General features: G+C 42.2%; 2 protein-coding genes and 1 long non-coding RNA gene across 4 annotated transcripts; all 3 read right to left on the reverse strand.

The window, feature by feature from the left end:
* Positions 1–1,178: 1,178 nt before the first annotated feature.
* On the reverse strand, positions 1,179–15,101 carry LOC121862748. Its single transcript, XR_006088278.1, has 3 exons — positions 14,481–15,101; positions 14,069–14,143; positions 1,179–1,357 (listed from the first exon to the last, which is right to left on the reverse strand). It is a non-coding gene; the product is annotated as an uncharacterized LOC121862748 (long non-coding RNA).
* Positions 15,102–16,626: 1,525 nt separating this feature from the next.
* On the reverse strand, positions 16,627–63,403 carry LOC121862753. Its single transcript, XM_042361076.1, is given in 15 exon segments — positions 16,627–23,337; positions 23,661–23,824; positions 25,616–25,771; positions 26,550–26,721; positions 27,021–27,163; positions 28,590–28,796; positions 29,593–29,805; positions 30,586–30,774; positions 31,060–31,177; positions 31,741–32,323; positions 45,333–45,382; positions 45,384–45,452; positions 45,642–45,837; positions 46,268–46,572; positions 63,221–63,403. Coding segments are annotated over 14 exon segments (3,462 nt in total). The 5' UTR covers positions 46,560–46,572; positions 63,221–63,403; the 3' UTR covers positions 16,627–22,427.
* Positions 63,404–78,573: 15,170 nt separating this feature from the next.
* LOC121862749 (proto-oncogene tyrosine-protein kinase receptor Ret-like) lies at positions 78,574–95,040 on the reverse strand. Of its 2 annotated transcripts, none has more exons than XM_042361070.1 (19): positions 94,914–95,040; positions 93,393–93,517; positions 92,643–92,774; positions 92,081–92,279; positions 91,048–91,160; positions 90,515–90,678; positions 89,720–89,990; positions 89,275–89,509; positions 88,862–89,035; positions 88,437–88,533; positions 88,152–88,335; positions 87,385–87,511; positions 86,046–86,235; positions 84,524–84,680; positions 83,926–84,055; positions 82,522–82,723; positions 81,846–82,171; positions 81,261–81,526; positions 78,574–80,616 (listed from the first exon to the last, which is right to left on the reverse strand). In XM_042361070.1, exons 1-19 carry the CDS (start codon positions 95,005–95,007, stop codon positions 80,239–80,241), a joined length of 3,564 nt encoding a protein of 1,187 aa, XP_042217004.1. In that variant the 5' UTR covers positions 95,008–95,040; the 3' UTR covers positions 78,574–80,238. The 2 variants fall into 2 exon arrangements, with proteins under 2 accessions (XP_042217004.1, XP_042217006.1); XM_042361072.1 differs by having other exon boundaries at positions 80,577–80,694.
* Between the last annotated feature and the right edge of the window lie 49,139 nt (positions 95,041–144,179).

Genomic DNA, 144,179 nt, shown 5'->3' on the forward strand with positions numbered 1-144,179 from the left:
ATAGATGACTCTCTTCATGGTTGGGTTCAGGCAAAGTAAAGCTTGACCCTAAGATGTGGAAGAAACAAAGGAAATAAATTCAGTACAGATTTAGTAGTGCAAATCCTTCCCTCACTCATATAAAACTTCAGTCTAACCTAAGGTCCTTCCTCACTCTTCTGCTTCAGTACAGTCAAGTTTCTCCCACTTATACATTACATAAGTAGTTTTAATTCCTATCACCAGTCTTCCCTCCTTCACTACAATACAGGGAGCCCCCAAGTTTGCAGTCCTCTTTTATTCCAGACGGCACCCTGGCTGTACCCAAGAATGTCTGTGGGTGGTTTTAAAGTTGCTGTCATTTTTGCAGCTGGGACAGGGAGCCATTTGATCTAGAGACAGTAATTTCCTTTACCTTTACTTGCATTGTAAATATGTGTAGACACACAACACACAAACAAATAAATAATAATTAGAAAATCATCTCACAAATATTAAGAAGCAAGTGTATTAAAAAAGTGACAGTCTACCCTCAAGTCAGGGCTCTAATACTTTATTCATAAAGCACAGACTTTAGGTTACTCACATTTGTAATCATTTTATTTTATTTTATTTTTTATTGTGAGAGTATTTTACCATTATTATTATTTATTTGTGTGTGTGTGTCTACATACACATACGAATATACAATACAGGTAAAAGAAATAATTGTCCTAAGGGCAAACACATCAAGGGAATACAGTATACATTTCTTTGTATGCAAGTAAATATGTATCCCCCCCCCTCCTCCCCCCTTATTTTGAGAACCAAACCCCAGTGAATTTAGGGGGCCCCTTGCACTCTTCAATCATATCTCCAACAGTCTTCCCTATCATTAACTTTATTAAACATAGCATAAACTGTACAACTAGCCTTCCCTCTCACTCAACTGACCATAACAGCATACAGCTCACAGGCAGGGAAAGTTGATAATCTTGACCTACCCCTGGCTCTCTTCCTTTCCACATTTAGACTTGTGCATCTCTTGACCTAACTGGTTTCCACCCTCCGCTCCATATACCTACACCATATCTACCCATCTCTATGCAAAACTTTGTCAATATCCATCCACCTTCTTAGCTCTGAACAGGGCCTACTGTACTGTCTTACACCCTGGTTATGGCCTTGAGTACAGATATGTTCAATTAAGAGTTTAGCTATTAGTCACAATGGACTTCCCATACAGCAGCAGGTGAAGTTTGTGTCCATCTCAGGTTAACTTCAGTTGGCTGGTTATGTTGATGATGCCACTTGGTGATGGTAGTAAAGTATTCTTCCCAGTGTCTACAGTGTCATACCTTCTGGTCCACTGCCTCAGGAAGATGGTACATCATGTCACCTACAAATGGGGATTCTTTCTTCAGTAATGTTAAGAAACAATGGTAAAATAACCTAGTCATAATTTTGTCTCTTCAAATGTTAATACTATACCATGAAAAATTAATTTATTTACCATATTACAGGGTGTCTACTGGCCAGACAAAACAAAATTCCTTGGATTTTCCAGGTGTAAATTTGAAAAATTCCAGGTACAATAATTCAGTATTTATTATGACAATAACAAAATTAAAGGTTTTCAATAATATGTATATACTGTTGGGAAATATTTAAAGAAAATATAAATTATATTAATCAAGAAATTGAAGATCCTTTCATGACCCATCCTAAGCCTAGTGATGAACATCGGCAAAGACCTTAACACACCCCCCCCCTCCATATTTTTCTCCTCGGATTTGTGAGATTCACGTGGGTCGAATTAGACATTCCAAAAAAGCTGGAAAACTGGCAAAAACCAAAAAATCACACTCCTGATCAACCTACAGGATGATTCATGATTAATATGTGGAATAATCCACTTAAATAAAGTCACTTAGTTATAAGAACAATTCAACCAACAATACTCATTACAGAATTATTATGAATAACCTGTAATATTTAGTTATTTGAAATATGATACTGTAGGTACACAAACAAGTCAGTTATTGGAGTGGTCTATTACTGAAATTTGTTCCCAAAAGTTTAATTATTTACCTATTATAAAGTACATCATTAATTTATGGTAAGATTGATGTCAAAATAACAATAATTTGAAGTTAACGGAATTCACATAAAATTCAAAGTTCATTTGTAAAATTCCCAGCCCTTTCCAGGTTTTCCAGACCCTGGGACAAACTTACCGGTACTAAAAACCTTAGACTGATAAAAATGAAGATACAGGTATTGTAAATTTTGAAGAAAATGTATATAAAGGTGATTTAAGAAGACTTTTAATAGTGTACCACATCATAGGTTATTATACAAATTAAACAAAATTAGAATTAACGATAATGCATTAAGACAGATCGAAGGATTCTTAACTGTTAGAATACAATGTGCAACAGTAAATAGAGCTAAATCTGTGGGTGAAAGTAACAAGTGGAGTTCCACAAGGATCAGTCCATGGAACAGTTTTACTTTTTATATTTGTCAATGATTTGCCAAATAACATCCAATCAGTTTGCAAAATGGTTCCGACGACACAAAAATCTACGATATGGCAGAGGAAGTGGCAACACATACTTTGGTTGGTTAAGTTAGGTACTACTCAGAAGAAAGAGAGACCCTCATTTTCGATTACTAAGTGTTATTTAAGCATTTCCGACTTACGACCTGGATGTCGGTCCCTAACCCCGTCGTAAGTCGGGGAGCAGCTGTATATTACAATGATATTCTATTAATACTGTGCTCGATATAATACATTCACGGAAATATAATATTTTTGCTGAAATGACGTACGTATTACAGTGGAAAGTGGGATAAAATCACGACGAAAACAATCGACTTCCGCTTTCTTTCGTTGTTCAGAAGAAGTTACCGTAATCGCTTTTCGAATGGTTTTCAGTTAAAAAAAACTGTTGTATTACAATAATATTCCCTCCTAATTGACTTGAATAAATACTTGAATGAAAATATACAATATTTTTGCTGAAACTACCCGTGTTTCAGTGTAAAGTGTCGTAATAATGGTAAACAATTTGCCTTCGGCGCTTGGTGTTTCCGGCACGGCGACCCTCAGTTTAAAGGACATTAGAGTGTTTTTAGTGAAGGTTTTGCTGTTCCATTACCCTCAAAAACTTGGGTCGACCTATAAATGAGGCATATCATAAATTAATGATTTCTTGGTCAAAAAATCAGGGTCGACCTATAAACGAGGTAGAATTATAGACGAGTATATACGGTATATACAATACAGGTAAAAGAAATAATTGTCCTAAGGGCAAACACATAAAGGGAATACAGTATACATTTCTTTGTACGCAAGTAAAAATATATCCCCCCCTCCACCCCCATTTTGAGAACCCGACCCCCGCGAATTTGGGGGGTCCCCCCTGTGCTCTTCAATCATATCTCCAGTAGTCTTCCCTATCATTAACTTTATTAGACATAGCATATACCGCTAAGTTAGGTACTACTAGGTTCTAATAAAAGCAAGATTGAGCCGATAAGTAATTTAGCCAATTACTGATTAATCGGTGGTCAATAATCGACCGATTATAAAGAATTTTAAATCGGATTTATCAATGAAATTATTGGTAACACAGAGTTAAAGACATCACCCTAATGTAATTTTTTACTAACTTTTGCTGCCCACCTGCCATCTCCTATATGGGGAGCAAATGGTTTTAGTTATTTTCCACCTTATAAAGTCTAGTTTGTGTCGTGACATCTTGTTATGTACATACTGGTTGTAATTTGTTGCAAATTCCCATTTCTCTTGTTCTTTGTGGTCAATGTAGATGCTAATATAAAAGGTAGAGTGAATATAATGTACCTAACATCTGAAGCACTATCTTTCCTTCTCAGTAACAGTCTGTTTGGGACCTCAGTGTTTAAATATAATTACAGTTTGTATTTACTTTAAATACCACTTTTTTTTTTAATTCTAATAAAAAATACGTAGGTGTTGGTTGTATTTGTTTGTTTTTAAAGTAGCACAAAAACATATCCCGAGCTTGCCTCAACATACACATGCAAGAAAACATGACACACCTACACCATAGGAGGCACTACGCATTAAAAGGGGTGAAGCGCCAAATTCAAAAACCTGAGAAAAATAAATTTAAAGTTTTTTGAAGTTCAAACAACCATAAAATTTGTGTTTTTTAAGCTTGAGGGTTAATTTTTTTATGGTGCAGCTCAATCCCTCTCCCAGCAAACTGTGAAAACTGGAAGTTAATACTGTACTGTGAATAGTTATTATTTTATCGCGAGTTGAATGAGAACAACTACCCGTGATGTACAGTTGTTTAATCTTCACACCCAGAATAATCGCATCTTTCTGCCAAATGTTCTTATTATTGTGGACTAATACTGTAAAACAAGTTAATGGTCACCAAAAACAGCACTTGTCTGACCCCCCCCCATAGACCCACCCCAAAAAATGAAATAATAATAATAAACTCATTTGTCTACAAGTATTTATCTTTCCGTCCCTATTATTAGTCAAAGATTAATAATATTGTTAAGTATAATAGTGAGTAATAATAAGAAACCACTACGCCCATCTCCCCCCCCCATGTAATTAACATATGAATATAAAGGCGGAGAAAGTTTGCATAATCTTTGGTAAAAACAATATTATGATAATAGTATTACAATCTTACTTTGTTTAGTTCCTTCGTTTTATTATCCATGAAGATCGTAGTAACTTGAAGTTACGTAAATCCTGAGGAGTGCGTATAGCTTCAATGGCCTCATCATAATCAATCGGGTACAGTTTCATTATAACACTGAGTTATGGGCTCACTTTCACTAGCATTCGTTGGGTCAGGCTCACTTTCATCACTATCAAGGTCTGTCTCATCACTGTCCACTTCTACCTCCTCACACACAGTCTGATGTTCTTGTTGTGATACATTAGTGTCACTGTTTATGTTATCATTAGTCTCACTGTCATCATTTTCATCTTCACTTTCATCGTCATTATTGCCGTCAGTGCATGTCACGTAACTGTACCGGAACAGTCTGCAATAAGGTCTTGTGATGCATAACAGTCACTTTTGTATTATGAGTACTATACCAAAATCACTATCACCAAGCATTCCTGGGGTGTCAACGTGAGCACTGTCGTCACTAAACACACGCTCAGGAACCCACAACAGAAGGCCGAAAAGTTATAAAAAATAGTAGTAGAAAGTAAACTGAACCTCCTTATGCTATACAATGCACCAAAACAAACAAGGAGGCAGCATCCGGGAGTGCAGATTGGCCGAGGAGTTGTGACGTAGAAAGGGGAAATTGTGATTGGCTGCCTCAGGGGGTATGGTCCAAGGGAGGCGCATTGTCATTGGCTCGCGCTATGAATGGGATGTTGCCACCTTCTTTGACTGAGCGCACAGCCAGATACGTAGCTCCAGGCCAAAACACACCTTATTTTTGAAGGACTTTCTACCATACTTATATTCCAGCTCGAGGGTTACATCCAACATGTAGAGGAAGGGTCAAAATAGCGATATCCACCAAAAAACGCATTTTGACCGGGGTGTTGCTTCACCCCCTTCTAATGCTGAGCGCCTCATATGATCATCAGCCATAGCCGAAAATCTTCAATTTCTTGGGCCTATGTAGACTTGTAGATTGGGTGTTGTTGTGCTGTATTATAAAAGTTGAAATATTTCACATTTCTTGGTTGCGATAAAAGGCAATTTTATGTTTCACTTAGAGCTGCAGCAATATTTATGTTAAACACTATAAATTAAATTTAAAGTTGAATTTTATGTTACTGTTGTTGAATAATCATGATTAATTCTTCGTTTGTTATTAATGGGGTAACAAAATATTTCTGGTCCAAGTCAGGTAGACCAGCCATACAATGTCAGCAAAGGGCTCAAAAGTAAGAGAGTTTTCTGTTCATGTCTTCTATGGCATTTCAGTCACAAATGAATAATAACCGAGAAATAAGGTAAGATAAACAGTAAAATTGCTGCATTTTAGGTATGAAAGAGGAGGGGGGGGTTCTGAATATATGGTTAATATATGTTAGGTCAATTGGGAATCCACCACATACAGCAGACTATGTGGCTAAACAGTTCAGCATCTATACAAACAATGCAAGTACTGTACAGTTCAGCCTGTACAAAGTGTTGAACACTTGGCAATATCTGGCATCTACTTGTGAGTTATACATATATGACTGGGATATACTAATAACACTACTTGTCATCACATATTAGGCCTGAACCACAAAATGGGATAAAACTCTCTTTAATATCTAAGATCTTCGGGCACTTACATGCCAAATACTGTCAAGTACGGTACCTGGATAGAGCTTTTTGTGGTGAAAATAAAAATAAGATGAGGGTTTGTTTGCCAGAGCTGGGGGATATATACTCGTCTATAAATCTACCTCGTTTATAGGTCGACCCTGATTTTTTGACCAAGAAATCATTAATTTACGATATGCCTCATTTATAGGTCGACCCAAGTTTTTGAGGGTAATGGAACAGCAAAACCTTCACTAAAAACTGAGGGTCGCCGTGCCTGAAACACCGAGCGCCGAAGGCAAATTGTTTACCATTATTACGACACTTTACACTGAAACACGGGTAGTTTCAGCAAAATATTGTACATTTCCATTCAAGTGTTTATTCAAGTCAATTAGGAGGGAATATTATTGTAATACAACATTTTTTTTAAACTGAAAACCATTCGAAAAGCGATTACGGTAACATCTTTTGAACGAAAGAAGGCGAAAGTCGATTTTTTTCATCATGATTTTATCCCACTTTCCACTGTAATACGTACGTCATTTCAGCAAAAATATTACATTTCCGTGAATGTATTATATCGAGCACAGTATGAATAGAATATCATTGTTATAAAACAGTATTTTAACTGAAAACTATTAAAATAACGAGTAAAATCTCTTGAACATCGGAAGGCTAGTTAAAGTCTTTTGTTTTCGTCATGTATTTTATCCTATTTTACATTGAAATACATCACGTTTCAGCAAAACTACTATTTATTTCCGAGAATATATTCATTCAGGCACAGTTAAGATAAAATATACATGTGATGTAACAGTTTTTTAACTGAAAATGATTCGAAAAACACGTGTAACGTCTAGCTGAAACTCGGCAGCTGGTGGTGCGTCTTGCATCGTTGTAAACAATACGAGGTTGAGGTGGATTACCGGGTATTATACTAAGTGTGAAATATAGAAAAGGTTTTTATTACCGGTATTTTTTGTAGATCAATGAGTACTGTACTGTGATACCGTATATGATATGATAAGTTAGCCTGTGCTAAGAACTTCAACATAGACTACTGAAAGCACGTTGTAAGGTAATTTAGCCTATTGTAAGTTGGTGAGCTTCATCTGCTGAAGGCACTGCACAATTTTTTATTACTAATTGGTACATATTTTACATTTCCATTGTTTACTGGCAGTAAATGGTAAATATTTTTCATGTCTGAAGCTAAAAGTTGCTCCTCGCCCATCCCATCATGCACGGATTCAACCTAACAAAACTATTACTCATGTAGAGGTCGACCCCCAATTTTTTGCTTAAAAATTTGGTCTTAAAAACTCGAACTACACAAGAGTATATACGGTAGTTGACAGGATGGACAATATCTTGTCTGGTAATGGGAACAAACCCATTATCTGCCTCAGTGCAGGAGGTAATGCTATTGGCCAGTGTAGGAGTGAGGAGCTCCTTGATAAGTTCAAGACAGCTATAGAACGTATTAGGTTGAAGGGAGGGATCCCTATCATATGTGGTGTCCTGCCTAGAAGGAGAGTTGACAATGAATGGTTGTCATGGGCAGTTGGTGTCAACGGCCGTATTGACAGATATTGCAAGTCAATATCAGTTCCATTCATTGACAACTTGGGACAACTTTTAAGGCAGAAGGGACCTTTATGCTAGGGTGGGGTGGCAACCCTGGCTGGCTCTCTCGAGAGAGCAGTTCAAAAGATGTCGAAATCTTTAAACTGCTAGGGGAACATATGGACACAGAGGTGGAGGAGACTGCAGTGGGAGAGGGTAAACAAAGTGAAAGGTTACAGGGAAATAGTGCTAGGAATGATGACATATAAGTTAGGCAGGGAGTTAAAACTTAAACGCGTCCAAGAGAGGACTCGGATCACGACTAAATTAAATATCTACTGAGCAAACAGTAGGAATATAGTAGGAATATGAGAAACAAAATGGATGAAATCAGGGAGTTGGTATGTACCGAAAAAATCAATATAACAACATTCACCGAAACATGGATAAACTTAGAATCACGTGTTACCTGTCGAATACCAAATTGCAGGTTACAAATTATTCCATGCCGATAGGTAGATTAGGAAAGGAGACAGAGTAGCAATCTATGTCAGGGATAATCTGAAGTGTGAAATAAATAAGGAAATAAAAACTGAACTGAATACAGAAACAATTTGGATAGAATTAGTCGATGGTCGGGAAAAATTAAAAGCCGGAGTAATATATAGACCTAATCTAGACAGAGTTAATGAGAGACTTATTTGGGATGAAATGCGCAGGGCATCCAGACATAGCAAAGTCTGTATAGTAGGCGACTTTAACCTTGGCCAAATAGATTGGACTGACCTTACAGGTAACTCAGAATCAGAGGATTTTCTCGAGACGATCCAGGACTGTTTTCTAAGTCAACATATATAGCCAAACCCACCCGGGGTAATAATATACTCGATTTAGTTCTATCTAACAGAGAAAATCTCATTAGTAATGTCAAGGTAGGGAATGAACTTGACAACAGCAATCACAAAGAAATACGATTTCATGGCAGTCGCAAGAAAAATTCCATTAAAGTCCCAGATTTCAGAAGGGCAAACTTTGATGGGTTGAAAAGACAGCTGAGAGAAGGTATCACGTTTGGGGATGGATTACATGGCCTCACACAATGTACCCACAGAGGGAGACCTCACTTTACCTGGAGACCTGACAATGATAACCTTCCAAAATATGACGGTTGAGGATGACCTGATCACCAGATCTGAGGTTGATGAGTTCCACAACAATTTAAATAATGAGTTATTTGATGCACAAAGGCAGAACATACCACGCAGAAAACTCATTTCAAACAACAATTACCCGAAATGGATAATTATTTAAAGAATATTATTGGACAAAGGAAGGCTATAGGTAGGAGAATTAATTGTGGTGAAGTTTACCTCCGAGATTATTATAAAGTATTGGTCAGTAGGGTTAAGATTGAGAAACAAAAAGCAAAGAGGAATAATAAACTGAAGATAGCAAGGGAGGCAAAATCAAACTCCAAGGGATTCTATCAAATGTATCAAACTAAAACACGAGAAAAGATTGGGCCAATACAGTCAGATACCGGCGAGCTAACTGATAATGACGGAGAAATGAGCAATAATTTGAATAAATATTTTTCAACAGTTTTCATCACGGAAAATTTAAACGTGATACCCGAGACACCGACTATACAGAGATAGTGAAGAAAATAGTGACTAGTAATGATGTTAGTAAGCAAATAGACAAACTAAAGCCTAATAAGTCACCAGGTTCCAATGAGATACAGTATTTGCCCGAGTATTAAAGGAATGTAAGGAAGAGCTTAGTATGCCCTTAGCAAAGTTGATTAACATGTCCTTAAAAATGGGTGTAGTACCAGAATCCTGGAGGATAGCAAATGTAATAACGATTTTCAAGAAGGGAGATAGATCACTATCCTCTAACTACCATCCAATCGGTCTAACATCAATTGTAGGCAAATTACTGGAAGCAATCATTTCAAACTATTCAAAATCACCTGGAGAAGCACAAGTTGATCAATGATTCCCAACATGGCTCGTATTAGTCTGTCAGTAATATTATATAAATATGAGCTAAGGACATACACTCATTATATACCTTTTATCACCCAGACTATACAGCTACATAAACATTTGTTCTGCCACACCTTCTCGGGTGTACAGCCCTCAACCCTCAGTGTGTGGGTAGACTGTTTAGTTAATGACTGCGTTGAAGTGTGGTTTATCTCTAGTCACCAGACTCAAGAGAGTACAGCCCAGTTCTCACCAGTTCACAGCCCGGCACGATGCCTTAAAGTCGTGTCGAGAAGACCAGCTCTCCGGGCTGTGCTTCTCTCTAAATATATCAGCTAATTACAAGCTAATAGCTAATGCTCATTAGTCTGTCAATACCAAATAATTGTACAGACATGACTTCCCAATATAACTAGAAAACACCACGTGTGTTTACATTAAACCAAGGAACAACGAGTGAAGATAACATTACCTGTGTGTCTTGTTGAACTTACAAGATAAGATAATTACAAGTACGTATAACCCAGGACAGCTGTGACGGTATCAACCAATCTACGATTGTATCAAAGGTAACATGTTGTGAGATTACCTGATATCTCACTCAGCTGCATCAAAGAAGATATTAAAAAATGGATTAGGGCATGGTTATAGGACAGGAAACAGCGAGTGAGCATTAACGGCACTAAATCCGATTGGAGCAACGTCACAAGTGGAGTACGGTACCCCAAGGCTCAGCACTTGGACCATTATTATTTATTATATATATATATATATATATATATATATATATATATATATATATATATATATATATATATATATATATATATATATATATATATATATATATATATATATATATATATATATATATATATATATATATATATATATATATATATATATATATATATATAAATGACATAGATATCGGCGTAGACAGCAACATAAGTAAATTTGCTGATGACACTAAAATAGGGTGTGTACTGTAATTAAATCTGACGAGGACTCCACAAAACTACAGGAAGATCTAAAAAAAAAATTTGAATGGTCTGAAAAATGGCAGATGAAATTAAATGTGGGCAAATGTAAAGTACTTAGTCTAGGAGATGTAAACAGGGAAGCCAGATACCAGATGAACAACGATGTTAATGAGAATTCCGACTGTGAGAATAAATTAGGAGTAATGATAAATAGGAATCTTGAGCCAAGTAAACAATGTGTATTTGCTCAAAACAAGGCTAATTAAGTACAGTACTTGGATTAATACAAAGGAGTGTTAGCTACAAGACTAGCGAGGTAATCCTAAAACTACATCTTGCGCTTGTGAGACCTCACTTGGATTACGGAGTTCAATTCTGGTAACCGTATTACAGAATGGATGTAGAAACCTTTTAAAGAATTTGGTATTTTTGCGTTTACACACCGCACATTCCTACCACTAATCTATTATCATATTCGAATAAGACGTCTAATTATTAGAAAATTTTCATCTATTACATTACCGGCGGAAATGTATAATAACAGAGAGAGCGTATCCAAAATTTTCTTTATTTTCATTCCTTAATCTTGTGCCATTATCACCTGCCTCACCTCCAACACTGTGTCTCCTGCCTTCTCCTTCATAAATCATCACGTGCATGCATGCGTTCCCATACACGTCACGCGACCAATCAAAAGCGTTTTTTTTGCAACCAATTAAAATGATTTGTGGTTTAATTCGAGGTATTTTTGGCCCAATCAAAATCGATTTTTATTTTGGGTCTCTCATATTTCCAAATTCAAGTTCAGTTCCGACCAAGGAAGTCCGTGATGGGTGTCACTTAAATTATATGGAGCCGATTGCGAGTTTTTGGAAAAAAAAACCGAAGAAACTGTAGCATTTTCTCGATCGCATGGTGTTCTTCCAACCTCAGTAAAGTGTACTAAGAGCAAGACTGAATGTAAATATCACAAAGACCAACATATGTGGCGTTGTGTAAAAATCTCAGAATCCAACGACGATTAAGAACCAGGCCATTAAGTTAAGAAATGGGTGATTCCATCATTTGGTGAGTCAGTTAAGTTAGGTTAGGTTTTTGTTTTTCTAGTGTTTCTTGGTGTATTTTTTTTCCACTTAGCCATTAATTTTTTTCGGAAAACGTCCAACGAAAAAAATCTATAAAAAAAAAAAAAACGGTAATTTCCGCCATAAATGAAGGTCATATTCGGTCTAAACACACACAAATACACTAGAAAAATAAAATTTTGACTTTCTAACAGTGCGGTGTGACAGTGCAAATTTACCAAGAATTCAGAGGAGAATAACAAGACTAATCCCGGGCATTAGGAACCTTGAGTATAGAGACAGGTTAAAGCATCTTAATTTGCACTCCCTCGAGAGACGTAGAGTGAGGGGTGATATGATCGAGGTGTATAAATGGAAGTCAGGGCTGAACAAAGATGATATAACAAAGGTACTCAAACTATCAACCAGGAACGAACTCATGACAATGGTTTTAAATTCGGGTAAATTTGCACTTCCACCTCACCATCTGTTAAAAAGTCAAAAATATATTTTTCTAGTGTACTTGAGTGTGTTTAGACCGAATATGACCTTAATTTCCGTCGGAAATTGACGGTTTCTTTATCAATTTTTTTTTCGTGGGACGTTTTTCGAATAAAAATAATGGATAAGCGAATAAAAAATACACCAAGAAACACTAGAAAAACAAAAACCAAACATAACCTAACTGACTCTCACCATATGATGGATTCACCTATTTCTTACCTTATTGGCCTGGTTCTTGTTCGTCTTGGATTCTGAGATTCTTACACAACGCCACATATGTTGGTCTTTGCAATATTTACATTGACTTGCTCTTAGTACACTTTATTGAGGTTGGAAGAACACCATGCGATCGAAAAAATGCTACAGTTTCTTCCTTTTTTTCCCAAAAACTTGCAATCAGCTCCATATAATAGAAGTGACACCCATCGCAGACTTCCATGGTCGGAACTGAACTTGAATTTCGAAATATGAGACCCAAAATAAAAATCGATTTTGATTGGGCCAAAAATACCGCAAATTAAACCCAAAATCATTTTAATTGGTTGCAAAAACGCTTTTGATTGGTCGCGTGAAGTGTATGGGAACGCATGCGCGTGATGATTTATGAAGGAGACAAGCAGTGTGAGAGGTGAGGTTGGCGATAAATGGCGGAGATTAATGGAAGAAAATCGAGAAAATTTTGGATTTGCTTTCTCCGTTATTACACATTTGAGACGGTTATGTAATAGATGAAAATGATCTTATAATTAAACGTCTTATTAAAATATGATCATAGATTAGTGGTAGGAACGTGGAATGTTTAAACGCAATAATACCTAAATTAGACAAATTTAAATTTAGGCACAAAATAGGTAAACATTGGTTTGGAAATAGAGTAGTGGACGAGTGGAACAAGTTACCAAACATCATCATTAACTAGAATACGCTGGATAGCTTCAAACATACAGTAGGTTGGATGGATATTATGAGCAATGGGGTTGGGTGTAAACGGGACTGCCAAGTATGGGCAGTAGGCAGCTACCAAACAGGGAGGTACTACTGCATGGGAAGCTTAATGGTAGACCCTGTTGTCATATGTGACCAAGTCCCAGGTTGCTTATCTGACTTTCTACCTCATTTACACACACAAATGCACAGGGTTTCAATTGTTTCTCTTACTTTGACAACACAACATACATATACAGTAATGTTTCTCACTATTGATTTTTCTTCTTTATGGTTCTTTAATATTATTATTATTATTATTATTATTATTATTAGTGTTATTACTATCATTATAATTTTATTATTTTATTTTGATTTTTTGTATTTATTATAAATTTTATTTACTATGAATTATTATTATTATTACATTTTCTCCCCCTATAGGGCCCTGCTGTGGGTCAGTGACCTGTGTGGGCTATTAATCCCCGTACAAAACAACAACAAAATGGACAAATAGGCTCTACTAGCCTATAAAAATAGCCACCATATCCTAACTACGTTAAAAATCAAACCAATTCTTTAAACCTCTGTGTATTTTGTGGGGTTATAAATATTGAGGTAATTAAATGGTTCGTAGCGAAGCATTTAAATCACCTCACCATAAACAATGTCGTGTTTACGATATATCAGCCCAAAATATTAGTTAAATAATAAGTAGGGTGAATCATTGTCAAATATATGGTGTAATATCATCTATAAAGTACAGTACATACCGACTTATTTCCCGTCCACACAAATGGCCGCGACTTCCTCATCCAGCGGCCGCCATCTTGGATGTGTTCGAGTTCCTGCGTCAAGTCACCAAACTTTTTATATTAATCTTAAATTATTTACGAATGATTTGTATTTTGTATTTTAAATATATGTGTAAATAATACCAATTGAAATATTAATCTATACCATAACGGTATATTACATTAATTATTAATACGCTCCTTTGAAGGAATGTCAACTGTTCGTACACCTCAAATCACTCACTTGTCATCCTCGTTTAAATGATTGATAATTGCATATTTATTGAGTAAAATCATCATATAACTTTACAGTTAATTTGACATGTATGCAGAAATTAAAGATATACAGTTCAGTATGCATATAGACAACGCAGGTACACAGTATACATACCTAGACTGGCTGGAGGTAACGAGCTGTTCACTGTTGCGCCTCACTCCTTGGCCCGGGTCAATGTGAGACCTTAAGGTTTTATCCAGAAATGGCATTGGATAATGAAGGACAAACTCAACAGGAACAAATGAGGATTAAAAATGAATGGGCAAAGATGAAATACACATATAGTAATGTAGCTTCATTTAAAAGATTCAATTGTCACAGTTTGTAAAATTGAAGGTCAGCCTTCACAACTCCTGAGCCATAGACGGCAGTTACCATCCCATCCCAGACCCCTTTAGAAAATGACGTCTTTTAGTCCCTAATATAGGCCACCCAACCAACAAGTTGAGTGTCCTGGGCCATGAAGTGGCCTTAGGTCACTTGAGTGGCCATGTGGAGTCTGGACCGACAAGAGCCATTATCCCACCTGCCACCTCTGGAGGAGTCAGGGATGCGGCCCTAGGTGATGACGACCATCAAATCCTATGTTATGTCATCACTGCAATCCCTTAAAGCTTGTTTGGGCAAGTAATGACATCCCCCAAAACAAAACTGTCAGTCAATTACAAACAGCCGTCCTAATTCTAGGACATACAATATACCCCATTAAAGGAGCTGAAACACGCTGAGTTTAATATCATGATATAAGTGTGTAGAAAAAATTCAACCAATTTGGACAATTCCTTCTGGTGGTCACCCTCTTCTACACCTTTAATATATATATATATATATATATATATATATATATATATATATATATATATATATATATATATATATATATATACACGAACTGTCTCGTAAATTGGGTACGAGTTGACATGTTCTGTTGGGTACGAGTTGCAGCACCCTTCCCACACTGCTTCCTTCCCTCCTACACATCCGTACTGGCTACTCCTTCCTCCCTCTCTTGCTTCTAACTTCCCTTCCTCTTCCTATCTCCCTCACTACCTCCTCCCAACATCTACTAACTCTTCACTTCTCACGGAACAAAATACGATAACAATACACAACTCACAAATATCATCAAATGTTGCAAAAGAAGGTGACAGCCGTTGCAAGGAGAGAATTTGAGGTTAAAATAGACAAACGCACTGCTTTAAATGGACAGACACAAGACACGAGTTGACTTTGGTTGAAAGTGTTTATGTTTATCAGTGACAACGAGCCTAAAGTATTTATCAAACCTAAACTGTATATTAATTATCTAAAGCAATTAAATGTGGTTATATTATAGTTTGGGTTAATTATTGTTATTTTTAATTAGTTTAGTTTTTTTAAGTTTAGTTGTGGAAGGCGGTTTAGTGTCGTTGTGTGGTGGGTCCATGAATGGCCTTTCCTCTATAGCTCTACTCTCATCCCTCCACCTATCACCCCTCCCTCTATAGCTCTACTCTCATCCCTCCACCTATCACCCCTCCCTCCCTCACCCTCCACCTATCACCCCTCCCTCCCTCACCCTCCACCTATCACCCCTCCCTCCCTCACCCTCCACCTATCACCCTCCCTCCCTCCACTCACCCTCCCTCCACCCTCCACCCATCACCTCCCTCCCTCACCTCCACCTCACCTCCCTCCTCACCCTCCCTCCCTCACCTCCACCTATCACCCCTCCTCCCTCACCCTCCACCCACCCTCTCCCTCCCTCACCCTCCACCTCATCCCTCTCACCTCCCTCACCCTCCACCTCCCCTCACCTCTCACCCCTCCCTCCCCCACCTCCACCTATCACCCTCCTCCCTCACCTCCACCCACCCTCCCTCCCTCACCCTCCACACCCACCTCACCTCCCTCACCTCCACCTATCACCCCTCCCTCACCCTCCACCTATCACCCCTCCCTCCCTCACCTCCTGTACACTAGACAATAATAGCTGATATAGCACTTTATTTTAAGCTTTTACACAGTTATCAGCTTAATAACTGTTTGAGTGGACAGTCATTTCTCTTAGCTTAATAACTGATTATGGAGTCATTCCTCTCAGCTTAATAACCAGTTGAGTGGTCAGTCATTCCTCTCAGCTTAACTGGTTAAGTGGACAGTCATTCCTCTGTTACACACTGTTGACAAGTACTGTACAGACTCTTGAATGTACTCAAATTTACCTGAACATGTGGTGAACAGTGTTGGTCAGGTGTGGTCTGTAAGGAGTGTTCATATATCAGTTTTGAAGAGTTTTATTACTTCATACAAGTACAATGATGCCATTATGTGGAGATGAAACAATTACACATAGACAATCTTCATAAAAAACAATGACAAATTATAACATGGGTAGTAAGGATTGTTACTTAAACCTGGTGTATGTAGGCACATGTACACAGGTTAAATAGACACACATACACAGTGTAAGTAGGCACACACACACACAGTGTAAGTAGGCACATGTACACAGTGTAACTAGGTACACATACACAGTGTAAGTAGACACACATAAACAGTGCCTTAATGTTTGTGTTTACAGTCCCTCAACAAACTAACACACACTAAACACAAAAATTCAATGCATCAGTTTTAATCAACTGTGGTGACCTGGGAGAGGAAAAAATTAAGGCTGGTTGTGGTCCATGCTTAACATTCCTCCTTCAAGTGTCAGGATAATGTCTCCGAGGACACTGTGAAGAATATGGTTATGTGTAGACAATATTGGTGTACCGAGTATATGCATGTTGTTGATGTACAGTATAACACAAACATCAAGGTATTTCTGTAAACACTGTCCATATTTTTAGTAATTTTAGCATAATTATAAAAATAATTCCTCCAATTATACATAGTAAGCTGATACAGTGCAGCACTGTTCTGTATCAGGCCGAGTCTTTTTCTGTCTTTGGGTTGTACGTACAGTAACGACCCCCATCAGGTCAAAATGCCATTTTATATCAAATAATAGACTAGATAAGCCGTCCAAGCAAATGAGAAACACATACACACACCTATAATTGGTCCTTAACGAGTCGTACGGTGAAAGAAACGTTTACTGACGCCACGTGGACAAACGACTGAAGCACAAACGACACCAGCAACTTCCATGACTGACATCCAACGTTACCTCGAGCACATAAGGTAACACCGGTTCATTAGTCACTGCGTTTTTACCGTGTATTTATTGTACTCGACACAGGAAATTGGAGGGCAGACCATACTTTGTACATGAGCGCTGAGTCGTCTCCATCAGAAAATTTCGGCTGTCTGGCCCCTGGGAACAGATGCCTCTATATTCCAAGTACTGTGGGAGTCGACACAAAGAACGACACGGGTAGGTGGACTGTTCCCTCTAAACAGAATCCCTACAACAAAAGCATCGAACGCCCCCGTGCAGCATTCAGAACATCCCTCAGCATTTAGCGGGAGATTACACTGAGGTACATTTAAGCTGATAGAAAACTATACACTAATTCTTGTTCTGACTAATCCTGACTTTCAACATTTATGTAAAGCTTTAAAAAGTGTTGAATAATGTTAAGGTCAGAGAATTCCTCTTCCTCCTCCTCCTTGCCTCCACAGCTGAGAGCAGACAAAGGGTCACGGGGTCACATAACTACAGTACCATGACCTGTAATCGAGTAAGCCACCATGTGTGATCATACAAGGTTGACGATGTGTCTCATTATTTGTGTTTGTTGACATAAATAATTGTAACAGGCCTGAGTATTTCATGGCTAATGTGGCTGCTACTGCTATCTGTCTGGCCATAGTGTTCCTCACAACACCTAACCCTACATTGATAGTTAAGGATTTCCTACTACACTACTCCTCCTGATGTGTGTAAAAATGGAACACACGGACCATATGTGCAAAAATGGAACACAGGGATCATGAAGCACTCACCGATGATGGCCGATGTCCCTACAGCTAACTTCCACTGATGACGGCTGCCATCTCTACAGCTAACTTCCACTGATGATAGCTGCCGTCCCTACAGCTAACTTTCACCGATGATGGCCGACGTCCCTACACTTAACTTCCACTGATGATGGCCGCCGTCTCTACAGCTACCTTCCACCGATGATGGCTGCCATCTCTACAGCTAACTTCCACTGATGATGGCCGCTATTTAAGGGTTAATCCACAACAAGCACCGCACCCAACAGCCTGACTCAGCTGACACTCGCTACACCTAGACCCAGAAGTATATATATATCTTACTGTACACAAATACACAAAGTCCTTAAACCTACACCATTACCACCGTACTTGTTCCTTTGGTTGACACGCGGCCCAAACAACACTGACGGTAAAATGTTTGGCACAGAAGATATAAATTGTAAATATGAGATCAATTTGTTACTGCAATAAGGAATACATTTGGTTATATTAGCTAGGATTAGTTAGGTGTGTCTGTGTGTGTCTGAGTGAGAGAAAGACCAGAGAGACTGAGAGAAATAGACAGGCAGACAGACATGCAGAGAGAAAGAGTGATAGACAGAGAGAGATAATAAGACAGATGGACAAAGACAGAAAAACAGACACACACACAAATTTAAACACATCACATACCTCTTATTCATCAACTTTAATAATTAGACTAAATATGACCAACTTTGACACCACCAAAACTGACAAGAAAATTTTGGCATCAAATTTTATTCTCGTTTTCATCTTTGGAATCATACTTTGAGAGCCCCCCCACCCTAATTTTCATTACTGCTAAAATATTAAATGGTTTACATATTATACACACTAACCTAACCTAACCCAACCTAACCTAACCTAACCCAACCTAATGGTAATCTAACTTAAGCTGTCCCAACCTAACTTAATGTAATGCAATAGAATACCCTAACAGTGACCCAATACTAACCTAACCTAACAACAGGGAAAAACCATCCCTATGGATTTAAAGATTGTGACATAATATTCCTCAACAGCCCATCAAATGTAAACTAATCATAATAGTATCAGTAATTCAATCAACAATACAGCACAGGTTTTCCTATTTACTTCTTCATAACTATCTAAGTCATTATACTGTAGATACAATGAATAATTTCCAAATGAATGGGAAAATTTATATAATACAATGATGAATGAATAGCACACATGAATAATACCGAGGGGGTTATATGTTACAGGTCTTTCAGATCAAACTCACTCAATTACGTATCCTTACAGAGGTGTACGTTAAGTTTCAATATGAACACTATGACCCCTGGTGTCTCTAGGGTCGCCAGAATCCTTCATACATTGTGTCGTATTGTCTCACTCAATCGTACGTATATTTTTTTTGAGCACGTGTACATCGATTAATGAGAAATTTACCTTGAGACTTTTTATAATCAAACCAAACGTGAACATTGATAAATAAAAAAACATTCTGACGATCATTTTTCTTTAGGGAACGTGAACTTTTTTAGCTGTTATGTGGTCAAGCTAGCTAACCAGTGGGTAGAGTAGGGGATAAAAAAGTTTACTCCATTGGTTAAACGAGTCACAGAGAGTCTTCGAACTTGCTTACCCAGACTGTGGGAGCTTTGTGTGTGTTATTTAATCTCACTTGTGGTCGACGTTGTTTCATTTTCCGAGGGAGCGAACTTTTGACCTCGACTCTACATAGACGCATTTCCCTCACTCACTGCATTAAAATTAACAAGTAAAAAATAATATTTGACACATTAAATTTATCCTCAATACAAATTCAATTATGTACACATTTCTATACACATTAATATATATAATAAACATTAATATAAATTTCCTCTCTTTGGTTAACTTAAAATTTATATGATAATTCAAAAGAACTTAATATCCAACATGTTAATTACTCATTGGCTAAAAGAACATAATACTGAATATATTATTAACTTAAAAAAATTAACAGAATGAGACACCCTGTACACATATGGGTGACTTATGAGACACCCTGTACACATATGGGTGACTTATGAGACACCCAGTACACATATGGGTGACCTATGAGACACTCTGTACACATATGGGTGACTTATGAGACACCCTGTACACATATGGGTGACCGATGAGACACCCAGTACACATATGGGTGACCTATGAGACACCCTGTACACATATGGGTGACCTATGAGACACCCAGTACACATATGGGTGACCAATGAGACACCCAGTACACATATGGGTGACCTATGAGACACCCTGTACACATATGGGTGACCTATGAGACACCCAGTACACATATGGGTGACCAATGAGACACCCTGTACACATATGGGTGACCTATGAGACACCCTGTACACATATGGGTGACCTATGAGACACCCTGTACACATATGGGTGACCTATGCGACACCCTGTACACAGACGGGTGACCTATGAGACACCCTGTACACATATGGGTGACCTATGAGACACCCTGTACAGTGTTAAGCCATATTCTTGACTTCCGTTCACCAGCAACAGAAACTCACAACAAAAACACCATTTTCCGTTCCTCGCAGTTCACTTTCCGCGTCGAGAGTGACCCGAGGACTGTTTTAGGAAAGGGGTCCAATATATTCACTTACATACTTAAAAGTGAATCATTATATTTACTTTATGACAGCTTAATAGATCAATTACTTAATAGTGATTGTAAGTAAATTATCTGAATAAACCATAAGTAATAGTGTACTTAAAAGGGAGTTATTGATTCCCCTGTAAGTACTAACTGATGTTATGTACTTAAATGTGATTCACTTATTTATTTTTCTAAGCATAGACTTGAATATATCACATACAGTACTTGAGAATGATATTGGACTTTGATTCACCTGATGATCAGTGACACCTTTATGCTACCTGGGTAGGGTCGGGTTGAGTTAGGTAGGGTAGGGTCGGATTGGGTTAGGTTGGGTAGGTTAAGTCAAGTTAGGTTAGCATTAGTGTTGTTAATCTTAAGGTGAAATAAATGGGGGAGGGAGATAATATTGAGGTGTTTTCATACTAATATTATCATCACCAGCTAGAGTTAATGCCTCTGTGAATACACCAAGTCATTCTGGCAGCCATTATAAATGAACTATAAATAAAAACATTCCCTCAATGGACATACATTGAACTGCAACCAAAAAACAGGAAGATAAGAAATAGAAAATGATGAATGGAATGAGGTGACTAAAGACGAAGATGACTGATGTTAAACTATTTACAAAGTAGCGCAACAATATATAATTATAATATTTTCTTAAGTAGGTTCAGTTTGTAGTAGTGAGGATATGATATTACCCTTATTTGAGGTTGAACTGATGAGGACTGTTGGGAGGTGTGTGGTGGTGGTGTTTGTGGCATACTGGAGGAGGAACTGACTGTGTTCAAGTGATAAGTAGTACCTCCAACACCTGCAGTGAACCTTGAAGACCTGCAGTGAGCCTTGAACACCTGCAGTGACCCTCCAACACCACAGGCCTTGTCATAACATCTTGGCCTGGGATTCACATCTACCAGTAACAGTCATGTTTTTAAACCCCAATAATAAGATGTTTGGGCTGTGTTGATGTACATGGACAAATACATCTTCCTTTAAATAATATTCTGTGACTCTCCTTTACTACTGCTTTAAGAAATGTTGTTCGTCCATCACACTTCTCTAATAAAGTAATTTACACTAACCCAAATTCTATTAGATAATAAAATATATGATAACTTTGGCCCTTAATAAAGTAGATGTGTAGCTACAAGTAATACTGTGAGCCATACTGTACTGATATGTTGACTTATGATATTGATTAATTTACTGTACTATCTTAAGAAGTACTGCACAAACATGTATGTAAGATTATTATTCCTTACAGGACACAAGACCAGGGACGCTCACACTGACCCTTGGCCAAACATTCACCAGGTGTGGACGGGACTAAAGTTTCTCTCCTGTTGAGCAGCGAGGGCGGGAGTGGCCGCTCCAACACACTCCCGGGTTACTGTGTGAGACAGTTTGTGTCGGTGTTGTACTAGAGGGAACACCGAGTCTGGCACGGCGACGACAACGCTCCGGGTCCACGCCGACCGTCCTCACACGTTTGTGTTGTATTTAGACTCGTGCGTCAGACGGGAAAAACTTCCGGTGTTATACTTGGGGACGGCACCGGATGCCGCTCTCAGGCTCACCGACCGACCCACGGGCTGTCTCGCGAGCCCCGTGCCGTACATGTTGCCGGAGTCTCCGAGGTGACCGTAAATCTTTTGACCGGTCGTCCGACCGTAAATGTCCTGAAGCGAACTCTGGTGAATGGCACTTGATGGCACGGCACCCTGGGGGATGGGGGGAAGAGGGATCTGGGGTGCCTGGGGCAGCTTGAGGGACCCGCTGGACCCCGACGTGGTGCGGCCGTACACGCTCTGTGGACCGTGAGAACTAAGTCTTGGACTGGAGCGACCCGTGTGGCCGTAGATACTCTGGATGCCGTTGTGAGTCTTCTGGCCGTATATCGGCTGTCCGGGGGCGAATGTGACTGCTGGATGCTGAGGAACGGGAGAATTACTGGAACTGTTGCTGCCGCTGCTGACGTTGGCACTGCCACTGTGATAACCGCTGGAGTTTGTCGACTGACTGCTGTTAAAATTGTTCTGTGCCACGGCCATCAAGTCCTCATTCACGATCTTCTTCTTGGCGTCCAGTTGCTGTTGGTCGGTGAAGGACGTCAGGGGCCTCGTGCCGTAGATCGGGTCCACGGGCGGCTTGATCTCCTGGGTCAGATTGCGTTGCCTCCGGATCACCACGGTCGACTCGGCTGCCGGGTACAGGACGGAGCCCGGCACTGGCGAGACCGTCCCGGCAACATTCCCCGCAACACAGGTGTATCCGTAGGGGCTGCCGGGAGAGGAGCTCATCGGTGGACGCTGCATTGACATGGCCTTTGGTGGGGCCATTACGTGGCTGGAGTCTGGAGGCAGTTGTGTGAGGTCATCCACGCTGTTGGACCTGTGAGAGAGAGAGAGATGACTTATTGGTAGAAGATAGGTAGATAGATAAATAAATATATTAACAGGTAGACAGATAGAATGAAAGACAGACTGGCACACAAACATTTAGACACAGATAGATAAAGACTCAAAGACAGGTAGATATAGATACACAGAGAAAAAACAGATGCTTATATAACAGACAGAGACAGACAGACAGATGCTATTACTGTACACACACACAGAGATAAAAAGACAGATACAGACAGAAAGAAGAAAACTGATAAACACAGATATTTATAGAGAGACAAAGACACAGACAGACAGCTCTAGTTATCTCACCTATTTCTCATAATGTCCGTGGCCCCAGAGTGGACCCCAGACTCCTCGGAATTCTCTGGAGGGGTGTTAGAGGAGGAGGTGGACACAGAGTCGCTGCGTTGAGAGCGATCTTCGTGTACCATCCCTGAGTCGTTGCTCCGTGTGCTGCGTGGAGTCATGGGGCCCTGTAGTGTGGAGATAAACACGTGAATTGGGAGTCACCATCAGTTGTATATTAGCCTAACTTAACCTTACCTAAAAATACCCTGAATCTAACCTAACCAAACACTATTGTCTATTCATAAAGGTCTGATGAGATATGTGGTGTAAAAATATACATTTGCTTGGTATTGTATAAATATTGTGGATATAAGAATTTATTGTACTATAATAAATATATTTTGTATAAGAATTATTGTTTTTCATGTAGGTAGGCAATTTCTCTTCAGACACAGGTGACGTTGTTGTTGTGGCGGTTGTGGTAAAGTACGTTCTGGACAAGAAAATTTAATATTCCGTACATGTAGTTAGTTTTGCTATTTGGTATATACCTGTATATTGATTAATGTTTGGATATTCTTTGTAAGCAAGAGTCTTCAGAAATAGATATCGTAATTGTATGAAGCAAATTTATAGGATTAAAGTATTGTTTTCAGTGTATGTGGGCCATTTGTCCCTTGTGGTCGCTGGCTGGATGGACTGGAGAACCTTGTATTGTGCTCGTGTTCATTTGGAGGGTTATGATGTGAGTTTGAGTTAACATTATTTTTGATTGGATCATTATTCATTAACAGTATAGATTACATTAAAAATTATAAGGTTCTTGTTAAATATTTCTAGAGCTAATGTATATTTTATATTTGTGTTTTTATGATTTGTTTTATTGCATGTTGCTTCACAGGCTGAAACTTACTTCAACTAAATTGGTGTTACTGCCCAACAACTGTCATAATGTAATCTAACCTAACACACCACTAATCCTAACTGATCACTACCTTAAGCTAACACACCCCTTATACTAACTGACCACTACCTTAACCTAACACACCACTAATCCTAACTGATCACTACCTTAAGCTAACACACCCCTTATACTAACTGACCACTACCTTAACCTAACACACCCCTTATACTAACTGACCACTACCTTAACCTAACACACCCCTTATACTAACTGACCACTACCTTAACCTAACACACCCCTTATACTAACTGACCACTACCTTAACCTAACACACCCCTTATACTAACTGACACTACCTTAAGATTATACTAACTGACCACTACCTTAACCTAACACACCCCTTATACTAACTGACCACTACCTTAACCTAACACACCCCTTATACTAACTGACCACTACCTTAACCTAACACACCCCTTATACCAACAGTACGGCCCGCGGGCCACATTTGGCCCGCCAAATTATTTCTGTGGCCCGCCACTGCATTTGGCAACCAGAAAAAAAATTCTTATTAATTACAGAAAGGGCAATTTTGGAAGTTGGGTGGACATACCAGCAATACTGGCTCGTCGCTATTAACCTGTGGCCCGCGAAGTGTGCCACCATTCATGAAGTGGCCCTCCATCAAAAATAATTGCCCACCCCTGCCTTATACTAATGCTAAACTAACCTTACCCTATCCTAACACTACCCTATCCACATTACCCTAACACATATCCTAACCTAACCTAATGTACCCTAACTTAACTTTACCCTAACAAGTTTACATTAACTAACAATGTTTACAGGCAACTCAGTATTACAGTGAAACCTCCCTATAATGGACTTCTCTCTCCAAATCATTCGTTAGATGGAGGTTTCACATCTAACGGACCCTCGATATAATGAACTTTCACCTCTATATAGTTCGTTAGATGGAGGCTTCACATCTAACGGACCCTCGATATAATGGATTTCCCTCTCCATTCAGTCCGTTAAATTGAGGTTTCGCTGTACATGAACACTGCCGTACCTGAGACTCGAGGTGATGGGAGGTGAGGGGGCTGCGCAGGTGGATGTGATCCGCGTCTTCGTAATCTGAGACGGTTGTGGCGTTGGTGGTGGTTGTTCTGGTGGTGATGGGAGTGGCAGACATCTTTGCCTCCATAACACGGCGGTAAGCAAGAATCTATAAGAATAAAAATAACGTTAAAGTAAAGTGTTGCGTTAGGTTAGGTTACGTTATGTTATGTTAGGTAAAAATTGGTTGGGTTATGGTTGAGTTGGGTTTTGCTTGGCTAAGATTGGGTTGGATTACACCGAGTTGGATTACATTTGGTTTGGTTATGGGCAAGTTGGGTTTCGTTTGGTTTAGGTTAGATTAGGTTCGATTACTTCGCGTTAGGATAGGCTGGGTTATGATGGGTTCGATTAGATGGGTCAGGTTTAGTTGGATTAGGTTAGTGCCCAGTTACATTAGGTTAGGTTAGGGTAGTTAATCATTAGGTTAGGTGAGGTTAGTTAATCATTAGGTTAGGTTAGGGTAGTTAATCATTAGGTTAGGTGAGGTTAGTTAATCATTAGGTTAGGTTAGGGTAGTTAATCATTAGGTTAGGTTAGGGTAGTTAATCATTAGGTTAGGTGAGGTTAGTTAATCATTAGGTTAGGTTAGGGTAGTTAATCATTAGGTTAGGTTAGGGTAGTTAATCATTAGGTTAGGTTAGGTTAGGTTAGTTAATCATTAGGTCAGGTTAGTTAATCATTAGGTTAGGTCAGGTTAGTTAATCATTAGGTTAAAATATTAGGTCAGGTTAGGTTAGGAAATCATTAGGTTAGGTCATTAGGTCAGGTTAGTTAATCATTAGGTGAAATCGTCTGGGGTGGAAATTCTTCAGGTGTTCCGAGAATCGTCAGCCGTCAATCAAGGTGTCTAAACCTACGAACGAAAACATAAACAAACAACCCACCTGTTGTCTGTCTACATATCTCGGGTCTCCGTTGTGTCGTGGCTCGTTAGTGGTCTCCGAGGTCTCTGTCAACAGGGCGTAGTCTCCGGCCTCGTCCTCCGAGTCTGATAGTGTTGTGACGCGGCGGTAAGTTGACTCTTCGACTTTGGGCTGTTTGGTTAGTCTGCCTTTCCTGTGAGGGTCATTGAGGGGTTAAGTTCTTGTTCCTGTTAATTATTACTGGGTCTATGTATGTATGTATGTATGCATGTATGTATGTATGTATGTATGTATGTACTGTATATATGTATGTATGTATGTATGTATGTATGTATGTACTGTATGTATGTACTGTATGTATGTCTACTCTATCAATCTATCTATCTAATCTATCAATCAATCTATCAATCCATCTATCTATCAACCTTTTTCAATCTATCAAACAAATAAATCATTAAGAAAACCTCCCCAGGTATGTAGTCGTTTACTCACCTGGGGGACGTAACGATGCCGCCCTCGTCAAAGGTGACCTTGGCCCGGGGTGACATGGGTTTGCCCTGGCCGTGTGTGGGCTGGCTCGGCCGTAGCCAATAGATTTCCTCTTCTTCTCCCCGTGCTCGCTTCTCCTGGTGTGTCTGTGGTGGTGGTATGGGGTTGAGTAATGGATAGATGAATAGATGGATAGGGAGGGATAGACGGATAGGTAGAGAGAGTTATCGGTAGATAAGTAGAGATAAATGGGTAAATAGGTAGATACATGGATAGGTAGAGAGATATATATGCAGAGATAGATGGATAAGTAGAAATAGATGGATAGATATGTAGGCTTAAGAATTTTTTTTTTACGGGAATTAGCCCACCCAGGCACAGGTCAAACGGCCCACAACGGGGCCTGGGGGGCGAAAAAAAAAAGAACAGAAATAAATTAAAAATAGAGAACAAAAAGGTTATATTGTGTTAATCTACACCACGAAGATGCCAGAAAACCAGCTTCTTTAAAGTGAGACAGATTGTATAAGTATGGAAACAGAAGAAGCACTCCACAGTTTGGCTGTGTGAGGAAAGAAGGAGGTACTATAATGGGTTATTCTCGTGTGACCGACATCCACAGAGAAAAGGTGGGCACCGCGGGCAAGACGTGTGTTACGAGCCCACGGCCTTGGCGGCGGTACACGGGATGCCAAATCCACCGAACATTGCCCGTTAAAGTACCTGTAAAAAAGAGTGAAGCAACATTGCAGCGAAGAGAAAGGGAAGAGAGATTGTCGACTAAAGGAGGAGAGTTAATAAGACGAAATGCCTTTGATTCCACCCTATCTAATAGTTGGACAGAAGAAGAGCCAACCCAGATATGAGAGCAGTACTCCAAGTTAGGACGAATGAATCCCTTATATACTTGGAGCAACTGCTTAGGAGTGAAGTAGCTATGGCACCTGTACAGCATTCCCAACTTTCAGGAGGAAGCTTTAGCTATACTAAGGATGTGTGATTTCCAGGACATATTAGAGGAAATGGTGAGGCCTAACATATTTATTTCAGAATTTGGCAGGATGTTAGCGTCCTGAAATGTAATTGGTGGGAGATCGTCTAATTTACAAAGCGTAATTGGTAAATATTGAGTTTTATTACTATTGAACTGAGAGATAAAAAGATTAAAAACAGATAGAAAACAGAAAAGGACAGAGAAATAGATAAATGGTTGTTAGATAAGTAGACAGATAGATAAACAGGTAGACAGAAGCATTAAAACAAGACACACTAACAATATTGACAAAAATGCTAGATATATAGATAACAGACAGAAAGACAAATAGATTGAGACAGAGATAGACAGACAGATAGATAGATAAACAACAGATGGATAGACATACAATAGACAGATACATAAATAACAGATGGATAGACAGATAGACAGACAGATGGATAGACAGACAATAGACAGACAGATATATAAATAACATATGGATAGACACAGATAGATAAATAATAGATGGATAGATAGACAATAGAAAAAGATAGTAAATAGACAGACAGAAGGACAGACATGTGCCAAGACCTCACCTTCTGCACTACGTTCATTATGGTGTTTTTGGGAGTGGAGTCATTAATGGCATAGGCTTTCCCCAACCCAACCACCAACAGCGGGGTCTGAGCCTGTCGTTGAGGGTCCGCCGAGGCCAGTTCCACGTCGTTCACCAGCTTGATGGAACGAGCGGACGATACACACGCTCGGGCTACAGTCACTCGGAGCTTGAACGTCCACGATGACTGTTGGTAGGGCAGTTAATTGCTTTATTCTGGATAAGGTAAATTTATTTATTTTTATTTTTACAGGGAATAGCACACCCAGGCACAGGACATCGAACCACAAAGGACACTCTGTATATTAAACTTTATGGGACACACTGTATATTAAACTTTATGGGACACACTGTATATTAAACTTTATGGGACACTCTGTATATTAAACTTTATGGGACATCCTGTATATTAAACTTTATGGGCCACTCTGTATATTAAACTTTATGGGACATCCTGTATAATAACCTTTTGGGACACTCTGTATATTAAACTTTATGAGACATCCTGTATATTAAACTTTATGGGACACTCTGTATATTAAACTTTATGGGACACTCTGTATATTAAACTTTATGGGACATCCTGTATAATAACCTTATGGGCCACTCTGTATATTAAACTTTATGAGACATCCTGTATATTAAACTTTATGGGACACTCTGTATATTAAACTTTATGGGACACTCTGTACAGTATAGTCACTTAACAATGTAAACTAACATTATAATGAGCATTTTTCCCATTTTTTATGTTTTTATTCTATTAATGAATCATGTCAAACTAAAACACAGTTATTATTAAGAAATATATAAAAACTTACAATCAAATAACAAATTGTCAATAAATATATCAGTTATGGCATTCTTGAACCATTAATCTCCCATTGACTTGAGTGTCATTATATTGTGATTTTTTCCATGATGTAACTACCTCGTTATAGAAGAAACGACTATAGTGTAATTAATCCAGGATATTTACATACCTTAACAGTCAACAACAGCCACAGAACAATCCACAGAAACAGGTGAACGATTGTACCGATGACAGCGGCCAGAACGACGGCATCTAACGACCCCCTGTACACCAGTGACAGATCCCAGAGCAGCGGCCCGTGGGAGACCCCCAGAGCCACCAGGACAACAAGGGCGGCGCAGTGTGGTGCGTACGGCCTGACAGATCCCGGCTCATTCTCGTACTGAAATTGTGACGCTGGATTAGTGATGTGGATTAGAAGGATTATGTGATGATTAACTACCCTGGGGATTAATGTTTTACCTGTTGATTAAATGTTCTAGGAATTAGATTGGGTTGGGTTAGGTTAGATATGGTTTGGTTAGATTAGGTTAGATATGGTTTGGTTAGATTAGGTTAGATAAGACTGGACTGGGTTAGGTTAGGTCAACATCAGGGCATTTATTTAATCATTGGGTGAAACAAGCCGGGGTGGCTAATCTTCAGGTGATCTCTTTATTTATTTTTTCGTGTTTTAAAATATTAACAACAAAATAAAACAACTATCAATTAAATTAACCCGTCAATACCAACAACAACAAGGTGCTCTACAAAATGGTAGTTAAAAATGATAACTAAATAGATAAGTAACTTAATTTTAACGTGTTAATTAGGATGTCTGAAAGCTATCAAGATTAACTAGGCTTTAACCCCTTGAAAGATGGATTAAAGTCATTATCTAGGTCATGTATATTGTGCACATATTTATACAGACACATACATACATACAGAAACTTCCTACATACAGATACATACATAATACATACATGCATAATACATTCATGCAGATACAGTACAATCATACAGACATAGATACATACATACATGCATAATACATACAGTATATACATACATACATACAAGACACACACACCATAATGTTATATATTTGGACAGTTAGTCTGTTAGTTATCTTAGTATTACACCCTTGTGCTGTATCCAGTACGCGTTCATTAAGACTCACTGTTATATGATATCGCTGTCGGCTCTTCACCACAAAGTCGGTAAACCTCTGATAGCCGTAGAAATATATAGCGGAGGACGACACGGTCACCACCATTACGGAGACCACTAGGAGACCGACCGTCGACGGTAAGTTGAGGAGGAAATTCTCGCTGCCATGGAGTTCTTTCGCACTGTTACACACGTGAAGCTGAAATGAAGGCGATGTTGGTTGGGTGTTTTGTACAGGTGTGGTAATTAGGACATTGCAAGTAACTTATACAGGTGTGGAAAATTACCATAGAATATTGTTGATGATGATGGATGATGATGATGGTGATAGTGTGGTGATAATGATGACAATAATAATAATGATGACCCAAAAAATCACGTAACCCATTGTAACAAAAAAAAAACACTACAGTACTTTAACACAACACAGTACAGTACTCAATATACCACCATATCACTCACAATAACTAGGTACTATACCAACCTTGTAGAGTATGGTGAAGGCAGTGATGGTGAGGATAGTGTGGATGCCATTCACTATCAACTGGAGGGAGAAGAGGAGACCAAATGCCTTGTTGGTATGCCAGAAGACTGATGGATACCTGGTGAGAAATAATGGATATAATGTTATTAATGTTATCCTACTTAGAGGGTTAGGATAGGATAGGTTAAGGTTAGGTTAGTGTTAGGATAGGTTTGGTTAAGGTTAGGATAGGTTTGGTTAAGGTTAGGTTAGAGTTAGGATAGGTTTGGTTAGGTTAGTGTTAGGATAGGTTTGGTTAGGTTAGTGTTAGGATAGGTTTGGTTAAGGTTAGGTTAGTGTTAGGATAGGTTTGGTTAAGGTTAGGTTAGTGTTAGGATAGGTTTGGTTAGGTTAGTGTTAGGATAGGTTTGGCTAGGTTAGTGTTAGGATAGGTTTGGTTAAGGTTATGTTAGTGTTAGGTTAAGTTAGATTAGCATTAGGGTAAATAACCTTTAGGTGAAATAAGCTGGGGGTGGAGATTCTTCAAGTGATCCAAATTAAACTGATGACAGAAGCACCTGTAGGCCTCAAAACACACCACCTGTGACTGCCTGAGGACTTATCATACACCTACAAGAACCTGTGGCTTTAAGACGAACCAATTCTGCCAAAAGTCGCGAAAAAAACCAAAGACAGACTCACCTGATAGCGAACACCAGGAGAGCAATGGTGTAATTGAGTAGTTCGGGTGACAGCGGACTCCACTTCCCGTCCTCCGGTAGCCTGGCATAGGAGATCTTCCCCCCATCCTTAACCACTGAGTCCGGAATGGGTGGACCTCTTCTCTCTAGGGCTTGTGGGTCGTAGGGGTTGTTCCCTATTTTAGTGAACCTTTCCTCCACTCTCACACCACTCGTTGGCTCTCCCACTCTCACACCACTCGTTGACTCTCCCACTCTCACACCACTCGTTGACTCTCCCACTCTCACACCACTCGTTGACTCTCCCACTCGAACACCAGCCGTTGACTCTCCCACTCGAACACCAGCCGTCAACTCTCCCACTCGAACACCACTCGTCGGAATCAACTTCGGATTGGGGCGTTTCTGGAAGCTGTTGACCTGTATGGGGTTCACTGTTGTGGTCTCTGAATTGATGGATGGAAGGAGTGTGGGGTCGCGGATGGACGATGGAAGCTCAGTTTTGATGGTGGCGTTGACGTGGAGTACCATAAGGCGGTCGTTGTGGGGTACGAGGAAGTCCAGATCTGTTCGCCATATCTCGTCTGCAAGAAATAAATAAATAAATAAATAAATGAAGAAAATTAAATATAAACAAACAAAAAAATAAAAATACCAAATAAAACAACAAAAAAATACAAAAATTAGGTCAGGTTAACGTTAGATTAGTGTTAGGTCAAGTTAGGTTAAGATTAGATTAGTGTTAGGTTAACGTTAGATTAGTGTTAGGTCAAGTTAGGTTAAGATTAGATTAGTGTTAGGTTAACGTTAGATTAGTGTTAGGTCAAGTTAGGTTAAGATTAGATTAGTGTTAGGTTAACGTTAGATTAGTGTTAGGTCAAGTTAGGTTAAGATTAGATTAGTGTTAGGTTAAGTTAGATTAGTGTGAGGTTAAGATTAGATTAGTGTTAGGTTAAGTTAGGTTAAGTTAGATTAGTGTTAGGTTAGGTTTGTGATAGATTAGGGTTAGATTAGCATTTGGTTAGGTTAAATTACCTATGGGTAGGTTAGATTAGCAATAGGGTGCTTAAACATCAGGAGAAATAAGCTGGGGGCTAATCTTCAGGTGATCCTTGAGTCAGATATGAGTAGGGTGTTATTCAGTGGACCCGACCAAACATGGCAGGTTGTCTCCAGGTTTAAGCAGAACAATACAAATATCTTTTAATTTTACTCCAGAAGCAGCCAGCAGGAACATTAATGGCACAAGAATTTAATTAAATGTTTCGTGGTTCGTTCCTGCATTCCTTACACACACACACACACACGACTTACTCACATATACTGTACATAATCCTTAAGAAAACACACTAATATTTTAACCTCTTTACATTAATACAGGATTTAAACTCAATACAGCGCACCAAAACAAACAGTAAATAATATAACAGCGTAAACAAAAACATTAGTTATACCAAGAATCATGACAAAAAAGTTAATATTGACGACTAATCCACCAATAACATATATCAATGCCTCAGTCATGTCAATGCATCTTAAATTTATTCTCTTTGCTATCCATCGGTCTACCACTTGGGCGGTCAATTATGGGCATATACCGGGTATATTGGACATGTACTGGGCATGTTGAGCAAGTACTGGGCGTGTACTAGGCATATTGGGCACGTGCTGGGCATATTGGGCAAGTACTGGCTCTACTGGGCATGTTGAGCAAGTACTGGGCGTGTACCCCCAGGCATATTGGGCACGTGCTGGGCATGGGCAAGTACTGGCTCTACTGGGCATGTTGAGCAAGTACTGGGCGTGTACTAGGCATATTGGGCACGTGCTGGGCATATTGGGCAAGTACTGGCTCTACTGGGCATGTTGAGCAAGTACTGGGCGTGTACTAGGCATATTGGGCACGTGCTGGGCATATTGGGCAAGTACTGGCTCTACTGGGCATGTCGAGCAAGTACTGGGCATTGTAGTGACTCCTAAACCAGTGTTAGTCTGATAATTTTAAACGAACTTAAACTCTGTAACGCCACATGATGCTCTATGTATACTGTATACTTACCCTGACTATATACATGCTGAAGTAATGCAAATTTGTTGTTAATTTATCCATCTAACTACTTCAGTACACAATCTGCATGACGTCACACATAAACACAAGTTCGTCAGGTATAACGAACCTATTAATATTATTATAACAGTCACACTAATAATAATAATAATAATAATAATAATAATAATATTTCAAGGGCTTCCATAATATAAATGACACACACACACACACTATCACCCCTTAATCATAGAGGTTTCAAGAGATTCACGGTTCACCCTCCATCACCCTCAATGTTATCTCTAAGAGGGAAGTTTGTTGTTTAATTGTGTAGTTATTATTGTTATTATTATTATTGTTATTGTTATTATTATTATTATTATTATTATTGTTGTGGTGGTGGTGGTTCTTCATCATCTTATTATTAGTAGTGGTATTATTATTATCCTTTGCTTTTGCTGTTGTTGTTATTATTTATGTTATTCTCCCTCTCTCCCTATCTATCAATCTATCCATCTATCTATCTACCTCTCCATCCATCTATCTATCTATTCATCTATCTATCTACACCCTGCCCACACCACTTAATACCGCCTTAACCAATTCCCGACTGACCAATCACATTAGAGGTCAAACTACCGCATTAATTAAGACCTACAGACTCAACTAATCACCCATTAGTATCAATTAGTGCCTATTACACCCACCACCACCACCTAGTCCCAATTAATGTATCTCTGGTCCAATTACACCGATGTATGCTTTAACGAGGACGTGTTGTAGTTAGGGCTCTCTCTCTCTCTCATTCTTTCTCTCTATTTATTTCTCTAACTTTCTTTTTCTGGCTCCTTCTTTTCCTTCCTGTCTTCCTGTCTGTCTGTCTGTCTTTCTGTATCACAGGGGCAGATCCAGGAATATCAAAAGGGGGGTCTAAGAAGTTGTAGGTGGGGGAACATGGCGAACACAGCGAGTCCACCCAGCTAGGGGTTTAGGGGGCGCTGCAATCCCCTAGAAAATATTTTGAAAGTTGAACAATATCAGGGACATTTTGAAGCCATTTGAAGCCATCCACACTTGATATTAGGAAACATTCTGAGGTCAATAGTAATTAATTTTTACTATACAATAATGCCTGAGTACAATACTGCATTTAAGAAAAAGTATTGGAACTTCCTGGTAAAAAAGTGAGTCCGGACCCCCATGACCCCCCCCTGGATCCGCCCCTGTATCTTTATCTATACGTTAAGGTAGAAAATTGAACTTAAGAACCTTTGAGACTCCCGGCCCGCGTGTTGGTAGTCCGTAGCTTAAACAAGAGTAGCAGAGCGGCTGGCCATTGATCCATGCCCCTCCCAATGCGGTACTCTCTCTCTTTCTCTCTCTCTCTGTCTGTCTGTCTGTCTCTCTGTCTGTCCCTGTCTGTCTCTCTCTCTTTCTCTTTCTGTCTGCCTCTATTTCTAAGACGTTCTTCTATATTTTAATTTATTTAATATTCACTATCTCTATAACGTAAGACTACTCTGTGTGTGTGTGTGTGTGCGCGCGCGCGAGAGAGAAACTGTCTAAACGACCGTAAGTCCAAACACGTGTTACCCACAATGCTCTTCCCTTTTCTCCCACGCTCCACTACAAAGGGAACCACAATATTTCCACTATACTGAATATTTTCCCTTCAAAAGTCCCGAAAATATTCATCGACCCCCCAAAAGCGACAAAATCCCATACTAAAAGAGAATGGTAAAGTTACCCCTTAATTTTTAGGTCTAAGTTAACGTTTTCTGTTACGTCTGGCGGCTTTGTTTACTCGGCAACACGAGCCTAAAAGTTATTATCAGTTGACTATCTCATACAATGGCGACAGTAAAGGGAGTACGGACCTAAGGCAAGGCGAGAGGGAGAGAGTGGGGGGGTGGGTGGGGGGGGGGGGGGGGGGGGGGAGGGAGAGAGGGAGGGAGAGAGGGAGACGGGGATTTGATACATAAATCACCCGTTGCCGTTTCGTTTTCTCTCAAAAATTTTCGTCTTAGTGTCACCATTTTCCGTCTACTTAAACTCAGCATTATAGGGGAAACGAACGCTATAAAATCCCCTTTATCCAATAACCTGTCAATGAATTTAAATTACGATTACAATAACATAATCTAATAATCTTTAATACGGAACCAACGATAAAAAAAAGGTCCCCCATCTCAAATTCCATAACTATTTTTTTTTAACTTTTTAAGCTTTTCATGGAGGTTGTAACGACAGCTGTCTCAAGCTAAGTACAAGACATCACAAGCTAAAGTATAAATGTCTTTGCTGGAATGGATGTGAGAGGAGAGTGTCTTTGCTGGAATGGGTGTGAGAGGAGAGTGTCTTTGCTGGAATGGGTGTGAGAGGAGAGTGTCTTTGCTGGAATGGGTGTGAGATGAGTGTCTTTGCTGGAATGGGTGTGAGAGGAGAGTGTTGTGAGAGTGTCTTTGCTGGAATGGGTGTGAGAAGAGTGTCTTTGCTGGAATGGGTGTGAGAGGAGAGTGTCTTTGCTGGAATGGGTGTGAGAGGAGAGTGTCTTTGCTGGAATGAGTGTGAGAGGGGAGATGAGTGTCTTTGCTGGAGATGGGTGTGAGAGGAGTGTCTTTGCTGGAATGAGTGTGAGATGGGAATGGGTGTGAGGAGAGTGTCTTTGCTGGAATGAGTGTGAGGAGAGTGTCTTTGCTGGAATGAGTGTGAGATGAGTGTCTTGCTGGAATGGAAGAGATGAGAGTGTCTTTGCTGGAATGGGTGTGAGATGGAAGGTGTCTTTGCTGGAATGGGTGTGAGATGAGAGTGTCTTTGCTGGAATGGGTGTGAGAAGAGTGTCTTTGCTGGAATGGATGTGAGAGGAGAGTGTCTTTGCTGGAATGGGTGTGAGATGAGAGTGTCTTTGTTGGAATGGGTGTGAGATGAGTGTCTTTGCTGGAATGGGTGTGAGAGGAGGAGGAGAGGGTTGGATAAAGGGACATTTGACTTAATTTACCCTTCCGCCACGGCCAGAATCTCCAGGGAGGGGTTGTGTACTGGGGGTGTAACCGATCCAAACAATGACATGCTTACAGGAGGAGTGGGCAGGGGAAGGAGGGAGGGGGGTGGAAGGGGTGGGGAGGGAGGGAGGGAGGGAAAGTGGTGGGAAAGGAGGGGAATGGAAGAGGGAAGGGAAGGGAGGGAGGAGGGAGGGGAAGGAAGGGAGAAAGGGAAGGGAGAAAGGGAGGAAGTAGGGGAGGGGGTACTTTGTATCACAGTATCTTGACTTAAAATACAAACCTAATCTTATTTAGTATAACCTAACCTAATCTAACCTTGAATACGACCTAACTTTAACCTAACCTAAATCAACGTCACTTAACCTAACCCTATCATACACACACACACACCATAATGCCCTCAGCTAACTCAGCTAACAAGATAACTTCCTCAGCTATCATTTAAGTACTAAAGTTTAACCTTAAGTAAAACAATAAAGTAAAAGTTAACAAAAAGTATAAAGGAAATAAAGATGTTTTGGGGGGCGACACTTTCTCCCAGATGGCGTTGGTGTCGCCCCTCTAACCACCCCGACCTTACCCTTACGCTCCCCTCTGTCTCCCCTCCCCACACCCTATAACCTCCCTCCCTCCCCATAGTCCTCCCCTATAACCTCCCTCTCTCCCCTCTCCCTCCCCATTGGCCAGTGAGCGAGACAGCGTGGTGCCAGTCCCCCCAACACACCTCTCTCTCTCTCTCTCTCTCTCTCTCTCTCTTCATCAACAAAACCTTTCCTAACCTTCCTTCTTGTCGATTCGTTCCAGCTTCCCTTCCTTCCTCTCCTTTTCTCCTTCTCTATTCCTTAACCCCTCCTTTTCCTCCTCCTCCCTTTCCTCTTCTCTTCTCCTTTCCTCCTCCTCTCCCTTCCTCCTCGCCTCCCTTCCCTCTTACCCTCCCTTCCCTATCTATCTGGCCATCACGTTCCTCTACCCCCCCTGGTCACTAAGAAACAGCACGGTGCCAGAACTTCCAGACAGTCCGGCTCTCGATATATTACCAGTAAAGCCAGATATAATAGCCAGAGCATGATATATCCGGCCTACACACGCATCAGGCTGAGTTAGCAACAGTACACTATAAAAACACCCAGACAATCCGGCTCTCGATGTATTACCAACAGAGAACCGGATATAACTGACAGAATTACTCCAATTAAAGGCGTAAAAAAAAAAAAACCACATCTCAGCTTAACCAGAACACAACCTCCCCCTTTGACACCTCAGATGACACTAAATTAATCCCCTCATCACCTACAGTTATATACCCAGACACGAAAGGTTGCCAACTACTATTAAATGATATAATTTCCTTTGTTTACATCTGGTGTGCCTTATTGTTTCGTTCATTTACGGAAAAGTATCGTACGAAGAATTATGAAACCTTTAGGGAATATTTTCATTAGATTGAACTTATAGGAGAATAAATTGTGTTGATGTAAGTAGAATATTTTGAAAGTTATTACGTTATAAATCTTGGTATTTTTGTGTGTGGGGTGGTGGGGGTGGTGTGGTGGGTGGTGTGGTGTGGGTGTGTGGAGGTGGGGGTGGTGTGGGGTGGGGGTGGCATCTGATATGTGTAATGTATAGAGATAGATAGACTGTACACACACACACACACACACACACAGAAAGCTACATGAATGAATCGATACACACACACACACACACACACACACACAAAACTCATTTAAAACACCATGACTCATCGCCCAGCAAAATATTTCGGAAAAATTTCCCCAAAAGGATACAATGAACTTAACCCACAAACAAACACAGCAAAACAACCTCTATATACCCCAGCCTGATGGTCGAGGAAGGGTGAGACTAACCCAGTAAGATGAGGGAGGGAATGGAAGAGATGGGAAGGGATGGTGGTAGATGGAAGAGAGGAATAAGGGAGATGAAGATGATAAAGACGGGGGGAAGGGAGAGAATGAGGATAAAGAAGGAGGGGAGAGAATGATGCGAGAGATGAAGGAGTGAATGGAAGAGAGGAATCATCTCTCTCTCTCTCTCTCTCAGTGTGGTTGGTCACTTGGCCACCAGCCAGTGTGGTGGTGAGGCTTTGTGGCCACACTGAATGTTCCTCACCTTGTGGCCGTCTCTTGTTACATACATACTGTACATACATTCATACATACATACATACAATCATACATACATACATACATAGTGTACATATATAACACATACACGCAGAACACACACACACACAAATAAACAGAGAGAGAGAGAGAGAGAGAGAGAGAGAGAGAGAGAGAGACCATTAATGTGTGTACACAGACCGCGTGTGTATTGAAACCACATGTGTATTTGTGTATGACGTGTGTGTGCATGTAAGGTGTGTGTATGCATGCCGTATAGAGGCGTGTGTATGCATGTATGACTTGTATATAAAGGCGTGTAAATATATAAAAGCGTATGTTTGCGTGTAGAGGCGTGTGTTTGCGTGTAGAAGCGTGTGTTTGCGTGTAAAGCGTGTGTTTGCGTGGCAAAGGCGTGTGTTTGCGTGTAGAGGCGTGTGTTTGCGTGTAGAGGCGTGTGTTTGCGTGTGTTTGCGTGTAGAGGCGTGTGTTTGCGTGCGTGTTTGCGTGTGGGGCGTGTGTATGCGTGTAAAGGCGTGTGCATGCGTGTAGAGGCGTGTGTTTGCTGATGTGGGGCCGTGTGTGTGCGTGTGTTTGTGTGTGGGGGCGTGTGTTTGTGTGTAGAGGCGTGTGTTTATTGTGTGGGGCGTGTGGGGGCGTGTAAGGCGTGTGGCGCGACGGTGACCCAGTAATCAATAACAGTATTGAACTTAGCTACATTCCATAGCACCTGCTACTGTATGAGGAAGGGGGTGAGGGAGGGTGAGGGAGGGTGAGGGGGGAGATAGGTGGGGGATGTAGTAGTGAGGGTTGAAGGGGAGGGAGGAGGGAGTGAGGGTGAGTAGGTGAGAGGGAGAGGAGGGAGGTAATGAGGGAGGTAGAGAGAGGGGGAGTGAGGTGGGAGGTGAGGAGGGAAGGGAAGGAGGTGAGGATTGTGAGGGGGAGGGTAGGGGAGGTAGGGGAGGGTAGGAAATAATTAATCACAATAAATAACTTGAGGGAAACAATTTAAGATCTAGTGACGTCACAAAAGGGAGAGGGTTGTCACATCTCACATCTGAGGGAAAACCAGTGTCTTAATGGATTGAGAGAGAAGAGAAGAAGAGGGAGAGAAGGAGGAGAAAGAGGAGGAGAGGGAATACCAATTTTCTTCAAGGGGAAACACGTTGTTTCATCTCTAGCGAGGAAAGGGGTAGGGGTGATTAGCAACATGGGGGACCTATTTGTTTGCCGGAGTTGGTTGTGAGAAGGCGTTAAGCGGCACTGTTTTGATTGATAGATAGATAGATAGATAGATAGATAGATATATGGACAAAAATAAAATAAATTCACAGGAGTCACACTGAAAAAAAGAGAGAGAGAGAGAGAGAGAGAGAGAGAGAGAGAGAGTCACTATTTTCCATGAGTACTCCCGAGGTGATGGATGTCATATAGAACAATATATTTTGATGCTCTCTCTCTCTCTCTCTCTCTCAACAGGGCGCCAATACCCCCCTCACTACGCCAAAACTCCTCCATTCATCGCCAAAATATCTCCGCCAACTGTTGCTATATTATTCATCCGAGTTACAATGTCGGTGTGGTGAAGGGTCTCTCTCTCTCTCTCTCTCTCTCTCTCTGTGTCTGTCTAATGGAATTTACAGATAGATAGATAGATTGATAGATAATAGATATATAGATATAGATAAAACACACACACACAGACACTCACACACACACACACACACCCACAGTATCATTGACTTTCTTAAACTAATTAAATAAGAAATGAAATATAAGCCGATAGTTGTTGTTGTTGTTAATGGTGGTAGAGGTGGTAGTGGTGGTGGTAGAGGTGGTAGTGGTGGTGGTAGAGGTGGCGGTGGTGGTGGTAGAGGTGGTAGTGGTGGTGGTGTGTAATGGTGATAGTGGTGGTAATGGTTGTGTTATTGTTGTTGTGGTAATTACATAAGAAGTGGAAAGAAGGAAGGAGAGAGAGAGAGAGAGAGAGAGAGAGAGAGAGAGAGAGAGAGAGAGAGAGAGAGAGAGAGAGAGAGAGAGAGAGAGGGGGATGGAAGAGACAGATATAGAAATTACCCACAGGCATTTCAGAACACTCACACACACACACACACACACACACACACTCACACACACGTGGCGGAGTATAAACAGAAGCAAACATTCAGCAGCTGTTTCCTGTCAAAGCTAAAAGTTTAGAGAGGCAATCCAAGTTATCTAGCTGGGAAGAAGGCCAGGCATGTGTGTGTGTGTGTGTGTGTGTGTGTGTTTGTGTGTGTGTGTGTGTGTGTGTGTAATCTCACCTAACCTACTCTAACCTAACATAACCAAATCTAACCAAATCTAACGAAAACTAACCTAACGCAATCTACCCCTCCACCCCTACCATCCACCACCACCAGACACTACACCATCACCACCACTACCACCACCTCCCCCTACCTCCCCCACACCCCTACCACAACCATCACCACCACCCCACCACCCCCACCCTACCACCACTACCACACCACACCACCACACCACACTTCCACACCAAACCACACTACACCATCACCACCACACTACTACCACCACCACCACACACTACCACCATCACCACCACACTACCACCACCTCCCCCTACCTCCCCACACCCTACCACAACCATCACCACCACACCACACTACCATACCACACTTCCACACCAAACCACACCACACCACACTACTACCACCACCACACCACACTACCCCATCGGAAATCCTGCGACCCATTCCCTACGTGTTCACCACAACGCCAGACACGTCAGCTATTTCCTCAATGTGCCTCGTTAAGTGTTTGTTTATATATATGTAAGGTCTCTCACTATCTCTATTACAACCCCTTAATACAACGCCTTATTATAACCAGTAACACAACCCTTATTACAACCCCTTAATACAACCAGAACACAACCCCTAATACAATTAATACAATATCTTTAATACAACCCCTTAATACAACCAGTAACACAACCCTCTAATACAATTAATACAATATCTTTAATACAACCAGTAACACAACCCTCTAATACAATTAATACAATATCTTTAATACAACCCTTAATACAACCCGTAACACAACCCTCTAATACAATTAATACAATATCTTTAATACAACCCCTTAATACAACCAGTAACACAACCCTCTAATACAATTAATACAATAATCTTTAATACAACCCTTAATACAACCCGTAACACAACCCTCTAATACAATTAATACAATATCTTTAATACAACCCTTATACAACCAGTAACACAACCTCTAATACAATTAATACAATATCTTTAATACAACCCTTTACAACCAGTAACACAACCCTCTAATACAATTAATACAATATCTTTAATACAACCCCTTAATACAACCAGTAACACAACCCTCTAATACAATTATACAATATCTTTAATACAACCCTTAATACAACCAGTAACACAACCCTCTATACAATTAATACAATATCTTTAATACAACCCCTTAATACAACCAGTAACACAACAATATACATCTTTAATACAACCCCTTAATACAACCAGTAACACAACCCTCTACAATTAATACAATATCTTTAATACAACCCTTAATACAACCAGTAACAACCTCTAATACAATTAATACAATATCTTTAATACAACCCCTTAATACAACCAGTAACACAACCCTCTAATACAATTAATACAATATCTTTAATACAACCCCTTAATACAACCAGTACTAACCCTCTAATACAATTAATACAATATCTTTAATACAACCCCTTAATACAACCCGTAACACAACCCTTTAATACAACCCGTAAGACAACCCCTTAATACAACCCCTCAACAACCCCTTGAAACCATCACTAAAGACTGACCATTAGCACAGACCACTATGTCCCATTATAAAATGTAAACAAAATTATCTCCATTTTCCCGCATCTGTTTGTAACTTTTGTCTGACAGCGTAGAAAGGGTCGACCCCGTCTTGTTGTGCTCCAGGTTAGGTTAGGTTTTGGTTTGGTTAGGTTAGGTTTGGTTAGGTTTGGTTTGGTTTGGTAAGGTTTGGTTTGGTTTGGTTGGGAGTTAGGTTTGGTTTGGTTTGGTTTGGTTTGGTTTGGTAAGGTTGGTTTGGTTAGGTTTGGTAAGGTTAGGTTGGGTTAGGTTTGGTTTGGTTAGGTTTGGTTAGGTTTGGTTTGGTTAGGTTTTGTTTTAGTTAGGGGTTGGGTTAGGTTTGGTTGGTTAGGTTGGGTTTGGTTAGGTTTGGTTAGGTTTGGTTTGGTTTGGTTTGGTTTGGTTTGGTTAGGTTTGGTTAGATTTGGTTGATTACGTTAGGTTAGGTTGTGTTTCTACGTATAGGGAAAAAACTAAACCTCCTAAATTCAAAATGGCGTCAGACTATCACAGAGACTTTATGCTACACAAGAAGGTAAAATTCCCAACCATTATGGCGTCAGATAAGAGCTGAGACTCGACCTTAACTAAAGCTCCTGTTAAAGTTAGAGATAACGGGAGGTAGAAGTCTGAATGTTGTTTTTTCTGTTGTATACTGTTGTCAAGTGAGAGATGAGGGGTGAGAGGTGACGGGGTGTGGGGGTGAGGTGAGTGAGGGTGAGGGAGGTGGAGAGGGAGAGAAGGTGAGTGAAAGGAGAGGGAGGAGTGGGGGGAGGGAGGAGTGAGGAGGGTGGGAAGGGGGGAGGGTGAGGTGGTGGGTGAGGAGAGAAGTGGGTGAAGGGGGGTCAGTGGGAGGGGGGGGCGGCAGAGGTAACAGAGTTGTAATTTAAATCTTTTGAATTTGTTGACTGTGATGTGTGTGTGGTAAAAGGAGAGAGAGAGAGAGAGAGAGAGAGAGAGAGAGAGAGAGAGAGAGAGCACGTGCGCCAGAGGAGTGTTAAGATAATTGACTAACAAATAGATGAATTTAGAAGCCGTCGTCACAGGGGCGCGTCTGCCTCAAGCTACCATGTATACTTTAATACATACACGATATACAAACATTGATACAGGATATACACATACATTCAGGATATACCTACACGATATACATACATACAGGATACACACACATGCACTCAGAATACACAGTTACATACAGGATATACATATACACAAACACGATATACATACAGGATATACATACTTCATACAATACCTATACATACATATATAAATCAAAATCTACATATAAATAGTCATAATAATACATAGAAATATACACATAGAAATATACATATACTTACCGATATACATATATAAAAAAGACAAAAATATACACGTTTTTGTTATTTCTTGAGTACAAAAGAAATCTGAGGCTAAATCTAATCTGAAATCTAGCGTTCTGATGTGGTGGGGTGGGTGGGTGGGTGGGTGGGATGGGTAGGAGTGAGGAGGGGTAAGGGTAGAGGGTAGAGGGGAGGGTAGAGGGAGGTAGAGGAGGAAGTTCAACATCCGGTAGGACAGTGAACATCTCATCTTAGTGTCAGAGATCTTAGGTCAAGGACAGTGAGTGCCAACTTCTCTCACTGTAGGTCTGGGGTCCTTTGGGTCTGGGGTCTGTGGGTCTGGGGTCTGTGGGTCTGGGGTCTCTTAGGTCTGGGGTCTGTGGGTCTGGGGTCTATTAGGTCTGGGGTCTGTTAGGTCTGGGGTCTATTGGGTCTGGGGTCTATTGGGTCTGGGGTCTATTGGGTCTGGGGTCTGTGGGTCTGGGGTATTGGGTCTGGGGTCTATTAGGTCTGGGGGTCTATTAGGTCTGGGGTCTATTGGGTCTGGGGTCTATGGGTCTGGGGTCTATGGATCCGGGGTCTATGGGTCTAGGGTCTGTGGGTCAGGGTCTTAGGTCTGGGGTCTATGGGTCTGGGGTCTATTAGGTCTGGGTCTATTGGGTCTGGGGTCTGTTAGGTCTGGAGTCTACTGGGACTGGAGTCTACTGGGACTGGGGTCTATTAGGTCTGGGGTCCATTGGGTCTGGGGTCTATTGGGTCTGGGGTCTATTGGGTCTGGGGTCTGTAGGTCTGGGGTCTGTGGGTCTGGGGTCTATTGGGTCTGGGGTCTATTGGGTCTGGTCTGTTAGGTCTGGAGTCTACTGGGACTGGGGTCTTGGGACTGGTGGGGTCTGGGGTCTACTGGGTCTGGGGTCTTGGGTCTGGGGTCTATTGGGTCTGGGGTCTATTGGGTCCAGGGGTCTGTTAGGTTGGGGTCTACTGGGGTCTATTGGGACTGAGGCCTATTTGGTCTGGGGTCTATGAGTAGTAATGATTCGTATAAATAAAATCCATTTTCACACACACACACACACAGTACACACACACACACACACACAGTCACACACACACACACACACAGTCACACACACACACACAATACATACACACACACAAACACACACACACTCTCTCACACCTCCACTCTCTCTCTCTCACCTCTAGGTAGGAACCCAGCAGAGATGAGCGTGGCGTCCATGATGGTCCCGCAGCAGTAAGCAGAAGGCGGCCACCAGGTGTAGGAACGGCGCTGTAGGAACCCCGTGTAGCCACAAATTCCTGTAGGAGGGACAGACGAAGGACTCTGTCAGCTCAGGGAGGAGGAACTTAATATATCAACTTAGTGAGTTATTTATGGCAATTAAGAGAGAGAGAGAGAGAGAGAGAGAGAGAGAGAGAGAGAGAGAGAGAGAGAGAGAGAGAGAGAGAGAGAGAGAGAGAGAGAGAGACAGACAGACAGACACTCACCTCACTATACCCGGCGCCACAGACAAGACAGGAGGTGGGTCTCGTGTACAGGTAGACAGACTTGCCCCTAACTTGAAGCCATCATTGCCCAAATTGCCCACTTTGACCGCTGACGTCACCAGGAAAAAGGGCAAGACGACCACGGACGCTCCTACTAAGCCCACGTACGCGTTCAGTTCGACGTACGGCTGTTCATCTGTACGTGGTAAAGGTGTACATGGGATAGAGTATGTACGTGTGTTGTGTGTATGGAGTATCTATCTATCTATTTATGCATCTGTCTATCTATCTATCTATCTCTTTCTCGCTGTCTCATTCTATCTCTACCTCTCTTACTACCTGTATGTCTATCTCATTATCTTCATCTCTCATTACCTCACTATCTTTCCTATCTCTCTCATTACCTCACTATCCTCCCTCTCTCTCTCTCTCATTACCTCACTATCTTTCTCTCTCTCTCTCTCTAATACCTCCACTATCCTCCCTCTCTCTCTCTCTCTCTCTCTCATTGCCTCACTATCTTTCCTATCTCTCTCATTACCTCACTATCCTTCCTCCCTCTCTCTCTCTCTCTCTCTCTCTCATTACCTCACTATCTTTCCTCTCTCTCTCTCACTATCTCTCACCTTGGGGCCAGGGAAGCGAAGCATACATGAGGAATCTCTTTATCCCAGCGAACACCAAATACCCAGTGAATCCAAGTGTGACCAGGCAATACCATATCGACCACACGCTGTTTAAATGGTGAGAACAGCATTGCCTCTTGTGCTGTTTTTGTTGTTGCTGTTTATTCCCCGTTGTGCTGTTACTGTTGCCGTTACCGTTGCTGTGGGTGGATGGTAGGCGTTTAATTCTAGCCGAAGTCGATGTCACGTTGGAGTGTTCGGACGACGCGGCGGCCATGTTTGCTCGTGACATTCTTGTTTAGGTTCTAAATAAATAAATAATATCGATTAATTTCCCACAAATAATAAAATCAATCATAAAATCAATAATAAATAAAAATAAACACAAAATTTAGTTTATTAAAAGTTATAAATGGATATATTAAAAGAAAATAATAAATAATTCCTTTCCCACAAACAGACACTTCCGCCCACACACAAAAATTAAAATAAAATAAAGATATTAATAAAATCGTATTGAGGTCTTCCACTCTCTCTCTCTCTCTCCTCCATCGTTAAATTTATGTAAACACAATTCCCATCCGCCAAAGTTTTAACAAGATTGATAAAATTGTATCCATGAATAACAACAGAAAAATGCTAACTTAACGCACAAAATTATTGATATATTTATGACGTTACTGTAATATTGTTGTATTATTTATAAATTTTATGTATTAACGTTATTTACTTTATATGTGACATCTCTTATAGAAAACGGATTGTCTCATAGAAAACGGGGTGCGGGCCACAAAAACATCATATGGCCAAGTGATTCAATTCCCTTCAGAGGACGGAAAAATTTATATGAATATTCAAGAATGATGGCAACACCCCCCCCCTCTCTCTCACCCCTTCTCTCTCTCTCTTCTCTGTCCTGTCTATCTCTCTCTCTCTCTGTTCTTGCATCTCTCACTCTCTGCCTCTATCTCTCTCTCTCTCTCTCTCTCACGTCACAACACTGATGGTTTTCGATTCCTTTCAGAAAATTGAGACTTTCGATAGCAGGGGGAGGGGTAGGGAGGGAGGAGGGAGGGGGTAGGGAGGGAGGAGGTAACGAAGGAGAGGGAAGGAAAAGGACAAGATTGAGGGGAGAGGAGGAGGAAGAATAGAAGAAAGTAACAGAAGAGGAAGAAGACAAGGAGGAGGAGGGAAGGAAGGGAGGAGGAAGAGAAGGGGAAGAGAGGAAGAGAAGGAGATGGAGACGAAAAGAGAGAAGGAGGAGGTAGAGGACCGGGGGGAGAGGGAAAGGCAACACGTCCATTGTTATAACTGTCCTTCCATTTTCCTTCCCACCTCCCTTCCCTCTCCCCTACACCTCCTCTCTCCCCATACTCTACTCCTTCTTCCTCCCCTCTCCTTTCTCTCCCCCCCTCCTACAAATCACCCTCATTCATTCCCTCTCTATACCCCACTCCCTCCCTCTCTCTCCCCAACACCCCCCCTCCCTCCCTCTCTCCCAAACACCCTTCCCCTCCCTCCCTCTCTCTCCCCAACACCCTCCCCACTCCCTCCCTCTCTCTCCCCAACACCCCTCGCCCCTCCCTCCTTTTCATTCAGACGTAAATAAAATTCAAAGAAAATATTTGCTATAGATAGACAGATAGATAGAGACAGACAGACAGATAGACAGATAGACAGAAAGGGAGGGAGAGAGAGAGAGAGAGAGAGAGAGAGAGAGAGAGAGAGAGATAGGGAGAGAAACAAGACCAGGTAGACCACAATAAAGCCAAGCCACATCCGGCTGAGGTGTCCTGGGGGGGAGGAGGATAATTTGGGCAGGATATAGTGAAGGTTGTCAGCCCAGCGAGAGATCCTTAAGTGTCTTTCAGGATCTCTCTCTCTCTCTCTCTCTCTCTCTGTCTGTATCTATCTGTTTGTTTGTCTGTCAATCTATCTGTCTGTCTGTCTCTACATATCGTCTGTCTCTACATATCGTCTGTCTCTCTCTCTCTATATCCAATTGGTTAGAGAGAGAGAGAGAGAGAGAGAGAGAGAGAGAGAGAGAGAGAGGTGACCTTACCACATCCGTTTTCCCACAAGTAGCAACAGGAGGATCTTCTCTGTCTGTCTGTCTGTCTGTTTTTGCTTCTGTATGTCAGTCTGTATGGCTTTCTGTCTGTTTATCTGTCACTCTCTCTCTCTCTCTCTCACTGTCTCTATTTCTGTCTCTCTCTCTAGACTTGATCAAGACAATCACAGCTCCCTCCCATCATCCAATCTACCACCACTACCACCATCCACCAACACGGGCACACCCACCAACCAACCCACACACATGCTACCACCATTACATCCTTCTACCACCACTACTACCACCACTACCACTACTACTACAACTACTACCACCACCACTACTACTACCACCACTACCAAACACATCTATCACTACCACTATCACCACCACAACTACTAACACCATTACATCCTTCTACCACCACCAACACCACTACTAACATTACCACCACCACCACCACTAGCACTACCAACACCATCTACCACCACTACCACCATCCCAGTAGCCAATCAACCTGTGTACGTGTTTTCCGCTCATCATTATTTCTACCTGTCCTCCTCCTCCCCCCCCTCCCTCCCTCTCCCACGCCTCACCTCTCCTTCCCCTCTCCCACGCTCCCTCACCCTGGTTCTCCCACCCTCTCTTCCTCCCTCATTCTCCCTTTCACACACACACTCTCTCTCTCTCTCTCAATTATCCACCCATCAACTCACCCACCACCACCACCACTACCCACCCACCACACCACCACCTACCACTACCCACCCACCCCACCCACCACCCCACCACTACCCCACCATCAACCAACCCACCCACCCACCCACCCACCCACCCACAGCCTAGGACAGCGGAAGTCACAAAGACGAAAGAGTTCATCACAAGGTTAAGGCCAGACGTGTGTGTGTGTGTGTGTGTGTGTGTGTGTGTGTGTGTGTGTGTGTGTGTGTGTGTGTGTGTGTGTGTTCTGCGTGTATAGTAATAATAATAATAAATATAGTAAAACCTTTATTTAACGAAGTATATAGAGATGAAAGTCCGTTATATCGAGGTGTCCGTTATATATGAAACCCCCATGTAACGGGTTATATGGAGAGAGAAGTCCATTATATAGAGGTTTCATTCTCGTAACAAAAACAAAAATAACAACAACAACAACAACAATACTCACAATACCAACAACAACAGCAATAATAATAATAGTAATAATAATAATAATAATAATAATAATAATAATAATAATAACAACAACAACAAAAACAACAACAATACTAAGAACAATAACAACAACATCTACAAACAAACACAGAGCTACATACACAAATAAACAAACAAATCAATAACAAAAGTCAGATTCCCACTAATAAAAGCGTCCCGTAATATTAACAAACAATGAATATTTTATCTCGCTAATTAACTCTGTAAATTAACTTCCCCCAAATTGTTACATTTCTCTCCAGTGTTAAAACCTAATCCATTGGTGTAGAGGATTAGTGGGAATAATGGTTTACTGGTACCTTGGGGAGAGCTTTTTGCCGCCATAACAAGCCAGGTGGATATGGGTGGGGAGAGGTGGGGAGGGGGAAGGGATGGTAGGTAGGTAGGGAGGGAGGGGAGGAAGGGATGGAGGGAGGTAGGAGTAGGGAGGAGGGGCAAGTAGGTGGGAGGAAGGTAGGTGGTAGGAAGGTAGAGGGAGGTGGTAGGTACAAGGTAGGTAGGTAGGTAGGTAGGTACTAGGTAGGTAGGTAGGGAGGTACTAGGTACTAGGTAGGGGTAGGTAGGTAGGTAGGTACTAGGTAGTAGGTGGTAGGTAGGTAGGTACTAGGTAGGGAGGTAGGTAGGTAAGTAGGTACTAGGTAGGTAGGTAGGGAGGGAGTAGGCAGGTAGGTAAGTGGGTCATAGGTAAGGTGGGTAGGGGGTAGGCAGGTAGGTACTAGGTAGGTAGGTGGGGTGAGGCAGGTAGGTAGGTAGGTAGGTAGGTAGGTAGTGGTACTAGGTAGGTAGGTGGGGTAGGCAGGTAGGTAGGTGGGTACTAGGTAGGTAGGTGGGGGTAGGCAGGTAGGTAGGTAGGTAGGTGGGTGCCTAGGTAGGTAGGTAGGTAGGTAGGTACTAGGTGGGTGGGTAGGGGTAGGCAGGTAGGTAGGTACCAGGTGGGTAGGTAGGTGGGGAGGTAGGCGGGTAGGTGGGTAGGTACTAGGTAGGTAGGTAGGGTAGGCAGGTAGGTAGGTAGGTAGGTAGGTACTAGGTAGGTGGGTAGGGGTAGGCAGGTAGGTAGGTAGGTACTAGGAGGTAGGTAGGGAGGTAGGCAGGTAGGTGGGTAGGTACTAGGTAGGTGGGTAGGGTAGGCAGGTAGGTAGGTAGGTACTAGGTGGTAGGTAGGGGTAGGGAGGTAGGCAGGTAGGTAGGTAGGGCACTAGGTAGGTAGGTGGGAGGTACTAGGTAGGGGTAGGTAGGTAAGGAGGGGTAGGTAGATACATGATAAACAGAAAAATGGTAAAAACTAATTTGACTAAAAAACAAACAAAATTGGCGGGAAACCTAAAAATTGGGTCCAAACTTTACGTTGTATATTGTCTGGAAACACACATGCCGGGAGCATTGACTTAATTGTGTGTGTGTGTGTGTGGAAGAGGGAGAGGGACACAGAAAGAGGGAGAAGAACGATAGAAGAAAGAGAGAGAGGGGGAGAGAAAAAGATTTATAGATAAAGACGGAGACAAAGAAAGGAACAGAGAAAAAAAAAGAGAGAGAGAGAGAGAGAGAGAGCGTTACAAAGGTCGTATAATTAAAGATATGTGGAAAAAATTGAGAAGGGGGTTACCACGTAGCCTGAGGGAGAGCAATGGTGGAGAGAGTGTGGGAGAGAGGGAGGCGGGGTGGGAGGGAGGGAGGAGAGTGTGGGGAAAAGTGAGAGAGGGATGGAGGAGAGGGGGAGAATGTGGGAGGAGGGGAGGGAGAGAATGTGGGAGGAGGGAGGAGAATGTGGGAAGGAGGTAGAGAGTGGGAAAGAGGGGAGGAGGAGGGAAGGCAAGAGTAAAAGGAGAAAGGATGAAAGGAAGGAGAGAGAGAGAGAGAGAGAAAATGCCACCTGTAGTGATAAAGTTACACCCCATTTTCTATCAAATTTCACTCCTCATATTACTAGCATTACACACCACTTTTACCACAGTTACCCCATCATGGTCGGTAAAGAAAACGGATACTGGGTATTACAACTAAACTTAGTGTTGTTGTTGTGTCTGTTGCTGTTGTCATTGTTGTTGTTATTGTTTGTGTTATTATTGTTGTTGTTATTATTGTTGTTGTTATTATTGTTGTTGTTATTATTGTTGTTGTTGTTGTTATTGGTGTTGTTGTTATTAGTGTTGTTGTTGTTGTTGTTATTATTGTTGTTATTATTGTTGTTGTTATTTTATTGTTATTATTATTATTTATTATTGTTTATTGTTGTTGTTGTTATTATTGTTGTTGTTATTATTTTTGTTGTTATTATTGTTGTTATTATTATTTGTTGTTATTATGTTATTTGTTATTATTATTTGTTGTTATTATTGTTGTTGTTATTATTGTTGTTGTTATTATTGTTGTTGTTATTATTGTTGTTGTTATTATTGTTGTTGTTATTATTATTGTTGTTGTTATTATTGTTGTTGTTATTATTGTTGTTGTTATTATTGTTGTTGTTATTATTGTTGTTGTTATTATTGTTGTTGTTATTATTGTTGTTGTTATTATGTTGTTTTATTATTGTTGTTTATGTTTATTTGTTATTATTGTTATTTGTTATTATTGTTGTTGTTATTATTGTTGTTGTTATTATTGTTGTTTATTTATTATTGTTGTTGTTATTATTGTTGTTGTTATTATTATTTTTTATTAGTGTTGTTTGTTATTATTGTTGTTGTTATTATTGTTGTTGTTATTATTGTTGTTGTTATTGTTGTTGTTATTATTGTTGTTGTTATTATTGTTGTTTATTATTGTTGTTGTTATTATTGTTGTTGTTATTATTGTTGTTGTTATTATTTTGTTGTTATAGTGTTTGTTGTTATAGTGTTGTTGTTATTATTGTTGTTGTTATTATTGTTGTTGTTATTATTGTTGTTATTAGTGTTGTTGTTATTATAATTGTTGTTGTTATTGTGTAAATTTAATGAAAATCCATCCCATCTTCCCCAAGTCACCATTTTCTTCCAGTGAACTTTAACCCTCATGTTTGACCTTGACCTTTGACATATGACCTTCAAATTTGTATGAGGTCAAGGTATATGTATAATGTATCTATTGTGTAAGTTTGGTTAAGATTCATTCATTTATTCTTGAGATTTAGTGAAGTGAAGAATGTGTTGTATGGGCAGGAGGAATGGTCAGATTTAGTGGGTGTGTGTGGGGGTATATGAGTGTGTGGGGGTATGTGTGGGGGTATAGTGTGTGTGTGGGGGGTATGTGTGTGGGGGTATGTGTGTGTGTGTGGGGGTATATGTGTGTGTGGGGGGGTGTGTGTGTGGGGGTATGTGTGTGTGGGGGTATGTGTGTGGGGGAGGGATGTTACATATGGGTTTTACCTGAACCGTATATAGATAAATTAATTAATTCATTAATATTTTACGTTTAATTAAGCAAGGTATAGTAGTATTAATTAGAGAGAGAGAGAGAGAGAGAGAGAGAGAGAGTGAGAGAATAACGGCATAATAATCTCCTTTGTGTGTGTGTGTGTGTGTGTGTGTGTGTGTGTGTGTGTGTGTGTGTGTGTGTGTGTGTGTGTGTGTGTGTGTGTGTGTAGTGGCGTAACAAGAGCCTGTAAGGTAACACGGGAGTCAGCTGGTATATGGTCAATCTCCCAGCGCCACTATAAGGTGATGTGACAGTGGTGTGACGCCTTAACGGGCTGTGGCAGGTGAGATTAGGACACCATTATCAGGGTATAGTGAATTTAATGGTGTCTGTGTGAGGTGTTGAGACGTCATTAGAAGGTAAGTACAGGTAAGCCACAAGGACCTTAATTAATGGTCATTATACGCCACTATTCATCATTATACACCACTAACCATCCAGGTGTAAGGTTTGGGTCACCTGAGCTGCAGGCCATTAAATAATTAACCTGTGCCATTATATCTTGTCCAGCCCCCATCACCTGAGCTGACACAAAGATGGATTCTTAACAGGTGGCTGAGAGAGAGAGAGAGAGAGAGAGAAACACATTTATAACTCTCTCCCTCCTTCTCTACCCATCCCTTCCATCCCCTCCTTCTCTTCCTCTCATCTCCCCTTCCCTCCTTTCCATCCCCTCCTCCTCTCTCTTTCCTTCTCCCTCTCCTCCTCACACACCCCCCTTCCTCCCTCCTTCCTCCCTTCCCCTCCTTCAACCTCTCCTCCTCCTCCCACTTCCTCCTCCTCCTTCAACCTTACCCTCACCTCCTCCACTCCTTCCCTCCTCCCCCATCCCGTCTCCTCACCTAACAAGCTCTGACCTTTCCCTCACTTCAGTAGTCCTTCAAAAGACCCGACCAATAAAATATAAACAACAGGAAGTAAACATATATGACCTGGTGTGACCCCGTAATGACCTGGTGACCTGTAATGACCTAGAGACCTGTAATGACCTTGTGACCTGTAATGACCTAGTGACCTGTAATGAAACGACCTGTAATGAACCAGTGACCTCTAATGGCAATGTGACCTGTAATACTGGAGAGTGACCTGGTGATCTGTATACTGGTGAGTATTTTGAACCATTTTAGACAAATTTTCGACGTTTTAGACAAATTCAGACATTGTTTGAAAGTTTAGACCAGATTTGAGAATTTTGAATTATTTTTGACAAGATTTCAACGATTTAGACGAATTTTACAGAGAAGTTTAGACCAGGTTTAATTATTTTAGACAAAGTTCCGACGATTTAGGTAAATTTAGAAAGGTTCTACGCAACTTTAGACAATTTTAGACCAAGTTTGATAATTTTACATCATTTTAGACAAAGTTTCGAAGGTTTAGACAACTCTAAATATACCTTAAATATCTCGACTTGTCTAAACCAATTTAGACAAAGTTTTCGTCACTTTAGACCAACTCATACAAAGTTTAGACAGAGTTTATGTCAGTGTGTGTAGAGAGAGAGAGCAACTATACACCAAGTCATTCCGTCCTGAACGCATATTACTCTCACAGGTCAGAGGATTAAGGAGGAGGATGCAGGGGAAGGTGAGGATGGAGGTGGAGAAGAAGGTGGAAGGAAGGAGGAGGAGGAGGAGATTCATAGAGAGTAAATATTTCCCTTTCTGTCTGTCTATATTCCCTCCTTCTTCCTCCTCCTCCTCTCCCTCCATCTTCCTTCTCCCTCCCTCCTTCTCTCCCTCCTCCCTCCTCCTTCCTCCCTCCATCCTTCCTTCCTTCCCTCCCTCCCTCCTCCTTCTCTCCCTCCCTCCTTCCTTCACTCCTTCATCAACCCAAGGAAGAGATTCGACCCACGCTTAGGATCGCTCTCCTTCCCTCCCTACCAGAGGACGCGGAGATGTAACCATGGCAACCTAGGGAGGGAGGGAGGGAGGGAGGGAGTTTGTGATCTGTTGGAGGTGTTGGCTGGCTCTCTCTCTCTCACCCTCCCTCTCCAACACACCTCTCCCCTCTCCCCTCCCTCTCCCTCACCTCCCCAGGTCATGGTGAGACTAACAGCCCTCAGACACACACCAGCTGGGCACTAATTAGCTTTATCTATTCTACCCCAACTTTCTTCCCCGCAGCTTATTTATTCCCTAAACAGCTAATTTTTCCCAAGTTTATTTCTTCCCCTAACAAAATATTTTTTCCCTAAACAGTTAATCTTCCCCAATATTTCTCTCTCTCTCTCTCTCTCTCTCTCTTTCCTTCGCCCTCTCTCCGTCTCTCTCTCCTTTAGGTCTAATTTTCGCATCTTAAGTCCGAATATTGCAGGATTATGAGCCTAAAAAGATGCTCTTTTCCTATTGGTGGATCCTGAGGTGTATCTCGCTTCCTATTGGTCGATCCCACATGGTACTGTTTATCTATTGGTGGATCTCACGTATATGTCATGGTGATGTAACTTTAATCTATCTTTATCTCTCTCTCTCTCTCATACGATAATCTCCTCCCCGTGTGTACGATATTGTTTTGTTTACACTTTTACGGTACGATAACTTTTCCCGATTGTACGACAGTCGGGTGACACGATACCTGTAGTGTACACGATAATTACTGGTTCCTGGCGTGACTGTCTGTTTCTCTGTCTGTGTCTGTCTGTTTTTCTATGTCTAATTTGTCTGTGTCTCTCCCACCCTCTCTCAGCCTAACCTACTCCACCTCCTCCTCTTTCCTCCTCCTTCCCTACTCCCTCCTCCTCTTTCCTCCTCCTTCCTACTCCACCTCCTCCTCTTTTTCCTCCTCCTTCCCTCTCCCTCCTCCCTTCCTCCTCTTCCCTACTCCCTCCTCTCTTTCCTCCTCCTTCCTCTCCCTCCCTCCTCTTTCCTCACTCCTTCCCTACTCCACCTCCTCCTCTTTCTCCTCCTTCCCTACTCCTCTCCTCCCTCTCCCCCTCCCTTCCCTACTCCTCTCTCCTCTTTCCTCACTCCTTCCCCTCCATCTCCTCTCTTTCCTCCTCCTTCTCCATCTCCCCCTCTTCCTCACTCCTTCCCTACTCCACCTCCTCCTCTTTCCTCCTCCCTCTCCATCTCCTCCCCTCTTTCCTCCTCCTTCCCCTCCCCTCCTCCCTCTTTCCCTCCTCCTTCCCTACTCCCTCCTCCTCTTTCCTCCTCCTTCCCTACTCCCTCCTCCTCTTTCCTCCTCCTTCCCTCTCCACCTCCTCTTTCCTCCTCCTTCCCTCCCCCTCCTCCTCTGTCCTCCTCCTTCCCCTCCACCTCCTCCTCTTTCCCTCCTCCTTCCCTACTCCACCTCCTCCTCTGTCCTCCCACTCTCTCCCACCTCCTCCTCTTTCCTCACCCTTCCCTCTCCCACCTCCTCCTCTGTCCTCACTCCTTCCCCCTCCCCTCCTCTTCCTACTCCTTCCCTACTCCCCTCCTCCTCTTTCCTCCTCCTTCCCTCCCTCCTCCTCCTCTCCTCCCCTACTCCCACCCTCCCTCCTCTGTCCTCCCTCTTCCCCTCTCCCACCTCCTCCTCTTTCCTCCTCCTTCCTCCCCTCCTCCTCTGTCTCCTCCTTCCCCCTCCCACCTCCTCTCCTCCCACTCCTTCCCTACTCCCTCCTCTCTGTCCTCACTCCTTCCCTCTCCCTCCTCCTCTTTCCTCCCTCCTTCCCTACTCCCACCTCCTCCTCTGTCCCTCTCCCCCTCTTCCTCCCTCCTCCTCTGTCCTCCTCCTTCCCTACTCCACCTCCTCCTCTTTCCTCCTCCTTCCCTACTCCACCTCTCTGTCCCCTCCTTCCTCTCCCCTCCTCTTCCCTCCTCCTTCCCTACTCCACCTCCTCCTCTTTCCTCCTCCTTCCTACTCCCACCTCCTCCTCTGTCCTCCTCCTTCCCCTCCACCTCCTCTTTCCTCCTCCTTCCCTACTCCACCTCCTCCTCTTTCCTCCTCCTTCCCCACTCCCCTCCTCCTCTGTCCTCCTCCTTCCCTACTCCACCTCCTCTTTCTTCACTCCTTCCCTCTGCCTCCCTCCCTCTTTCCTCCTCCTTCCCTACTCCACCTCCTCCTCTTTCCTCCTCCTTCCCTCCCACCTCCTCCTCTTTCACCTCCTTCCCTCCCTTCCTCTTTCCTCCTCCTTCTCCACCTCCTCCTCTTTTCCTCCTCCTTTCTCCACCTCCTCTCTTTCCTCACCTCCTTCCCCTACTCCCACCTCCTCCTCCTCCCTTCCCTACTCCACCTCCTCCTCTTTCCTCCCCTCCTTCCCCTCCCACCTCCTCCCTCTTTCCTCCTCCTTCCCTACCCTCCTCCTCTTTCCTCACTCCTTCCCTACTCCACCTCCTCCTCTTTCCTCACTCCTTCCCTACTCCACCTCCTCCTCTTTCCTCACTCCTTCCCTACTCCACCTCCTCACTCCTTCCCTACTCCACCTCCCCTCCCTCTTGCTCCCACACACGTCAGCATTAATTTAGACTCCGTCATCCAATCATCTCTCTCCTCCTGCTTGTACTACTGTCACTGTCTCTCTCTCTCTCTTTCTTTCTGTCTCTCTTTATAGAGAGAGAGAGAGAGAGAGAGAGAGAGAGAGAGAGAGAGAGAGAGAGAGAGAGAGAATAAGGAGATTCTTCAACAACATTTTTAATAGGAATATTCTATTAACTACAAGAGTCAACATACTGTGGATGTTGTCGCCCCTAACCGACCCTGCTGACGTCATGGCTGGCTAGACCAATAGTGGCTCTTATGTATTAGTTTGGACCAATAGTATAATATGCCGAGGTTATGCTAATGTGACGTAATGGCTGACTCGACCAATAGTGGCTCTTCTGTGAATCTGTGTTAGTCTGGACCAATAGTATGGCGTGTTTAGGTTATGCTAACATGACGTAATGGATGGCTCGACCAATTGTGGCTCTTCTGTGTTAGCCTAGACTAGACCAATAGGATCACGTGTTTAGCTTAAATGACAACGTGACGTAATGGCTGGCTCGACCAATAGTGGGTGGCTTTTGTGTTTTGCCGTACCAATAGTATAACTTGATTAGCTTATGACAACGTGACGTTATAATAGGAATGGTCCAATAGTTTAGCGTCTTGGACTGTGTTAGCATGACGTCATGAATAAAAGAACCAATCATTAACAAGTTTGAACCTGTGTACTGAAGGCAGGAGTCTGTCTGCCTGTCTCTCCCTCTCCCCCCTCCTCCCTCTCCTTCTCCCCCCTCCCTGTTCCTTCTTTCCACCTCCCTTCTCCCTCCGTCCCTCTCTCCCCTCCCCCTCTCCCCCCTTCCAAGGTAATTTATATTCCAGTCTGGTGTTGGCGGCCGTCTGGGGAGCCAACTCTCCCCTCTCTCTCTCCCTCTCTGTCTTGCACACTTTCCCTCTCTCTTTTCTCTCTCCCACACACTCACCCCAGACCTCCACACTCTGTCTTTGAAGAGAGAGAATTAATTGGAGATAATTAGAGTTAATGAACAAGCTTTACAAATGGTACTAAAGGGGTTTTCCTGACCCCCCTCTTGTCACCCCCTACCTACCATCCCCCCTTAATCATTACCACTCATCTCTCTCCCCCTCCATCACCACTAATTCCCCCTTTTCCCCTCACCCCCTCTTCTCTAACCTCCCCTCTCCCATATCTCCCCCCACAACCCCCTTACCTCACCCCTTCACACCACTAATTTCTCACCTCTCTACCTCACCTCTCCACCCACCCCCTCCCACCTCTCCCACCCATCCCTCTGCCTCTCACCCACCCCCTCACCTCCTCACCCACCCCTCACCTCTCACCCCACCCCCTCACCCCACATCCCCTCACCTCTCCCCTCAGATCACAACATTCGTCCGCTATTGATTTCCGTAGACCTAACTTACCTAGGTCTAAGACGGCCCCCCACCTGTACCTGTGTGTGTACCTGTATGCGTACCTGTGTCTGTATGTGTACCTGTGTGTCTGTATGTGTACCTGTACCTGCGTGTCTGTATGTGTACCTGTATCTGTACGTGTACCTGTGTCTGTATGTGTACCTGTGTCTGTATGTGTACCTGTATTTGTGTGTGTACCTGTGTCTGTATGTGTACCTGTATCTGTGTGTGTGCCTGTATCTGTGTGTGTATATGTACAGTATGTGTGCATGTATGTGTGCATATATGTGTATGTATATATGTGTGTACGTGTATATTTGTGTGTAAATATATATGTACGTATGTATATGTGTTTGTGTGCATGAGGAGCTTCTGTATACATGTGTAGGCACAGTAAATCATTTACAGGGGGCAGTAATTTACAGGAGTACAGTGCAAATTATACGTAAATACAGCAATTTACAGCTATATGAAACAGCATACTGTACTGTCTATCTCACTACATACATACATACATATATGTACGTATGTATGTATGTGTGTATGTATGTACGTATGTATGTATGTATGTATGTATGTATCCATCCACCACACTTCACATGTCCCTGGACCATAAGCAAACAGCGTGGGGGAGGGAGGGGGGAGAGGGGAGGGGAGGGGGAGAGAGGAGTGGAAGGATCTTGGTGAGGTGTGAAATTATCTTCGTTTTAACATCAATATATTCATCTCTGCAGTGCCTAACCTAGCCAACCCTAGCAACCTAACCAGCCTAACCCTTAGCCCCTGATGGTGGTGAGGTGGTGGAATAATTTAATTGGGGAGGGCAGTTTGGGGAGGTGGAAGGGGTGTGGAGTGCAGAAGGGAGGGAGGAGGGAGGAGAGAAGAGAGAGAGAGAGGGAGGGAGGAGGGGAGAGAGAGAGAGAGAACATGACCATCAGCTGTCAGGGCGTCAAGAGTCAGGTTAAGCAAGGTCAAATAGTGGCGTCAACACACACACGCCAGTGAGTGTGTGTTGTGGTGCTTTCTAAGACATAATGAACTGATCACAGAGAGAACAAGATCCAGAAGAGAGAGAGAGAGAGAGAGAGAGAGAGAGAGAGAGAAGGGTGTATTCTGATGCCCCTGAATAAAATGACCTTGAGAGAGAAAACCATCGTTATATCTAGCTACAAATACACCCTCACTACACCCAACCCCTTGTGCTTGATACTACACACAACACCCACTCAGTGTATTGAGAACATTAGTCACGTCTGCACTCTCTACACCCAACCAGAATACACTCATTATCATTCCTTATATAATTTACATACACACTACACCTTAGTTTTACACCATATTATAACTTACACCCACAGTACACCCAATACACACAGTGCACTTACAGCCACACCAATACACGCACAATACACTCAGTACACAGCTTCACAACACACACACACACAAACACACACACACACAGTCTTCAACCACACAATCTACATGTTTATTTATTCTTGCTGGAGGGAGGGGGTGAGAGGAGGGGGGTGAGAGGAGGCGGGGTGAGAGGAGAAAGACTAAGGAACAAGGCTGAAGGCAGGGGGGTGAAGGAGGGAGGTGAAGGAAGGGAGATGGAGAGGGTGAAGGGAAGGGTGGGGGGAAGGATGAGAGGGGGAAGGAAGAAAGCGGAAGAAGTTTGGGGAGAGGAGGAAGTGAGGGAACATAGGCAGGGGAGGGGTTGGGGAGGTTCTTGTCACCCCTCTCTCTCCCTCTCTCTCTTATCTCTCCCCCCAACCCCCCTTCTTACAGTAGTTCGTTTTACTGTTCTCACTTACCATCCTCTCTCTTTCTCTCTCTTTTACTCACCATGATCTCTCTCTCTCTCTCTCTCTCTCTACCATCTCTGTTCGTCTCTCTCTCTCTCTCATCGCTTCAGCTTTCACTAGTCAGCTCCTAAAATGAACTCATTCAAGTACATGTCATCCGAGGTCAAAGGTCAATGTGTGTGTGTGTGTGTGTGTGTGTGTGTGTGTGTGTGAGAGAGAGAGAGAGACACTAACGATATATATTATTCAAGTGTCGGACAAAACCTGAGAATCGAGGATGTGTGTGTGTCTGTGTGTGTAGATGCTTACGTTTATGGGCATGTGTGTGAGCTAGGTTAATGTGTACATGCGTGTGTGTGTGTGTTAGGTCAGTGTGCACATGTATGTGAGTATGTGTACGTGTGTGTGTTTATGAAGATCATTAAGAAGTGACCTCCCACTGAGATAAGGGGGGAGGGAGGAGGCACGAGGTCAAGGAAGAGGTCGGGTCAGGTCACAGGGTCAACACCTGCCTGATAATCCTCTAACACTATATTTACTGGTGATAGTGGTAATTGTGGTAGTAATTGGTGTAGGAGTGTTAGTAGTGGTGGTAGTGGAAGGGGGTGGTGGTGGTAGTAGTAGTAGTGGTGGTGGTTGTAGTAGTTGTTGTAGTAATAATAGTGGTAGTGGTGGTAGTAAAAGTAGTTGTAGTGGAGTAACATTATAGTTTTTAGTCAATTGCATACAGCACAGACACACACACACGACACTCCTCCCACACGACACCTCCCCCCCACACACACGAGAAGATATACACAGCATTACCCATAAAAACCACCAACAATCACCACAATAATAACTACAATAACGTAAATTACACACAGGAAGAAAATCTCTCTTCCTCCTCAGCAAAAAAATCCCAATTATGGTAACGAATCGCAGTTATTTATGAAAGAAAAAAAAGCGCGCGCATTTTCTCCCACCAAACAGATGAGGCTCCGCTATTGGTCACCATCTGTCGTATTTGACCAATAGAAAAAAGAGTAGCTAAAGCGCGGGTAATTTTTTCTTCTTGGGCCCTTCTGAATAAATGAGACTCGGCTATTGGTTGCCATCAGATGTGGTTTGACCAATAGGAATCGAGGGAAAAAATATCACCCGAAGGCTTCCACACCTCTGATCTATGTGGTCTAAGTAGCGTTATATTATCCTGGGGAAAAAAACGAGGGAATAACACGACATCTGGAGAAAAAAATAACACGAGATGGTAATACTAGGAAAAAAATAATACTGTATCGGGTGAAGAGTTGCCGTATACCACCAGATAATAACACTGACAATAATAATGGTAATAATAATAATGAAAGGTTATTATCACCTCTTCTTCTTCCATCTTCTCTCCTTCCTCCCTCTTGTCTTATTCCTCTCCTTCCATCTTTCTCTCCCTTTTTCCCGTCTCTACTTCCCTCCTTCATTCTCTTCTACTTCCCTCCTTCATTCGCCTCTACTTCCCTACTTCATTCTCCTCTACTTCCCTCCTTCATTCTCCTCTACTTCCCTCCTTCATTCGCCTCTACTTCCCTCCCTCCTTCTCCTCTACTTCCCTCCTTCATTCTCCTCTCCTTCACTCTTCTGTACTTCCCTCCCTCCTTCTCCTCTACTTCCCTCCTTCATTCTCCTCTCCTTCACTCTTCTGTACTTCCCTCCCTCCTTCTCCTCTACTTCCCTCCTTCATTCTCCTCTCCTTCCCTCCTTCCTCCTTCTCTGTGTCCTAAGGAAGTGTTGTTTATTTGTTTACCTCTCCCTCAGTGCTGCCACCTGGCGGGAGGAACCGATGATAAACACGAAACAAGGGAAAGGAGGGGGTGGGGGGGGGTGTAAATGCCCCCTTCCCTTTCTTTACTCCCTTAAACCACCCCTCCCTTTCTCCATGTTCCCCCCCTTACTAACATGAAACGAGAGAGAGAGAGAGAGAGAGAGAGAGACTTAATTTCAACAAAACAGAGATGACGGATGATAGATAGTGTGTGTGTGTGTGAGAGAGAGTGTGTGTGTGTGTGTGTGTGTGAGGGAGTGTGTGTGTGTGTGTAAGAAAGAAAGAGACCATCCATCAGAGCCTCTCTCCTAGACGCCCCTCTTAAGTGAAATCTGATATTCCTTTATAAACACACACACACACACAGCAACAAACATACATGATCTCAAGCAAGACAAACGCACACAAACACACACGTTCTCAAACACCAAAACACACACACACGATCCAAACAAAAACCAATAAAAAACAACACGATCTCAAACACACAACAAACACAATAATACAAAGACAAACAAACACTCAAACACACAACAAACACATCATAATTGTCATGGAATTAATATTATTGTTATTTTTGTTGTTCTTATTACTACTCTGAAGGGAAGACAATTGAGACAGACAGATACTCACTATTCCAAACAAATTATTTTAAACCAATCCTCTTCTATATTAACTACTAACAACAGTACCATTACATTACGGTTGTTAGATATAGATAATAACATAGGTCTCGTTCGTGGTAGTAGGCTGTAACATTAGCCATCTTGTTTGTTTACATGCAGACAGACACGCCCAGAAAATATATATTATTTTTTTTTTTTTAACACTGAAAAATATCTTACCTTAATGCGTAAGACTAGATAAATCCTATAAAATTATCGACTCAGCTTCCACCAGAGAGGCAATCACCACATGACGCCTTAGTTCGTTTCGTAGTCGAGAATAGGGAGAAATTAGTAACAAATTCACTGTTGCCAGGTTGGGAGCGCGAGCGTCAACCTCCTCCCTCTCTGGCTGACAACTTACTACTGAGGTCCATGCGCGCGCTGCCGGGGTTTTCTTACACGAGGGAACAGATCTTACCCCCACAACACAACGCCGTGCCAGACGTATGACCCAACACGCAATTTTCATTTCTGATGTGGATAGATAGAAGGATAGATAGATAGATAGAAGGATAGATAGATAGATAGAAGGATAGATAGATAGATAGATAGAAGGATAGATAGATAGATAGGTGGATAGATAGATAGATAGAAGGATAGATAGATAGATAGGTGGATAGATAGATGGATAGGTGGATAGATAGATAGATAGATGCTTTGTATTATTCTCCTTAGTTCAGCATCCATATTGAGAGTGTAGATGGATGGATGGATGGATGGATGGATGACACCCTCCTTCACTCCACCTCTCCCCTTATCCTTGCAATTTCCACCTACTCCACCAAGACTGACCACGCCCTCTCACCTTCCACACACACACACTCCTCAACACACACACATACACACACACACACACACACACCTCTACACATTTACACACACTCAACACACACACACACACACACATACACACACACACACACACACACACTCCTCAACACACACACACACATACACACACACACATACATACACACACACACACACCCTCAACAACACACATAAGCACTCCGCAACACACACATACACACACACACACACACACACTCCGCAACACACACACACACACCTCAACACACACACACACACACACACACTCCGCAACACACACACACACACACACTCAACATGACACGTGTGGCCTAGGAACCAATCAGCCTCCATTGTGCAGCTGTTCTGGCTTGCAGCATCTACCTCAGTACCTTACCTACCTCAGTACCTCACCTACCTCAGTGCCTCACCTACCTCAGTACCTCACCTACCTCAGTACCTCACCTCACCTCAGCACCACCCACCTCACCTCAACACCCACCTCAGCACCTCAATCTCACCTCTACTCCCCAGCACCACCCCACCCCACCCCACACCCTCACCCCACTCTACTCCTCAGCACCCCCACCCACCCTCAGCACCCCACCCCACCCACCTCAGCACCCCACCCACCCAGCACCTCACCCCACTTTGACCCCAGCACCTCACCCCCACCCACCCCAGTACCTCACCCCACCCACCCCAGCACCCCCACCCACCCCAGCACCTCACCCCACCCACCAGCACCCCACCCACCCCCAGCACCCTCACCCACCTCAGCACCTCACCCACCTCAGCACCACCTCACCCACTCCAGTACCTCACCCCACCCACCCCCAGCACACCTCACCCACCTCAGCACCTCACACCACCCACTCCTCAGCACTCCTCACCCATCTACCCCAGCACCTCCTTTACCTCATAATTCTTCCCACCTCACCTGGCCCCTCAGTACCTCCACCTCAGTACCTCACCTCACCTACCTCAGTACCTCACCTCACCTACCTCAGTACCTCACCTTACCTACCTCAGTACCTCACCTTACCTACCTCAGTACCTCACCTCACCTACCTCAGTACCTCACCTACCTCAGTACCTTACCTAATCCCTTCTACCTAATCATCTTCCTATTCCTCTCCTCCTAATCACCTCTCCCTAATCACCTGGTCCAATCACCTGGTCCAATCAGCCAATACCGCTGAGAAAGTGAAGCTGTGGATTAAGAATTTGCTGACGACATACTGACAGACGCAGCTGTTTGATAAGGTGGTTTACGGTCTGTTTGTTGGTTTATCTGTCTGTTTGCCTGTCTATCTGTTTAACTGTCTATTTAAATATTTGTGTGGCCGTCTGTCTATCTATCCACACACACCAGGAAGCACCCAATAACACTTAAAATTTTGATTAAAGTAAAAAAAAAATATCCACTAACTTGATTGTAAATATGCAAATGAAGTCCTGTACGATAATTTGGGAAAGAGTAACGACAGTTTATGAGATGAAATAAACAATATGGCGTCTACAACAACTGATTGGACCATATGTCGTGAATTACCTTGAGTTGAGAGGTGGTTTTGCTGGTTCATTTGTCTGTCAGTGTATAAAAAGTTGCCTGGCAGGAGCGTGTTATCAGCTACCCGCATGTCTTGCTAGCCATCTGCCTCTTAGACGTCATCATTATCCCTCTTGGTGATTGGTTGCTGCACGCCGGCTGCTCTGTGACGTCATTGTTATTCTCTATAGTGATTGGTTAAACCCGCACGACAACACCATGTGCACGCTGCCGCTGGGACCTTCAAATTGCCAACCTGGAGAGTAATTTATTTATTTTCTATAATTTTTTTTTAATATTTTTTTAATATTTTTTTTTTACAAGAGTTACAGTTCATAGTAGTGATGATAAACAACTGTAATTATTGTACGTCTCTGTATCGTTATATTACTGATTGATGTAAAATGGTTAATATATTTACAGTAGAATAAATATGAAACAATTGGAAACTTGAGATATAAACATACACACGTGAGTCTCTGTTCTGGAGATGACAACAACAATAACAATAATACCAATAAAAATAATAAAAATGATAATAATAAAAATGATAATAATAATAATAATAACAATAATACCAATTACAATAATAATAATAAAAATAATAATAATAATGATAATAATAAAAATGATAATAATAATAATGTCATAGAGGTTTACAATAAGATAGACAGATATGATAACTATGTATACAGTGTGAGTATACGGTATACATAGGCCATGGGAGTATACAGTTTACGTTGAACCGAGACTAAACTAAATCTACTGACAGTAAACTTCACTTAATTGAACTTAACCTAACCTAATTTAACCTAACCTAACCTGGCCTGAGTAAGATTTCTACCAATCTTCCTCTCCTTCCCTCTCATCTCCCACTCACTTCCCCCTCCTCCCCCTCCCCCTCCCCCCCTCTCAGTAACAAGCTTCCTGTCCCTAAAGAAGAACTAAGCCGATTATCTGTAAACCTCCAATCTGGCGCAGAATGATAACACGTGTACTGTACTGACCCTATGGGGGGTGACGGGGAGGAAGAGGAGAGAGGGAGGGAAGGAGGGGGGAGAGAGGGAGGGAGAAGGAGAGAGGGAGGGAAGGAGGGAGGTAGGGAGGGTAGTACAACCTTCAGACACAAAGGAGTAACAGTCTATTCTGTGTTGACATTTTTTCCTTCTTTCCACGTCAGTGTATGTATGTATGTATGTGTGTGTGTATGTATGTATGTATGTATGTATGTATGTATGTATGTATGTGTGTGTATGTATGTATGTGTGTATGTATGTATGTATGTATGTGTGTATGTATGTATGTATGTATGTATGTATGTGTATGTATGTGTATGTATGTATGTATGTATGTATGTGTGTGTGTATGTATGTATGTATGTATGTATGTATGTATGTATGTATGTTTGTATGTATGCAGGTATGTATGTATGTATGTATGTATGTGTGTATGTATGTATGTATGTATGTATGTATGTATGTGTGTATGTTTGTATGTGTGTATGTATGTATGTAAGTATGTATGTAGGTAAGGTAGCAGTGGTCTGTCGTCTGGTCACTGGTTCGAACAGGACTCCTAACCTAACCTAACCCAAACTAACCTAACCATCCTGCCTCTAGTTACCGTAAGTCATTATGGTAATTGGACCATTAGAGAAATGACCGTAATTAACATACTCCTGTAATGACCCTGTGTGAACTGTGACCCTTGAGTAATGATAGTACTGATAGTTAGGGCTTGTGTGTATGATTGTTTAACAGCTGTCTGTCTGTCTGTCTGTCTCTCTGTCTTTACCACCACAATTCACCAACTCTCTCTCTCTCTCTCTCTCTGTCTCTCTCTCTCTCTGTCTCTCTCTCTCTCTCTGTCTCTCTCTCTCTCTCTCTCTCTTTATCTCTCTCCTTAACACCACAATTCTCTTTCTCTCTCTCCGTGACCTCCTTGACCTGAGCTCACCTGGCAGGAGGGACAGGTCAGCACAGGTCATCCCAGGAACAATAGTGACTTCTTATCACCTGACCTGACCACCTGCCTGTTTTTGACCCAGGTAAAGGGTTGGAAACATGTGTACACGGATTTACACACACACACACACACCTCCTCTCACCCTCCTCCCTCCCCTTCCCTCCTCTCACCCTCCCTCCCCTTCCCTCCAACACCCTCCAGCAATACACGTGGTAAGCAAGACCCAGACAGCGGAAGCTCTGACAGAAGATGGAGACCAGGTTGAGGGAGGACTGAAGTATAACGGAATGTGTGTATACGAGAGAGAGAGAGAGAGAGAGAGAGAGAGAGAGAGAGAGAGAGAGATGTGGATAGATATATAGATAGAGAGAGAGAGAGACTCCATCGACCAGTCTATCCCTCACACACACACACACACACACATACAACCCTTATTCACACAAAAACATGAGAGTTAAGGGCAGACAAAAACCAAGTCAACAAAGCCCTTAGGAATATGCAACAGTTAAGGGCTGAGGGCAGGTAACAATAGCCCTTAATTACAGGTAGATTAAAGAAGGTATTGGCGTGAAGTGGTTATTGATAATGGATAAGGGCGATTAGGTCTTCGGTAGCGGGCGTGTAAGGGTCATTTTACAGTGGGTGGAAGCCGTGTGTTAAGGCTGTGTTAAGTGAGGGGGAATAAGCCTTAGGTCGGGGCGTAGAAGGGTCATTTTACCGTGGCTGAAGGGCTGTGGGATGCTGCATTAAGTTAAGTGAAAATAAGCTTTAGATGAGGACGTGGAAGGGTCATTTTACTGTAGTTAGAAGCCGTTGGTTAGGTCAGTTAGGTTATGTAGACAGAAGGCAGGTGGTGGGCGCGGGTCTGGGCGGTCATTTGATCTCTGACAAGCTCACCCGCGCCCACAAGATGCTGTTTCTCTACTGCTGTGACACCTGCCGCCCCCCGCCACACCTCCCTCCCTCCCTCCCTCCCTCCACACCTGCCGCCTTTCACACCTGATTTGAAAGCTTTGGAGACCGCGTGGAGATCTATCCTTGGTATTGGAGAAGAGAACCAACCCAGGAGATGTTTGTGTGGAGATGATTCGTATATGTGTTGGTGTTAGGTTAGGTTAGGTTAGGTCAGGTCAGGTTAGGTCAGGTCTAACCTAACCTGACCTGACCTGACCTAACACCAACACATATGGTTAGAATATGTTTAAATTAAGATGAGGTTATTTTATGTTAAGCTTTAATTAAGGTTAAGTTAAGGTTAGATTAAGTTAAGGTTAGATTAAGTTAAGGTTAGATTAAGTTAAGGTAAGGTTAGGTTAGTTAGGATGAAGTATGACATTTTAAAGTAGATTATATCTCAGTCAGGGAGGAGATTATCTCGTATTGGGGTGAGGGAGGGGACGGGTGAGGGAGGGGATGGGTGAGGGGGGTGAGGGATAAGGGAGAGACGCACGTGTTGTTGGAGGAGAGGGAGAGGATGGGAGGTAGATGTGAGGGAGGGGAGAGGGGAAGGAGGGTGGTGAGAGGGGAGGGGTGAAGAGCAGCACGTGTTGATGATAATGGTGATGTCGGGAGGTGAGAGGAGAGGTAGAGGGGAGGGGTGGGAGAGGGGAATGAGGGAGAGAGGGAGGGGTTAGAGACAGGGTGCAGAATTATGTACAGTGAGGGAGGAGGAGGGAAGGAGGAAGAAGAAGAAGAAGAAGAAGAAGAAGAAGAAGAAGAAGAAGAAGAAGAAGAAGAAGAAGAAGAAGAAGAAGAAGAAGAAGAAGAAGAAGAAGAAGGAAAATAGACAGGTGAGAGGAAAGAGTTAACACTGACAGGTGTGTGAGGTAAGGAGAGAAGGAAGGAGGTGAGATGAGGGAGGAAGGGGGGGGGGTGACAGGTGGTGAGGGCTCTATCTGATGCCCTTTTGTGCCCAGATGACCACTGGCTGGGCACACCTGGGCACGAAAGGCCATTGATAATTTGACAGTACTATTCAACTCAGGTATTTCCTTTGCCATTTCACAGGTAAATTAACCTAACCTAACCAAACACTAGCCTAACCTAACCAAACACTAACATGACCTAGCCTAACCTAACCAAACACTAACATGACCTAGCCTAACCTAACCAAACACTAACATGACCTAGCCTAACCTAACCAAACACTAACATGACCTAGCCTAACCTAACCAAACACTAACATGACCTAGCCTAACCTAACCAAACACTAACATGACCTAGCCTAACCTAACCAAACCTAACCTACAGAAACCTAAGCTAACCAAACCAAACCTAACCCTCGATATAACGGACTTTCATCTCTATGTAATCCGTTAGATGGAGGTTTCACATCTAACGGAACCTCGATATAACGCACTTCTCTCTCCATATAGTTCTTTAAATAGAGGTAGAGTTAGAGGTAGAGGTAGAGGTAGAGTTAGAGGTAGAGGTAGAGTTAGAGGTAGAGTTAGAGTTAGAGTTAGAGGTAGAGTTAGAGTTAGAGGTAGAGTTAGAGGTAGAGGTAGAGTTAGAGTTAGAGGTAGAGTTAGAGGTAGAGTTAGAGGTAGAGTTAGAGGTAGAGTTAGAGTTAGAGGTAGAGGTAGAGGTAGAGTTAGAGTTAGAGGTAGAGGTAGAGTTAGAGGTAGAGTTAGAGGTAGAGGTAGAGGTAGAGTTAGAGGTAGAGGTAGAGTTAGAGTTAGAGGTAGAGGTAGAGGTAGAGTTAGAGTTAGAGGTAGAGTTAGAGGTAGAGGTAGAGTTAGAGTTAGAGGTAGAGTTAGAGGTAGAGTTAGAGGTAGAGTAGAGGTAGAGTTAGAGTTAGAGGTAGAGGTAGAGGTAGAGTTAGAGTTAGAGGTAGAGGTAGAGTTAGAGGTAGAGTTAGAGGTAGAGGTAGAGGTAGAGTTAGAGGTAGAGGTAGAGTTAGAGTTAGAGGTAGAGGTAGAAAAGACAATAATTACCTCAATTATCCCTTAAACCTGAAAATAATTATGATAATTGGATAAAAATGATAAACCATAACTAAATTAATTATCATAAAAACACCTGTAAACAAAATAAAGTAAACATGATAATTATATGTAAACAAAGATAATGATTACATAAACAAACACAATATGTAAACACCCCATAACAGCAAACAAAAGACAATAATTTACATGATAATTGTATGTAAACAAGAGAATAATAGATAAACAAACAGCAAACAAGAAATAAATCCCCAGGTATTATTTTACATCAGGAGACAAATAAACATTTTTTTTTTCATTCTTTTACATTTTAATTGTACGTATATTTTTACATTTTCTTTTTTTTCATTTACATTTACAGGAGATATAGTTTGTGCTCGGCGAGTTTACATTGTTTGGTGATTTACAGTAAATTCAGTAGAAAGGTTTTGTTTACAACTCTTACCTCTTGTTTATTTTGTTTTGGTTTTATCCTTTATTTTACAAGATGGAAAACGTAACAAAAGAGTATGGGTTATGACGTCATAGAGAGAGAGAGAGAGAGAGAGAGAGAGAGAGAGAGAGAGAGAGAGAGAGAAAAAAAGACGAAAGAGACAAGATAGAGAGAAACAGACGATATACAGAAAGAGAGAGAGAGAGAAACAGACCATAACATCATTAAAACACACACGTCATCTCATACCGGTCTATCACAACACCGGAGTCAGGGGACCTCTAACAACTAGACACATCTGTACAGTATTAAGAATAGAGGGAATAATAATAATAATAATGGTAAAATAATGATAATAATAATGATCATAATAATAATAATAATAATAATAATGATAATAATAATGGTAAAAATAATGATAATAATAATGGTAAAAATAATGATAATAATAATAATAATAATAATGATAATAATAATAATAATAATAATAATAACAATAATAATAATAATAATAAACGTAATAATAATAAACATAGTAAAATAATAATAATAATGATAATAAACATAATAATAATAATAATAATGATAATAAACATAATAATAATAATAATAATGATAATAAACATAATAATAATAATAATGTAAGACTAAAAATAATATTGGAACAAGATGGCGTCGTGGGGGTCCTCAAAAGGTAAACAAACGATACATTGATAATTACGGTTCGTGATATTGATAAAATTGAACTATATTGCTGGGAATAAATTGAACAAATTACTAAATAAATTAATAAATTAGAGAGAGTTATAGAGAGGCTTTTGTTATTATTTAACTGTAAAATATTATCAGAGTAAAATGAGTGAGAGAATTTCTATGTAACCTGGAGATAAAATGCAAAACAAGGTTGGATGACAGAGAGAGAGAGAGAGAGAGAGAAGAAAAAGAAGAGAGAGAGAAAGAAAAAGAAGAGAAGGAAAGAGAGAGAGAGAGAGAGAGAGAGAGGAGAAGGAAAGAAAGAAAGAAAGAAAGAAAGAAAGAGAGAGAGAGAGAGAGAGAGAGAGAGAGACAAAATATATAAACAAGGTACACCAGCAACATCTTACCAAGTATAACTATATTGGTATACCACAAATTATACACCTTGTATAGTCAACTTAACATACACACAGGTACAGAACACCTGTGATTGACACCTGTACTCGTTAACATCTGTATTATTTAACACCTGCATTACGTTAACACCTGTACTCGTTAACACCTGTACTAGTGAACACTTGTACTAGTTAACACCTGTACTAGTTAACACCTGTACTAGTGAACACTTGTACTAGTTAACACCTGTACTAGTTAACACCTGTACTCGTTAACACATGTACTCGTTAACACTTGTACTCGTTAACACTTGTACTCGTTAACACCTGTACTAGTGAACACCTGTACTAGTTAACACCTGTACTAGTTAACACCTGTACTTGTTAACACATGTACTCGTTAACACTTGTACTCGTTAACACTTGTACTCGTTAACACCTGTACTCGTTAACACCTGTACTAGTGAACACCTGTACTAGTTAACACCTGTACTAGTTAACACCTGTACTTGTTAACACATGTACTCGTTAACACTTGTACTCGTTAAGACCTGTACTCGTTAACACCTGTACTAGTGAACACCTGTACTGGTTAACACCTGTACTAGTTAACACCTGTACTTGTTAACACATGTACTCGTTAACACTTGTACTCGTTAACACCTGTACTCGTTAACACCTGTACTAGTGAACACCTGTACTGGTTAACACCTGTACTAGTTAACACCTGTACTTGTTAACACTTGTACTCGTTAACACTTGTACTCGTTAACACCTGTACTCGTTAACACCTGTACTAGTTAACACCTGTACTCGTTAACACCTGTACTAGTTAACACCTGTACTAGTTAACACCTGTACTCGTTAACACTTGTATTAGTTAACACCTGTAATAGTTAACAGCTGTATTAATTAACACCTAATTAACCTGCGTAATTGTTCAATGGTATATGATGTTAACAATGACAGGTGTTAGGTTAGCAGGTGTTTTATATACAAATTAACACAAGGAACAATAATATATTAAGTTACCTGTACAAGGAACAATAACATATTAAGTTACCTGTAAAAGGAACAATAATATAATATGTTACCTGTACAAGGAACAATAACATATTAAGTTACCTGTAAAAGGAACAATAATATAATATGTTACCTGTACAAGGAACAATAACATATTAAGTTACCTGTAAAAGGAACAATAATATATTAAGTTACCTGTACAAGGAACAATAATATAATATGTTACCTGTACAAGGAACATTAACATATTAAGTTACCTGTACAAGGAACAATAATATAATATGTTACCTGTACAAGGAACATTAACATATTAAGTTACCTGTACAAGGAACATTAACATATTAAGTTACCTGTACAAGGAACAATAATATGTTAAGTTACCTGTACAAGGAACAATAACATATTAAGTTACCTGTACAAGGAACATTAACATATTAAGTTACCTGTACAAGGAACAATAATATGTTAAGTTACCTGTACAAGGAACATTAACATATTAAGTTACCTGTACAAGGAACAATAATATATTAAGTTACCTGTACAAGGAACAATAATATATTAAGTTACCTGTACAAGGAACAATAACATATTAAGTTACCTGTACAAGGAACATTAACATATTAAGTAATGTTACCTGTACAAGGAACAATAACATATTAAGTTACCTGTACAAGGAACAATAATATATTAAGTTACCTGTACAAGGAACATTAGTTACCTGTACAAGGACATTAACATATTAAGTTACCTGTACAAGGAACAATAATATGTTAAGTTACCTGTACAAGGAACAATAACATATTAAGTTACCTGTACAAGGAACATTAACATATTAAGTTACCTGTACAAGGAACAATAATATGTTAAGTTACCTGTACAAGGAACATTAACATATTAAGTTACCTGTACAAGGAACAATAATATATTAAGTTACCTGTACAAGGAACATTAACATATTAAGTTACCTGTACAAGGAACATTAACATATTAAGTTACCTGTACAAGGAACATTAACATATTAAGTTACCTGTACAAGGAACAATAATATGTTAAGTTACCTGTACAAGGAACAATAATATGTTAAGTTACCTGTACAAGGAACAATAATATGTTAAGTTACCTGTACAAGGAACATTAACATATTAAGTTACCTGTACAAGGAACAATAATATGTTAAGTTACCTGTACAAGGAACATTAACATATTAAGTTACCTGTACAAGGAATATTAACATATTAAGTTACCTGTACAAGGAACATTCACATATTAAGTTACCTGTACAAGGAACATTAACATATTAAGTTACCTGTACAAGGAACAATAATATGTTAAGTTACCTGTACAAGGAACATTAACATATTAAGTTACCTGTACAAGGAACAATAATATATTAAGTTACCTGTACAAGGAACAATAATATGTTAAGTTACCTGTACAAGGAACATTAACATATTAAGTTACCTGTACAAGGAACAATAATATATTAAGTTACCTGTACAAGGAACAATAATATGTTAAGTTACCTGTACAAGGAACAATAATATGTTAAGTTACCTGTACAAGGAACAATAATATATTAAGTTAATTATCTGAGCAAAAAATTTTAAGTACCCAGAGGAGTTTTTAACAGTTAACATACATCTTAATCCTTGAGGTTAACTTTAGCTGTTAATTAAGACTCCTTTATTAACTCTTGACTAATGAATTAATGTTAAAATTTATGGATCACCTGAAGATTAACCCCCCTAGTTTATTTCACCTGATGATTTAACTCCCTAATACTACCTGGGTGATTAGGTTAAGTTAGGTGGATTTAGGTTAGGATAAATTAGTTTAGGTAAGGTTAGGTAAGGTTAGGTTAGGCCAGATAAGGTACGGTTAGGTTAACACCAGGATAATCAATCACCAGGTGAAATTAACCTCGGGGTGTTTAATCCTCAGGTGAGTCAAAGTAACACTAATCAAAGGTGAAACTAACATGGCGGAGAGAAAGTCGACAATATGTAGCACAGACTATAACAGTGTGAGCCGTTTGACTGAACCAGCAGCTTAGTGGAGACTGGCTGTACAGGACACATCGACTAGTTAAGGTAAATACACACTAATTGGCTGTCTGTACTAATGACCATAGACTAATTAGCTTGGGAGTACAGACAATGGAGACTAATTAGTTGTCTGTACTAATGACCACAGACTAATTAGCTTGGGAGTACAGACAATGGAGACTAACTAGTTGTCTGTACTAATGACCAAAGACTAATTAGCTGTCTGTACTGATGACCACAGACTAATTAGCTCGGCAGTACAGGCAATGGAGACTAATTAGCTGTCTGTACTGATGACCACAGACTAATTAGCTCGGCAGTACAGACAATGGAGACTAATTAGCTGTCTGTACTAATGACCACAGACTAATTAGCTCGGCAGTACAGACAATGGAGACTAATTAGCTGTCTGTACTGATGACCACAGACTAATTAGCTCGGCAGTACAGACAATGGAGACTAATTAGCTGTCTGTACTGACGACCACAGACTAATTAGCTCGGCAGTACAGACAATGGAGACTAATTAGCTGTCTGTACTGATGACCACAGACTAATTAGCTCGGGAGTACAGACGCGATAGACCTAATTATGTGTCTGTACCAGCAACACAGACTAATTTAATGTTACTTCTGTACTTTGAGAACACAGACTAAGGGCGTCGCCATCACTGACAAGCTTCTATTAGCCGTGTCTGTGAAGGTACTTGAAACACAGACTAATTGCTTGTCTGTACTAACACACACACACACACACACACACACACACACACACACATACACACGCTACTAACAGCACAGACTTAATCGCTTGTCTGTACCAGCAATATAAACACTAATGACTCAGAGATGACAGTACCAACAACAGATTAATTAATATTTTTGTCTGTCCGAGTCACACAGACTGACGTACAGACGCAGCTGGCCACTCACGCGTCTGTGAAACTGATGATACCCAGAATAAAAACATTAACTGGTAACTCCCCACGAGAAAGTTGCCATCTTAAAAAAACAATAACTGGCAACTCCCCACGAGAAAAAGTTGCCATCTTAAAAAATAAAAACAATAACTGGCAACTCCCCACGAGAGAAAGTTGCCATCTTAAATAAAAACAATAACTGGCAACTCCCCACGAGAGAAAGTTGCCATCTTAAATAAAAACAATAACTGGCAACTCCCCACGAGAGAAAGTTGCCATCTTAAAAAAAACTGGCAACTCCCATATCTTAAATAAATGATAACTGGCAACTCCCCACGAGAGAAAGCAATCCTGGCCTCATTTAAATAAAAATGAGAGAGACCATCTTAAATAAAACATTAACTGGCAACTCCCCACGAGAGAAAGTTGCCATCTTAAATAAAAAACATTAACTGGTAACTCCCCACGAGAGAAAGTTGCCATCTTAAATAAAAACATTAACTGGCAACTCCCCACGAGAAAAAGTTGCCATCTTAAAAAAACAATAACTGGCAACTCCCCACGAGAAAAAGTTGCCATCTTAAAAAATAAAAACAATAACTGGCAACTTCCCACGAGAAAAAGTTGCCATCTTAAAAAATAAAAACAATAACTGGCAACTCCCCACGAGAAAAAGTTGCCATCTTAAAAAATAAAAACAATAACTGGCAACTCCCCACGAGAAAAAGTTGCCATCTTAAATAAAAAACATTAACTGGTAACTCCCCACGAGAGAAAGTTGCCATCTTAAAATAAAAACATTAACTGGCAACTCCCCACATAAGATTGTTGCCAGCTACCTCAGTAATTGCTGGTACTGACAGAATCCGGCATATTAAACAATATAAAACACATATATATATAACTATCATTTTACACAAGCGGATTTATTTTATACACGTATTTTACTTATAAATAGAGATTAATATAACGCAGAGAAGTATATCTATATATATTTTTTTCCAATATATTATTTCCTATAGTAAAAAAATAAATATATTTCGCTAATGTGATCTATTTAGACAATGTTTTTATTATGTTCTTAAATTCAGAAAAAATGTGTATGTGTGTACCTCGTGTATAGTGATGTATGTATGTATGTCTGTAAGTTTGATCATGTATGTATGAATGAGCCTATGTATGTATATATGACTGTATGTTACTCTTACAACAAGAGCTTCCCATCAAGTTGCTCTATAAAGTAGTTAACACAATCTAACATTAACACTCGGTATAAGTAACTAACTTAAGTAACTTATTTAAGTAACCATTTAACGTTACTAAGAGAATAATTGAGCAAAAAATTATTAAATTATTTATGACGAGAATAATTATGTAACGTGTGTATGGCAACACTTTGGTTTATAGCTGAGTGTTAGCTGGTTTTTGAGTGTTAGCTGACACTTGGGTATCAACGAACACCCAAGTATTAGGTAATACATGAATCATCTAAAACTCGAGTGACAGCTAAGACTCGAGTAACAGCTAAAACTCGAGTAACAGCTAAGACTCGAGCAACAGCTAAGACTCGAGCAACAGTTAAGACTCGAGCAACAGCTAAGACTCGAGTAACAGCTAAGACTCGAGTAACAGCTAAGACTCGAGTAACAGCTAAGACTCAAGTAACAGCTAAGACTCACGTAACAGCTAAGACTCGAGCAACAGCTAAGACTCGAGTAACAGCTAAGACTCGAGCAACAGCTAAGACTCGAGCAACAGCTAAGACTCGACTATAAGCTAAAAGGCCACACACTATTAAGCTCCTTCAGCTATACCAAAAATAACCTTAGCCTCATTAACCTGACTACAAGATGGCGTCCTCAACAACTACTGTACACTGATTGGTTACTCACTTATGACGTCACACCTGGTAACTCACTCATGACGTCACAACCGCACCCCCATTTTTTCTTCTCAATTTTAAATATTATAAAAATTCATATTAACAGAAATCAAATGAAATTAACATTAGTTTTTGTTATATTAAAGAAATTTAATTTAACATGGGTCAAAAAGTACCCAAGGTTAAAATTATATTCACATTTATATTAAGGGGAAATAATGGAAGGATTTTTTCAAGTTTATTTCCAACAATACAATTTTTCCCCCAAAATTTACATTCACATTAAAGTTCATTAATTTTTGAGTAAATTTTATTATTGTTGAAGAAAAAAAAACTTGAAATTGTCCTTCATTCATAGTTTTTGCTTTATATTTACATTCGAGTTTGATTAATTTTTTTAGATATTTCGATAAAGACTAAAAAAAAAAAATGGTTGTGATTGTGGTGGTATAACCCATTTAACAACTAACAACCAATTACAACTATAACTGCAGGTTGTTAGGCTGTTGAGGACACAGTCTGGCTAGTTAATGATCATTTGTTTGTTTGTTTACCAGTAAGTGTTGGTTTGATCAGTTGCTTTGACTGTTAACAGGTACTGAGTGGTGTAGGGGGGTGTAGGGGGGGTGGTAGTGGTTGGTGTTGTAGGGGTGGTGGTGGTGGTGGAGATGGGGGAATGGGGTTAGGGAGGGAGGGTTGGAGGTTGGGGGGTGGTAGTGAGGGTAGGAGAGGGAGGAGAGGGTTGGTTGGAGAGGGAGGAGGGGGGTTGGTTGGAGAGGAGGAGGGAGGAGAGGGATTGGTTGGAGAGGAGAGAGGAGGGGGGTTGGTTGGAGAGGGAGGAGAGGGGAAAGAGATTGGTTGGAGACAAACACAGTAGCATTTAGCGTGAGAGAAAACATTAAGAGAAAAACAAAAACAAAAATAACAATTACACTCAAGTCTCTATGTGAATCTGCCGCCATCTTGAATCCCATAAACACACAAAAAATCACCCATAAGTCGGCACTGAATTCCGACTTAAGAGAAATTACCACAAGAATCTAAGTAACTGATTCTGAAAAAAAAAAAAAAAATCTCCCAACTCGTAACTTCCAACATGGCGTCAAAAATACCCAGAGACTTGAGAATAAAATATAATCTTTCTCCTTAGCATTAATTAGTGAGGAGAATTTTTGACTATATTTTAAGAATGAGTTTGGGAAGCATGAAACGGTTTTAATATTAGTTTTGTAAGGTTCATTTGTGTTGTGAACCATACAATATCTGGTTCACTTATAAGATGAACCATACAATATCTGGTTCACTTATAAGATGAACCATACAATATCTGGTTCACTTATAAGATGAACCATACAATATCTGGTTCACTTATAAGATGAACCATACAATATCTGGTTCACTTATAAGATGAACCATACAATATCTGGTTCACTTATAAGATGAACCATACAATATCTGGTTCACTTATAAGATGAACCATACAATATCTGGTTCACTTATAATACGAACCATACAATATCTGGTTCGCTTATAATGCGAACCATACAATATCTGGTTCGCTTATAATACGAACCATACGAGCCACATATGAACCTATTATTTCATCCCAAGATAAAGATTTTTTTTCCGAGAATTAAAATCAAGGAGAATAAAATGAAGGAACATTCACTAAATATCAGTTATATAAAAGGTTGTAGCTATTTATATTAAGATCACTACCCTCTTTCTGGACATACTGAGGGCAAACTTGATTTTCTGTTTCGTTCACATTTTTGACGATAAAAGCACATGATTTTTAGATATTTTTTTGAGGATTCGTAAGGATTTTTATTTCTTCTCCATATGTGAGTTCCTTACATATAAAGCATTTAGATTAGAGTGTTTGTTTTGGGGTTTGTTAAAGAGTATGACTTCACCTTTGAAAAAATAAGGGAAGTGGGTTTGGTTGGTATTTTGTGTGGTTTTATATAATATATTGAGGTTGACCTTCACAGAGTCACACTCGAAGGTATTGACATACAAGGAACACTGTTAGTTCTCACACTCGCTCTACAAGTCACAGGGGAAAAACCTAGAAAATAGAGAGGGACTTATTTAGCCCCCTTGAGGGTCTATGAGCGTCTCTGTTAAGCCCCTTGAGGAACTCAAGAGGGACTTTGTTAAGTCCTTGAGAGACTATGAGGGACAGTTAGCCCCTTGAAGGAATATGCGTGTCTCTGTTAAGCCCTCGAGGGACCATGGAGGACTCTGTTAGCCCCTTGAGGGACTTGACGGACTCAATCAGCCCCCTGAGGACTTAGTCAGCCCATTGAGGGACCTGAGAGACTCCGTCAGCCTCAGAGGGCCTCCGCCAGGCCTCAGAGGGCCTCCGTCAGCCTCAGAGGGCCTCCGTCAGCCTCAGAGGGCCTTCCGTCAGCCTCTCTCCTCTACAACGCAGCAGACGGCGGGAAGAGCTATACAAGGGGGGTGATGAGTCATAGACGCGACGCGTGATGAGATTGATTAGATAACGTGCAAATCTTTTGAGACCCTCACACAATCACGGGCGTGGTGTGGGTGGTGGCATGGGCGGCATTGTGCGTGTGGGCGGTGGTATGGGCGGTTTGCGCTGGCTCCGGGCTGGGGGTGAGGTGACCTAGCAAGTCTTCAGTCAGGAGTTCCTGCCTCTCCTCCAGGTCCTCCGAGGTGTCTTGGTCATCGTCGTGGTCTCCTTCAGGGTCCTGGTCATCGTCGTCATCCTGGTCGTGGTGAGGGACGGGGGAGTACGACGACCCCCTGGGGGAGGCCTGGGGGGGTCTGCTTCCCCCCTTGTGCTCAGCCCTCCATCGACCACGACCCTCCTCTGTGGCGTATCCAGAATCCCCCGTAGCTCGCCCACTGTCAGAGTCCTCCTCGCTACGGCAACACTCCTGACATACGTGAGAGTTGCCATAAACAACCTACCATAAGTTGCCATAAACAACCTATCATAAGTTGCCATACACTCTCTGTCAGTAGTTTTCATAAGGGTTAGTATTACATTAATATTAGTTTAATTCTACTAAGTTGTCATAAAAATCTATCACAAGTTGCCATAAGGGTTACTCTGTACTGTACTCTATTATTACATTATTATCAGTCTAATTTTACTTAATTGCCATAAAACCATCTACCAAAAGTTGCCATAAAGCCACTTACCAAAAGTTACCATACTGTACACTATTATTAGTTGCCATATGGATTAGTGCGAACTACCTAATATTACAATAACATTACTTGACTTCTACTGAAAAGTTGCCATAATCAACTATCAACTGTTGCCATACATTATTTACTATTAGTTGTCATAAGGAATAACATTAATAATTTTAAGTTTAATTTATACTAAGTCAAATTCTACTGCCATACCTACAGAGATTTTACTTCAATTCCCCTACAAATTGCCATAACCTCAAGAAATTTACGTAACTAAATATTACCCTAAATTCTATACTAATTACTACAAATATACAAATTGCCATATATCTCAAAGTTGCCATACTGTCCTCCAAACACAAAGTTGCCATACACCTACCAAATTGTGGGCGTCTTCTTCATCAGGTCGACTGGCCAGGGTGGAATAATGAAGAGGAGTTGGATGAGGTATTTCACTGGTAGGAGAATAGGCGGGATTGTGGGCGTGGGAGGTGGTGATGGTGGGCGTATGGGCGGCTGTGACAGGCGGGGAGGTGGGCGCCAGGAGAGGTTCGGTGGACTCCGCTCGACGCGGTGCTCCGAGATCCGTTCTGGCCACAAGGTAGGAATCGGAGTCGAGTTGTTCCGAACCCGGCGGTGACCAGTCTAGTGAGAGAGAGAGAGAGAGAGAAGGTGAGAGAGAGGGAGGGTGAGTGAGAGAGAGTGAGGGAGGGAGAGCGTGTATGTGAGAGAGAGAGAGAGTGTGTGTGTATGTGAGAGAGAGAGAGAGAGCGACTGTTTTGAGGTAAGGCGGAAATAGAGGAAATTCACATGGATCCAATTCAATATAATTCCCTCAACAAACGCTTTATTTAAACATAACACACACACACACACACACACACACATACACACACACACACACACACACACACACACACACACACACACACACACACACACACACACACACACACACACACACCTTGTTGTATAGGCAGCTGCGTCTCATCTATATTCAACTGTGGCGGCGCCCCTTGGTGAGTACTGCCCTGAGTTGATGCTTCCCGTTCCTCATTTATTGGTCCTACAGGAGGTTGGGGGGAGTCCTGAAACTGCGGCGGCGCCTCCAGGAACTGCTGTGAGGGTTCTGGCACGCCGTCGAAGTACCCGCGGTTAGTGACGATGAGTGACCGTAACTCCAGGTACTCCACGTCAGCTTGGATCATGGCATCGAAGATATCTGTGAGTTCCTGGAAGCACGGGCGTCTTGCGGGGTCCTCAGCCCAGCACTGTAGCATTACATCATATCTGTGGTGGTGAGAGGGTGTGTTAGTTGGGGTGTGTTAGTTGGGGTGTGTTAGTTAGGTGTTAGTTGGGGTGTGTTAGTTGGGGTGTGTTAGTTGGGGTGTGTAGGGGTGTAGGGGAGAGGGTAGGGGTGTATGGAGGGGTGTAGGGGAGAGGGTGTCAGTAGGGGTGTATGGAGGGGTGTAGGGGAGAGGGTGTCAGTAGGGGTGTATGGAGGGGTGTAGGGGAGAGGGTGTTAGTTGGGGTGTATGGAGGGGTGTAGGGGAGAGTATTTTAACTACGAATATAAAACTTAAACAAAACATGTACACAAATTACACCGTAAACAGAATCAGAGACGAATAAACACTCACAATTCCTGGGAGCAGTTGTCGGGTTTCTCCATGCGGTAACCAGCCTTCAGGAGGGAAAAGAGCCTCTCTGGGGTGACTCCTGGGTAGGGTGGGGTGCCTAAGGTGACCAGTTCCCAGAGTAACACCCCAAAGCCCCAAACATCGCTCTTGCTGGTGTAAACATGATCCACCAAGCTTTCTAGCGCCATCCACTTGACCGGTACTGTGGATAGGAGAGGTGGATTAGGTGGATTAGGTGGATTAGGTGGATTAAGGTAAGGGTATGGTTTTGTGTTTTATTTTTCTCTGTTTATCTTTCTGTCTTTTTGTCGCACACACACACACACACACACACACACACACACACACACACACACACACACTCACACACACACACACACACACACACACACACACACACACACACACACACCACCGAAGGGTCAAGACGTACCTGGCGCTCCTCTCGGAGCAGCCAGGTCAACTGTTATGTTGGCCCATACCAACTCCCTCCCCTGAACCCTCCTCCCCACCGCAATATCAACAAGTTCACGCCAGAAGTTACTATTTCATTTAGGAAAGGAATGGAACCAGTGTTAAACAGAGGTGAACAGTGGTGAACAGTGCTTAAGTCAGTGAGAACAACTCAACAGTAACAGTGGTACCCAAGTTGACCTTCACACAGTGAGGTCCCAGGTACCCAGTGATAACGGCCCCGACCCAACAACCAGCGATGTGTTAATCCGTCTACGATAGGAAGGCCTGGGACCACACCTCACTCATAGAACACCGTCTGTGAGGGAACTACTACACCACGTGAGGCCCCTCATAACACCATCTGTGAGGGAATTACTACACCACGTGAGGCCCCTCATAACACCATCTGTGAGGGAATTACTACACCACGTGAGGCCCCTCATAACACCATCTGTGAGGGAATTACTACACCACGTGAGGTCCCCTCATAACACCATCTGTGAGGGAATTACTACACCACGTCAGGCCCTCATAACACCATCTGTGAGGGAATTACTACACCACGTGAGGCCCTCATAACACCATCTGTGAGGAATTACTACACCACGTAGGTCATAACACCATCTGTGAGGGAATTACTACACCACGTGGTCCCTCATAACACCATCTGCGGGGAACTACTACACCACGTCAGGTCCTCTAACACCATCTGGGAGGGAGTTACTACACTACGTGTTTGCTGTTCAACACCTTACATTAATCTGTATGTTCACTGTCTCTAATAAGGCTTTTTAAACCACCAATGTATGTAATAAGTCATTTATATCAGTATATTTTCAGCCTTCGGGCTGCAGAACTTTCAATAAACCGTTAATTATTACATTATTATTACACACACACACACACACACACACACACACACACACACACACACACACACACACTCACCTCTTCCCTTGCTCCTCTTGAAGTACAGATCACCTTCATACACATCCCTCGTCAACCCGAAGTCAGATATTTTGCACACCTTCCCGGCCGCTAGCAACACATTCCTCGCTGCCAGATCCCGGTGTACCAGCTGTGGACAGATGGGTGTATATGAACCAGCTGTTTAGAGAGGATATAAGGCTTTATACACCAGCTGTAGAGGTAGGAAAGAAGTGTGTAAATCAGCTGTTTCTTTCGGTCTTTCCAGCTTTCTCTCTCCTTCTCTCTCTCACACTGTCACTCTCCTCTTCTTCCTCACTCTACCTCCCTCATTCTCACACTTCCTTCCATGCTCCCCTCCCCACCCCCCCCACACTCCCTCCTGCCCTCTCCCTCCATATCCCATTTCTCTAGCACTCCTTCCTCCCTCTCCCTCACCTCTACCCTCCCTCATTCACACTTCCTTCCATGCCCCTCCCACCCCCCACACTCCCTCCTGCCCTCTCCCTCCATCCCACATTCTAGCGTTAATCTTTCCTCCCTCTCACTCTAATACGTCCCTCATTCTCACACCCCTTCCCTCCCTTACTCTACCCTTCTCCCCCCTTCACATTCTTACCTTCATATCAGTAAGGTAGGCCATTCCCTTACAGATCTGCCAGGCGAAGGACAGGAGATCCTTGGGGGTTATAGCGTAGTCTCCTGCAGCGATTTCCGTAGGTCCTGAGCCAACACGATTCTCAAACTCTGCATGACGAGACCGCTTGAGGTAGTTCCTGAAGGGGGAGGAGGTGTGTTAGTGGTTGTAGGGGGTGTGGGGGAGGGGTGGTTGTATAATGTTTGACACTTTCCTGCAATGCTTCACTCACCCTTGACACTTCCCTACAATACTTAACACTTCCCTACAACGCTTGACACTTCCCTACAATACTTAACACTTCCCTACAATACTTAACACTTCCCTACAACGCTTGACACTTCCCTACAATACTTAACACTTCCCTACAATGCTTGACAACACTTTCCTACAATGCTTGACACTTCCCCACAATACTTAACACTTCCTCACAATACTTAACACTTTTCCCACAATGCTTGACACTTCCCTTGCCAATACTTAACACTTCCCTACAATACTTAACATTCCCTACAATACTTTAACACTTTCCTACAATGCTTGACACTTCCTACAATACTTGTATCAATTTCCCTACAATACTTAACACTTTCTTGCCAATGCTTGACACCTCCCTCAAGTACAATACTTAACACTCCTCTCCTTGCCAATGTTTGACACTTCCCTACAATACTTAAATACTTCTCACAATATTTACCACTTTTCCTACAATGCTTGACACTCTTACAATACTTAACACTTCCCTACAATACTTAACAACACTTCTTCCTACAATGCTTGACACTTCCCTCAATACTTAACAATTTCCTTACAATACTTAACACTTTCCTACAATGCTTGACACCTCCCTGCTAATACTTCTTAACACTTCCCTCACAATATTATTTCCTTAACACTTCCTACAATATTTAACACTTTCCTACAATACTTAACACTTCCTGCCAATACTTAACACTTTCCTACAATGCTTGACACTTCCTACAATACTTAATAACACTTCCTACAATACTTAATGACTCCTCTCTTGCCAATGCTTGACACTTCACAATACTTAACACTTCCTCAATAACACTTAACACTTTCCTACAATGTTTGGACACCTTTACACATTTTCTAATGACTTCCCTTTACAATGCTTAACAACACTTCCTTACAATGCTTGACACTTCCCTTGCCAATACTTAACACTTCCTACAATGCTTGATACTTCCTACAATGCTTGACACTCTCAATAATATTTAACAACACTTCCCACAATGCTTAACACTTCCGCATAATGCTTGACACTCTCACAATGCTTAACACTTCCCTACAATGCTTGGATACTTCCCTACAATATTTCTTGACACTTCCCTACAATACTTAACACTTCCCTACAACGCTTGACACTTCCCTACAATACTTAACACTTCCCTACAATACTTAACACTTCCCTACAACGCTTGACACTTCCCTACAATACTTAACACTTCCCTACAATGCTTGACACTTCCCTGGCACTTACCTGAGAGACCCATACTGGCAGTACTCAATGATGATATAAACTGGACCCCCTTTACCGGTACAGGCGCCCAGAAGTCTGACTACGTTAGGATGTGACACTTCCTTCAACAGGGTGTATTCTGACAGTAGGTCTGACAGTTCTACTTGTGTACTGTTGGATTTAAGCATCTTTACTGCCACTGTTGTATAACCTGCGGATGAAGAGAGGGTGTTACTTTCTGGGTGTAGGAGGGTGTAAGTGGGATGTAGGAGGGGTGTAGGAAGGTGTAAGATGAGTGTAGATGGTGAAGAATGGGTGTTGATGGGTGTAAAAAGATGTAGGAGGGTGTAGTAGGGCTGTAGAAGGGTATATTGGGGTGTAGAAGGTAATATTGGGGTGTATAATGTTATATTGGGGTGTAGAATAGGTGTAGTTTGGGTGTGAAAGTGATCCAATTAACATAAACGCGTAAACAAACCACTTTTCTTTAGTCACCCATTAAAATAACATCAAAGAAAACCATACCATATACATTATTGATTCTCGGGATAACTCAAATATTACTCACAAGATTACATTACTGAGACACATACTGACGACACATATTCTTAAAGATACGTAACACATTCTTGGAGATACGTAATGCATTCTTGGAGATACGTAACATATTCTTGGAGACACAAGTTCATAACACATACTCAGAAACACATAACACATACTCAGAAACACATAACACATACTCAGACACACATAACACATACTCAGACACACATAACACATACTCAGACACATAACACATACTCAGACACACATAACACATACTCAGACACACATAACACATACTCAGAAACACATAACACATACTCAGAAACACATAACACATACTCAGACACACATAACACATACTCAGACACACATAACACATACTCAGACACACATAACACATACTCAGACACATAACACATACTCAGAAACACATAACACATACTCAGACATACATAACACATACTCAGACACACATAACACATACTCAGACACACATAACACATACTCAGACACACATAACACATACTCAGACACACATAGCACATACTCAGACACACATAACACATACTCAGACACACATAACACATACTCAGAAACACATAACACATACTCAGACACACATAACACATACTCAGACACACATAACACATACTCAGACACATAACACATACTCAGACACACATAACACATACTCAGACACACATAACACATACTCAGACACACATAACACATACTCAGACACATAACACATACTCAGAAACACATAACACATACTCAGACACACATAACACATACTCAGAAACACATAACTCACCTAAATTACCACCTATTCCCTGTGCTCTTGCTTTCATCACCTTGCCAAACTCTCCCTCACCCAGGGTCTGTTCTATCACTAGGCGACTTCGGGGGAACTCCCATTTACGATCGATCTGTGAACATAACTGTGAATGGTTTGTTTTAATAGGGCAATTTAATTTACCATCGGTCTGTCTGTCTGTCTATTTATCTGTCTAGTTGTCTGTCTGTCTGTCTATTTATCTGTCTAGTTGTCTGTCTGTCTGTCTGGGAGTAACTATTAATGGGTTGTTATAATGTGGCAATTTGAACTGTGTGTCTGTCTGTCAGTTTTTCTGTCTCCTGTTGTCTGTCTGTTTGTCTAGTTATCTGTCTTGGGCTTAACTATTAATGGTTTGTCTGTCTGTCTGTCTGTCTTTCTGTCTAGTTGTCTATTTTTCTATCCATAATTTGATCTAGAAACCTTAATAATTATACTATTATTGAACTAGAAACCACATTACTTAGAGAACTTATAAATACCAATACTCACAAACACATTACTTATGGACTTTTAGAGAGCATTACTTAGAAAACCACTTAGAAACCCCTTTAGAGACCTTAAAAAACCACTTAGAAACCCCTTTAGAGACCATTAAAAACCACTTAGAAACCCCTTTAGAGACCATTAAAAACCACTTAGAAACCCCTTTAGAGACCATTAAAAACTACTTAGAAACCCCTTTAGAGACCATTAAAAACCACTTAAAAACCCCTTTAGAGACCATTAAAAACCACAATACTCACTGTTAGATTAAGGGCAGGTACCAGGTTGTGATCAGGGCGAGGTGAGGCCCTTATACCGTGGATAAGGGAATCATGGGTCTCGTCCCTAGTATTATAAGGGACAGAGGAGGATCTCTCTTCATTAGCCAGTGTCCCTAGGGAGATAACACCACCTTTCTGCTTTCCGTTACCGCTGGCATGTCTTCTGTGGGTGTAAGAGGGTGTTGGGTGGGTGTAAGAGGGTGTTGATTGGGTGTACTAATCACTGTACCAATCACCAAATCATTGCACCAATCACTTACGTACCTGCAGAAGACAACACTAAGTAAGGTAAATCCCAGGAAGACCACAGCAGCCACACTGATGCCCACCTTACACCCACGACCACACGCCAACGACGATGCTGTGGGGGGAGATAAGGGTTAGTGGGTGATTATACACGCCCATACCCACGCCTATACCCACAACCACACGCCCACGATGATGTTATGGGGGAGATGAGGGTTAGTGGGTGATTATATACGCCCATATCCACGCCTATACCCACAACCACACGCCCACGATGATGCTATGGGGGAGATAATGGTTAGTGGGTCATTATACACGCCCACTTTACTATCACAATTTCACTACAACACAAGTTAAATACAGATGAACAAAAGTGAACACAAGTGAAAATAAGTGAACACAGATGAAAATAAATGAACAGAGGTGAACACATTTGAACATACCAGGTGCAGGTTCCTTGAGGGGCGGCTCTACACCAGGTGAGGGCGAGGGACGTGTCTGGTAGTCTGGGAAACACTGACAAGCGTAGTCATCACAGGTACAGACTCCCAACCCCGCCTGTATACCCCGGCCGCGTGGTCCAATGGTCATGTGGTTATTTGTTTTCTTCTTACCGTCTGAGGGCAGGAGAGAGAGAGGGTTAGTGAGAGAGAGAGAGAGAGAGACCTATGAGACACCCTGTACATATATGCAGGTGTGTGTGTGTGTGTGTGTGTGTGTGTGTGAGAGAGACAGAGAGCCCCGCAGGACCCCACCCCTGTACATATATGCAGGTGTGTGTGTGTGTGTGTGTGTGTGTGTGTGTGTGTGTGTATGTATGTATGTATGTATATATGTATGTATCCCCAACACTTACACATACAATCCTGGGGACAGATGCCAGTAAATGTATACTCTAATTCGTCACAGATGTTATTAGGACAGGTGTCGAGGGCAGGTGAGCAGGTGGCGTATTTGGTGTACTGTGTCTTGCCCTTTTCAGTCTCCAGAGGGCGCCAGGAACAGGTGCCAGCCGCCCCTAAGCCACAGGTTTCTTGGCACTCTGAACTATACCGGATCGAGGCACACCAAGGCGTTACTTCTTCAGGGTTCTGTTGGAAGGAGAGGGGGTTAGTAGGGGTGGTGGTGAGAGGGGGTGGTGGTGAGAGGGGGTGGTGGTGAGAGGGGGTGGTAAGGGGTTAGTTGTGGTATTTGCAATATATTACAAACAACAAATCAATCACACAGGAACTTACACACATACACACACCTAAACACTCAAACAAACACACACAAACACTCCAAAACAAACACAAACTCACCTGAGACGAACAGGGAAAATTCACTTGTTCCACCACTGTCAGAGTAACAAGGGTCACCGAATCACCCCTAACAATCGTGAACTCTCCTGACCTCAAACCGTCGGGGTCACTCACGTACAATATCCCCGTGATGGGCGTGACCTTTATGCTCACGTTAACGCTATCAGAGGTCAAGATGAAGGCGGCGTTGGCAGGTAGGTAGGAATTAAAGTGAAGTTGGGTCACGTTAGGGTAGATGAGTTGACCCAAACGGTAGTACTGGTTAACTGGCCTGTGGGGTGATTAGGTGTGGTGAGAGAGGTAACAACATTAAAAATATGGACAGGTAAATTAATGAATTAATAAACCGATATAGACAGATAAATAACTAGATAGATAGATGGAAAGATAACTAGATAGATAGATGGAAAGATAACTAGATAGATAGATGGAAAGTTAACTAGATAGATAGATGGAAAGATAACTAGATAGATAGATATTCGTATAAATACAAAATTATCCATAAATTAAATATTAGGTCATTTACATTTACCATTAAAAAGAAAATGGATAAATTAAAGAAAATTAAAAATAAATAAAAAGAAAACATAGAAAACAAACATAAAACATAAATATCTAACAAAAAAAACGGAGAAAATAACCATAAAAATACAAAAAATTAAGAAAACGGAACAAATAAAACGCAAAAATTAAAGAAAACGGAAAAACAAAAATAAAACAAAAATTACAGAAAACGGAAAAAACGCCAAATCGGAGAAACCACAGAAAACGGATGCATAATAGGGGTAGACTTACGGAATAATGGTAATATTGAGTTCGGAGGGCGGTAACTCCTTCAGAAGAGCTATCGTTTCAGGTGACAGTACCCCATTGTCTGTGTTGTGTGTAAGGGCGTGTAAGGGAGTCGGTTTGACCTCTTCTTCATAGTTAGGTAAGGTCAAGGTCACGCTGTACTTCACCTGGGTAGAGAACATGAGAAGTGGAGCATTAGTTAGGTATGGAGGGAACTGGAGCATTGATTAGGGTATAGAGGGAACTGGAGCATTGATTTGGTATAGAGGGAACTGAAGCATTAGTTTGGTGTAGAGGGAACTGGAGCATTAGTTCGGTAAAGAGGTAAATGGAGCATTAGTTTGGTATAGAGGGAACTGGAGCATTAGTTTGGTGTAGAGGGAACTGGAGCATTAATTTGGTATAGAGGGAACTGGAGCATTAGTTTGGTATAGAGGGAACTGAAGCATTAGTTTGGTGTAGAGGGAACTGGAGCATTAGAATGTTATAGAAAATGAGCGTTAACTTATGAGTTCCGTGGAGAGAGAGAGACCCACCTGTTTCTTCTCCTGGGCGATAGAGGGCAGCAGGTTCCTGTCAATGAACACAACAGAGAAGTGGATCTTGGGCGGAAGTTTGGCGTGTAATCCCGTCTCTTTAAACTTGACCACTGCGGGAGATAAACGTCATTATTTCTATCTCTATCTCTCTCTATCTATGTCTCTATCTCTCTCTCTCTATCTTTCTCTATCTCTCTCTCTCTATCTATGTCTCTATCTCTCTCTATATCTCTCTCTATATCTCTCTGTCTATCTCTCTCTCTCTGTCTCTATCTCTCTCTCTCTATCTAGCTCTCTATCTGTCTCTATCTCTCTCTCTCTATCTATGTCTCTATCTCTCTCTCTCTATCTGTCTCTATCTCTAATTTCTCTATCTTTGTATATATTTATCTCTCTGTATCTAGCTCTCTATCTCTTTATCTATCCATCTATCTCTTTATCTATCTATCCATCATCTCTTTGTCTATCTATCTATCTATCTATCTATCTATCTATCTATCCATCTATGTCTTTATCTATCTACCCATCTATCTCTTTATCTATCTATCTCTTTATCTATCTATCTATCTATCTATCTATCTATCTCTTTATCTATCTATCTGTTCGTCTCCTTCCTCAACTAAAGTTCGGTGTTAATTACTGTATGAAATTATGTTAACAAGACAACATGCAATTATGACGTCACCATTAATATTCTTCTTAAGGGTCATTAAACTATAATTACTTGGCAGGTGTTATTGGTTTGTCTAGGTAATGTTATTGTTGTTATTATTATTGTTATTATTGTTATTGTTATTATTATTATTGTTATTGTTATTATTATTATTGTTATTGTTATTGTTATTATTATTATTGTTATTGTTATTATTATTATTGTTATTGTTATTATTGTTATTGTTATTATTGTTATTGTTATTATTATTATTGTTATTATTATCATTGTTATTATTATTACTATTATCATTGTTATTATTATTGCTATTGTTGCTATTAATATTACATTATCACCTTGACCATTACCGCCACGTACCTGGTGCAATCAGTGTACAGAAAGCATTAAAGTTGTAAGCGGTCACATTCTCGGCTTCTTTCATACATAACTCGCTTCTGATGCCAAATTCGGTCACACTCTCAATGGTTACGAGGTTGTATATGTTGCCAATTAGCTCCACCATGTAGTTATTGGTGTCTGTTAGGTCAGGATCTAGTACCAACAATTGGTCATCCAGCTGTAAGGGTCGTTAGGGGTTAGTGATTAAGTGGTGGTACAGTTAATGCAGGAAATGGTAAAGATTCTCCCTCCTACCCTCACCTCTCCCTCCTACCCTCACCTCTCCCTCCTACCCTCACCTCTCCCTCCTACCCTCACCTCGCCCTCCTACCCTCACCTCTCCCTCCTACCCTCACCTCTCCCCCTACCCTCACCTCCCTCCCTACCCTCACCTCCTCCCTACCCTCCACCTCTCCCTCCTACCTTCACCTCTTCCTCCTACCCTCACCTCTCCCTCCTACCCTCACCTCTCCCTCCTACCCTCACCTCTCCCCCCTACCCTCACCTCTCCCTCCTACCCTCACCTCGCCCTCCTACTCACATCATCGGACTTGTTATTGTAGTGCCAGTCGACGATGGGGTTCCTACTCCTGATGGGGGCTGAGTCATCTTCGTCTATAACAGTCAGCATAGCTTCCTTTATCTGTGGTGCTAACAGTCGTCGCTTCCCTGCCTGTGGGTTGGTGAGTGGTGGTGAGTTATAGTGATGATGGTGGTGAGTCATAGTGATGCTAGTGATGATGATAGTGAATAGTGATGATGGTAGTGGTGACAGGACTATGAAACCCGTATCATTACCATTAACCAATTTGATCCAATATTTCTCAGAATAAACCCAATCCTCTGGTCTCTATCTCTTAGTCTCTCACTGAGAAACATCGTCAGGCCACTAAATAAACGTCAGATGTGTTTCACCAATCAATGCTCTCCAACTTGCTGATGGCTACTACATCAACACCCTTTGTTTAGACTTCTTCCCAGGTGTATTTCCCGCCCAAACTGTCACCTGAATGAGTTGTTTTGGTTATTTCCCGCCAAAAATGTCAACAAAAGATTGTTTGATGGTGAAGATGACGCTTGTATGGTGATAGTGACTGAGTTCAATGTGGCTCATCTTCTATAATGATAGTGAATCATCTTAATTAGTGATAGTGACCCAGTACAATGATAGTGAGTAATATTAATTAGTGATAGTGACCCCTAGAATAGTGATAATGACTCAGTACAATGATAGTGAGTAATATTAATTAGTGATAGTGACCCCTAGAATAGTGATAGTGAGTAATCTTACCCGTAAAGTACATTTGATAGTGAAGGGTAGCGAGTCCCCTCTCAGCTCACGGTCTAAGGGGGCAGTTGGCCTCACTATCAGTCTGTCACTATCAGTCTGTAACTCCTGCCTCCCGTTTTCTACACCTGAAAGATTAAGTAAGTGTTAGATAAAATGTTAGTCATAATTAATTGCTAGTCATACAACAGGTGAGTCATACAACAGGTGAGTCATACAACAGGTGAGTCGCACAACAGGTGAGTCATACAACAGGTGAGTCATACAACAGGTGAGTCATACAACAGGTGAGTCATACAACAGGTGAGTCATACAACAGGTGCGTCATACAACAGGTGAGTCATACAACAGGTGAGTCATACAACAGGTGAGTCGCACAACAGAGTGGAGTCCTTTATGAGTGGGAATCATACAGCAGGTGAGTCTGTCCTGTAGGTGAGTCACATACAACCAGGTGGGGTGCCTACAACATAGGTGAGACATACAACAGGTGAGTCATACAGCAAATTGAGTCATACACAACAGGTGGGTCGTACCCAACAGGTGAGTCGTACAGCATGAGTGGAGTCATACAACAGGTGAGTCGTACCAACATGAGTGAAGGTCTTGCAACAGGTGGGTCATACAGCAGGTGAGTCATACAACAGGTTAGTCATACAACAGGTGAGGTCGTACAACAGTGAGTCATACAACGGAGTGAGTCATACAACCAGGTGAGACATGCAACAGTGGTCATGCAACAGGTGAGTCATACAACAAGGTTGGTCATACAACAGTGGGTCATACAACGGTGGAGTCCATACAACAGGTGAGTCATACAACAGGTTAGTCACATACAACCAGGTGAGGTCATACAACAAGTGAGTCTTACAACCAGGTGGAGTCGCCTAACAGGTTGAATCCTTACAACAGGTGAGGTCATTACAACAGGTGGAGTCATACAACAGGTGGAGTCATACAACAAATTGGAGTCATACAACAGGTGGAGTCATACAACAGGTAGAGGTCATACAACAGGTGAGTCATACAACAGGTGAGTCATACCTTAAGGTGCGTCATACAACAAGGTGAGGTCTTACAACAGGTAGGTCATACAACAGGTGAGTCATACAACAGGTTAGTCATACAACAGGTAGGTCATGCAACAGGTGGAGTCATACAACAGGTGAGTCATACAACAGGTAAGTCATACAACAGGTGAGTCGTACAACAGGTGAGTCATACAACAGGTGAGTCATACAACAGGTGAGTCGTACAACGGGTGAGTCGTACAACAGGTGAGTCATACAACAGGTGAGTCGTACAACAGGTGAGTCGTACAACGGGTGAGTCGTACAACAGGTGAGTCATACAACAGGTGAGTCATACAACAGGTGAGTCGTACAACGGGTGAGTCGTACAACAGGTGAGTCATACAACAGGTGACTGTGGTAATAAGACTCACCTGGCATCAATAAGACACTCACCTGGCATCTATGACTCACCTGGCATCAATAAGACACTCACCTGGCATCAATGACTCACCTGGCATAGTTATAGAGTAGAATGCCACCATGCCCGGACAGAAATCAATAAATGAAGGCATTTCTAGTAGCGGGGTCACATCTCTGTTTCCCATTGGCGGAGCTGTATCTTCGTCAGGTAGGAAACACGCTTGGGTGAGAAAGGAGGGGGGGTAGTTGATGGGGGTGAGAAAAGGAGGGGGAAGAAGATGGGGGTGAGAGAAAGGAGGGGGGAAGAAGGATGGGGGAGAGAAAGGAGGGGGGTAGTTGATGGGGTGAGAGAAAGGAGGGGGTTGAAGTGATGGGGGTGAGAGAAAGGAGGGGGGAAGAAGGATGGGGGTGAGAGAAAGGAGGGGGTTAGTTGATGAGGTGAGAGAAAGGAGGGGGAAGAAGGATGGGGGTGAGAGAAAGGAGGGGGGGGAAGTTGATGGGGGTGAGAGAAAGGAGGGGGAGAAGTTGATGAGGTGAGAGAAAGGAGGGGAAGAAGTTGATGGGGTGAGAGAAAGGAGGGGGTTAGTTGATGGGGGTGAGAGAAAGGAGGGGAGAAGGATGAGGTGAGAGAAAGGAGGGGAAGAAGTTGATGGGGTGAGAGAAAGGAGGGGGAAGAAGTTGATGGGGTGAGAGAAAGGAGGGGGGTTAGTTGATGGGGGGAGAGAAAGGAGGAAGAAGGATGGGGGTGAGAGAAAGGAGGGGAAGTGAAGGATGGGGTGAGAGAAAGGAGGGGTTAGTTGATGGGGGTGAGAGAAAGGAGGGAAGAAGGATGGGGTGAGAGAAAGGAGGGGTTAGAGGATGGGGGGAGAGAAAGGAGGGGGAAGAGGATGGGGTGAGAGAAAGGAGGGGAAGAAGTTGATGGGGTGAGAGAAAAGGAGGGGAAGAAGAGGGGGTGAGAGAAAGGAGGGGGTTAGTTGATGGGGGTGAGAAAGGAGGGGGTTAGTTGATGGGGGTGAGAGAAGGAGGGGGAAGAAGGATGGGGTGAGAGAAAGAGGGGGTTAGTTGATGGGGGTGAGAGAAAGGAGGGGGAAGAAGGATGGGGGTGAGAGAAAGGAGGGGGTTAGTTGATGGGGGTGAGAGAAAGGAGGGGGTTAGTTGATGGGGGTGAGAGAAAGGAGGGGTGAAGTGATGGGGGTGAGAGAAAGGAGGGGTTAGTTGATGGGGGTGAGAGAAAGGAGGGGGAAGTTGGATGGGGTGAGAGAAAGGAGGGGGAAGAAGGATGGGGGTGAGAGAAAGGAGGGGGGAGAGAATGGGGGTGAGAGAAAGGAGGGGGTGAAGGATGGGGGAGAGAAAGGAGGGGAGAAGGATGGGGGGGAGAGAGGGGTTGGGGTGGGAGAGGGGTGGGGAGAGAGGTAGGGGAGAGGTGGTGAGAGGTTGGGTGAGGGAGGGATGGTTGACGGTGAGACAGAGGGATGAGGAGAGAAGGGTGAAGAACAGAACTTACTGATCGTGTGTTTGTCTGTCTATTCCTGTCTGTGTGTCTGCTGTCTGTCTGTTCCTTTGTCTGTCTGTCTGTTCCTTTGTCCGTGTCTTTGTTCTTTGTCTTTGTTCCTGTCTATCTGTCTGCCGTCTCTGTTCCTTTATCTGTCTGTCTGTTCCTTGTCTGTCCACCATGTTACCTTCCTTGGCAACACCTATTTAAAACCCTTAGAAACACCCCCTTTACCCTTAGAAGACCACCCTTACCCTTAGAAGACCACCTTACCCCTTAGAGGACCTTACCCCTTAGAAGACCCTTACCCTTAGAAGATCCTTTACCCCTTATAAGATCTTTACCTCTTAGAAGACCCCTTTATCCCCATTAGAAGACCCCCTTTACCCCCCTACCGTCACTTTTGGCAACTAACCTATAGAGATCCAGTGTTGCCACATGTACACCCAAAGCCAAAGCCAAGGGTTGTGCAGTGTTGCCAAGTGTAAGAGGCGTCGGTCCCTATAGGGGAGGAGAAAGAGTTAGTTACGTTACGACACCATCTCAGTTACCTTCTGTACGTGGTAGGGGAAGGATGTCTCTATGTTACGTCTATATGTTAAGTTTGTAAGTTATGTTTGAATGTTATGTCTTGTTCTTCTTTTGTTATTATTGTTATTATTATTTTATTTGTATTATTATTATTATTATTTTATTATTATTAATATTATTATAGTTCAAATAATTACACAACATAAAAATAACAAGAATAATGGGAACAAGAGGGAATTAATCACAAGAAAGGGAATAAACTAAAGAGGGAGGGGAAAGGTTAAGGAGGAGGGAGGGAGGAGGGAAGAAACTGTTAAGGAGGGAGGGAAGAAAGAGTCAAGGAGGAGGGAAGGAGGGGAAGAAACTGTCAAGGAGGGAGGGGAAGAAAGAGTTGAAGGAGGAAGGGAGGAGGGGAAGAAACGAAGGGAGGGAGGGAAGAGTAAGGGAGGAGGAAGGGAGGGGAGGGAAGAAACTGTTAAGGGAGGAGGGAAGAAACTGTTAAGGAGGGAGGGAAGAAAGAGTCAAGGGAGGAGGAAGGAGGGAAGAAACTGTCAAGGGAGGAGGGAAGAAAGTAAAGGGAGGGATGGGAAGAAAGTATTAAGGGAGAGAGGGAAGAAAAGTTGAGGGGGGGGGAGGAAAGTGTTAAGGGGAGGAAGAAAAAGGAGGGATGGGAAGAAAGTATTAAGGGAAGGATGGGAAGAAAGTGTTAAGGAGGATAGGAAGAAAGTGTTAAGGGAGGGATAGGAAGAAAGTGTTAAGGGAGGGATAGGAAGAAAGTATTAAGGGAGGAAAGGGAAGAAAACATTAAGGAGGGAGGAGAAGAAAAGGGCAGGAGGAATGGGAAGAAAGTATTAAGGGAGGGAGGGAAGAACGTATTAAGGAGGAAGGAAGAAAGCATATGAGGAGGGAAGTGTAGTATATTTCCTGGTTGTATTGATCGACTCTCTCTCTCTCTCTATTCCTCTTCTCTTTCTATTTTCCTTTCTCTCCCTCATTTATTTCTACTTCACCGCCCCTATCCTCTTTCTCTCAACCCCCACCTCACCCTCCTTCTCCCTCAACCCTCCCCCCTTTCCTCAACCCTCCCTCACCTCTCTTCACCCTCTCCTCAACCCCCACTCACCTCCCCTCAACCACCCCTCCTCTTTCCTCAACCCCCACCACCCCCTCACCTCTTTTCCTCAACCCCACCTCACCCTCCTTCTCCCTCAACCCCACCACCTCCTCCACCCCCTTGTGCCTTGTACTGTCAGGTAAGAAGACACTACCTCCACTGACGTCACTATCCCTCCTCCCCCACATTTCTTCCCCCTCTTATAAGGGTGGGGAAATGGGGGGGGTAGAGAGGGGTAGGACTTACGGAGGGGAGAAGGAGGAGGAGGGAAGGAGAGGAGGGGGAGGTTACAGGTGAGAATGAAAGTCCAATCTAACAAACACACACACACACACACACACACACACACAGTTTCTTTTCACCCCTGTCTTACTATCTCTCTCTCTCTCTCTCACTACCTCTACTGTCTCCCTCTCTCTCTTCTCAGTACCTCATCATCTTACTACCCTTATCTTTCTCACTACCTCTCTCTCTCTCTCTCTCTCACCACCTCACCACTCCTCCACCTCTCTCTCTCTCTCTCTCTCTCTCTCTCTCCCTCTCTCTCTCTCTTCTCTCTCTCTCTCTCTCTCTCTGTCTCTCTCTCTCTCTCTCTCTCTCTCTCACTTACCTCCCTTCTAGGCTTGTCACAATTGAACGAGTCGCCAACAATAATGGTGATGTTTAAGACGCCATTATCAAGGAGGCTTTCATCACCCGAGTCATAAGTGTTGTATTCACCGCCTCCCCTCTTGTTGTAGTTGTAGCACTCTGGGTCAATCTGGGTCACGTTAGCCGATGTTAACCCTGATTAGGCGATCCTTTGCTGGAGAAATGAAGAATAATTGGTTAGCTTTGTTTGGGTTATGTTAGGTTATGTTAGGTTATGTTAGGTTATGTTAGGTTATGTTAGGTTATGTTATGTTATGTTATGTTATGTTATGTTATGTTATGTTATGTTATGCTATGTTATGTTATGTTATGTTACGTTATGTTATGCTATGTTATGTTATGTTATGTTATGTTATGTTATGCTATATTATGTTATATTATGCTATGTTATGTTATGTTATGTTATGTTATGCTATGTTATGTTATGTTATGTTATACCATGAGACAGCGTCACTAGGAAAATATTCCCAGTCAGGTATTGAGCTCTTGACGCTTGGTGTATATTCTATAATACATTTTATTAACAGAATTTTTAATGAATAAAATGAATAATAAATTGTTTGGGGCGTTATTTGAGGGAGGGAGGGAGGAGGGAGGGAGGGATGGAGGGTGGGGAGGGAGGGATGGAGGGGAGGAGGGAGGGAGGATGGAGGGTGAGGAGGAGGGATGGAGGGAGGGAGGGAGGGGAGGGGAGGGGAGGGAGAGGGAGGGAGGGGAGGGAGGGGAGAGGGAGGGAGGGGAGGGAGGGAGGAGGGAGGGGAGGGAGGGAGGGAGGGAGGGAGGAGGGGATGGGAGGGAGGGAGGGAGGGAGGGAGGAGGGAGGGAGGTGGGGAGAGGGGAGGGAGGGGAGGAGGGGAGGAGGGAGGGGAGGGGAGGGGTGAGGGAGGGGAGGGAGGGAGGGAGGGGAGGGAGGGGAGGGAGGGGATGAGGGAGAGGAGGGGAGGTGGAAGGGAGGGAGGGAGGGAGGGGGAGGGAGGGAGGGAGGGAGGGAGGGTGAAGGTAAGGTAAGAGGGAGGGGTGGAGGAGGGAGGGATGGAGGAGGAGGGAGGAGGAGGGAGGGGTGAGGACGGAGGGTGAGGAGGAGGGATGAGGGAGGGAGGGTGAGGGAGGAGGGTGAGGAGGGAGGATGGAGGGGAGGGAGGGAGGGAGGGAGGGTGAAGGTGGGTAAGAGGGAGGGTGAGGAGGAGGATGGAGGCACACTACCACACCACATCACTATACTACCACACCACACAACCAAACCACACTACCACACCACCATACTACACTACCACACCACCACACTACCACACCACCATACTACATCACCACACTACCACACCACACCACCATACTATCACACCACATCACCACACTACCACACCACCACACAACCACACTAAGGATGAGCTCTCAGATGCTGGCCTGTTGTAAACGCCTAACATTCAGCTTTAACGGCGCCTCTAGGAAAATGGACCAATCCCCGGGCTCTAATTGTGCAATAATGCCTTCTGATTGGTCGATAATCTCCCCCTTCTCTCTCAGTTGTACTTATCAAACACACTTCATATGACGATTGTTGGCAGGTAAATAAATACGATTTTATTCATAATTTAAAGGAATAAAAAAATAAATAAAATAAATAAATTAAATAACTAAAATAAAATAAATAACTAAAGTATAATAAAAAAAATAAATAAAATAAACTAATATAATATAAATACAATAACTAAAAAAAAATAATGAAAAAATAAATTAAAACAAAATAAAAATCTTAAGGGATATTATTGAAGGTTTAAAGACGCTGTTTGTGTATGAATGATTGATAGAGGCAGATAGACAGGCAGGCAGACATACAGATAGGAATGAGACAGACAAACAGACAGGAGACAGATAGATAGGCAGGAGAGACAGACAGACGTACTTACGGACAGATACAGACACACCTACGGACAGATATAAGGAAAGACAGGCATATCTACGGACAGGACACAGACAGACATAAACAGAGTAGACAGACACAGACACAAACAGACATAAACAGAGCAGACAAACAGACAGATAGACAGACAGACAGCCAGATAGACAGACAGACAGCCAGATAGACAGACAGACAGATATACAGACAGACAGACAGACAGCCAGATAGACAGACAGACAGCCAGATAGACAGACAGACAGACAGACAGACAGATAGACAGACAGACAGACAGTGTACCCAGATCGTCCCAGAAAATTATCTATATTCAACCATGACTGGAGCCTTAGTGATGTACCAGAAGAGTGAGGGAGAGGGGTGAGGGAGAGGGGGGTGGGGAGGGGAGGGGAGGGGTGAGGAGAGGGGTGAGGAGGGGAGGGGTGAGGGGAGGGGGTGGGGAGGGAGAGGGGGTGAGGGAGGGAGGGAGGGTGAGGGAGGGGGGAGGGGAGGGAGGGGTGAGGGAGAGAGAGGGGGTGAGGGAGGGAGGGGTGAGGGGAGAGGGGTGAGGGAGAGGGGGGTGAGGGAGGGAGGGAGGGGTGGAGGGAGGAGGGGAGGAGGGGAGAGGGGGGGTGAGGGGAGGAGGGAGGAGGGGTGGAGGGAGAGGGGGTGAGGGAGGAGGGAGGAGGGGAGAGGGGTAGGGAGGAGTGAGGGTAAGAGGGGGATGAGGGAGGAGAGGAAGGGGGAAAGGGAGGAAGGTAGGAAGGAAGAGAGGGAGGAGGGGAGGGAGGCGAAAAGACATGATAAATAAGAAAACAGGAAAAATGAGAGAGAGAGAGAGAGAGAGAGAGAGAGAGACTTCCTCACAGCCAGAGGTTTATGGCAACCTGACTACGCTAGTACCAACACCTGTTCTGCCTCCCACACACCTGTTCTGCCTCCCACACACCTTTCTGCTCTCCCACACACAGCTCTGTTTCCCACACACCTGTGCCTACCTCCACACACACACCTGTTCTACTCCCACACACACAGCCCTGCCTCTCACACACCTGTTCTGCCTCCCACACACCTGATCTACCTCACACACCTGTTCTAATTCCCCACACCCGATCTACCTCTCACACACCTGTTCTACTTCCCACACACATGTTCTGCCTCACACACTTGTTCCCACTCCCACACCTGTTCTACCTCCCACACACCTGATCTACCTCTCACACCTGTTCCACCTCCCACACACCCGGATCTACCCCACACACCTGTTCTACCTCCCACACACCTGCCCTACCTCTAACACACCTGTTCTACCCTCTAACACCTGTTCTGCCTCCCACACACCTGTTCTGCCTCCCACAACAGGAGAGAAAGAGGAGATAATGAAGAAGATACATGAGAGAAAGAGGAACGAGGAGATGAGGAGATAAGATAATAAAGCAAGAGATTGGTATAAAGAGAGAGAGAGAGAGAGAGAGAGAGAGAGAGAGAGAGAGGCCAAACAAACGAGTGAGAGAAAGAGGAGATAAGGAGTGGTACTAAGAAGAGAGAGAGAGAGAGAGAGAGAGAGAGAGAGAGAGAGAGAGAGAGAGAGAGAGAGAGAGAGAGAGAGAGAAAGAGAGAGAGAGAGAGAAGAAAGCCAATGAACTTTGGAAATTCACTAACTTACTCAACACATCCTGCTACTATTTCTAACTGTCTGAAGGTGGGGTGAAGGTGTAAGGGTGTAGTTTGAGTTTAGGTGGGTGTAGAGGTGTAGGAGAGTGTATTGGGGTGTAGTGATGTAGGGTGTGGGAGGAAGTGTAGTAGGGTGTAGGAGGTGGAGCGGGGTGTAGGAGGATCTGGCCCAGGGTGTTGGAGGAGGTAGTAGGGGTGTAGTGAGGTGTAGCGGGGTGTAGGAGGATCTGGCCCAGGGTGTTGGGGGAGTGTAGGGGTGTAGTGAGGTGGAGCGGGGTGGGAGGATCTGGCCCAGGGTGTTGGAGGAGTGTAGTAGGGTGTGGAGGTTGGGGTGTAGGAGGATCTGCCCAGGGTGTTGAGGAGTGTGTAGTAGTGAGGTGGGAGCGGGGTGTAGGAGGATCTGGCCCAGGGTGTTGGAGGAGTGTAGTAGGGTGTAGTGAGGTGTAGTGGGGTGTAGGAGGATCTGGCCCAGGGTGTTGGAGGAGTGTAGTAGGGTAGTGAGGTGTAGCGGGGGTGTAGGAGGATCTGGCCCAGGGTGTTGGAGGAGTGGTGTAGGGTGTAGTGAGGTGGGAGCGGGGTGTAGGGAGGATCTGGCCCAGGGTGTTGGAGGAAGTGTAGTAGGTGTGTGTGAGGTGTAGGTGGGGTGTAGGAGATCTGGCCCAGGGTGTTGGAGGAGAGGTAGTAGGGTGTAGTGAGGTGGTGTGGGTGTAGGAGATCTGGCCCAGGGTGTTGGAGGAAGTGTAGTAGGGTGTAGTGAGGTGAGTGGGGTGTAGGGAGATCTGGCCCAGGGTGTTGGGGAGTGTAGTAGGGTGTAGTGAGGTGTAGTGGGGTGTGGAGGATCTGCCCAGGGTGTTGGAGGAGTGTAGTAGGGTGTAGTGTGAGGTAGTGGGGTGCAGGAGATCTGCCCAGGGTGTTGGAGGAAGTGTAGTAGGGTGTGTGAGGTGAGCGGGGTGTAGGAGGATCTGGCCAGGGGTGTTGGAGGAGGTAGTAGGGTGTAGTGAGGTGTAGTGGGTGAGGGAGGATCTGGCCCAGGTGTTGGAGGAAGTGTAGGGTGTAGTGAGGTAGGGGGTGTAGGAGGATCTGCCCAGGTGTTGGAGGAAGTGTAGGGTGTAGTGAGGGTGTAGGGTGTAGGAGGATCGCCCAGGTGTTGGAGGAGGTAGGGTGTAGTGAGGTGTAGGGGTGTAGGAGGATCTGGCCCAGGGTGTTGGGGGAGGTAGTAGGGTGTAGTGAGGTGTAGGGGGTGTAGGAGGATCTGCCCAGGGTGTTGAGGGAGTGTAGTAGGGTGTAGTGAGGTGGTGGGGGTGTAGGAGGATCTGGCCCAGGGTGTTGGAGGAGTGTAGTAGGGTGTAGTGAGGTGGAGCGGGGTGTAGGAGGATCTGCCCAGGGTGTTGGAGGAAGTGTAGTAGGGTGTAGTGAGGTGGGAGGGGGTGTAGGAGGATCTGCCCAGGGTGTTGGGGGAGTGTAGTAGGGTGTAGTGAGGTGTAGTGGGTGTAGGAGGATCTGGCCCAGGGTGTTGGGGGAGTGTAGTAGGGTGGAAAGGGGTGGGAGGATCTGCCCAGGTGTTGGAGGAGTGTAGTAGGGTAGAGGTGAGTGGGGTGTAGGAGGATCTGGCCCAGGGTGTTGGAGGAGTGTAGTAGGGTGTAGTGAGGTGTAGTGGGGTGTAGGAGGATCTGGCCCAGGGTGTTGGGAGTGTGTAGGGGTAGTGGAGGTGTAGTGGGGTGTAGGAGATCTGGCCCAGGGTGTTGGGGTGTAGTAGGGGTGTAGGAGGTGTAGGGGTGTAGGAGATCTGTGCCCAGGGTGTTGGAGGAGTGTAGTAGGGTGTAGTGAGGTGTAGTGGGGTGTAGGAGGATCTGCCCAGGTGTTGGAGGAGTGTAGTAGGTGTAGTGAGGTGGAGCGGGGTGTGGAGGATCTGGCCCAGGGTGTTGGAGGAAGTGTAGGGTGTAGTGAGGTGGAGCGGGGTGTAGGAGGATCTGGCCCAGGTGTTGGGGGAGTGTAGTAGGAGTGAGGTGTAGTGGTGTAGGAGGATTGCCCAGGGTGTTGGGGAGTGTAGTAGGGTGTGGAGAAGGGGTGTAGGAGGATCTGGCCAAGGTGTTGAGGAAGTGTAGTAGGTGTAGTGAGGTGTAGTGGGGTGTAGGAGGATCTGGCCCAGGGTGTTGGGGAGTGTAGTAGGGTGTAGTGAGGTGTAGTGGGGTGTAGGAGGATCTGCCCAGGGTGTTGGAGGAAGTGTAGTAGGGTGTAGTGAGGTAGTGGGGTGTGAGGATCTGGCCCAGGGTGTTGGGGGAGTGTAGTAGGGTGTAGTGAGGTGTAGTGGGGTGTAGGAGGATCTGGCCCAGGGTGTTGAGGAAGTGTAGTAGGGTGTAGTGAGGTGTAGGGGTGTAGGAGGATCTGGCCCAGGTGTTGGAGGAAGTAGTAGGGTGTGAGGTGTAGTGGGGTGGGAGATCTGGCCCAGGGTGTGGGGGAGTGTAGTAGGTGTAGTGAGGTGTAGTGGGGTGTAGGAGGATCTGGCCCAGGGTGTTGGAGGAAGTGTAGGTGTAGTGAGGTGTAGTGGGGTGGGAGGATCTGGCCCAGGGTGTTGGAGAGTGTGTAGGTGTAGGAGGTGTGTAGGGTGTAGGAGGATCTGGCCCAGGGTGTTGGAGGAGTGTAGTAGTGTAGTGAGGAGGGGGTGTAGGAGGATCTGGCCCAGGGTGTTGGAGAGTGTATTGGGGTGTAGTGAGGTGTAGCGGGGTGTAGGAGGATCTGGCCCAGGGTGTTGGGGAGTGTAGGTGTAGTGAGGTGTAGGGGTGTAGGAGATCTGCCCAGGGTGTTGGGGGAGTGTAGTAGGTGTAGTGAGGTGTAGTGGGTGTAGGAGGATCTGGCCCAGTGTTGGGGGAGTGTAGTAGGGTGTAGTGAGGTGGGAGGGGTGTAGGAGGATCTGCCCAGGTGTTGGGGGAGGTAGTAGGTGTAGTGAGGTGAGTGGGTGGTGAATCTGGCCCAGGGTGTTGGAGGAGTGTAGTAGGTGTAGTGAGGTGTAGTGGGGTGTAGGAGGATCTGCCCAGGGTGTTGAGGAGTGTAGTAGGGTGTAGTGAGGTGTAGGGTGTGGAGGATCTGGCCCAGGGTGGTGGAGAGTGTTGGGGTAGGAGGTGAAGTGGGTGTAGGAGGATCTGCCCAGGGTGTTGGGGAGTGTAGTAGGGTGTAGTGAGGTGTAGGGGTGTAGGAGGATCTGGCCCAGGTGTTGGGGGAGTGTAGTAGGTAGTGAGGTGTAGTGGGGTGTGGAGATCTGCGAGGTGGGAGGGGTGTAGGAGGATCTGCCCAGGTGTTGGGGGAGTGTAGTAGGTGTAGTGAGGTGTAGCGGTGTAGGAGGATCTGGCCCAGGGTGTTGGGGGAGTGTAGTAGGTGTAGTGAGGTGTAGTGGGTGTAGGGAGGATCTGCCCAGGGTGTTGGAGGAAGTGTAGTAGGTGTAGTGAGGTGTGAGGGGTGTAGGAGGATCTGCCCAGGTGTTGGAGGAAGTGTAGGTGTAGTGAGGTGTAGGGGTGTAGGAGGATCCCCAGGGTGTTGGGGAGTGTAGTAGGTGAGTGAGGTGTAGCGGGTGTAGGAGGATCTGGCCCAGGGTGTTGGAGGAAGTGTAGTAGGGTGTAGTGAGGTGTAGCGGGGTGTAGGAGGATCTGGCCCAGGGTGTTGGAGGTGTAAGGTGAGGAGACTGCGGTGTTGAGGTGTAGTGAAGGTACAAATACTTATACTTAAAAATCAGCTGTTTGCATTCTCTGTTTACATCCGTTGTTTACATGATGACGTCACTTGTTTATAAATACTAAAAGGCTTTAAAACAACATAAATAAACAAACATAAGTAAACAAAACATAATAGAAAGATAAATAAGAAAGACACAAGAGGATAAAGATAAATAAGGGAGACACAAGAGGATATATTCAAGAAAAATAAGATTTTTTTACGTTGGCAGTACTTGTTTTCCCGCCAAATAATAATATAGATAAATATAATCCGATAAATATGAAAAAATATAGATAATACAAGAGGAAAGTCGGATAAACACAGAGAGAGAGAGAGAGAGAGAGAGAGAGAGAGAGAGAGAGAGAGAGAGAGAGAGAGAGAGAGAGAGAGATTAGGTTGGTAGCCCTGTTTTTCCCGCCAAATCGGAAATCACCCCAGACTACCAACTTACAATTCCTGAAGAAAATTTTTTGGCGGCGAGGAGGAGGAGGAGGGATGTTGGATGGTGATATTGTCTGTGAGGAGGGGAGGTTAGCTGTGTTACCGGGGCTCTGTGACGACCCTCCTCGTCCAAACGCTAAATTTATGCGCTGGTAAAATTTTCTCTGCTAGATTTTTACCGCGCATGCGTAGTAGATTCCTTTCGTTTATTTTTCTTTATTTCTATTTATATCTTCACTCTGTTTATTCCAATAAATGATAATAATTAAAAACAATAATTAATTAAAACCAGGAAACTATAAAATAATTATATGTTTATGGAGGAAATAATTATGAATATTCATAAATTTGCTGCATTTAAAGTTAGCGGTTTACTACGTTCATATTTTATGGTTGAAAATATTCGCGATAGACCATTCATTCATACAAACGAGTAACTGAGTACGTATATGCATGTTTATATACACATATGTACACACGCACATTAGAAAAATTTAAACGTGCACATATTCGCGGGGTTTAAGATCGCGTCAATTATTAGTCATCGCAGACTTTAAATCACGTAAATATTTGGGTATATTTTTTGTTTACAAACAGTGTAAAAAGCGCGCGCATCGAACTGCAGTAAAATGGATCGCCCCACACACACACACACACACACACAACACACACACACACACAAACAATGCACCACAACTCAAACAGCGAAATAGATATCTAAATATGCACTCAATTACGGACTAAAAGACTCACGCAAGCACTCAAACACCCGTACACTCAAAAATAGAACACCCACACACGCAAACAGGCAAAACCCATGCACTCAAAAACAACACCCATGCACTCAAATCAACCACGCCTCGCACTCACTTAAGCACTCACGCAAACACCCAAACACGTAAAAAAATACATTTGCACTTAAAACACACGCATAAATGCATAAAAATGGCATTCAATCACACGCTTTCGTATTTCCAAGCACGTCATTTAGTCACTGCACGCAACTGTTGGGATTCTTGAAAGTACACACACACCACACACACACACACACGATATTCATTCAGAGACGCCTGTGTATCGATCCAACTGACATTTGTGAATGAGTGTCTGGAGAAGGAGGAGGAGAGGGAGGAGGAGGGAGGAGGGGAGGGAGGAAGGGGGGCATCAGGAGGGAGGAGAAAGGATATCTGGAGGTAAGGAGGAGGGAGGGATGGAGGAGGAAGGAAGGAGAGTGGAGACGAGAAGGAGAGGAAGGAAGGAGGAAAGGAGGTACAGGGTCAACTTGGTCAATGAAGAGGAGTGAGGGAGGAGGAGAGGAGGAGGGTTGGAGGTGGAGCAGACATAGAAGGTCACGGAAGGGAGGGAAGGAGGAAGAGAATTAGTAAGGTGAACTGGGAGGAGAGGAGGAAGGAGGAGGGAGGGAGGTTAGCCAGTGAGACAGAGGACGGACCCGGTAAGGTGAGAGGGAGAGTGAGGGAGGTGGAGTAGGCAGGAGGTTAGCCAGTAAGGTGAGAGTGAGGAGAGGAGAGAGTGAAGAGAGAGGGGAGGGAGGGAGGAGTCGACCAGATTCTTGACTGTTGAAAGGTTGTGAAAGGTGTAGGTGGGTGACAGTGGGTGTAGCTGGGTGTTAGTGGGTGAAGTGGGTGTAGGTGGGTGTGGAGGTGGGGTGTAGGTGGGTGTGGGTGGGTGTTAGTGGGGTGTTGGTGGGGGTGTGGGTGGGGTGTAGGTGGGTGGGTGGGTGTCTGTTGGATCATAGTATATGAGTGTAAAGTATTATTCTAAGTGTTAGTGTTTATTTTGTAAGGGGTTAAAAGTATGATTTATAAGTGAGTAAATTCTTTAGCCTCGCGGTCACTCTAATAGACGTTTATCACTTGTTTATGTATGACGTCACAGTCGTTGCTAAGACGATACTGTAAACAATAACAAACACTCGGTGTCATTAATTACTTACCTGGTAGTTAAATCCTCAAACCTCAATTATATATAAATTAAATATAAATTAGTGTTTTTACGTATATATCGCAATTAAAAAAAGAATATATATATATAACTGTTTATCTTAAAAACTGTATCACTCCTCAAGACGATCGGCACTTGTTCATGCTGACGTCAAAGGTCACTCCTGTCTGCTTGAATATACTCAATTATACTTAAATATGTAAACATGCTTTCAGTATATCCACTACACTTAAATATTTTCGTGATAATGGAAGATATTAGTAAAAATAGTTTATATTGAGGTAGTAACGATTACACTTTCACACACACACACATTGACTCGTGTGTGTGTGTGTGTGTTGTGTGTGTGTGTGTGTGTCTATGTGTGTGTGTGTGTGTCTATGTGTGTGTGTGTGTGTGTGTGTGTGTCTATGTGTGTGTGTGTCTATGTGTGTGTTTGTCTGTATGTGTGTCTGTGTGTGTGTGTGTCTATGTGTGTATGTGTGTGTGTGTGTGTGTGTCTATGTGTCTATGTGTGTGTCTAATGTGTGTGTGTGTCTATGTGTGTGTCTATGTGTGCGTGTCTATGTGCGTGTGTGTAAATCCTCCATGATATATTTTAGGCTCGGAGACACCCAGACGCTATTCACTTGTTCATGCTGACGTCACAAATCAAGCAGACTAAAGAAATCAATATACCTTCACTAAAACCAAAATAAATTCATCTTACAAACACATTCTTCTGTTAAAATACAATATGGTTGTATGAATTAGATCTTTATAAATAAGAGATTTTTTAAAATTAAGTTAAATGCATTGTTGAAATATTTTAGGCACGAGATCTACCAGACGTCATCGTTTGTTTATTCTAACGTCATCAATTATCTATAATATGAATAAAACAAAAAAGCATCAACAATATCCATATCATCTATACTACTGTACATCATTTAAACAAAATATAAAATAAATGATATAAAAATAGAATGAATATATATAAATATTAATAAAATTCAGATTAAAAAATATATATTAAAATAGAGTTTTATAATAATGCATCGGCCGGATATATTAGACTGAGGGTCCGTCTCAGTCATTGGTTTATGCATGACGTCATAGGTCACTTCCTATCTCGTGGTTGGTGGAGGCTGGCCAAGCTTTTACTACGTGACGGGACGCGATTGGTTGATAGATTGTGCATTAGAGAAGCAGATTGTGACGTAAAAGCTTTGTGTCGTTTATATAATGGTGGGAAGTTTTTGTTATTGTTATTATTATTATTATCATTCTTCTTCTTCTTATTATTATTATTACTACTACTACTACAACTACTACTATACTACTGCTACTACTACGACTAGTATTACAAGTACAGTACTACTATTACTACCACTACTGTACTACTACTATACTATTGTTACAACTACTAATAGTTACATACAAAATGAATACATGTGTGTGTGTGTGTGTGCGTACTCTAACATACATAAAACATCCTCTACTTTAAAGGTCATCCATCAGAGTGTATTTTGGTGAAGAGTAAAGGGCATGTGGAAGGCGCGGGGGACGAGGAAGGCGAGGGGAACGTGAGGAAGGCACGGGGACGTGAGAAAGGCGGGGACGTGAGGAAGGTGCAGGGACGTGAGGAAGGCACGGGGACGTGAGGAAGGCGCGGGGGGACGCGAGGAAGGCGCGGGGACGTGAGGAAGGCGCGGGGACGTGAGGAAGGCGCGGGGAAGCATAACTACCGACTCTAACAAATTCAGGTTAAAATTTATTTGTTGATAGTGACACAGTATTGGAACCTTGTTTACCTTCTTTTAATCAAAACTGACAATCTAAACTCTTGTAGAAACGTTCCTGTGATTCTTGCATCAAATAATGTAGTTTTGTGTATATTTATTTTTCATCTATAATTAGTTTTATGTAATGTATTTTTTTGGGGGATTTTCATATAAAGATTTATGAATGAAATATTATTGAAACATTGTTTACATCTTCGTAATAATCCTCATAGCTTTATCTTCTAAAATAACTAATACTAATGGTTATATTATATATTTTTCTATATCTTGTTCGTAAAAAAATAAGAAAATATATTAAAGATAAAACAAGACCATAAATAACAGGTCACAACTCAATGATAGTTTTCTGAAGAACATAAACCTTAAATATTCTCCACCAATCATGTACCTTGAGGCTCCATGACGTCACGCTCGCTGGCTGCACTTGGTGGTCAAAAATATTTCAAACATTTTTCACATAACTGGACCAAATTTATTTCCGCTACAAATAACATATTGACGTAAAAATGCTGAACTATGCATTTTACATCCAAACTATCGGTAACGTTGAGTCTAGAGAGAGAATTATGGGTAAATAGTGAATAAGGATATGAAAATGACTGCTGCCTTCCTCTCGCCTTCCCTCATAACCAACATGGCGGCAACAACATCGAGTTCTGCCGTCACAACTTTTTGGATAATCTTCAGTCGGTTTAAAATAACTTCCCTGTGTCTCTTGTAGGTTGGGTTGACAGCGTGGGTCAGTCTTACTAGTTTATATAAAGGGAAGTTGGTTGTTTTATTGACACACACACACACACACACACACACACATACACACACACACACACACACACATACACATACACACACACACACACACACACACACACACACCGATATAAACACACACACACACACACACACCGATACAAACACACACACACACACACACATACAAATATACACACACACACATACCGATATAAGCACATACACACACACATACCGATATAAACACATACACACACACACACACATACCATATAAACACACACACACACACATACCGATATAAACACACACACACCGATATAGACACATAGACACACACACACACACACACACACATACCGATATAAACACACACACACACCGATATAGAACACACACACACACACACAGACACACCGATATAGACGCACATACACACACCACAAACCAATATATACACACACATAATTACATAGCTAAACACACTTGCAAGCGTCACCTTGCAACAGTCTCATTTTCTTAATTGCAACACACCTACTAACCAATTAGAGACCCGGAAATAGATGACGTCACGATGTTGCTATGTAAGTGGCTAATCATTGTATAATATATAACTAATGACGTCAAGATATATGTAATTGGCCAATTAGCGCGTACTATTGTATCTAATGACGTCATGATGAATATTAGTGGCCAATCAGTAATCGATATGTCACTAATGACGTCATGATGAATATAAGTAGTTAATTAATGAGCAATACATAACTCATGACGTCACAAAATCATTAATGGGGAATTGTCATTGGTTAAACAGTCTTTACTTTATAAGAGATTAAACTATGACGTAGACAATGTTTTCATATAAAAGTAATTTAGGAGGAAAAATACTGGATAAATCTTGTTATATGTAGTGATGATGGGTGGTGTTATATGTAGTGATGATGGATGGTGTTATATGTAGTGATGATGGGTGGTGTTATATGTAGTGATGATGGGTGGTGTTATATGTAGTGATGATGGATGGTGTTATATGTAGTGATGGGTGGTGTTATATATAGTGATGATGGGTGGTGTTATATGTAGTGATGATGGGTGGTGTTATATGTAGTGATGATGGGTGGTGTTATATGTAGTGATGATGGGTGGTGTTATATGTAGTGATGATGGATGGTGCTATATGTAGTGATGATGGATGGTGTTATGTAGTGATGATGGGTGGTGTTATATGTAGTGATGATGGGTGGTGTTATATGTAGTGATGATGGGTGGTGTTATATGTAGTGATGATGGGTGGTGTTATATGTAGTGATGATGGGTGGTGTTATATGTAGTGATGATGGATGGTGTTATATGTAGTGATGATGGGTGGTGTTATATGTAGTGATGATGGGTGGTGTTATATGTAGTGATGATGGGTGGTGTTATATGTAGTGATGATAAGACAATAAAATAATAAGTTTAATGCTAAAAATATACTTTGCTGTACCGTTGTAGTGAAAAACATGGTGAACTTACATACACCGTTAATGAACTATTGATGGAAGAAGAAGTTTGGGGACTGAACAGTGAGACAATGTGGAGCCTCCCGGAGGGTGGCGTCTACAACGTAACTGTGAATGAGCCTCCCGGAGGTGGCGTTTCTGCTAGTAACAATACTACTACTACTACTACTACTACTACTACTACTACTACTACTAATAATAATAATAATAATAATCATTATTATTATTAAGTGTTTTAAAGTGATGAAAGAGAAAATATTTCTTGCAATGGTTTAATTAAGTTCTGAAACACTTCCTGGTCTGAGAGAGAGAGAGAGAGAGACGGACTTATATAAAGGGTCTAAAATATTTCTTTATATCTATATTGTGAAGCCTGGGCGCGGTGCTGGAGGGAGGGAGGGAGGGAGGGAGGGAGAGGGAGTAGGTAAGGAGGGAGGGTAGGAGGTTGAGTGGGATGGGGGTAGAGGGAGAATAAGGAGTAAGGAAGGAAAAGTAGAAGTAGGGAGAGAGGGAGGGTAAGGAGGGAGGGAAGGAGGTTAATTCGGGGGAGGGAAGGAGGTAAGTCTGGATATAAGGAGGGAAAGGAAGGAAGAAAGGAAGAAATGAAGGAAGGAAGGAAGGAAGGAAGGAAGGAAGGAAGGAAGGAAGGGCCAAATATAATCAAATTCTGGAAGTCGATTTTCATTTTTATTCAGTTTTCTTAAATCCCATCTTTATTACCCTCCCTCTCTCCTCCCTACCCTCCCTATCTCTCTTCCTCTCCCTCCCGCCCTCCTTACCCTGCTTATCTCCCTCCTTACCCTCCCTATCTCCCTTCTTCCTCTCCCTCCCGCCCTCCTTATCTCCTCCTACCTCCTATCTCCCTTCCTCCCTGCCCCCCTCCCCCACCCCACCCCTCCCCTCCAACACAGAGTGAGGTGGAGCATTATCCTCCTCCCCTCGTGTTCCGGGAAGGGCTTTTAATCCCAGGATGGACAACAGCCGACTGTCACGAACACCCTGTGTGTCCTGGGAAATGAACAGGGGAGGGGGGGTTAATGGAGGGGGGAGGAGGGTGTAGAAGAGAGAGAGGAGGAAGGCAGGGAAACAGAAAGGCAGGGTAAAGAGAGAGAGAGAGAGACTTTAAGTTTAAATGCGATAAACATTCTCTCAATGTCTCCATGCTGTCTCTCTCCCTCCCCCCCTTTCCTCTCCTCCTCTCTCTTCATCCCACACTTTTCTTCTCCCTCCCTCTCCTTCTCCCTCCCCACCCTTCCCTCCCCTACCCCCTTCCCTCCCCTACCCCTTCCCTCCCCTCCCTCCCCCTTCTCCTGTCACCATCACAACATGGGTTATCAAGCGACTACATACATACATACATACATACATACATATATACATACATATATACATACATACATATATACATATATACACACATATATACATACATACATTTATACATACATACGCACATATATACAGATATATACATAAATATATATATATATATATATATATATATATATATATATATATATATATATATATATATACTCATACATGCATACACCCACGCACTCCACTGGTCGAGACGGGAATTATCGAACGCCCACGCAAGCTGTCGTGTGCGTCTGGCAATAATTATTGATGAAGTTATTGGGGAAGTTATTAGGTTGTTGGGGAAATTATTAGGGAAATTATTGGGGAAATTTTGCGGTGGATATTGTAGATAGTGCTACATAGTTATGAAATTATAGCACAAATCATCAATTAGTACACATACACACACACTCAGACACACACACACACACACACACACATACACAAACACACATTCACACACACACATACACACTCACTCACACACACACACACATACAAAGCAGAATTACCCAAAGTCACCAAGTAATTATTTCTAGATTATTACACAGTTTGCAACAAGGAGATTATCAAGAAATTATCACGCAGGATTCTATTGCAATTCGGTGTTGCCAAGAAAGTGTCAATGATTATTATAACCCGGTGTATAATCTTAGGTAATAATTAACTCATGAATAATCGCGTGTTTTTTGGTAATTATCAAGACTATAATTTATACTGGTGGAAGATGTCCACCGGGAGACTGCTGTTTACCTGTTTTGTTTACCTGTATTGTATGCATACATTGTTTATATACACTATCTGTCTTTCCTCACCTCTCCACACCCTCCCTCACCTCTACCACACCCTCCCTCACCTCTCTTCACCCTCCCTCACCTCCACCACACCCTCCCTCACCTCTAACACACCTTCCCTCATCTCTACCACACCCCCCTCACCTCTCCACCCCCACCTCCCCCCCCCCCCACACCCCCACCTCTTCACCCTCCCTCCCTCCCCACCCTCCCTCACTTCCCTCCACCCTCCCTCACTTCTCCCACACCCTCTCTCACCCTCTCCACACCCTCCCTCACCTCTCCACACCTCCCTCACTTCCCTCACCCCGTGCATGTCAAAGTAACATTATTCTTGCATATTAGTTGGCAGCCACTACTGCTGTACCAGACACACCTGTCTACCAGACACTACCTGACACTACAGCACTACCTGACACTACCTGGCACTACCTGACACTACCTGCTACCTGGCACTACCCGACACTGACATTATCTGGCACTACTGACACTGACATTATCTGGCACTACCTGACACTGACATTATCTGGCACTACGACACTGACATTATCTGGCACTACCTGACACTATCTGGCACTAATATACACTTGCGTTCATTAGCAGTCACAACACTTATTGGTCAACTAACTCTCTCTCTCTCTCTTTCTTCTCTCTTTCTCTCTTTTACACAATATCTATTTCTTACACACTCTCTCTCTCTTACACACACACACACACACACACACACACACACACTCTCTCTTACATATACACACTCTCTCTCTTTCTCTCTCTCTCTCTCTCGTTACTTCAAATTGAATGTGTTTACAGATATGTGGCAACGCAAGAGTGTGGCTGGAGAATATGCAACCCTGGATTACTCAGTCAGCTGATTCACACTGTATGTAAACAAAGCGATGATGCTACGACTATATTTCCGGGTTAGAGAGAGAGAGAGAGAGAGAGAGAAAACAGTAAACATGTAGAGATGGACATAGCGAGAGAGATAATGGAGAGAGATAGAGATAGAGAGAGAAGAGAGAGACATGACACCAGTCATTCACAGCGTCACCCTGGAGACTAGAGAAGAGACGGTCCACCACCACCACCACTACTACCATCACCACTAACACGACTACCACCACTACTACCACCACCACTAACACGACTACCACCATTTACGACTACCACCACTACTAACACGACTACCACTACTACTAACACGACTACCACTACCACCATTACTACTACCATCACCACCACGATCATTATTACTACTACTACCACCAACCACTATCACTCTTACTACTATCACCACAACCACCATCTACCACAACTCCTACTCCCCACACCTCCATACACCCTCCTACTCCAGCCTACACCTCCATACACCCTCCTACTCCAGCCTACACCTCACACACACCCTCCCACCCAGCCCACACCTCCACACACCTCCCACTCCAGCCTGCACCCACACACCCACCCACCCAGCCTACACCTCCATACACCCTCCTACTCCAGCCTACACCTCCATACACCCTCCTACTCCAGCCTACACCTCCATACACCCCTCCTACTCCAGCCTACACCTCCATACACCTCCCACTCCAGCCTACACCTCCATACACCCTCCTACTCCAGCCTACACCTCCACACACCTCCTACCACAGCCTACACCTCCATACACCCTCCCACTCCAGCCCACACCACCATACACCCTCCTACTCCAGCCTACACCTCCACACACCCTCCCTACTCCAGCCTACACCTCCATACACCCTCCTACTCCAGCCCACACCTCCATACACCCTCCTACTCCAGCCTCACCTCCATATACCCTCCTACTCCAGCCCACACCTCCATACACCCTCCCTACTCCAGCCTACACCCATACACCCTCCTACCCTCCATACACCCTCCTACTCCAGCCTACACCTCCATACACCCTCCTACTCCAGCCTACACCACCATACACCCTCCTACTCCAGCCTACACCTCCATACACCCTCCTACTCCAGCCTACACCTCCATACACCTCCTACTCCAGCCTACACCTCCACACCTCCCACTCCAGCCTACACCCACCCATACCCAGCTACACCCACTGTATATATTTAATTTAGATAATACTGAAGACTTGATGAAGAGGCTTTGTTGATTGAGAAGTTGATAAGATAAGATAATATATCTCTCTTTATCCTCTTACTCATTTCTCTATCTTCTTCTTTATCTCTCTCTCTCTTAATCCCCATTCCTCTCCCTCTTTCATCTATTTAAAATCTCTTTCTTCTTTTACTTCCTCTTAATTTTTCCTTCCTTCCCTCTCCTCTCCCCTTCCTCTTATTCTTTCTCCTCCTCCTCCTCCCCTTCCTATGGGTCGATTTTATTGTTTCCGATTTCATACACATTATTTTGGCAGATTTCAAAACATTTTTCACCGATTTTAATACGTTTCCGATTTCATATGTCGATTATCCCGATTTTAACATATTAGTCTATGTACTTGTATATTTAACTTATACGAATGTTAGATTAGATTAGGTTAAGTTAGGTTAGGTTAGATTAGATTAGGTTGTAGGTTAGGTTAGATTAGATTAATTTACATAACCAGATTAAAAAAAAACTACAGATATTAACTTCTGAATTTTAACCTCAATTAACTACTAAGCTAAAGATAGAAATTATAATCAATGATGGACGCCACTAACTCCAGGTCATACAAGAGATAAATTAAAGGTTTACACAAGGGGAGAAAAATATATAATGCAACCCTGAAATAACCTTAAGATGATTATACACACAGGGAGAGAGGGAGGGAGAGAGGGAGGGAGGGAGAGAGGGGAGGAGAAGGGGAGAGGGAGAGAGGGAGGAGGGGAGAGAGGGAGGGAGAGAGGGAGGGAGGGAGGAGAGGAGGGAGGGAGGAGAGAGGAGGGAGAGAGGGAGGAGGGAGAGAGGGAAGGAGGAGGGAGAGAGAGGGAGGGGAGGGAGAGAGGGAAGGAGGGAGGGAGAGAGGAGAGAGAGGGAGGAGGGAGGGAGGGAGAGGAGGGAGGAGGAGGGAGGGAGGAGAGGAGGAGGAGAGAGGATTAGAAGAAAAGCTTATTAAACTAAGATACTCGAGTAAAAATAGATAGATAGATAGACAATGATTTATATGTTTTGAAACCCCTATAAATAGAGATAAACAGACAACTAGACAGAGAAACAGACAGACAGAGAAACAGACAGACAGAGAAACAGACAGACAGAGAAACAGACAGACAGAGAAACAGACAGACAGAGAGACAGACAGACAGAGAAACAGACAGACAGAGAAACAGACAGACAGAGAAACAGACAGACAGACAGAGAAACAGACAGAGACACAGAGAAACAGACAGACAGAGAAACAGACAGACAGAGAAACAGACAGACAGAGAAACAGACAGACAGAGAAACAGACAGACAGAGAAACAGACAGACAGAGAAACAGACAGACAGAGAGACAGACAGACAGAGAGACAGACAGACAGAGAAACAGACAGACAGAGAAACAGACAGACAGAGAAACAGACAGACAGAGAAACAGACAGACAGAGAAACAGACAGACAGAGAGACAGAGAGACAGACAGACAGAGAAACAGACAGACAGAGAAACAGACAGACAGAGAAACAGACAGACAGAGAAACAGACAGACAGACAGACAGAGAACTAGACAGACAGAGAGACTCACCACCGTGCCTCACGTAGTCCTCCAGCTGTAGTTCACGACTGAGCCTTAGTGACACCGTAGACTCATCGTCGTACAGGTTTGTCTGGAATGCGTTTCTGGGGTTCCTTAATATGACCAGTCTGGATGAGTGTTTGCCTGGCGAACCTCCTCCTCTGTTGCCTTTGTTCTGCCAGGGTCGTCCTATTTCTGCCCATATCCCTGAGGAGAGAGAGATTGAGGTGAGAGAGAGAGAGAGGTGTATGTGAAAGCAAATCTAGTTACCTATTTTTACATTAAATTAAAAGAAAAGAAAAAAAGCGTTTATCTCACCTCAATGGTAAAAAACGTAAACAAATTCTTTCAATTTACAGTAAGCCCGTAAAAAACAATCACTAAAAACTCATATTTACAGTAAATCCGAAAAAATCCGTAAAAAACTCAAATTTACAGAAAGTCCTTTATAAAACCGTAAAAAACCCATATATACAGAAAGTCCGCAATAAGTCCATATTTTTTTTTACAGAAAGTCAGTAAAAAATCCGTACAAACTCAAATTTACCAAAAAAAAATATGTAAAAAAAACTCAAATTTACAAGAAAATCCGTAAAAAAACTCAAATTTACAAAATAATCCAAAAACAATCCAATTTACAGTAACTCCGTAAAACACGTTAAAAAGTCATTTGCACTCGGCTAACACAGGTAAACCAGGTATCAAGGTGGACCATTAATTAGTGAAGTGGCAACTCACCTGTTTGTTTGGCCCCCGATGGTGTTGACAAATGGTGGTGTTAACTTGGATGGATGGATGGATAGATTAGTGGATAGATGGGTGGATAGATAGAGGATAAACTGGTGGATAGATAGATAGATTGGTGGTTTGATGGTTAGATTGGAGTGGATAGAGATGGATAGATAGACCCATCAATTTATCTATCAATCCCTCTATCTATCTATCTATATATCCATCCATCTATGTATGTATGTATGCATGTATGTATGTATGTATGTATGTATGTATCTATCTATCTATCGATATATCCATCCATCTATGTATGTATGTATGTATGTATGTATGTATGTATGCATGTATGTATGTATCTATCTATCTATCTATCTATCCATGTATCTATCCATGTATCTATCCATCTATCTATCTATCTATCTATATATCCATCCATCTATGTATGTATGTATGTATGTATGTATGTATGTATGTATGTATGTATGTATGTATGTGTGTATGTATGTATGTATCCATCTATCTATCCATCTATCTATCTCTCCTCATCAACTCGGTATACAAATAATATTCGTCCGTCGTTCGTCAGTATATCATAATAAATAAACCGGTTTATTAAATTGTCTGATAACTATTGGCTGGTTATTGTGTTCAGGTTATGAGGTGAGTGAGAGACTGCCTAGGGTGAGAGAGAGAGAGAGAGAGAGAGAGAGAGAGAGAGAGAAAGAAAAGAGAGAGAGCAGAGCAGAGAGAGAGAGAGAGAGAGACAGAGAGTTAAACACCCCACCAAACACAGACATCCAAACATCTTAACCCCCCAAAACAGACAGACAGACAGACACTCACCACATCGTCATTATCATGTGGCATCCTCAGTTCAGCCAGCGTCGACTCCTCGTCCTCACCATCCGAGACAGAGGCCCATGATGGATGTTGCGGGGTGAGCACTGCCAACCTTACCAGGGGCTTGTCGACTGGGAAATTTTTTGGGATCTGTAGTGTTAAGCTCGACCCCTTCCACGACGTCCTTCCACACATACACCTGTGAGGAGAATGAGGAGAATGAGGAGAGTGGAGGAGAGTGAGGGAGAGTGCGGCTTGTCGACTGGGAAGTTTACTGGGATCTGTAGTGTTAAGCTGGAATCCCATGTCATATGCTGTATATGAGAGAGAGAGAGAGAGAGAGAGAGCTAGCTTATAGGACTTTGTTGATACTACTACGACTACTACTACTAATAACAATAATGATAATAATAATAACAATGATGATAATGATAATAACAATGATGATAATAATAATAGTAATAATAATAGTAACAATATTAATAACTGTAATAATTAATAATAATAATAATACTGTAATAATTAATAATAATAATAATTAATAATAATACTAATTAATAATAATAATATTTAATAAAAATACTAATAAATAATAATAATAATAATAATAATAATAATAATAATAATTAATAATAATAATAATAATAATAATAATTAATAATAATAATAATAATAATTAATAATAATAATAATAATAATAATAATAATAATAACACCGTATATCGAAATTCCCTTTAATGTTTTCTATATATTTTTGGGCGTGGTGGTAGTTGTGGTAGGGTGGTGATAGTAGTGGTAGCAATAATGATAGTTGTAGTAGTGGTGGTAGTAATGGTAAGGATGATAATAGTAGTAGTAGCATTAATATTGTTATTAATATTATTATTAGTAGTAGTCGTAGTTGTGATAGTGGTAGTTGTGATATGGTAGTTGTGGTAGTTGTAGTTGTGGGTAGTGGTGGTAGTGGTGGTGGTGGTTGTGTAGTTGTGTAGTGGGCGTGGTGATAGTAGTGGTAGCGATAATGATAGTTGTAGTAGTGGTGGTAGTAATGGTAAGGATGATAATAGTAGTAGTAGCATTAATATTGTTATTAATATTATTATTAGTAGTAGTCGTAGGATAGTGGGTAGTTGTGGTAGTGGTGGTGGTAGTTGTGGTAGTGGTGGTGGTAGTTGTAGTGGTGGTGGTAGTTGTGGTAGTTGTGGTGGTGGTGGTGGTAGTGGTGGTGGTAGTTGTGGTAGTTGTGGTGGTGGTGGTGGTAGTGGTGGTGGTAGTTGTGGTAGTTGTGGTAGTTGTGGTGGTGGTGGTGGTGGTAGTGGTGGTGGTAGTGGTAGTGGTGGTGGTAGTTGTGATAGTGGTAGTTGTGGTAGTTGTGGTAGTGATGGTGGTAGTTGTGGTAGTTGTGGTGGTTGTGGTGGTGGTGGTGGTAGTGGTGGTGGGTGTGGTCTTCTCTTGTGCCACTGTTTTAGGACAATGGCCGGGCACATGAAACTTCCGGGAGAGAGAGAGAGAGAGAGAGAGAGAGAGAGAGAGAGAGAGAGAGAGAGAGAGAGCCTCGAGAATTTTTTTTGTTTGATTAGTAGGTTAGGTTACGTTAGGTCAATATAGATTAGTATAGGTCAGGTTAGCTTAGGATAAATCAAGTCAACTTAGGTTAGGATAGGTCAGCTTAGATTAAGTCAGGACAGGTTAGTTTAGGTTAATTCAGGTCAGGTCAGATTAGGCTAGGTTAGGTAAGTTACGTGACCGTCACCCTATCAGAACCTAACTAATATATTTTAACCCTTCAATAACACTAATTAAAGATGGCTTCCCACACAGGTACAGGTAAGACCGCCCTCACCCCCCTCTCACCCCCCTCTCACCCCACCCCTCCCTCACCCTCCTCCTGACATTCTTCCTCCACCCTTTCTCCCATCTTTTTCTCCTCCTCCCCCCTTCCTCTTCCTCCCCTTCCCACTCTTACCCCTCACCTCACCCTCCTCTCCCCCTTCCTCTTCCTCCCCTTCCCCCACTCTTACCCCTCACCTCACCCCTCCTCTCCCCCTTCTCATCTTCCCCCCTTCCCCGCCGTGATAATTCTGGGTAACCTGCTGGGTGGGGTCAAGACCTCGTATTAGTGATGTTGAAAGGTCAGAGGTCACGTGTGTGTTTGTGTGTGTGTGTGCGTGTGTTAAATGGATAGATACATAGAAAGATAGATAGCTGGTTAGGTGGTGGGTTAAATGGATAGATAGATGGATATTTTAGTGGATAATTAAATAGCTAATAGACAATAGACATAAATAGACACACACACACACACACTCTCTCACACACACAGATACACACACACTCTCTCACACACACAGATACACACACGCTCTCTCACACACACAGATACACACACACTCTCTCACACACACAGATACACACACACACACACCCTCTCTCACACACACCTCTCCCTTTCACATAGTAACTTGCACACACACACACACACAAGGTCAAAACACAGGGTACAGAGATGAGTTACCAAGTGTGTATTTTTCACCATGATTTATTGTTGATGGAAGGCACTTAACCACAGCTCCTGGTTGGTCAGCGTGTTAGCCAATCAGGGCTTAGTTATGACTGGTGTAGGAATGCGGCCTTGGTGCACACCCACGCTTACATACATACCCATACGTACATGATCGATTGATGTGTACATGACTAGGGGACCCTGTGTGAGTGTGTGTGTGTATACTTGTTATATGTGATTGTGGTATATTTTTTACATGTTTATAATTATGTATCAACGTACACACACACACACAGACCCCCACATACAGACACCTCCCCACCACACAGACAGACCTCCCCACACCTACACAGACAGACACAGACAGACACCTTCCCACACCTACACAGACACCTTCCCACACCTACACAGACAGAGACATAGACACACCTTCCCCACACCTACACAGACAGACACCCTCACCCCACCCACACCAGACACCTCCCCACACCTACAGACTCCACACCCACATACAGACACCTCCCACACACACTACATCATTGTTGACTAACTAGTGAATTTATTTCATTACAAAGGAATTGGGAGGAAAAAAGCATGACCTTTGAACCTGAACTTAATTTCAAAGGGTGACTTCTGACCTTTCATCACTGGCACTGGCCTGGCACTGCCACCCGGCCTGGCACTAGCGACTGGCACTACCCGGCCTGGCACCTAGCTGGCACTACCCGGCCTGGCACCTAGCGACTGGCTACCCGGCCTGGCACCCTAGCGACTGGCACTACCCTGGCACTGGCACCCTGGCAGCGACTGGCACTACCCGGCCTGGCACCCTGCACTGACTGGCACTGGCACGGCCTGGCACCCTGGCGACTGGCACTACCCGGCCTGGCACCTGGCGACTGGCACTACCTGGCCTGGCACCCTGGCGACTGGCACTACCGGCCTGGCACCCTGGCGACTGGCACTCGGCCAACCCTGGACTGGCATTATTCAATGTGTGTCGTGTGTGTGTGTGAGTGTGTGTGTGTGAATGTGTGTGTGTGTGTGTGTGTGTGGGGGGCTGCATATGTGTGTGTGTGTGTGTGTGTGTGTGTGTGGGGCTGCATATGTGTGTGTGTGGGGGCTGCATATGTGTGTGTGTGTGCTGCATATGTGTGTGGGTGTGTGTGGGGCTGCATATGTGTGTGTGTGGGGGCTGCATATGCGTGTGTGGGGCTGCATATGTGTGTGTGGGTGTTTTGTATATGTGGGTGTGTATGTATGTGTGTGTGTTTGTAATAGTAATACAAATAATAATAATAATAATCCCATATTTAAATCCATAACACCCAATAAAATAAAAACACATAAATGAAAAAAAATAAATAAATAAATAATATCGATTTAAAGTCAGATAAACAAACGAATAAAATATAAGCGTCCATTTTTCGGCGTCAAACACGAATATTTAATTTTTTTTTCTGTCAATAATGAATGCTGCACCGATTTTACCTCTATGAATGAACGCTGTCATCGATTATGTAAACAAACAGTGTCGAATGGTGGTGTTTGTGTTAGTGTTGTGTGATGTGTCTGTCTGTTTGTGTATGTACCGGTATGCACATGTACGTAAACACTCGTAAATATTCCACATAACACAATATATTAACAGCCAAGTAATTACCTCTCAATCACCTGCGTCAACAAACACTCTAATCACCTCATTTTATCTTATATTCAAATGAACCAATTACCATCTCTCACAAACGATTCTTGGAAACGGAGCGTTCCAATTGGTTAAAACATGACCAGAGACGAACAAAAGCCAATTACATTCTTTTACGTCATCGTCTTACGTCACAACATCCAGATTAAAGATATTTCATCCAGGATAAACTACGTATAAGGTGAATGGATCAATGACCATCCCAGGGGAGAAAAATCACCCCAATACAATATTACTTTATTTTTATCTAGGATGAACATAATGAAAGTTTTTAAAAATAATTCTAGGCCTTAGTTCGTCCTGGGAAAGGCACTTAGTGAGGAGGGAGGGAGGGAGGGAGGGAGGGTAAGACAGAACGGGAACCACGCGATAAACCCTTCTTTCTTTCCCTCATCCTTCTCTTCCTCCTTTCTCTCTCTTTTCCTCACTCCCTCCCTCCTTCCCTAACCCCCTTTTCCTCTCCCTCCCTACAGCATTATTCCTCTCCTTCCTTCCTCTGCTTTCTCTCCCTCCCCATCTTTCTCTTCCTCTCCTCCCTCTATCTCCCACCTTCCCTTCCCTCCCACCAAAGAAGAAGTTGCCATTTAGTAAACACCTCAACACAAGTGGGGGGGGCTGCTGTCAGGGGAGGGGGGGCTGGCCAGGGGAGGGGCTACGTCAGGGGAGGGGGGGCATGTCAGGGGGAGGGGGGGTTGCTACATCAGGGGGAGGGGGGGGGGCTACAGCCGTCAGGGGGAGGGGGGGGTTGCTGTCAGGGGAGGGGGGGGTTGCCACACGGGGGGGTGCCAATTCCACATTACCAGACTGTGGTGTGCTAACAACTGTCATGAACAACTATTATAAATTACTATAAAACAATGCTATAGAATATTAATGAGAATGATAATAAGTAAGAATGACCGATAATTGAGATAATTATTTCCTCCTCTGTGTGTGTTTATAAGGTCATCTTATTATTATTATTATTTCTAGTTATTATTATTATTATCATTGTTGTTATTATTATTATTCGTTATTATTATTATCATTATTATTATTAGTTATTATTATTGTTAGTTATTATTATTATTATCATTGTTGCTGTTGTTATTATTATTTCCATATTATTTGTTATTATTATTATCATTATTATTATTTATCTTATATATCTCCCTGTAGACCTTCATCACTAACCAATCAAACACAAACTGAAATACACAACTTAGCAACCGTCACTCCACTCTTAACCAATCAAAACACAAGCTATAATGCTCCCTCGCTCTGTAGCCAATGAAAATAACAAGAAATATGTAACTTGGCAACCACGCGCTATTCGTCCTATAGGAAATATATATTAGGATTATGTAAAAACTTACTATTCAACCAATATAAATAGTAAAAAAGTAATATGGCAACACTCTCTTTTTAACCAATCAAAAGCAATCGAACAAAAGTAATATGGAACATAATATGGCAATACTCACTATTCGACCAATCAAAAAAAAAGGACTTCAATAACCATCACTCTCTGACCAATAAAATCTTTGGAAATACAGAACGTGACAACTTTCGCTTAATTCCTGGCCAATAATAAATCATCATAAATACACTACATGGCAACCATTAGTCTCTAAACCAATAAAAAAATTCAGAAAATACGCAACATGGCAACAGCTCTTTAAACCAATAAAAACGTTCGAAAACTCATGACATAGCAACCGTGTCTGCATACAACCAATGAAAACACCTGGAATTAAAGGACCTAGTAACTAGCTCTATAGCCAATGAAAACCCCCAGAAATAGACGACATGGTAACTAAAAGCTCTCTAGCCAATGAAAACACCCGGAAATAGACGACATGGTAACTAAAAGCTCTCTAGCCAATGAAAACACCCGGAAATAGACGACATGGTAACTAAAAGCTCTCTAGCCAATGAAAACCCCCAGAAATAAACGACATGGTAACTAAAAGCTCTCTAGCCAATGGAAACACCCGGAAATAGACGACATGGTAACTAAAAGCTCTCTAGCCAATGAAAACACCCGGAAATAAACGACATGGTAATCCTTCTCTCCCTCACCCTGCTTTCTCTCCCTTCTCTCTTCCTACACCCCCCCTCTGCCTTTCTCTTCTCTCCCTGTCATTGATTCTGTCTCCTCCTTCTCCTCCCTGCTCTCCCCTCCCTGGCTATCCTGTCTCGCCAAGTCATAAATATTAGAATTATCTCACAGCACAAGGCAGATGAAGGAGGAGGAGGGAGAGTATGATAGAAGGGAGGAGAGAGTATGATGAAGGAGGGGAGTGAGGGAGAGTATGATGAAGGGAGGGAGTGAGGGAGAGTATGATGAAGGGTGGGGAGGAGGGAGAGTATGAAGAAGGGAGGAGGAGGGAGAGTGATGAAGGAGAGAGAGGGAGATTATGAAGAAGGAGGGAGTGAGGGAGAGTATGAGAAAGGGAGGGGAGTGAGGGGAGTATGATGAAGGGAGGGAGTGAGGGAGAGTATGCTGAAGGAGGGAGGAGGGGAGAGTATGATGAAGGAGGGAGGAGGGAGAGAATGATGAAGGGTGGGAGTGAGGGAGAGTATGATGAAGGGAGGGAGTGAGGGAGAGTATGATGAAGGGAGGGAGTGAGGGAGAGTATGATGAAGGGAGGGAGTGAGGGAGAGTATGAAGGGAGGGAGTGAGGGAGATTATGATGAAGGGAGAAAATGCTTCGCTTCCACTTACAAATCTCATGCCTTTATAATCACTTAAATATGTATAACTAAGAATTATACCTTATAAGTAGGAATATTCATCTTATAAGTGTTAAGTAATTCCATCAATAGATGTTAACTAACTCAGTCAATAAGTGTTAAGTAACTCGGTCAATAAGTGTTAAGTAACTCGGTCAATAAGTGTTAAGTAACTCGGTCAATAAGTGTTAAGTAACTCGGTCAATAAATGTTAAGTAACTCGGTCAATAAGTGTTAAGTAACTCGGTCAATAAGTGTTAAGTAACTCGGTCAATAAGTGTTAAGTAACTCGGTCAATAAGTGTTAAGTAACTCGGTCAATAAGTGTTAAGTAACTCGGTCAATAAATGTTAAGTAACTCGGTCAATAAGTGTTAAGTAACTCGGTCAATAAGTGTTAAGTAACTCGGTTAATAAGTGTTAAGTAATTATTACACCGTATAAGTAGATAGAGTATTTAACTAAATAATTATTAACGTAATATAGTTACTTTACCTTATAAGTAGCTGTATCTTGTAAGTAATAATAATTTCTCCGACTTTTTTGTAATAAATCACCAATATAAGTAACTTTGTAACGTTATGTAAATATATAAAACTGCCCAGCAATGACGAGCATCCTTCCGCTCTCAAGAGCTGTAGTGATCTGACAAATTTTTATTCAATGGCTGTATATCTACTCCTCTCCCGCCAATATTTCAACCAATCAGTCACTGGCGAGGGAAAGTTAACCAATGACGAATTGCATTTTGAAATGTTCCCCTCGCTATTGGTTAAGATGAGTGACGTCATGAAAAAGACGATTCTGGATTGGAAAAATTAATTATATATTTAGAAAACTACCAATTATTTGTTCTATATTTATTAATTTATTAACTATAGTAAATAAATTAGCCTAAAAAAGTGATATGAAAAGAAATAAAATATTCCTTTTGTTTTGCTCACATATTAGAATCGCTAGTTTCAGAGTGACGTCATAACTCGATCTCTTAAACCTCGGTCAAAAAACGAGAAGTAGGAAGAAAAAGACATTAACAATAACATAACAAAAATGGAAAGAATATATGGTAAAAGTTTGTTAGAAATGGCGATAAAAACCGAAGAAAATATAAAAAAGAAACCTAAGCTATCCAAAAGGGAGCTACAAACCTAATATTCATATATCAAATAGCAATAATAAAGCAAAAGTAAATACTACATATTTAAAAACGAAATTATATCAAAACAAGCAAGAGAAAGTCGATTAAATAACAGAAAATATATAGGAAAAATATAACAAAAACGAACAGATGGCTTCGTTAAGTCATGGAGATAGGCGGGCTGAGAGGAGATAGACGAGAGATATCAACAACTGAGAGACAGACAGGTAATTGGCCTGGGTCCTGTCTCTTTGTCACAGGTAAATTAATTAATTTCCGGGACAGGCGAGAGACACCTATTTGTCACCAACAGATAAACGCAAGTGTCGTCCGCTCTTAATGGTATCTGGACACTTTTTCTCTACATCTATGGGGTGTGTAGTGTTAGGAACTTACCACGAATATTGTCAGCTATCATTTCTTTTATTAAAAACAGTTTATAGGAACTAATCACACTTAAAATATTTAAATAAGTTATATTTATATTTCTAATGTAATTTAATTTTTGTTGGTTGAAATAATTCATAAATTTAAAGACTTTCTTGTTCCCGTTCGTAAGAATTTCCCAACATAGTTAACTGTACGTCAACAGCTTGGAAGGTTCATGTTTGTTCTATCGTTTTAGTGCTTATATATATATATATATATATATATATATATATATATATATATATATATATATATATATATATATATATATATATAAAATCTATTTATAAGCACTGCTTATAAATAGATTTTTTTTTATTCCAACATTTCGTTTTTGAAGACTCTGCTCAAGGTTTTAAAATGTAGAATTAATGACGTCACTCTGGGACTAGCGATTCTGATATGGAAAAAACACGAGGGATATTTTTATTCATTATCTATTACTTTAATTGGCGAACTTACTTAGTAGTGTTAATAAATATATACAAATAATTGGTAGTATTTTAAATATATAATGAAATTTTATTATACAGAATCGTCTTTTTCATGACGTCACTGATCTTAACCAATAGCGAGGAGAACATTTCAAAATGCAATTCGTCATTGGTTAACTTTCCCTCGCCAGTGACTGATTGGTTGAAATATTGGCGGGAGAGGAGTAGATATACAGCCATTGAATAAAAATTTGTCAGATCACTACAGCTCTTGGGAGAGGAAGGATGCTCGTCATTGCTGGGCAGTTTTATATATTTACATAACGTCACAAAGTTACTTATATTGGTGATTTATTACAAAAAAGTCGGAGAAATTATTATTACTTACAAGATACAGCTACTTATAAGGTAAAGTAACTATATTACGTTGATAATTATTTAGTTAAATACTCTATCTACTTATGCGGTCTAATAATTACTTAACACTTATTAACCGTGTTACTTAACACTTATTAAAGGAGTTACTTAACGCTTATTGATGGAGTTACTTAACACTTATTAAAGGAGTTACTTAACGCTTATTGATGGAGTTACTTAACACTTATTAAAGGAGTTACTTAACACTTATTGACCGAATTACTTAAACTTTGATGGTCTGAGGCTTTGTGTTGGTAAGTATGTTTTGTATGTCTGTCTTTTAAGTGTGTTTGTAAGTATTTGGTAAGTGTTTATAAGTATATTTTGGTAAGTGTGTTGGGCAGTTTTTGTAAGTGTGTTTGGTAGTTTTTATAAGTACGTTTGGTAAGTGTGTTTTGTAAGTATGTTTGATAAGAATTTTACCGAACTAAAATTTACTTAAAAGCGAAGAAAAATATTTGGTAATGAGCTACTGTGACGTCATCAGCGGCTAACATTACTAAGAGTCGTTGGTTCTATCCCGGGGGTGCCCATGGTCCACCCAGGTGTAAATGGGTGCCTGACGTTACAGTTGAGGAAGTGAAGGTGTTTGAGTACAGTGTCTTGGAGAATTTATATAGCACGTATACTTGGGCATGGTGGAGCATAGCAAGGCATAATGGAGTATAGTGTGATAGTGGAGCATAGTGAGATAGTGGAGCATAGTGAGATAGTGGAGCATAGTGAGATAGTGGAGCATAGTGAGATAGTGGAGTATAGTGAGATAGTGGAGCATAGTGAGATAGTGGAGCATAGTGAGATAGTGAAGTATAGTGAGATAGTGGAGCATAGTGAGATAGTGGAGCATAGCGAGGCACAGTGGAGCATAGCGAGGCACAGTGGAACAAAATGAGAGACAGTGGAGCATAGCAAGGCATAATGAGTCAGTGGAGTAAAACGGCATAGCGAGGCATAACAGCATAGTGAAGCATAACGGCGTTGTGAGGTATGGAGCATAGCAAGGCATGTAGAGCATAACAAGGCATAGTGAGGCATAGCGTGTCACAGATCACGTCACTTCCTGGTTAAAACAGCAGGTAATATTTTTAACCATTAATTACAGGTGTGTAGAAGAGCTCTGAGAATACAGGTACCCGGTCCATATTACACTATTTTCTGTTGTATTCTTGTATTTTCTGTTGTATTATCGTCTTATTTCTGGTGTATTCTTGTATTCCTGTTGTATTATCGTCTTATTTGTGTTGTATTCTTGAAGTTTTGTTGTAATGTTTTAAATATAATTTGCACTATCTCTCAGGCTTTCATTCTCTGTCTGTCTCAAGCTCTCATTCTCTCCCTCTCTCTCACACACGCTCTCTCTCACGCTCTAAATATCTTACTATCTCTCGCTCTCTCTCTCTCTCTCTCTCACTATCTCTAACTCTCTGTCACGAAGGTATAAGGATTTTTTATAATGACTTATTTCTTCTTTCGCTTCTGTACTGACTTTCAAACGCCTGGCGAACGCTTCTCCTGGGTTGACGTAAAGAATGTCTGTTATTTTTCGCCAGTGGAGGAGAAAGAGAGAGAGAGAGAGACGTTGTAAATCACTGCAGTGAATTAATTTATGGGTTTGTTTTGTTTTCATTCGTGTGTATGTATGGTATTTATGTGCGTATGTATGTATTTATGTGTGTGTATGTATTTATGTATATGTATGTATTAATGTGTGTATGTATGTATTTATGTGTATGTACAGGAGGTATATGTATGATGAATGTGATGTATGCATGTATGTATGTATTTGTGTTACAGTAGATGTGTGCATATGTACGTGTGTGTGTGTTTGTATACAGACTTGCAGTACATACCCACGTGACTGTATGCACGTACGCACTTACATATTAATGAAGACTACATCGTGTACACATCCGGGTACACCTTTATACGTTCATGAATGTCCCAGAGTATACATGTGCGTATGAGTGAACGACCTTGACCGTATATGTACGTGTGGAATGGAGGGGGGGGGGTTGTGTACAAGTATATGCACTCATGATCGTTTTAGAGTATATATGTGTTGTCTGTGTACACTCATGACCGTTTGTATTTATGGGAGGAAAGTAGGGGTGTTTCTGTGTACATTGATAGTCGTTCCAGAATGTACATGTGCGTGTATGTACGCACATGATCGAGTATGTGCACTAGGGTAGGTGTGTATCCATGTATGTCCTTGACCGTGTGTGTGTGTGAGAGGGGGGCGGGGGGTGCGTGTCCATGCGGTGTATTAACTCCACGCATGACCCACCGAGGGGGTGTGACCTCCCTCCACCGCAGTCCGCTAATGACTGCCGGGAGAGAGGGGGAGGAGCCAGACAGGGGAGGAGGGCGGAGCTAGCGTGTCAAGCGTCAATGCCGGATGACCTTGAGCTTATAACAGCCTTCTGGGTCATAAATGAGGAGGCAGGAGGGGTGAGAGAGGAGGAGGAGAGGGGGGTAAGGAGGTGGGGTAGTCAAATACTTTTACTGTCATGCACGACTTAACACTATTTTTCTGCGATGTCTTGGATATTGGCGCGGTATGATAAGTTAGGCTGGGGGTGAAGGGAGGGCAGGTATCACTCTTACGTCTGGCAGTCAGGTGTGTCGCGACAGGAGGGACAGTGAGTGTTGCCAATGCCTGAGTCAACCATTCACGATGAAAAAACGAGAGAAAAAAATAGAGAAACAAAGAGAGCCAAAAAGATAGAGAGTAAAATAGAGAGAGTAAAACATACATAGAAGGAGAGAGAGTGGAACAGAGAGAGAGAGAGAGAGAGATTTATGAGCCAAATTTGCTTTTATCAGTAGCAGCCGCACCACCCACGCCTGGTGATGATTATAGTACAGACTGGGAAATACTACTGGCGGTAATTATAGGGTATTCTGACCCATAATCTACTGCCTATCACCGGTATTTGGCAATTATATGGCGGCCGGGTTTATTATCTGCGGTTATACAATACAATACTTTCTGTTCTTTATTTTTTAGCCTTGTTTATCGCAATTGTGAGTCGTTATTCGCGGATATGACACAGACATACACAGAATGATACACACAGATTGGTACACACAGAGTGGTACACAGACAGAATGGTACACACAGAATGGTACACACAGAGTGGTGCACAGACAGAATGGTACACACAGAGAGTGGTACACACAGAATGGTACACACAGAGAGTGGTACACAGACAGAATGGTACACACAGAATGGTACACAAAGATAATGATACACACACACACACAGGGACTGGTACACTCACAGAGAATTGTACCTACACACACACACACATACAGCTGCATGTGTAGTATGTTTGTGTGTATGTTTTGGCATAAATGCTTATATAAATGTCTACATATGACTTTGTCTTATTTGTGTGTTTGTGAGAGTAGCAATTAGTGATGAATAATTAAGTCCCTTGCTACTAGTGTGTGTGTGTGTGTGTGCATGTGTGTGTGTTTGATTGGCTGGTTCATTTCAAGTATTTTTTATTTATTTTTTATAATCAGTAATTTTCATGTCACTATTATTATTATTATTAATATTATTATTACTATTATTATTATTATTATTATTATTAATATTATTGTTATTATTATCTCTTGCCTGTATTCAACCCAGCTCATTGACGTCATTTGTTTACACGATGCCGTGAGCAGCGGCAGGGAGGTGAGGGAGATGGTGTATAAAACAGACCCACTCCACTAGTCTATATATCCCTACGTAATAAATATTAAGCCTCTATAAATAACCAAATGACGTCAGAGGGGCGGTATATGACCATAGTTAACTCATTTAACGTGAGAGTTGAGTAATTAAATAGAATAATGTGTTAGTTATTGTTTGGGTTTGTGACGTCACGGAGAGTTAATCTTGCATTGCCTATGAGATCGATAGTCCTCAGCCTCGAGTTATTTTTATTTCTTATTTTTTTCTCTAATTAATTCCGGGTTGTTTAGTGATAGCGATTAATTATAGACCTTAAGAGTTTTATATTTAATCTCATCGATAATATAAATCGATCTTAATGGAGAATTTATATTTATTGAGTGTTTATATGTATATCTATGTATGCATCTTTATATACATACACATTAATTCATATACATTTTTACGTAGAATGTATAGGTAAATATATATAAATTATCATAATGTATATATAAAAAATACGTAGATACATTAATCTAGTTGGCAGTCACCACAAGAAGTCTACGGTATTCTCCCACCACATTTGACTACATCTACCGCTAACCCCAACTAGTGAAGACGTGAAAACTTTACCTGTAGATGTTAGATTAAAAAGTAGTTTGTAGTAGATATTGGTAGTTATAAACGTAGGTAGATATAAAAGTAGGTTTTATGTAGATTCCACTAGGGGGGAAAATAGTGTGGAAGTAGATTTATAAGTAGTTAAGTAGAATTTAAATAAACGTGTAGGTAGATGGACTATTGATTTGACCTACTTGTGTGAGAGATAGATAGCCTGGATAATCTATATATACAGCCACCCACAACCAAGCTATCCACCCACCTTCGCCCACTACCTACCGCCCACCACCCTGCCGCTCACCACCACCCTGCTTACCCACCACCGCCCACCACCCACGAGTCGACTCAACACAGTGTAATTCAGGTCTGAGAGTCACTGATACCAACAGCTTCTAGCACGACACCCCATAATTCAATAATATCTTCCCCCTTATTTTCCCCTTTTCTACACATTCTATATATTTTCCCCTATAGCCTATATCATATAACAACCGCCTGTATGAATTAAATACCGATATAGATATTTTCAGGCTGTTAGGTTAGGAAATAATGGTGAAGTAGTCAAGGCGCAGAGTTTGTTTACCTCGTTGTCATGGTAACGTGAGCGGCGCGGCAGCCATGTTGTTTTTCACTATGCGAACGGCTTCTGTTGTCTAGTTTTAATTTTTATCAATTCTCCTTCATATTTCACTTATTACTCTCCTCTGGGTATTGTTTATGGGTATTTATCTTGGGTATTTTCGCTATAGATGTTATAACTGAGGGTATACGAGGTTAAGGTAGGGTTTATATACGGGACTTCTGGAAAATTAAGTATATATTTTTTTTTAATTATTATTATTTATTGCTTTTCACTGACATCTTTATTTCTATTTGTCTAATATCGGTATTTATTGTTCATTTGGGTATTTTTTTTAGGATGTTTACCCCCAAGGATGAGTATTAGGATATTAGTGAGAAAATATTGCTAGCTATTATTATTATTACTGTTATTATTATTATTATTTCATTCAATTCTCGTTAATTATTCCTTATTTCCTGTTTCTTATCTTTATTATATGTTGTTTCTATACGAATATTTATTTATTTTTTCAATAATTTAAGATACGAGCTTGAAATAAGGCCATTCAGAATTTAATATTAGCATTGTGTATTTTTTCCCCTGACAATATCTCTTATTTCCCTATTTTGTGTTACTATAATTGGTTGTCTTTGGGTATTTCTCACAATTCCAGGTATTTTAGGAATTAGAATTAGGTTATTTGTTGGTATTTATGAGGAATTATGTGGTATTTTCGCTTTACTTATAAGAGATTGTGAATGATATGGACGTAAGGTATTTATTTTTGGGTAATTACTGAATGCGGTCAATTATTATTATTATTATTATTATTATTATTATTATTATTATTACTGTTATTTTTATTATTATTATTATTGTGGGCGTGGTCAAGGCTTTGTCAGGTAGTGTGATAATTAAGATTACCTGTGTGAGGGAGGAAAGAGAGAGAGGGGAACGGAATTCTCCCCCACTCTTCCTTCCCTCTCCCCTTCCTCCTCTCTCCCTTCCCCCTCCCCTTTCCTCCCCTCCTCCCCTCCCTACACCCCTCTCCCCACCCTTTACCCTTCCTCTCTCCCCCTTCTCCCCTCCCCTCTCCCCCCTCTCCCCTCTGACCTCATTAAATCACCTGACTTTACCTGTTGTCCTCCCTTGTTTTCTTACCTACGCTCTCCTCCCCACCCCACCTCCACCCCACCTCCTCCCTACCACTCTTCCTCCCCTCACACGAACTAAATTAACCTTTGAACATCTGTCCCTCACGTCTTACCTCCCCACTCCTTACCTCCCCATCTTCCTTATCTCAATAATTCCCCTTCCCACTCCCCTCAACTCTCCTCTCCCCACTCCATTCCTCCCATTCCCGATCTTCCCCTCACCTCTCTCCTCCCTACTTCTTCCCCCATCCTCCCCTCACCTCTCTCCTCACCTCCCCAACTCCCTATTCCACTAAATAAAGACCTTAAATCAGGGTCATGAATACTGTTAAGGTCTAAATTCCCCTAAGATCTTGGTAGATTATAACCCTTAAACACAAAAGACCCTCACAACCCCTACACATCAGGGGGCAAGAAAGTGTTTATCCTCGAGTGTATGATTTTTACGTAGAAAATCTCTCCCAAATTCATTAAATTCTCATCCAAATAGACCCTTATCGCTCAACCTCATTCGGTGTCAAGAAAATGCTATCCCTCGAGTATTTAATCCATTAGGTCGAAATTCCCCCCCAAATCCATTAAATTCTTGTCCAAATATACCTTTATCAACCAACCTCATTTATGGACAAAAAAGTGTTATCCCCCGAGTAAATTTTTAGGTCGACATTCCCATAATCTTTGGTTCATATTTTCGACCTTAAGGACACCATCCATACGTCTCTAGCCCCTTTTAGAGCCGTCGGGGCAAGAGAGTGTTATCCTACAGGTGTGGTCGTGGGGGGGGGACACACCTGGGGAAGTTAATTAGTTGATTATATTTGTTGTTAGTTCCCTTAGTGTTGTTGTTGTTTATTGTTGTTATTGTTTTTGTTATTGTTATTATAATATTTTTTTTATTGCTATTAAAGTATTAAAGTAAACTTACAAGTCTGGTGTATGAAGTATAAGTCAGTATAGTTTAGTGAATGTGGGAATTGTATGGTGTATGTATGTGTGTGTGTGTGTGTGTGTGTGTGTGTGTGTGTGTGTGTGTGTGTGTACTTATACGTCTTGAATACATGTTCAACCTTCTCTCTCTCCCCCTTCCTCCTCCTCCTCCTTACCCCTCCCCTTCCTCCCCGTCACCGCACACAAGTAAACAAGGTCCTTAACACAGCACAAAAACAGGATAATTGTGTACTTATTGCTTTGTTCCTTCTCCAACACGTCGTTGAGGGGGGTAAGGAGGGGGTGTGGCAGGGGGTGTGGAGTGTGGGAGGGTGTGGGTGTGGAGGGAGTGTGTGGGTAGTAGGAGGGAAGGAGGGAGTGTGGGTAGTAAGGAGGGAGTGTGGGTAGTAAGGAGGGAGTGTGGGTAGTAAGGAGGGAGTGTGGGAAATAAGGAGGGAGTGTGGGTAGTAAGGAGGGAGTGTGGGTAGTAAGGAGGGGGTGTGGGTAGTAAGGAGAGGGTGTGGGAGGCAGGTAAGAAGACTCAGAGATATGTGGTCAGGTGATCGCAATAAACAGGTAGTCACTTAACAAGGTCATCCGTGCTTAACGGGGCCCCGACGCTTCAACAACAATTACTTCCAGCACACATATACTCTCTCTCTCTCTCTCTCTCTCTCTCTCTCTCTCTCTCTCTCTCTCTCTCTCTCTCTCTCTTTCTGTCTGCCTCTCTCGATATGGTTCTAAAATTATTGATATTAAGTAGTAGTAATAGTAGTAGTAGTAGTCGTAATAGTCCCAACCAAAATCACCACCACTACTACCACCACCACTACTACCACCATCACAACAACTACACACACTACCACCACTACCACCACTACTACCACTACTACCTAGCACCAGCACAAGTGTTCACGCTGGCTGAAACACCTGTTAACACACCTGCAGGACGAGGCTCTGCATACATTATTTGTGTACAGGTGTGTGTGTGTACGTGAATATGTTAATTTGTGTATGTGTGTGTGTGTGTGTGTAAATATGTTAATTTGTGTATGTGTGTGTGTGTGTGTGTGAATATGTTAATTTGTGTATGTGTGTATGTGTGTGTGTGTAAATATGTTAATTTGTGTGTGTGAATATGTTAATTTGTGTATGTGTGTGTATGTGTGTAAATATGTTAATTTGTGTGCGTGTGTGTGTGAATATGTTAATTTGTGTATGTGTTTTATATAATGTGAATTTTTGTGATTTGTTTATGTGTAATGGTCGTGGTGGTTGTGGTGATGGTGGTAGTAGTTGTGGTGATGGTGGTAGTGGTTGTGGTGATGGTAGTAGTGGTGATAGTATGTGTAGTTGTGGTGGTGGTGATGGTGGTAGTGATTGTAGTAGTGTTTTTTTTACCACCACTACTACTACCACCACAACTACCACCACTACTACCACCACTACTACCACCACCACTACTACCACCACTACTACCACCACCACTACTACCACCACTACCACCACCACTACTACCACCACTACTACCACCACCACTACTACCACCACTACTACCACCACTACTACCACAGTTTCCTCATCTCATTCCCTGGAGGTAAACCTGAATGTTTTACACAATATTCCTGGGAGCACACTTAACGACCTCTGACCTTTCCTGACCTGCCAAGAACAGCTGTAACCACCCTAAGGAAGCTATCAGACACAGTTCAGTCAGGTGTTATCTGCTGAAGGTTTATCTTAGCTTTCTGAATCTCATGAAAGCTATGAAAAGCAGCTAAGTCTTGTGTTGTAGTTATGGGTTAATATATAGCTTGTTTGACCCCTGAAACGCCATCTCTATCTCTCTCACTCTTTTCCAATCTCTCTCTCTCTCTCTCTCTCTCTCTCTCTCTCTCTCTCTCTCTCTCTCTCTCTCTCTCTCTCTCTCTCTCCTTCTCCCTCTCTTTCTCGCGCTCTTTCTATCTCTCTTTCTCGCGCTCTTTCTATCTCTCTTTCTCTCTTCCTTTCCTGGTATTGACAGTTCGTGTGCTTCCTGCCTCTAGGGAATGAGCATGTGTGTGTGTGGGGTTCACCTTTGACCTTCCACACCCCGCTGTCACCATGTTTCTACCGGGTATTATACAGAGACCCTTACACAAACACACTTTCATGACCTTGCGTGAGTTTGACCTTTGACCTTTCCCGTTTTCTCTCGTTTCCGGTGACTTGTTATAACCTTGGGAGAGGATTGAAATTTGACCTTTCCTCATTTTCTTTGTTGTTTCGCCGTGACATCAGAAGACAAGTGAGAATCCATCTTTGTTTCGTAGTTTAAGTGAGTCAGTTAGATACGTTCTCACATCACCAGTTAGGAGGAAAATTTAACTTAGGAACCCTTGAGAATCCATCTTTGTGTGGTAGCTTTAGTGAGTCAGTTAGATACGTTCTCACATCACCAGTTAGGAGGAAAATTTAACTTAGGAACCCTTGAGAATCCATCTTTGTGTGGTAGCTTAAGTGAGTCAGTTAGATACGTTCTCACATCACCAGTTAGGAGGAAAATTTAACTTAGGAACCCTTGAGAATCCATCTTTGTGTGGTAGCTTAAGTGAGTCAGTTAGATACGTTCTCACATCACCAGTTAGGAGGAAAATTTAACTTAGGAACCCTTGAGAATCCATCTTTGTGTGGTAGCTTTAGTGAACTCTGCTAAGGTGAAAATCTATCTTAAGAATCTTTTAGAGTTCGGGGTTAGAATTTTCCCTACTTCGCGCGCCCAAAATCGCCTCGCCTCGTCAGCAACAAAAGCATCATTGGTGAGAATTTGGCGCGAAGGTTAAAAAAAAAAAGTCATCCTAACTCCTGATTGGTCGACTCAGCTACCACTAGCATGTAGGAATAAGGGTGGAGGAAGACTCAGCCAATCAGCTATTTTGTCAGAATTTTATATATAGTTAATACTGGTTTGGAAATGACGTAAATATACCCAGAATTTTTTTTTGCATAGATTAACTTCAGGCTTCGTAAATTCTGAGTTTTGAATACAGAATTTGTTGTTATTTCTGACTCCAATAATGTTAATTTGTTTATCTTAAGAGTTATTCCAGTAATCAATGTCCAAGAGAAAGAAAATACTGGAACCTTCATCTTACCTTCGTTGACGACCAGAATTTAATCCGAAATAACATCGGGATTCTAAAAAAAAAAAACCACACATCTCTTATGACGGAAATTCTAAGCGAACTGTTTGTTTACCATGACGTCAGGGCTGATCCTGTAAACATGGCTGCCGCTGCTTACAATAATTAAAACCCAGATATTTATTTCCCTCATTTCTACAAACTTTCTCAAAATAAAATAAATAACGAGATTAACAATTAAATTAACATTAAACTCATGATATTATTTTGGGATTTTTTTTTATAATTATGGAAAAATAATTAATTAAAAGACTCGTTGGTAACTGGTTGAGGGAGTGGTGGGCGTGGCCTGGTCTCCATTCCCGCCAATTTCTCAGGTTCCCGCCAAGATGAGATACGACCCTGGTGTATGGTAAGATGACCTGGTGTATGGTATGACCTGGTGTATGGTACGACCTGGTATGGTAATGACCTGGTGTGGTATGACCTGGTGTATGGTACGACCTCAGTGTGGTAATGACCCTGTATGGTACAGACCTGGTGTATGGTACGACCTGGTGTACTGTACTGCCTGGTGTGGGTACGACCTGGTGTATGGTATGACTAGTACTGTATCGTTGGTAGGGCATGACCTGGTGTAGGATACGACTTGGTGTGTGGTAGGACCTAGTATACGGTACTGCCTGGTGTAGGGTACGACTTGGTGTGTGGTACGAACCTAGTATACGGTACGACCTGGTGTATGGTACGACCTGGTGTACGATACGACTTGGTGTGTGGTACGACCTAGTATACGGTACGACCTGGTGTATGGTACGACCTGATGATATTTGAGAGAGGCTCCTCCTTTTCCTCCTTTTCCACCTTCTTCCTCCTCCTCCTCCTGTTCATTCTGTCCCTTCCTCCTCTTCTTCCTCCTTCTCCTCCTCTTAAACCACTGGACATATTAAACCCTGGACAAAATATATCCTCACCTATCTACGGTCAAATTGGACATAACTACAAACCCAACCGTACGACACTTCTAACCCCTGGACAATTTTAAAACCCCTTGGACAAAATAAACCCCCTGGACAAAACCCCCTGGACAGTTTAACCCCAAGGCAGTTTTAGGCATCCTAGTTCAACCCTTAAGTACCAATTGGTCCAGTATTGGGTAGTTAAAGTGGTGAAATTGGACGGAATTACGATCCTACGTCTGGCAGCCTCGTGGGGGGGGGGGAGAGATCGGTCGGGGATTCCCCTTAAGGGTCGTGGAGTTGCCAGGTAGATATATTCAGGGGGGAATTTTGTGCCGTTCATTACGATAATATGGTGAGGTGAGGGGGAGATAATTTCTCTCTCTCTCTCTCTGTCTCTAGCTATTTATCTCTATCTCTCTCTCTCTCTCTCTCTCTATCGTTCTGTCTATATCTCTTTTTATCTGTCTGCCCTCTCTCTCTCTCTCTCTCTCTCTCCACCTGCCTACGTAAACATATGGGTATCATGTTCAGTGACGTCACCAGGTAGATAAAGGTGTATAAGTATTTGTAAGATCATGTTAGTGTGTTGTGGTCTGTCTGTCTGTCTCCCTGTCTGTCTGTCTGTCTCCCTGTCTGTCTGTCTGACTCGGGTGTCTTTGTCTTAATCTCTGTAAATTTAGCTCTCTGCCAATCAAACTATCTATCTATCTATCTATCTATCTATCTATCTATCTATCTACCAATCAAACTATCTATCTATCTATCTATCTATCTATCTACCAATCAAACTATCTATCTATCTATCTATCTATCTCTCTATCTATCTATCTACCAATCAAACTATCTATCTATCTATCTATCTATCTATCTATCTATCTATCTATCTATCTATCTATCAATTTATCTATGTTCCCCCTTCAACAGGTGTGGTTTAACATGTTATTGTCGTTACTATAGTAATAACGGTTCAATATTCCCTGGACAGTGCTGCCTTGATGGATGGATGGATGGATAGATGGATAGATTGATTGGTAGATAGATAGAGAGAGAGAGAGAGAGAGAGAGAGAGATAGCTTTATTGGTAGAGAAAGAGAGAGAGAGAGAGAGAGAGCCGGAGCGTAGACCAGTGCTGTTAATATACATGTGTGGGTGTGTTGTCAAGGTAGTGGGAGAGAGGGAAGGAAGGAAGGGAAGGATAGTGAGAGGGAAGGAAGGAAGGGAAGGATAGTGAGAGGGAAGGAGGAAGAGAGTGTGTGAGAGAGGAAAAGACAGACAGAAAGAGAGATTACCCAAAGAGCCACACAGACAGAAAGTTAGAAAGAACACAAACAAAAACAGACTAAAAACATTTATAAAACACCCCGATCAAAACACCTAAACAAACACACACACCAAGACGTAAACAAGTCCAGGTGTGAGAGGGAGACAATATGGCGCCGTTTCTCTCCTATGACTTCACCCAACTCAGGTACACACAACAGAAACCTTACCTTTACTTCTCAATAATAACCACATTCTTATTTCTCAAATTTTATACCATAATTTTTAAGGGATATTTTCATATAGTAATAATAGTAATAATGATGATGATAATAATAATAGTAATAGAAATAATGATAATAATAATAATAATGATAATAATATAATAGTAATGATAACAACAACAAAATAAGGTGTTGTTACCAGATAATTTACATATGTTTTCCCAAAACCTTTTTACATAATTTGCCGCCAAAATACACTTTGATGTGGCTACGAAAACATGTGCTAGGGTGTTTGTCTTATCCAGCACTTCCCGCTCTCTAGGAATTCCCATTATTTAGGAATTCCCACTAGCAATTTCGGCTAAATACTTCGTGACAATAATAGCAGGCTACGCTCTCTAGGAATTCCCACCCTCTTGTAGACATTCCCACTAGCAGTTTTCGCTATCTAGGAATTCCCACCCTCTTGTAGACATTCCCACTAGCAGTTTTCGCTATCTAGGAATTCCCATTATTTAGGAATTCTCAGTATCTAGGAATTTCCATTATTTAGGAATTCTCACTATCTAGACATTCCCACTATCTATTAATTCCCATCATCTAGGCATTCCCACTTGTAGTTTCAGCCATCTAGCGGTTTCAGTCATCTAGCGGTTTCAGCCACCTAGCAGTTTCCGCTATATACCAGGCGATAATAATAGCAACTAGCGCTATAAGAGTAGTATATACGCACACCTCCTGGCCCTGACATTTCTATAAAGTTCCTCTGTGTTTACAAATGTCATAGTATGTCCAGTGAATGTTGGAGTGTTGATGTTGATGTTGATGTTGATCTCTCTCTCTCTCTCTCTTTTCTCTCGTAATTATCTTTTTCTCTCATTTGTGGTTTATCATTCTGTCTCCTCTGTCTCTCTCTCTCTGCCTGGGAGATAACAGGTGTGGGGGGACAACAGGTGTGAGGATGACGTAACCAAAGGATTGGTTTACCTGGCCAAAACACCTGTGAGGGAACAGCTGTTTTATGTTTACTGTTGTTGTTTTGTGTGTCTGTCTGTGTGTCTGTGTGTATGTGTGTGTGTGTGTGTGAAAAACCTGTTTGTTATTGGACAGACAGACAGACAGACATATTTACCACGAAAATTACTTCATCTTCTTCATATTTCAAGCTAATTTACTTCAGCCATTTCTTCATAATATAATCTTTACAAAATACTTGTTTGTTTACATGGTGACGTCACGCCTGTCATATCAGCTGATAAGTGTAAACATCATCTCTTGTTTATGTTTTGATAATGTAGTGATTTAAAATCCCTGTTTGTTTACACAGTGACGTCACGCATCAGCTGGTAGTAGTAGTAAACATTAACTCATTATTTGGGCGCGTAAATTTGAGTTGAATTAAGCTTTGTTTACACTATGACGTCACGAGTAGTACAGCTGAGGTATGTAAACAATAGCAGGTTATTAACTGTTATCTTACGTTTGTTGTTTAATGAGTTCAACCTCGTTCTGTTTACACTGTGACGTCACGCACGACTCATCAGCTGATCTATGTAAACATTGGTGTAATCTCTGAGGTAATTTATGAATGATCTTCGTGTGTTGAATAAAAGAGCGATGTGACTTATTTGTGTGAACGTAATGAGTATAGAAATGTATTAGGTATGTATGAATAAGCTCGTTTGTAAGTGTGTACAGTCCCCTTCACTTGTGTGTTTACAGGGGCTCGTCAGGTTTGGTGCAGTGTGGCAGATGTGTGTTTGTTTACATTCGACAGAAGGAAACTGATAAAAGTAAACACACTATGGAATAAAATTAAAACAACATTAAACAAATATCTCAGAGATAATGATTTATGGAATGCTTATATGACGAGCCCCTGTAAACACACTAGTGAAGGGGACTGTACCTATGATATATGACGAGCCCCTGTAAGCACACTAGTGAAGGGGACTGTACCTATGCTATATGACGAGCCCCTGTAAACACACTAGTGAAGGGGACTGTACCTATGCTATATGACGAGCCCCTGTAAACACACTAGTGAAGGGGACTGTACCTATATGACGAGCCCCAAACACACACAGTGAAGGGACTGTACCTTGATATATGACTATCAAACACTAGTGAAGGACTGTACCATGATATATGACGAGCCTGTAAGCACACTACTGAAGGACTGTACCTATGCTATATGACGAGCCCTGTAAACACACTAGTGAAGGGGACTGTACCTATGATATATGACAGCCCTGTTAACACTAGTGAAGGGACTGTACCTATGCTATATGACGAGCCCCTAAACACACTAGTGAAGGGACTGTACCTATGCTATATGACGACCCTGTAAACACACTGAAGGGACTACCTATGCTATATGACGACCCCTGTAAGCGCACTAGTGAAGGACTGTACCTATGATATATGACGAGCCCCTGTAAACACACTAGTGAAGGACTGCACCATGCTATATGACGAGCCCCTGTAAACACACTAGTGAAGGACTGTACCTATGCTATATGACGAGCCCTGTAAACACACTAGTGAAGGACTGTACCTATGCTATATGACGAGCCCTGTAAATACACTAGTGAAGGACTG

The sequence above is a fragment of the Homarus americanus genome, unplaced genomic scaffold (assembly GCF_018991925.1).
Source record: "Homarus americanus isolate GMGI-L3 unplaced genomic scaffold, GMGI_Hamer_2.0 scaffold59514, whole genome shotgun sequence".
In the NCBI taxonomy this organism is placed as follows: domain Eukaryota; kingdom Metazoa; phylum Arthropoda; class Malacostraca; order Decapoda; family Nephropidae; genus Homarus; species Homarus americanus.

What these genes read in the sequence shown, in the direction of transcription:
- LOC121862749 (XM_042361070.1), bottom strand. Translation starts at nt 95,007, where the DNA reads ATGGGAAACAGAGATGTGACCCCGCTACTAGAAATGCCTTCATTTATT. An exon ending in TGCCAGTATGGGTCTCTCAG is followed by an intron (nt 84,681 to 86,045) that starts GTAAGTGCCAGG and finishes CTCCCCCTTCAG; the next exon opens with GAACTACCTCAAGCGGTCTC. An exon ending in CAAGAGGAGCAAGGGAAGAG is followed by an intron (nt 82,724 to 83,925) that starts GTGAGTGTGTGT and finishes TCCTATCCACAG; the next exon opens with TACCGGTCAAGTGGATGGCG.